This window comes from Podarcis pityusensis (genome assembly GCF_964106645.2).
Source record: "Podarcis pityusensis genome assembly, chromosome: 15".
NCBI classification, from domain to species: Eukaryota; Metazoa; Chordata; class Lepidosauria; order Squamata; family Lacertidae; genus Podarcis; species Podarcis pityusensis.
The window spans coordinates 3,036,120-3,161,872 of record NC_138040.1 but is presented as its reverse complement, the minus strand read 5'-3'; the positions used below and the strand labels follow the sequence as shown (position 1 = coordinate 3,161,872).

At 48.1% G+C, this 125,753-nt stretch overlaps 7 protein-coding genes across 15 annotated transcripts in view; 2 read left to right on the top strand and 5 right to left on the bottom strand.

Moving 5' to 3' along the window:
• Positions 1–4,554: 4,554 nt before the first annotated feature.
• TRPV1 (transient receptor potential cation channel subfamily V member 1) lies at positions 4,555–26,417 on the bottom strand. Of its 5 annotated transcripts, XM_080982881.1 has the most exons (17): positions 26,029–26,417; positions 24,300–24,481; positions 23,017–23,169; positions 22,770–22,910; positions 22,185–22,483; positions 19,134–19,310; positions 18,379–18,543; positions 16,453–16,548; positions 15,609–15,679; positions 14,741–14,906; positions 14,538–14,604; positions 11,232–11,406; positions 8,710–8,857; positions 7,726–7,853; positions 6,465–6,583; positions 5,818–6,025; positions 4,555–5,120 (listed from the first exon to the last, which is right to left on the bottom strand). In XM_080982881.1, exons 1-17 carry the CDS (start codon positions 26,316–26,318, stop codon positions 5,108–5,110), a joined length of 2,598 nt encoding a protein of 865 aa, XP_080839007.1. In that variant the 5' UTR covers positions 26,319–26,417; the 3' UTR covers positions 4,555–5,107. The 5 variants fall into 5 exon arrangements, with proteins under 5 accessions (XP_080839007.1, XP_080839004.1, XP_080839006.1 ...); XM_080982878.1 differs by having other exon boundaries at positions 4,555–6,025; XM_080982880.1 differs by having other exon boundaries at positions 4,555–5,947.
• Positions 26,418–31,264: 4,847 nt separating this feature from the next.
• Positions 31,265–44,092, bottom strand: SHPK (sedoheptulokinase). Of its 2 annotated transcripts, none has more exons than XM_080983109.1 (8): positions 43,956–44,092; positions 43,098–43,310; positions 41,896–42,037; positions 38,680–38,863; positions 38,120–38,272; positions 36,270–36,445; positions 35,163–35,363; positions 31,265–34,624 (listed from the first exon to the last, which is right to left on the bottom strand). In XM_080983109.1, the coding sequence occupies exons 2-8, from the start codon at positions 43,281–43,283 to the stop codon at positions 34,230–34,232; spliced, it is 1,437 nt and encodes a 478-aa protein (XP_080839235.1). In that variant the 5' UTR covers positions 43,284–43,310; positions 43,956–44,092; the 3' UTR covers positions 31,265–34,229. The 2 variants fall into 2 exon arrangements, with proteins under 2 accessions (XP_080839235.1, XP_080839236.1); XM_080983110.1 differs by lacking the exon at positions 43,956–44,092 and adding an exon at positions 43,494–43,758.
• A 28-nt stretch (positions 44,093–44,120) lies between these two features.
• Positions 44,121–58,373, top strand: CTNS (cystinosin, lysosomal cystine transporter). Its single transcript, XM_080983168.1, has 11 exons — positions 44,121–44,255; positions 45,955–46,039; positions 48,347–48,425; positions 49,671–49,758; positions 50,692–50,795; positions 51,637–51,768; positions 53,398–53,497; positions 53,587–53,706; positions 54,338–54,508; positions 55,568–55,685; positions 57,639–58,373. The coding sequence occupies exons 2-11, from the start codon at positions 45,976–45,978 to the stop codon at positions 57,767–57,769; spliced, it is 1,107 nt and encodes a 368-aa protein (XP_080839294.1). The 5' UTR covers positions 44,121–44,255; positions 45,955–45,975; the 3' UTR covers positions 57,770–58,373.
• A 621-nt stretch (positions 58,374–58,994) lies between these two features.
• TAX1BP3 (Tax1 binding protein 3) lies at positions 58,995–68,699 on the bottom strand. Its single transcript, XM_080983291.1, has 4 exons — positions 68,537–68,699; positions 63,452–63,571; positions 62,082–62,159; positions 58,995–61,119 (listed from the first exon to the last, which is right to left on the bottom strand). Exons 1-4 carry the CDS (start codon positions 68,684–68,686, stop codon positions 60,982–60,984), a joined length of 486 nt encoding a protein of 161 aa, XP_080839417.1. The 5' UTR covers positions 68,687–68,699; the 3' UTR covers positions 58,995–60,981.
• An 817-nt stretch (positions 68,700–69,516) lies between these two features.
• EMC6 (ER membrane protein complex subunit 6) lies at positions 69,517–72,156 on the top strand. 3 transcript variants are annotated; one of them, XM_080983302.1, is made up of 3 exons: positions 69,517–69,916; positions 70,787–70,928; positions 71,572–72,156. In XM_080983302.1, the coding sequence occupies exon 3, from the start codon at positions 71,616–71,618 to the stop codon at positions 71,949–71,951; it is 336 nt and encodes a 111-aa protein (XP_080839428.1). In that variant the 5' UTR covers positions 69,517–69,916; positions 70,787–70,928; positions 71,572–71,615; the 3' UTR covers positions 71,952–72,156. The 3 variants fall into 3 exon arrangements, with proteins under 3 accessions (XP_080839428.1, XP_080839427.1, XP_080839429.1); XM_080983301.1 differs by lacking the exon at positions 70,787–70,928 and having other exon boundaries at positions 69,520–69,916; XM_080983303.1 differs by lacking the exons at positions 69,517–69,916; positions 70,787–70,928 and adding an exon at positions 70,127–70,278.
• A 1,553-nt stretch (positions 72,157–73,709) lies between these two features.
• P2RX5 (purinergic receptor P2X 5) lies at positions 73,710–112,358 on the bottom strand. Of its 2 annotated transcripts, none has more exons than XM_080983877.1 (12): positions 111,635–112,358; positions 96,872–97,022; positions 91,119–91,190; positions 89,282–89,357; positions 88,026–88,122; positions 87,822–87,902; positions 86,413–86,551; positions 83,756–83,892; positions 82,388–82,481; positions 80,983–81,048; positions 79,322–79,404; positions 73,710–76,856 (listed from the first exon to the last, which is right to left on the bottom strand). In XM_080983877.1, the coding sequence occupies exons 1-12, from the start codon at positions 111,769–111,771 to the stop codon at positions 76,760–76,762; spliced, it is 1,230 nt and encodes a 409-aa protein (XP_080840003.1). In that variant the 5' UTR covers positions 111,772–112,358; the 3' UTR covers positions 73,710–76,759. The 2 variants fall into 2 exon arrangements, with proteins under 2 accessions (XP_080840003.1, XP_080840004.1); XM_080983878.1 differs by lacking the exon at positions 111,635–112,358 and adding an exon at positions 97,622–97,965.
• Positions 112,359–123,019: 10,661 nt separating this feature from the next.
• ITGAE (integrin subunit alpha E) overlaps positions 123,020–125,753 on the bottom strand; it is a gene marked incomplete at its 5' end in the record, with an annotated part of 59,605 nt that continues 56,871 nt past the window's right edge. The window contains 2 exons of the mRNA XM_080983329.1: positions 123,020–123,231; positions 124,919–125,029. Of these exons, the coding sequence (XP_080839455.1) occupies positions 123,175–123,231; positions 124,919–125,029 (168 nt within the window). The 3' untranslated portion in view covers positions 123,020–123,174. The remainder of the gene's footprint in view (positions 123,232–124,918; positions 125,030–125,753) is intronic.

Sequence of the window (125,753 nt, the reverse complement as noted above, 5' to 3'; positions counted from 1 at the left end):
TGCTTGTGGTGCTGGAATTGCTGATGAGAAATGAGATATCTTCTTGGTTGAAAGAGATCTTTGTGCAACAGGGCTGTGATGCCCATAGGGACCTTGGTAGGGAGGCAGGCCCACCCACCCAAACCTCATTCAGCCATCTCGGCTCCATTTCAAGGAAATCTAGCAGAGGAATATCTGTCCCACAGTGGGGATTGGTGCCCATTGGGACCGATGGGGCAGAAGGCAGGGAGCCCAACAGCAGAGGCAGCTCTGTCTAGTTTTGTGTCCATCTTCCCTTCCTCCCGGAAAAGCCAGCAAGAGGCTCTGCTCAGTGCTCCCTTTAAAGAGCTGTGTGGAGCATGTGTGCATCTCTTGGGGGCTTTCCCCTGAGGACAGAGAAGGGACTGACGGGCTGCCCTTCTCCCTCCTTGGGGAAAAGCCAGCAAGAGCTCTACGCTGCTCTTTAAAGGGAGCGCTGAGCAGAGCCTCCCGCCTGCATTCGCTCCATAAGACGCACACACATTTCCCCTTACTTTTTAGGAGGGGAAAAGTGTGTCTTATGGAGCGAAAAATACGATAGGTCTGCAGCACTTAGCGACTCTGTGAGCGTCACGGCATGGACTGTTGATTTCCCAGCCCCTGGCCACATGGAGGCTGCATTGTGTGCTTTCCATAGAGAGAAGGACTGTTGTCTCATGGCCGGCTGTGAGCAGCGGTACCATTAGTCAGAGGTGAAAAGGCTGCTCAAGTGGAGCCAAACCCATTTCCAGTGGCAGACAGGACTCATCACCATCATAACATGCAAGGACTGGGGTGGGGTCCCCAGGTGTCCAGCGCCATTTCCACGAGACAGAAGATGATTAAAAATCTGGTCTGTCAAGTTGGGTAGGGAAATCCTTGCTGTCTTCATTCCTCTGGTTATTGTGGAGGGGTTTTAGCAATGCTTACATTGCTATTAGGGGGGACAGTCCATTGCTGGGACATCAGCGATGGGAAGCACAGAGAAGGATTCTTTATGTTCACTGGATCCCCCTAAACAGCTGAATCGGATGGCATTCTCACAGTCCAATCAACACCTTGCCATTTGTGTGCTGTTTTCATCATGCCAAAATCGTCCTTTCCCATTTTGCCCCCCCCCCACTTGCACGTGGTGAAATTTGGGGTGGCTAAGATGATTTCTGAGGCAGTGGTTAGGGAAAGGGAAACCTGACAGTTTCAGGTTCTATTAGTTTCTCGTTTTTCCAAACTTAAGTTCAGTTCTCCACACTGGTTTGTTGTTGCATTAAAAGAAACTTCTGATGAAAATTCATCAGCATTTTCCCCCAGATATCTATCTATCTATCATCTATCTATCTAATTAGTTGTTGTTGTCTTCACCTTAAAGTCACAGGGCAGCTTACGACAATTAAACCTGCTTTCCTTTGGACCATCTCAGCGAGACAACATGTAAATAAGGTAATTTTGTCTCAATAAGTGAACTGAAGCGAATTCCTCCACCCCACCCCTGCAGAGCTAAACATATCATTGCAAGGGGCCTAGGCTGCTGCGTGTGCTTTTCTTGCCAGTAAATCTTTTTTGCAGCCTCCCTGGCTGCCCCTCCTGTCCCCTGAGCTGAAAAGGCGATCACTTCTTCTGGGCTTTAAATGAAGCACAGACACCCAGGAAGGCTGCGAAGTGCAGGTGCAATGATTTCTAGAATGAAAGGAGGACACTCACAAACACCCCTTGACTACATTTCAAGACTAGGGTGCTGCTTTTAGGGGGTTTTAGGATGATGTTATCCACGATTGCTTGACTTGTTTGTCACAGTTTTCATTGGTTTGGCATTGACATGTTTGCCATCCTGGGCTCTTTCAGCGGACAAGGCAAATGGCATCCTCAACAAGCCCCCTTAAACCTGGCAGTGGTGGGGTGTGCAAAGGCGCAATTCTTCCTTGCTGCCTCTGACCTTTCTGGGGGCAAAAGTGATAATATGGGTGCAATGGGTCTTGGCACCCTTTAAATCAGGGGTCAGCAAACTTTTTCAGCAGGGGGCCGATCCACTGTCCCTCAGACCTTGTGGGGGGCCAGACTATATTTTGAAAAGAAATAAGAATGAACAAATTCCTATGCCCCACAAATAACCCAGAGATGCATTTTAAATAAAAGGACACAGTCTGCTAATGTAAAAACATGCTGATTCCCGGACCGTCCGCGGGCCAGATTTAGAAGGTGATTGGGCCAGATCCGGCCCCTAGGTTGCCTAACCATGCTTTAAAAAGCCTGCCTTTCACCACCTTCTGGAAGTTGCCCTGATGCAAGAGCTTAAATCTTCCTAGCTGTAACATCTTCAGATATGGAAGCTTTCCTCTCTACTTTCTGACATACGGTGGTTACCTCTAATTTCTCCACATTCAGAAGCACCAACTCTGTGCTTTCTCAGATGTAGGACAGTGGTCCTTGTTCATCCTGGGTAGGAGGAAGGTCATTGCCTGCTTTTAAAAAAACTAAATCCCTAAATTGCCAGGTCGCATGAAGATGTGATTATTTGTTGACCTTGAGGCTGTTGACACGATACAAACAACTAACAGAGGGGTGTGTGCAGGCAGGCAGGCTAGCAAAGAACATCTGTGGGCCAGTAACTGTTGTGGATAGATTGGCACAGCTGTCTTAAGCCATTTTCATATTAGAGAGCAAAGCCTAAATATATGCAAAATAGAACAATAAAGCACAAGCTTTCTACATCTATTTGCCTGAATTAGAAACTTAGTAGAATTTTTTGTTTTTTCAAAGTAGCTTCTTCTAGTAATGCAAGCCCAGGACGCATGCCAGCCTTCCCCATCCCAACGCCCTCCAGATGTTTTAAACAGTCCCACAGAGCACAGGTATGATGACTGGATTCTGCCTCCAACGTTGGAAGCCTCTGCATAGCTGTTGCTGGGATTCACAAGTGGGGAGAGTTTTGCTATTGTGCTCAGATCCTGGTCGCAGGCTTCCCATTGTGCAGGAGCAGCTCAGCAATAAATCACATGGAGTAAGTGAAGTTAACTCTTATTAGAAGAAATGGGCTGCCAGTGTGGTGTAGTGGTTAAGAGCGATAGACTTGTAATCTGGGGAACTGGGTTCGCGTCTCCACTCCTCCACATGCAGCTGCTGGGTGACCTTGGGCCAGTCACACTTCTTTGAAGTCTCTCAGCCCCACTCACCTCACAGAGTGTTTGTTGTGGGGGAGGAAGAGAAAGGAGATTGTTAGCCGCTTTGAGACTCCTTTGGGTAGTGATAAAGCGGGATATCAAATCCAAACTCTTCTTCTTCTTCTTCTTCTTCTTCTTCTTCTCCAGAGTGCCAGGCCCAATGAGCACGGCAACTCTCACGGGTAGGTCTTGTCCCTACGAGGCAGTTGTGGAGATTGAAGGTCTCCACCTTCCCACAGTTCCCTAAGTCCCCCTCCTCCCCCAGGTCCTTCCCAAGCAATCTGAGACTCTGCTGCTGTGCCTGTCTCTGCTCCACCCTCTTCATACCTCTTCTGGTTCTGGGAGACCAGCGGGGAGAGGAGCTTTTCGCAGCAGGAGCGGGAGACACCCTGGCTTCTTCACCAGCTTGACTCCTCTCTGCCTCTTGGACTCCCTCCTCTCTTGCTTTTGCACTTCTCTCTGCCACAGACTCCCTCTGCTCACTAAGCCCTGTTACCTCTTCCCAGTCTTCTCCCTCTCACCACTCTTCATTGTCCCACCACTAATCCCCAGACTCTGAGCCTTCATCCCTTGGGGGTTCCCCCAGCTGGTATCTCCCACCATCCCTCTGCATCCAGCAATTCCATGGGGACAGGATGCTGGTTCTAGACTGTCCTCCTTTGGCCTCATCCAGGAGCCAAGCTCTTCTTAGGGGGTGTGGAGCTGTATGGGGCAACCCAACCAATTTCAAACGATTCCATTCCCTGCGCTGACATTGCCAAAAGCCGGGGGGGGCAGGGGTAGCTGTGACATAATGGCAGCTGGGAGGAGATTGATGGGGAAATGACATTTGAATGCAATCTTTGTTTGCTTGGAAAGAAATATAGTTTATAGTCAGGAATCCCCTCGTCCAGCTTGGACTTGATGGCAACCAGAAGGAGGGGAGCGTCTGAGGTTTGAGCTATTCATTCATACAGGAATAGAAAGGAGCTTGTCCACATATATATAGTTCTGTGTATGCCAGTTTATTTTATGTATTTATATTATGTCCCAACACATACTTTTTTTTAAGGCGGGTAAAAACTTTTCCAGGACGGATTGCAAGCTAATGAAAACAAGGAAAAGCCACAACAATCCACAATAAAATCTTTCAAAAACCGATTATTAGAAATGCCAGATTTTAAAGGGCTGAGAAAATACTACTACTTCTGGTTGTATCCAATATTAGACCTGCTCAGAGTAGATCCATTGAAATTAAAATGTACACCACCTTAAGATCCTTGGAAGATAAAGGTGGCATAGAAATGAAATGAAATGAATATATAAATAAATATTAACTCAAAATAAATAATAGTAGTAATAGTAAAATATAATATATATTATTATTATTAATAATGAAAATAAAAATAAAAATAAAAATAAAAATATCATTGCTGAAATGTATTGAATTGGATTACATCATGGAGGTTCAGCTACTGGCCATGGTGGTTATGTGAAACCTCCTTGTTCAGAGGCAGTCTGTCCCTGAATATTTGTTGCTGGGGAACAAGGTCTGATGCCTTCATGTGCCACTTGCAGATTGCCCTAGAGGAAGCTGGGTGAGCCCTGTAGGAAACAGGATGTTGGACTAGATGGGCCTTCGGTTTGATCCATCAGGGCTCTTCTTATGTGGGGGAAGCACTTAAATATGCAACACCTTCCTCCCCAGCAAAAATTCTGCGATTAGACATAATTGATCAGACAAACCTCCATTTTCAGAGGCAGTCTACCCCCAAAAGCCAATGCTCATGGCACACAATAAGAGAGGCCTGTTGGATGCTTGTTTAACAACTCTCTCTCTCTCTCTCTCTCTCTCTCTCTCTCTCTCTCTCACACACACACACACACACACATAAATACACACACACATTTTTTGCCACAACATAACAGAAGGTTTGGCGGGGAGATTCTTCCACTGATTCAGCAGCTTCCCAAAATCATAAGACAGGGCTGTAAATGAAACAAACAGAAGTGTACAATTAGAATAATTTTAAGGGGCTCCCCCACACACACCCTCTGCCCCCACCCAGGATCAAAATAAGTATAAATTTTAATGTGCCATTTAAATCCACCTGAATGTAGGGAGCTTAACTGAACTCGAGACGGGAAAAACGAGAAACGGAGATAAACCACAACTGATAGATTCATCCACCTTAACTCAGTATTGCCTACACTGGCTGGCAGCAGCCCTCCAAGGTTCCTGCATTGCAGGGGGTTGGACTAGATGACCCCTTGGGGTCCCTCCCAACTCTACAGTTCTATGACTCTAGGGTCTCACGCAGAGAAGGATTCTAGCCAGGGAGGTGGGGCACAAATCCTCAGTTTCTCCCAGTTTCTCATTTTTAAAGTTCAGATAGAGAGGCCTGGGAGGCCATATTTGGACCCTGGTGGAGGTCCCCATCTCTACCCTAAATATATTAGGAGACTTAGCTTGCAATTTTTTAAAAAATGTTTAGGGGTATTGTATTCATCAACCAGCAACCTGTCGTCCCGAAATCAGGGCCCATGGAGAAAAGGTATTTGGCCCACTGTTTGCCTGTATCCTTCTAACGATTAAAAAGGCATTTTTTGCCTACATCCAATTTCCTCGTTTCTAGAATTAAAAACCTTGCAGAAGATGAAGAGAGACCAAAAAAAGTGGACAAACTTGGGGAGAGATTTCTTCCGGGGGCCTTGCTCTTCTGAATCCGTGCCGTCTTCCGAAATGGGCTTGAGCGACCCTTCTCGTTTTCCATCTCTCCGGATTGGGACCAAGGTCTTCCAGTTTTTCCCTGAAACTGACACGGGGATTGGCTTTTGTTTCGATTTGACACTTGCGCGCCGATTTTCCAGAAACGTGGCTGAGCTCAGTGCAGCTGGCAGTGGCATTTAAAAAGAACAACATATGAACAGCACACAGTTTCTCCGGCTCCACCTCTTACCTCCCAGTTTTCCTTGCAGAGATACCTACCTATATATCCTTTCCCCCCTACTCACACCAATAGCCTTTCTCGCCACAAGACCAACAATTAAAAGCAGTGTACAGCACCCCTGTTTACTAGGTTCTGCCAGCCATACCCTTCTCTAGGAAACTCCATTCCATTCTCTCCCCCCCACTCCACCTAGTTTTCTGTCCCTCCCACAACCAGCATTCTGTGCACACTGAGCATGCTCAGTCCACACCAGGTAGTTCCTTGGGGTCCCCCCACCACAGAGAACATCAACTGAGTAACACCTGGGCTCCATTCACTCTGAAAAAATGAACTGTTTGCAAAAGGCTCCCACCGCCCAGTCACAAGGAATATATTTCCTCACCTCTCCCATATTTGAAAGAAAAGCTCAGGTTCCGTTTCAGCTCCTCGCTGTATCCACCAGGGTCTTCGTTGATGATGCCCAGATTGGTGTTCCATGTGGACCAGTTCACCTCATCCACCCTGTTCAGGAGAAGCAAACGTGGTCAGGTCTCCCCCTAGCAGCAACGCAGTTGGGGAGGGAATGTGGGGGGCAGCCCAGCTCTGAGACTGCTACTTCTTTTTTTGACAGAACAGGAGCAATTACATCATCCATCAGGGGAATTGACAGACCACTGATGGCAGTGAGGAATGGGGAGATAATGAGGAGATAATGGGACGGATGAGCATGGCAGAAACCAGAGAATGAGGAAAATATTATTATTATTATTATTATTATTATTATTATTATTATTATTATTTCCACCCTGCCCATCTGGCTGGGTCTCCCCAGCCACTGTGGGTGGCTTCCAACAAAAGACTAAAAATACATTAAAACATCAGTCATTTAAAACTTCCCTAAACAGTGCTGCCTTCAGATGTGCTCAGGCTGAGGCTGGATACAGCTTTCCTTTCCTTTCATGGAGTCCCTGCTTCATGCTAGTGGTTCACATGTTTGGCTTTCTAATAAAGGCTAAGCATTGCATTTCAGCTGGCAGAAGATCTTTTGTTGAAGCGCAAATGTGTTTTACAAGGGCATTTGCTCCCAGGAAACCAGGATTGTAGTGATGCTGGTCCAAATCAGTTGGGTACCATGTCAGGCAAATGCACTATACACTTTTTGGCTATCTGTGTGTAAATATACAAATAACATAGCTGCCTGCAATTTTTTTTTAATGCTGTTTGGAGAGGGGTTGGCAACAGAACCTCCTTGAGGATGTAGCTATGCAGGATATGTCTCTCAAGATGAGCTCTTGTACTTCAAAATTTACTGCTACACCGTCACGTCCTGTTACCATTAGCAAACAGTTTGCTACAACCCAGAACAGTGTAAACACGTGACTCCAAGAATCTCAAGCAAGCAGGGCTTTCTGGGGAATACAAAAGGGTGATTTGCCAGCTGACCAGAGCTGTGAGGAGGGCTGGCAACTTCCACACACCCAGTCCCTGAAAAGCTTCAAAAGTTCTTACCTGTCCATGGCCACAATTTTGCAGCCTGAGAATGGGACCACAGAATTGGCAGGTGGTGGGTAATTGGCAGGTGGTGGGTGGGATGTTTTGGCTTGGCCTGAGAGCCTCTATTTCCTTGTCATCCCAAGGCGTACAGAGAGGGGAACCAGAATTACCTAAAACACCAGCGGTAATCGTTTTTCCCGTCCGGAGTAGTCCCCACCAGAACTTGTTTCCCAGATCGGAAGGAGTTGACAATGCAGTTCCAATAGCTGTTCTCGATGTTCAAGATGGTGATGGCTCTCTGGGTGGAAATATATATATATATCTCAGTTGGTAAAGCCTGAGACTCTTAATTCCTGCGTTTTCCAGAGCCTCCCGACCCTAACCCAGAGCTGGCTGAACTCACTCAGCAAAGACATGTTGTAAACAAAAATTGCCCTTTTCCCTTATGGGGTATCCAAGAGCCCATATAGAGTCCTTACATAGGTTCCCTATTGGTAGGAGAGAATAACAGAGGCCAACCAGAGAATATTGAGAAGCAAAGCAGCTAGTAAGCTTGATCTTTATTGATCTGTTGCAACAGGGTGCTCCCCTCACAAGCAGGAGAGAGGAGGAACCCAGAAAAATGGCATGCAAGGCCTTATAAAGACTTGAAATTGCCACCCTGCAGATCAAGACCACCCCCAGAAACATCATACAGACATCACAGAAGGGGTGTAACCTAAGACCACCCCTCAGATACATCACACCTACATCACAGAAAAGGCGGTCTAAAACAGAAATTTGAATATTGTTTTTCTCCTGTTGTTGTTTATCTCCTGTCTGGCAGGTTACTTGATTGGATTGCCTGGGGAGCCTGGCCAGTCTTTTGTAGTGATAAGTACTTAGTTCCTGAGCCAGGTCACAGGCTCACACCCCATTCAAACACAGACATACCCTTAAGACAGGATTTGTGAAGGAAAAGACAATGGGGAGGTTTCCCACTTTGACCTTGCAGAGAAAACGTTTGCTCAGTTTAGAAATCAAAATGGCTTCAGGTCGGTCTTCCTGTGCTGATCTATGTAGGTGCGGTTATGAACATTATCATATATCTAAGATCTCAAAATTCCTGTCACAGACACACCGAGGCCGAGACGCTGATCAGAAGCCGGACTCACCTGGAGCTTCCAAATGCTTTTGCTCTCCTGAGAAATCTTGTTGACCGTTTCTCCCATCAGGGCGATGAGCATGTTGAGGAGGAGGATGTACGTGACTATGACGTAAGTCACCAATAGGATGGTGAAGACTGACCTGAAGCGTGGGGAACTAAAGGTAGTGAAACTAACGGCAAAATTAGGAAATACAGGTAACTGTGTGAATGCTCTGGGCAAACAGGTCCATAAGAAAGATAGACAGAGGGAGGGAGGGAGTTCAGAACAGCACATTTTATACTTATAAATCACAAGGATCTCCTGTTAAGTTAAAGGTTTGATGTCCATAGTTTGTAATTTGGTTGAACTGATGAAAAGGAACTGAAGATGATTTAGGGTATATACGAAAACAGCACTCTTAATTACAGTGGTACCTCGGGTTACAGACGCTTCAGGTTACAGATGCTTCAAGTTACAGACTCCGCTAACCCAGAAATAGTACCTCAGGTTAAGAACTTTACCTCAGGATGAGAACAGAAATCGCGCGGCGGCAGCGGGAGGCCCCATTAGCTAAAGTGGTACCTCAGGTTAAGAACAGTTTCAGGTTAAGAACGGACCTCCGGAACAAATTAAGTTCTTAACCCGAGGTACCACTGTAATATAAATTGTAAGTGTTTCCTATAACTTCAGTAGTTATACTTTACAATTTGGGGCAACTGATGCAAATAAATTGGTTATATCAATTACTATTGCTACTACTACCACTACTCAGATGTGCCCTTCACCAGCGGGTCCCAGGGCGGCTTACAACAATTTAAAATTCAGTATTAAAAACATTTTTTTAAAAAAAATTGCAACCACAGGAATAGGTTGGATCCTAAACGCATCTCTCAAGTGTCAAATGCTGGATGCACGTATGTGGAGAGGGAGTTATGCAGCTTAGGGGCTGCCACAGAGAATGCCCTCTCCTGCCCCACCGCCTCTGAACAATTAAGGATGTATTTACTCTATTATGAGGTTCCCCCCCCAGGTTTTAATGATTTATATTAACTTTTTCTAATTGCACGCATTCTTATTAGAACAGAAGAAGAGCCTGCTGGATCAGGCCAATGGCTAGCCAGTCCAGCATCTTGTTTTTAGAGTGGCCAACCAGGTGTCTGTGGGGAAACTAGCAGGCAGGATTCGAACACAAGAGCAGCCCTCTCCCCTCCTGTGGTTTCCAGCCACTGGCATTCAGAAGCATTGCTGCCTTCATCTGTGGAGGAAGAGAAGAGCCTTCATGGCTAGTAGCCATCGATAGTCACTCCTCCGTGAATTTGTCTAATCCTCTTTCAAAGCCTACAAGTGGTGAAGGTCCTGTGTGAGTGTCTGGAGGCAGATGGAGGGTGGATGGCGGCTAACAGATTGAAGCTGAATCCTGACAAGACAGAAGTACTGTTTTGGGGGGACAGGAGGCGGGCAGGTGTGGAGGACTCCCTGATCCTGAATGGGGTAACTGTGCCCCTGAAGGACCAGGTGCGCAGCCTGGGAGTCATTCTGGACTCGCAGCTGTCCATAGAGGTGCAGGTCAATTCTGTATCCAGGGCAGCTGTCTCCCAGCTCCAGCTGGTATGCAGGCTGAGACCCTACCTGCCCACAGACTATCTTGCCAGAGTGGTGCATGCTCTAGTTATCTCCCGCTTGGACTACTGCAACTCGCTCTACGTGGGTTTAATCCAGAATGCGGAAGCTAGACTGGAGACTGGGGGCGGCTGCCGAGACCACATAACACCGGTCTTGAAAGACCTACAGTACATTGGCTCCCAGTACGTTTCCGAGCACAATTCAAGGTGTTGGTGTTGACCTTTAAAGCCCTAAATGGCTTCGGTCCAGTATACCTGAAGGAGCGTCTCCACCCCCATCGTTCTGCCCGGACACTGAGATCCAGTGCTGAGGGCCTTCTGGCGGTTCCCACATTTCGAGAAGCAAAGCTACAGGGAACCAGGCAGAGGGCCTTCTCGGTAGTGGCACCTGCCCTGTGGAACGTCCTCTCACCAGATGTCAAAGAGAAAAACAACTACCAGACTTTTAGAAGACATCTGAAGGCAGCCCTGTTTAGGGAAGCTTTTAATGTTTGATGCATTACTGTATTTTAATATTCTGTTGGAAGCCGCCCAGAGTGGCTGGGGAAGCCCAGCCAGATGGGCGGGGTATGAATAATAAATAATTATTATTATTATTACAGGTTGGTGGGCATTCCTGCTTCTTATGGAAGCGAGTTCCATAATTTCTGCGCTGTGTGAAAAAGCGCTTCCTTTTATCTCTCCTCACTCTTCCAACATTCAGCTTCACTGGACGCACCTTTTTTCTAAACTAAAAAGTCCCAAACTCTGCAACCTTTTCTCCAAAGGGGAGTTTGCTCCACCCCCTAGACCATCTCAGTCGAACCTTTTCCGACTCTACAATATCCTGTCTGAGATGAGGCGGCCAGAACTGTTCACATAAGTCTGAAAACGTCAGAACAAAATAGTTTACATGCGTTAAAAGAAAAGGGGAGCGGGGAGGCAAACCTGAAGTGGTAACTGTCTGTGAACTCCAAATCTCCCATCCCAATCGTGAACTTGAAAAGCTCTAGGCAGGTGGAGTAGAAGTTGTTGTAGGAGGGGCGGCATTTTGCTTGACAGGTACTGTGAGTTTGGTTCTGTGCCAGCAGCTCGTCGTCCTCCTCAATGAGGGTCACGACAGCTAGGGAACGAGGAAGTAACCCAATTCAGTTCACATTCCAAGGCAAAAGTACTTAATCCACATTTTGCAAAGACCTTCACCAACCGCAATACAGCCGGCTTTCAGAATCGTCCCTTGCAATGCAGTTCTTCAGCAAAGCATTGTGTTCAAAATCACACTTACTGGGGGGGGGGGGGGAGAAGCAGGCATAAAAACACATATATTAGTGAAAAGGAATTAGATTAGGTGGAGTGGGAATTGCTTTGCAAAAAGCCAAAAAGTATAATTAGGCAAAAACTGCATATACAAATTGAGTATTAAGTGGTTTTTTAAACATCTGTTTTTATTGATACTTATCCAAAGATATGCAAAAGTTTATGCCCAATACAAAGTATCTTTTTATAATGCACCAGAATAAAATAAATACTTTAAAAATGTAATATAACCCAGAACAAGAGCAAAAAGAATAAAAGGGGGGTGGGGGAAGGAGAGGGAGAAAAGAAAGAGAGAAAAGAAAATAGAAATATATATATATATTAAAAAGGATTGTGTATCAGGAGAAATCTGCACTGATTTAAAAATAATAATTGCAAACTGGTGGGAAATGTGAAGAAGTGAACTGAAGAGTGAGAAGAATGATAAATGGACAAATTTGCCTCTACTTATTTATTTATCCAGCTCCTAGCAGCTATCGATGAGATTGCACCTAAGCGCCCTCTGCGACCCTGCAGAAACCGGGCTCCCTGGTTTACCGAGGAGCTTCGGAAAATGAAGCGGGACCTCAGACGGCTAGAGCGAGTATGGCGGGGTGCCCGTGACGGAGCCTCAAGAACATCTTATAGGGCTTTTATGAAAACCTACGAGATGGCAGTGAAGGCCGCTAAGAAGTCCTACTTCTCGGCCTCCTTTGCATCCGTTAGCTCTCGCCCGGCACAATTATTTAGTATAATTAGGTCTTTAACGTCCCTTGAAGGACAGCCAAATTTAAATAACAATTTGACACACAGCTGTGAGGCATTTGCGAGCTTTTTTGCGGAGAAGGTCTTGTTGCTCCGCCATGACCTCCCTGCCAATTTGGATACAATAAAGGAACTGGAGGCCCCTCGACTGTCCTCGGGTCCAGTATTGGACCACTTTGACCGGATATCCCTAGCCGATGTGGACAGACTCCTCCGAGCTGAAAAGCCCACCACCTGTCCTCTCGACCCGTGCCCGTCCTGGCTGATTAGAGCGTGTCCAGATGAGGTGCGGGCCCTCCTGGGGGATATCATCAATTTGTCCCTTGGCACGGGGACATTCCCAGGGGAACTGAAGGAGGCAGTGGTGCGCCCGCTCTTAAAGAAAACATCATTAGATCCCTTAGATCTATCCAATTACCGCCCGGTTTCGAATCTTCCATTCCTGGGTAAGGTGATTCAGAGAGCGGTTGCTGAACAGCTTGGCAGGTTTCTGGATGAAACATCGGCTCTGGATCCATTCCAGTCCGGCTTCCGCGCTGGTCATGGGACCGAGACGGCTCTGGTCGCCCTAACAGATGATCTCCGCAGGCAGCTGGATCGAGGCGGGTCGGGGCTGCTGATTCTTCTAGACCTGTCAGCAGCCTTCGACATGGTCGATCACGAACTCCTGGACCACCGCCTTGCCGACGTGGGGATCCAGGGCACAGTCCTTCAATGGCTGCGCTCGTTTCTCTCTGGTCGGGGATAGAGGGTGGCGCTTGGGGGGGGGGGGAATTGTCATCGCGCCACTCCTTGGTGTGTGGAGTGCCTCAGGGTGCGATTCTCTCCCCGATGCTTTTTAACATCTTTATGCGCCCCCTCGCCCAGCTTGTCCAGAGTTTTGGGCTGGGTTGCCATCAGTATGCCAATGACACCCAACTCTATCTGTTGATGGATGGCCATCCTGACTCGGCCCCAGACACACTGACCAGATGTCTGGAAGCTGTGGCCGGATGGTTACGTGGGAGCCGGTTGAAGTTAAATCCTTCGAAGACAGAGGTCCTCTGGCTGGGACGGGGCGATATGGGATTGAGGGGGCAACTCCCATCTCTTGCGGGGGTGCAATTAGTGCCAGCATCGTCCGTTAAGAGTTTGGGTGTAATCTTCGATACCTCCCTCTCTATGGAGGCGCAGATTACAGCTATAACAAAGGCGGCATTTTTTCATCTCCGCCAAGCTAAGCAGTTGGCTCCTTATCTCTCTCGCCCTGACCTAGCCACTGTGATCCACGCAACGGTCACCTCCAGACTGGATTATTGTAACTCGCTCTACGTGGGACTGCCCTTGAGACTGACCCAGAAACTCCAGCGGGTGCAGAATGCCGCGGCGAGACTCCTTATGGGGTCTTCGCTGCAAGATCACATTCATCCGGTACTATACCAGCTGCACTGGCTCCCGGTGGAGTACAGGATCAGGTTTAAGGTGCTGGTTTTAACCTTTAAAGCCCTATACGGCCTAGGACCCTTGTACGTACGGGACCGCCTCTCCTGGTATGTCCCACAGAAGAACTTACGGTCTGCAAATAAAAACATCCTGAAGATCCCAGGCTACAGAGAGGTTAGGCTGGCCTCAACTAGAGCCAGGGCTTTCTCGGCCGTGGCTCCAATCTGGTGGAACGCTCTGTCCCAAGAGACTAGGGCCCTGTGGGACCTGACGTCTTTCCGCAGGGCCTGCAAGACAGAGCTGTTCCACCAGGCCTTTGGTCAGGGCGCAGCCTGACCCCCTCCTCTGGCAATCTGCACAGAATTTGGCTTAATGGTTGCCATCAATTTGATTTTAATTAATTTTTATAATGAAAGGTTTTTAGAATGTTGGATTATTTTGATTGTTGTTAGCTGCCCTGAGCCCAGCTTCGGCTGGGGAGGGCGGGGTATAAATAAAATTTATTATTATTATTATTACCAGCCATTTCTCCTTGGTGACTGGGATGTTCTGAGAACAGTGCAAATGTCACCTCGGTCTCTGGGGAAATCGGGAACTGGAAAAGCCTTGCTGATCTTCTTGCAAATTGTACTGGTAGATCCCAAGCCAGTTTCTCCCCCATCTCTGAACTAACCCACCCAGCTTTTGCAGCACCAGCACACGTCTGTAGTTGTTCGCTTTCGTCCTCTCTCCAACCCCACCAAAAAGAATCCAAAACAGTCACTCCGTTACCTGTCGAAAAGCCCAAATGGAAAAGGAGGTACACCACGATGAAACGACACAGGTCTCTCAGCATCATCTGCAAAAAAGAGGTGGAAGGGTGGGTGGGAAGAGAGAACCAGGACCCAACTGGATGAGGGTGGGCTCATGCAGTGAACCCTTCGCCCCAAGGGACTAGCCTCTGCTACCCATTGCCCCTGTTATCCCAGACTGACCTTCTCCAGCATGACTGAGTAAATCCCCATCTGCTGGAAGCCACGAGTGTAATAGAGCAGGTTGGTCCAGCCCAGGGCCAAGGCGAAGACCATGAGGATGACGTAGAGTTCTTGCTTGCTGAAGTACAGGATCGCTGAGCCCAGGATCAGGACAGAGTGGATGAAGCTGAGTGGGCAACAGGAGGAGTCAAGCTTGGGAGATTTGATCCCTGGTCTTCCTAGTGCAACGCTCTAACCACTACACCACACTGCCACTCACTTTAAAACACGTAAAAGGGATGTCTACTGTTGGTTCAAGGAAAAACTGGCAAAAAGAAATGAGAATTCCCTGGATGCCAAGTTCCAGGTGCCCTTTGGTGAGTGAATCCGAGCAGAGATTTAAAATCCCAAAACATGCAGCAAAGTAAAATGTGGAAATACAATCTGTTAGATACCTTTACAATATGTTGTTGAGAGTTCCAAAACTGCACTCAGAATAGGAAAAGACCACGTTTGGTAAGTTAAAAACTGGTTTACTTACAAACCTTTCAAAGGTCAGCTTCATGCTGTTTTCCATATGTCAGAAAAGTTTCATAGGCAGATAAAACTTGGCCAAGTGGTGAAAGTTCCCAAATTATTGGTATGGAAACTCAAGAGAGGCTTGTAAGAGCCATGTGGTCTGAGCTGCAGCAAGCGCCTCAAAACCTCTTAACATGCTAAGCTTCTCAGATAGACTGGGAGGAGAAGAAAGGCTTGGTTACCTCGTTATACCCAAGGTGAGGGACAATGCTAAACCTGACAGGACAGCTTACTCTATGGAATTAACCCCTTCATGTATTAATTAGACGTAAACATGTTGGTTATATAAGGCTGGTTATACCACACTTACAAGAGAAGTTCACTGTAGCTGTTCGTAAATATTGCTTTCAGGGATGGCTGTCTCTGCTTAAAATACTTGATCTGAAAAAAAGGCAGGAGAATAAATAAGAGGTTGGTGTGAAAAGAGCTTCAGTCCAACAAAAACCCGTAAAGCCTTTTACCGCCACCGCCCCTCATGCAGATGCACAATAAAATGACCTACCCTAACCCAGACAACATGCAAAGGATGTGCACTACCAGTGAGCCACACTCCCTTCCTAATGTATTGTTGAATGAGAAAGGACAAGAAATTCATCCAGAGAGATGATACACTATCTTCCCAGTAGACTGGGATTGGAGCCTTAGCCATGAAACTCATTTAATGGCCTTAGACTAACACGAGAACGGGGCCTTCTCTGCAATGGCTCCCTGTCTCTGGAATGCTCTCCCATGGCTGAATATAGAACCACAAGCCACAGATATAGTTTGTGTAAAATATGGACAAATAGGAGTGCAACCCCCTGGGCTCAGCTCCCAGTGCGGCAGAACCAGTTACAGTGCCCTAGAACAAAGGGAGGAAGTTGGGAGAGTACTGCTCTTTCCCACTTCTTTTTCCAGTTCTATGGGATTTCCAAGGCTCAGATTAATCAGGATCTGACCTTTACCCAGATTCCCTGGGAAAGTGAAGCATTTGTGCGTTTGTGTGTGAGCGCTTTCTCTGTTTCTGTCTCTCAGTGCAGGGCGGCAGATCAGGGGGAGGGCAGAGAGCAGTGACCAGAGGGGGTGCCCCCACGGCACATGCTGAAAAAATGCACATGTTCCCCCGGGACCTACACCCTTTGCCCACCCATAAGAGACTCTGGTGAAGTTCTTACCCCTCTGAAGAAGAAATAGGCACCCCCCAACACACTCAGGATCTCCCCGGTGACTCGGAAATACTCGTTGGTCGTGTAATTAAAGGCGAACGGGGGCTGTGGATGAGAAGGGTGCAACTTTAGAGAGTCAAAAGCCAGAACCCGGTTGTGAACGAGGAATGAGTGTGGCTAATTTTTTGGGGGGGGAGTAGGCCCATTTGCCCTTGGCCAGCCCTCTAAAGGTGAAACGCCAGCAGTGACCGTGGTCACTCCACACTTTCCCACGCTCCCTGGACGTACAGGACTCACAAAGGACACAGCCATCCCACCTTCCTCCGCTGATCTGTGCATATCAGCTCAGGAGAGGGAGCCACTGCCCTCTCCTTGCTAATAAAATAAGTGATCTGATGAGTGTGTGTGTGGTTTGCAATCCCAACAGAGCCGAAGGCAGAGCAGAGAGGTTTAACCACTTCTCTGCCCACCCCATTTTTATTTATATTTAAATGCAAAAATGGGGAAGATCTTTGGAGTGGGGGATAATTTTTTGCTGGGGCAGGATAACTGAGCCACAGTACAGCCTCTCCCCGTCCCTGTCCTGTAGTATAATAACTGTAGGCTGTAATGAGTAAAGACCACTAAGCCAGGTGTATGTCCCACTGAACATATTCGTTCCCAAGATAACTCACATAGGATCACGCTATTGAATTACTGCATTGTTTTAGGAGATGATAAATATGTGTAGTGCTTCAAGTAGACTTCCTCAACTCTGAGGCTGGTGAGGGTCTTAAATGGAGGGCACCAAGTCTGGCTTAAGGAGCAATGCCAGAGTAAGATAGCTCATCCCTGCCTACACCACGAGACTAGAGAGCCAGCGCCAGCATGGTGTAGTGCAGGGGTCTGCAACCTTTAAGACAAAAAGAGCCACTTGGACCCGTTTCCGAAGAAAAAACAACTGGGAGCCGCAAAACCATTGCGACATTTAAAACAAATATATCTCCGGAGCTGCGATCTGACAGCGGGCGGTAAGGTGACGGCGGGACGGTGCATGGCTAACGCACGCACCGCCCCCATGTGACGTCACAGCCAGTACAGCGCCCGCCACAGTGGGGAGTGTCGGGGCGCACAATGCGCCTCCTCCCCTCGCTAGTATCCGCCCCGGAGCCACGGCAAAGGTGTAAAAGAGCCACATGTGGCTCCGGAGCCGCGGGTTGCAGACCCCTGGTGTAGTGGTTAAGAGAGGTGGACTCGTAATCTGGTGAACTGGGTTTGCTTCCTTGCTCCTCCACATGCAGCTGCTGGGTGACCTTGGGCCAGTCACACTTCTCTGAAGTCTCTCAGCCCCACTCATCTCACAGAGGGTTTGTTGTGGGGGAGGAAGGGAAAGGAGATTGTTAGCTGCTTTGAGACTCCTTCAGGTAGTGATGAAGTGGGATATCAAATCCAAAACTCTTCTTATTCTTCTTCTAGCGACCTGGCACAAGACTTGTTATCCTGTATCAGGAGGCTTGAGGGAACTCATGCAAGGTTTCAGAAGGATATAAGATCTTGAGGGGAAATCCTTAAAAGGGGAGAGTGGCCCCCACTTGAAAAATAGCCCAATGATTACTGTGCAGCACTGACTGATTCGGTGGGGGGGGGGGTGTGGAAGCTGAGAGACAGAATGGAATGGAGTACCTGGGAAAGGGTGGAGCAGGCAGCCAGGCAGTGTGGCCAAGAGACCCTGTTTGACCATTTTCCTGCAGGTCCCACTTCAAAAGGAATAGCACACACGCCCCACACGCCTGTTCCCACCTAACCTGACCCCTGGGGCATTTCACAGCTCCATATCAGGAAGAAATTCAGCAGGTAAAGAGAACTCCAGGAGCAAAAAGGCATAGAAACCCCATCCATAAGGGATGGTATGAAAAAGAGAGAGCTAGAAACCCCAGAATCTCGAAGCTAAACCACCTCCCCGTGCTTTTTTGTTGGCCTGTAATAGGCGGCGACGGTGAGGATGACGATGTGGGCAGCGTAAATGAAGAAGTTGAAGTAGAAGAGGTGCTTGACGAATCGGTCCCACTTGTCCTGCAGGAGCTGGTTCAGAGGCTCCACCAGCAACATCTCGTGTCGGTTCTGGAAGGGGGAAGGAAAGCAGACCGGTAGGGTGGGAGGCAGGGAGGCCAACAGCAGGGGGCGCCAGAGCCAGTGAAAGGGAGTGCCAAGCGCTAGGCTGGTTGTAAGTCAGATGACGGGCAGGTGGGGGCTAGCTGCCCCCGTTGCACTTTAATAGACCAGTCTCCCCACCGGAAGAAAACCAAGGGCAGAGTGGAAATTAAAAAGGCAAAAGGACTGCGATCAAAAATAAAAATGGCTGATTTTGCAAAGCAGTTCTCCAACCGAGTAATGCTTATACCTGGGTAATGCTGTAGATGCATATGTGAAAATAAAATACCAAAATGCATTGCACACAAAAAATTAAGCTAAGTTGGATAGAATCATAGAATTGTAGAGTTGGAAGGAACCCTGGGTATGGTAGGAGGAATTCGCCCTGATGATGACAAATTTTCATTAGGGTATTTTAAAATATATATACATTGCAAACTGGACATCTGGAAGCGGACTGTGGCAGATTGGCCCATCCCTAAACCTGACCTCACTGAGGGCCATCAAAGAAACCTCTAAGCTGTGGTACTGGAGGCCAGGGAATCAGGCCTCAGACATACCGGTGTCTCGCTGCTGTAAGCGATGATCTCCAGGACTGAGTTCTTCTCACAGGTGTCGATGCTGGACAGGTCGTAGAGTGACGAGTGAACGGGCCCATAAGCCCATTCTGTGAACTTCCGGGACAGGTGGCGACACTCCGGCTCCTTGATCTCCCGTCTGAGGATGTACGCAAAGACCTAGCCATGAGAACACAAGGAAAAGACCCACAGGGTCAGGCCCATCTAGAGGGCCCATCTGGCCCGGCATCCTGTTCTCACAGTGGTCATTATGGGATGCCTGCAAGCAGGACCTGGGACAGCAGTAACTCTTCTTCCCACTTGTGATTCTCAGGAACAGAAATTCAGAGGCAGACTGCAGAGGGAGAACATGGCCATTGTGACCAGTAGCCACCAGCACCCTTGTCCTCTGTGTCTCGTCATCTTTTAAAGCCATAGCTTAGCTATGCTCTGTGTGAAGAAGCGCTTTGTTTTCTCTGTCCTGAATATTTCAACACTCAACACTCAGTTTCATGGGACATCCCGCTAAGTCCTACTATTGCGAAAGAGGGAGAAGAACTTTTCTCTGTCTGCTTTCTCCGCTCTGCTGATAATTTTATACACTTCCACCTTATCTCCTCTTACTTGCCTTTTCTCTAAACCAAAGTGGCCCAGATGTGGTAACCTTTCCTTTTTAAGCTTTGCAAGAGAAGCTTGATTTGGTCAGCCAAGGTTTGAGAGATAACAAATGCAAGCTGAATTCAGAACACAAATCTCCCCAAATGGTAAGTCCTACGTCTTTCCCCGGCTCCTTTCTTATAGTGATTTTTTCCCCTTGTGATTTTAAAATCATAAAATTTTGTAGCTGGAAAGAGCCCGTGAATCATCTAGTCCATATCCTTGCAATGCAGAGGAATCACAGCTCACCTGTTGACGCAGGGTGTTTGTAAGTGTTTCTGCTGGAATTGTCCTGGGTTTGATTCCCAGGAATTAAAAAAGACAGAATTAAAGACTTCCTGTGAATCCCAAGTGCTGACTGGGGACAGGAGACTTCCTGTTACCTCTCTGTATGATTTACTGTTTCTCCCTGGAATCAGATCATTCAGTCACTCTTGACTCAGAGGTGCTGCAGTCTCAGGCGACGGCTGCATCCCTTCCTGAGTCACGGTTCCTCATATGCCTCCTTCGAAACCAAACAGTGACCTCGCTCAGGGTTGAGTACTACCGGTGCTGTTGTTTTTATGTAGCTTTTAAAAAAACCAAACTATTTTTGAGAACTAGAATGGAATGCTTTCAGTCAGAAAACATATGCCAACGGAAGCTTGGGCATCTCTGCCTTGCAACAACAACGCGGGGCTATTATACTATTAGCTACTATGCTATTAGGACGCGGGTGGCGCTGTGGGTTAAACCACAGAGCCTAGGACTTGCCGATCAGAAGGTCGGCGGTTCAAATCCCTGTGATGGGGTGAGCTCCCGTTGCTCGGTCCCAGCTCCTGCCCACCTACCAGTTCGAAAGCACATCATGTGCAAGTAGATAAATAGGTACCACTCAGGCAGGAAGGCAAACGGTGTTTCCGTGCGCTGCTCTGGTTCGCCAGAAGCAGCTTAGTCCGAAGCTATACGCTGGCTCCCTCGGCCAATAAAGCGAGATGAGCTCCACAACCCCAGAGTCAGCCATGACTGGACCTAATGGTCAGGGGTCCCTTTACCTTTACCTTTACTTTGCTATTAGCACCATTCTGCAGACGCAGGAGCCCAGACGGAAAGAACAGTGGCTGGCTTGAGACCGCCAAGTGAGTGCAGGGTGAGTTTCGAGCCACAGACGCTGCAAAATGAGTCACAAAATCAGTGGCATAGCATGAGTTGCCAGCGGCCAGGGCAAGATCAGTATTTTACCTTCCCAAGACAAATATTACGCCCCCTGACACCTCCATGCAGCGCTGCCACTGCTGGACAGAGCTGCAGAGGAGCGTGTGTGTGTGTGTGTATGCCTCTTGGGGCTGTGGCGTCACTGTCACCATGAGTCTCGCCACCCCCCTGCCTCCCCCGCTGGCTGGCTGGGTGGGTGGGGTGGCATGAAGCTGAGAGATGCAAGGGCCCATCCTTTCCCAGCTCCTGCTTGGCGCGCTGCCCAGGTGAGGCAGACAGGATGGAGAGCAGATCCTGTCAGGGCGGCAGCTTCAGAGGTGTGGCCCTCAACATTTTTGTGCCCAGGGCAATTGCCCCGGTAGCCCCCCTCCCATGCTGCGCAACTGACAAAATTAATCTAGCTCTGATCTCCAGATGGATTGCTGGTTGGTGTTGCCGAATAATAATAATAATTTACTATTTATAGCCCGCCTATCTGGCTGGGTTTCAACCCAGCCACTCTGGGCGGCTCCCAGCAGAATATTAAAAACACGATAAAACATCAAACCTTAAAAACTTCCCTAAACAGGGCTGTCTTCAGATGTCAGATAGTTGTTTATTTCCTTGACATCTGCTGGGAGGGCGTTCCATAGGGCGGGCACCACTACCGAGAAGGCCCTCTGCCTGGTTCCCTGTAGCTTCACTTCTCGCAGTGAGGGAACCACCAGAAGGCCCTTGGAGCTGGACCTCAGTGTCCGGGCTGAACGATGGGGGTGGAGACGCTCCTTCAGGTATACTGGGCTGAGGCTGTTTAGGGCTTTAAAGGTCAGCACCAACACTTTGAATTGTGCTCAGAAACGTACTGGGAACCAATGTAGGTCTTTCAGGACCGGTGTTATATGGTCTCAGTGGCCACTCCCAGTCCCCAGTCTAGCTTCCGCATTCTGGATTAGTTGCAGTTTCCGGGTCACTTTCAAAGGTAGCCCCGCGTAGAGCATGTTGCAGTAGTCCAAGCAGGAGATAACCAGAGCATGCACCACTCTGGCCAGACAGTCTTTGGGCAGGGAGGGCCTCAGCCTGTGTACCAGATGGAGCTGGTAGACAGCTACCCTGGACACAGAATTAACCTATGCCTCCATGGACAGCTGTGAGTCCAAAATGACTTCCAAGCTGCGCACTGGGAATGAGTGTGCCTGATCATTTCAAGCAGCTCACACAACCTACCTGTATTTTCCCAGTCTTGGCCGCCAGGGTCAGCGGTGTCAGCCCCCTTCGGTTGGCGATATCTTCCAGCTTGAGGGTGGGGTTGAGCCTGGCTCCCAGGATGAGGATGTCGTTGTACATCTTGGTAACAAACTTGGTGTTGTCCTCCGTGTTGTCGGCGATCTCCACCAAAGCGTGGAGGACGGTGTTGCCTATGGAATCCTGGGCGGCAATGTTGGCCGGGTGGTAGGGGTTATCGAGAAGGTACTTCACGATGTTGAGCTGGTTTGTGCAGGCAGCCAAAGAGAGCGGCAGTTCACCTGGTGGGAACAACGGTGGACCATCAGAGTCACATGAGGGGGGCAGGGAGCAAGGTAAAAACCTATCCTGCCCTGGCTCCTGCCAGGTGGAGAACTCGAGCTCAGGTTGTGGTTTCTACCCAAAGCTTTAATGTTTGGATCCTCTTCCTCAGGCTCTCCTGACCCAGCTAGAAACCTTCCCAGCCCATGGGGTCCCTCCATGGGGGTCTTCTGTCGGCCTCTCCTCCTTGCTCGGCCAGCCCCCATCCAACTCAAGACCTAGGACCCTTCCAAAGGCAGCACCTACCAAAATAAAACCCGGGCCTGCCGCTGATTTTCTGGAAGAACTCCCCGTGGGCTTTCGCATGGACGTCGGCGCCGTTCCTGACCAGGAGGTCCACAAGGTACATGTTTCGTCTCTCGATGGCGATGTGCAGCGCGGTTTGGCCTGAAGAGGAGGCAGAACCGTGAGCTGGAAAGTTAGTCTCCACCCTCTGCCCCCGTTAATAGCTCCATACACGTCTCACCACCCACGGCAATCGCACACTCCTTACCCTTGTAGTAGCTGTCTGTGTATTCGGCATTCACAAACTCCTTCAGGTTGTCCGTCTTCTCTGCAATCTCCAGCAGGAGAGGGATGGTGTCGTTCTGGCCGTTGTGGAGGTTCAGCATGGCTTTCAACAAGCATGTCTTCCCAGTATCTGGTTCTGGGGGAGGAAACACACAAAATTTATACATCCAGGCAAAATGGGAGCAAGCAGTGGAGGTGCATAATGAGGGTACTTGTCTCCAGGTCTGGCGCCAGAGGAAGATAGGGCATGTGCCAAGACTCCCAAGAGCAGCAGAGGGCGCCCTTGCCATGACAGTGCTAACGTTGCCACTGTGCAAAATGTACCCAAGGAGATCAGGTGCAGCCTAAGAGAATCTTAGCTTGCAGGTCCTTCCCCGTTCCAGGGGTCACTGAGGATGCCAGGCCCAAGATTTCCCCTTAGTGTGTATATGTGCAAATCCTGGAATCCGCACTGGGCAGCAGAGGCCCAGGCAAAAAATAGATAGAAAATATAGCTGTCAACCCACAGCGGGTGGCGCTGTGGGTAAAACCTCAGTGCCTAGGACTTGCCGATTGCATGGTCGGCGGTTCGAATCCCCGCGGCGGGGTGAGCTCCCGTCTTTTGGTCCCAGCTCCTGCCCACCTAGCAGTTCGAAAGCACCCCCAAGTGCAAGTAGATAAATAGGTACCGCTTTATAGCGGGAAGGTAAACGGCGTTTCCGTGTGCTGCGCTGGTGCTGGCTCGCCAGAGCATCTTCGTCACGCTGGCCACGTGACCCGGAAGTGTCTCCGGACAGCGCTGGCCCCCGGCCTCTTAAGTGAGATGGGCGCACAACCCTAGAGTCGGACACGACTGGCCAGTACGGGCAGGGGTACCTTTACCTTTACCTATAGCTGTCAACCAGGCCTGTAAATCCGAAGCTGGGAACCTGAGTCCCAAATGTGGCTCTCCATACATCTCTACCTGGCCCTCAGGTCTCTGCTCAGGCCACACCCCTCATTGACTCTGCTCCACCCCTTCCTTGAGTGTTTTTCCTTAGCTGGAAATTTGTGACAATCCCTCATGCTTGTCTAGATGGGTGGTGGTGGTGTGTGTGTGGTCTGTGGCCCCTGGAAGCTTGCTTGGGAGGAAATGTGGCCCTCAGGCCAGTAAAGCTTCCCCCCACTCACCCACTCATTGCTCTAAGTCTTACTCGCTGCCTTCCAAGGAAATATCCTCCATGCTCTAGAAATGGCTTTCGCGTCCCAAACCCCGGAAGAGAGCAATGGCGCACGACCCCCGCTTACCTTTGAACTCCTCATCCATCAGGTTTTTCAGGGTCTCCAGGAGGTAGGTGAGCAGGTCGTCCAGCTCGCTCGGATCCCCCTGGGCCACCGCGTCAAAGAGCCTCCTTCGGTCGTAGATCCTGAACGATTTCTCGGGGCGCACGCCCATGGAGGCTCCTCGGCGGGCCCCGCGATGGAGAAGTCTGCCACGAGGAGGAGGACTGTGGGTTACTGGCTCCTCCTGGAGAGCAATGGCTCAGCCCTCAAATATATCACTCCCCCCCCCCACATGTACCACCATGGCAGCTTGAGGGCCACATTCACTTCTGGGTAACCTCTCAGGGGCCACATGCCTTTGGTGGGCAGAGCAACACATGATGCCAATTTTACCTTTGTCTGGTGGGCTGGTTTCTAGACACACACTCACACCTCTCTCTCTCTATGTGTGGGGGCAGGGGGGGAAGCTCAACAACTTTTGTGTCTGGATTTTCACTTTTTGAAACATGGCAACCCTTTGAGGGCCAGTTAAAGAGGCATTGAGAGCATGAAGATCTACAGCCTGACATGCATAGTTGAGAGGGCTTAGTTTATTTTTTGGCTGCTGTTTTGTTCATGTTGGCAATGTTGCTTTCTAAATGCTGATTTGTCAATCATATAGTTTTTTAAGTTGCTAACATCGTTTTGTATCATATCTGTTTCACAGATGATTTGTTAATCGTTTGATATGATTTATGCTGTGTTCTGTTCTATCATGCTACAGTCAAACCTCGGCTCCCAAACGGCTCCGTTTTCGAACGTTTTGGCCCCTGAACGCTGAAAACCCGAAAGTACCGTAAATGCTCCAGTTTCTGAACGTTCCTCGGAACTCGAACGTCCGACTCGGCTTCTACCCAAGTGCAAGAAGCTCTTGCAACCAATCGGAAGCCGTGGCTTGGTTGTTGAACGTTTTGGAAGCTGAACGGTCTTCTGGTATGGATTACGTTCGACAACCGAGGCTTGTTTGCAAGCTGCTTTGGGATTCCTTCAAATGAAAAGCAGCATAGAGCTATGATAAAACAGATCAGATCGAACCCTGACAGCCAGGAACAAACACCACCTTCCTGGTCTCCCTTCCTCGGCTGATACACTTCAATTCACATGTTACAGTGGTACCTCGGGTTAAGTACTTAATTTGTTCCGGAGGTCCGTTCTTAACCTGAAACTGTTCTTAACTTGAGACACCACTTTAGCTAATGGGGCCTCCTGCTGCCGCTGCGCCACCACTGCGCGATTTCTGTTCTCATCCTGAAGCAAAGTACTTAACCCGAGGTACTATTTCTGGGTTAGCAGAGTCTGTAACCTGAAGTGTCTGTAACCCGAGGTACAGTGGTACCTCAGGTTAAGAACTTAATTCGTTCCGGAGGTCCGTTCTTAACCTGAAACTGTTCTTAACCTGAAGCACCACTTTAGCTAAGGGGGCCTCCTGCCACAGCACGATTTCTGTTCTCATCCTGAAGCAAAGTTCTTAACCCGAGGTACTATTTCTGGGTTAGCGGAGTCTGTAACCTGAAGCGTCTGTAACCTGAAGTGTCTGTAACCCGAGGTACCACTGTATTTTGGAAAGTGCGAATGATGTAACTTCGTTTTGAAATTCGAACTGAACTGGAGTTCTTCTCCCTCCCTAATTTTTCTACAGAGGGGGGGTTAAGGGCAGGGCATCTTAGACCTCCAAGCATAACTCAAAGCCCCCCCCCCCCGGGGACCCACTCACTTTGGAGAGTGGTTGCCACACCTCCCTCGCTCCAAGCTGAGGCTGAACTTCAGGATGGGACTGGACACCATGTTGTCCATCTGGTAGAAAGAATCCATGGGAGCCGTGTCCTTGTCTCCGTCCCCAATCCCGAACCGCGCCCGCTTGGGGAAGATGCTGTGCTTGGTCGACCTGTTGTTGCCAGGCGTGCCTGCGCCCGACTCCTCGCCTTCCAAGTGGTCGTCCATCGATTCCGAATCCTCCAGATCGGAGCTCCCCAACTTCCGCATTTTCCCCAGGATTCCAGACATGTTCCGGAGAACAAGGCTGGGGGGGGGGGGAAGTGTTCCGACTCTCCCTGAAAGCTAAGGAAAACAAATAAAAATGAAACTAATAATAGCCTGCTGGATCAGGCCTGCATCGCCCATCTGTTTGAAGAAGAAGAAGAGTTTGGATTTGCTATCCCACCTTTCACTCCCTTTAAGGAGTCTCAAAGCGGCTAACATTCTCCTTTTCCTTCCTCCCCCACAACAAACCCTCTGTGAGATGAGTGGGGCTGAGAGACTTCAGAGAAGTGTGACTGGCCCAAGGTCACCCAGCAGCTGCATGTGGAGGAGCGGAGACGCGAACCCGGTTCACCAGATTACGAGTCCACCGCTCTTAACCACTACACCACACTGGTGGCAAATTAATTTTTTTAATTAATTTTCAAAAATCCAAAACAAACAAACATACATACATCCTGTTTAAATCTTGGTAACATTATTAAGTGACTTCCTCAAATCCCCTTGGTTGAATTTCATTATATATATTATTATTATATATCATTTTTCCAAAATCGATTTTCTCAAAAAATTAACCTGATCACTTAACATCTTTCATTCTTCCTAATTTAGCTTAAAACATCTTATCTTATCCTTACATATTTAAATCCTAAGCCTATCTATTATTTGCAAGCTTTCCCAATTAAGTTATCTTAACATATTTAGCTAAGGTAAAGGTAAAGGGACCCCTGACCATTAGGTCCAGTCGTGGCCGACTCTGGGGTCGCGGCACTCATCTCGCTTTATTGGCCGAGGGAGCCGGCGTACAGCTTCCGGGTCATGTGGCCAGCAGGACTAAGCCGCTTCTGGTGAACCAGAGCAACGCACGGAAACGCCGTTTACCTTCCCACCTGAGTGGTACCTATTTATCTACTTGCACTTTGATGTGCTTTACCTTCCCGCCTGAGTGGTACCTATTTATCTACTTGCACTTTGATGTGCTTTACCTTCCCGCCTGAGTGGTACCTATTTATCTACTTGCACTTTATGTGCTTTCGAACTGCTAGGTTGGCAGGAGCTGGGACTGAGCAACGGGAGCTCACCCCGTCACGGGGATTCGAACCGCCGACCTTCTGATCGGCAAGTCCTAGGCTCTGTGGTTTAACCCACAGCGCCACCCGCGTCCCAACATATTTAGCTAAACAGTCTTTAAATTTCATCCGCATCGCCCATCTGAGCTGCAAGCAGGATCTGAGCACAAGAGCTCTTTCCCCCTTCCTGCAGTTTCAAGCAACTGGCACTTAGAAGCCCGGCTGCTTTGGACTGCGGAGGCAGAACAACAGCCGTCATGACTAGCAGCCACTGACAGCCTTCTTCTCTTCCTTGAATTTTTCTATTCTTCTTTTAAAGACATCCAGGTTAGTTGCCATCACTGTCTCCTGCATAGCTGTCAACGTTCCCCCTTTTTAAAGGGAAATTCCCTTATTCGGAATAGGATTCCTCACAAGAAAATCTAAAAGTTGACAGCTATGGTCTCCTGCAAAGGGACGCGGGTGGCGCTGTGGGTTAAACCACTGAGCCTAGGACTTGCCGATCAGAAGGTCGGCGGTTCGAATCCCCGCGACGGGATGAGCTCCCGTTGCTCGGTCCCTGCTCCTGCCAACCTAGCAGTTTGAAAGCACGTCAAAGTGCAAGTAGATAAATAGGTACCGCTTCGGCGGGAAGGTAAACGGCGTTTCCGTGCGCTGCTCTGGTTCGCCAGAAGTGGCTTAGTCCTGCTGGTCACATGACCCAGAAGCTGTACGCCGGCTCCCTCAGCCAATAAAGCGAGATGAGCGCCGCAACCCCAGAGTCGGTCACGACTGGACCTAATGGTTAGGGGGTCCCTTTACCTTTGCCTTATGGTCTCCTGCAGAAGGGAGTTCCAGAGTTCATACACTGCGTGAAGAAGGGCTTTATCTGTCCTGAATCTTTCACAAGTTCTAGCATTAGGGGAGAGGAATAAATCCCCCCCCCTCAACCTACTTCCTCCATACCATGCAGAAGTTTTATAAACTCATTTTCATGCTGCCTTTTCTTACTTGCCTTTTCTCTCAACTAAAAGGTTCCAAACGCTCCAATCGTTCCTCGCAGGGCAGTGGCGCCATCCTTCTGATCATTTGCTTGCCCTTTTCTGAATCTTTACCAACCCTGCAATATCCTTTCTGAGGCGACCAGGACTGTCCACATTACTCCGAATGCGGTTGCACCAGAGATTTGTGTAAAGGGTTTATGGTACCATACTTCCAAATCCTTTCCTAATGATCCCTAGCATGGAATTTGCTTTTTTCACAGCTGCCACAAACTGTGCTGTGTGAAGGAAGTCCTTGCTTTTATTTTTATTTTTTTATTTAGAGCATCTGTACCCTGCTCTTCAGCAAAAAGTGGTTCCCAGAGCTCAGGGCCGGATTTAGGTTTGATGAGGCCCTACGCTACTGAAGGTAAAGGGGCCCTTTATATGTCCAGCTGTCCTTTGTCAACAACAAATCGCTGCTGTTTTTTTGTGTTGAATATATGCTATATTGTAATTTGTGGACCCAATAGGTATCTAAAGCCATAACAAAATATGTAGTTTATCAAAGTAATTGTTGAACCGAAATACAATTAAGAAGTATATTAATAGTGAAATACTTAAAAAGTATATTAATAGTGAAATAATTATTAAGCTCCAACTCAAAATGATCGGGGGCCCATTACTTACATCCTAGGAGCCTACACAACACAAAACACTGTTGCTATATGTAGGTGTGTTTTTTTTGTTTTTTTTTATCTTATATTTTGGAAATGTACGTTGGGTTTTTTCCTTTCAATTTTTTGGGCGCCCCCAAGAGACGGGGCCCTAAGCTATAGCATGTTTAGCTTATACATAAATCCGGCACTGCCAGAGCGGCTTACACACAATCTTTTGTCTCTCCTGCATCTTTCAACATTGCGCCTCAATAGATTACCCGAAGTTCCAGTATTCATTAGAGTATTTACTTTCTCCCCATCCTGCATAATCTTCTACACCTCTGTCATGTTCACGGGTTTGGACTAGAACTAGATCATCCTTGTGGTCCATTCAAAGGCTATGAATATTTGAGTGTGTCTGTGCGCGTGTGTCCCTTAACTCACCTTTAAAAATATATATATTATTTTTTCAAAAGCCCCCAAATGCCGTACCCTGCCTTCACGAGAGTGTTGCTGCAGCCCTCATAATAATTTCAGTTAATGTTTTCTGAACTTTTCCCAGCTCATAACAATATCCTTTTGGAAGGTGACTTGATCAGAACTCTCCACAGTATTCCAAGAGTGCTCTTCCTGCATGTTCTATCTACAACAACTCTACAAGGTAGGCCTAATAATAATAATAATAATAATATGGCTATTTATGTATGCCACTACTGCGGCCCGTGTTTGGTTAGCCCCAAAATGGAAAACGAGCGAAGTCCCAACCAAAGAAGGATGGCAACTTAAACTGATGGAATATGCACAGCTTGCGGACCTATCGAATAAGAGAACAAGAAGAACATATCTTTAAAGAAGGTTGGAAAATGTTTATTGAATATATGTAGTAAAATTGTGTATATCTGAAAACGTGGGCAGCATTAAGATAAATTCAACAGTGTAAATAAATTTTGATGGATGTTATTATGGAATACGGAACGGTTTAGTTTATATAAAATATGCAGGCATTTATGATATGCAAAATATACCATGGAAAGAGAAGAAGGGAAGTCATTGATATTTTAAGGTTGTTTAAGTGAACATTTTAAAATGTAAAACAGAAATTTAATAATATATATATATATATATTTACCATTGTAACTCAAAGTGACTTACAGTATAAACAAATACATCCATTAAGACCAGCATAAAGCATGAAGGAATCTAAAAGACAATTCCATTTTCAAAAAGCTGAATTAAGACACCCAAGCACTCAAGAATTCCATAGGTAACCTGGTGAAAAAAGAAGTGGTTTTGCCTGGTGCCTAGATACTATAATCCCCAGTACTGCAAGTTGCCGGGGAATGTGGGTGGGTAAGGAACTGAGAATTGTAATAACAATACTGTAATAACAGTATTGGGACGGTGCAGCTGATGGTAGCAACCGATGGAAGTGAAAAGGACATATCCAAACTGGATTTCATGAGCACTGCAAGCAAACCACCATAGCTCAGTGGCAGAACACCTGTGTTCAGAACCATGAGGACTAGAACCCCAATTTATTTTTAGGGGAAGAGCTGTAGCTCAGTGGCAGAACACCTGCTTTGCATGCAGAAGATCCCAAGTTCGATCCCCGGCATCTCCAGGTAAGGCTGAGACCTTGGAGAGCTTCTGCCGCTGAAGCTAGATGGACCAATGGCCTCTCTCTATAAAACAGCTTCTGGAGTCCCTATTTAAATCAGCCCGTAATTCACAACCATGAGGACTAGAACCTTGATTAGTTTTAGGGGGAAGAGCTGTAGCTCAGAGAGCCTGCTTTGCATGCAGAAGGTCCGTGGTCCAAACCCCAACCCAGGGATAATGCTCCTTGCCCGAAACCCTGAAGAGATGCTGCCAGTCAGTGCAGACAGAACTGAGCTGTATGCACCCCATGGTCTGACTCTGTATAAAGCAGCTTCCAGCTTTCCTAGGAAAGTAAATCGCAGAACTTACAGCTCTCGAAAGGGTCCTCCTTCTGCAACCGGATTCTCGTCTCAGCAAACTTTTCGCGTCCTGCAAGAGCGCCTGAAGCCAAATCGCCTCTTTTTAGGCGTTGGCTGGAGGGGTGGGGGATATCAGAAGCCTGTTTCTCTCTGTGTTTGTAGATTGGACCATACAGTGGCGTTTTTAATAAGCAGGCGGCGGTGATGTGGAGCGCAAACCCGGACTTGAGTGATACAATAATGGAGAAATCGGCCCGGGAAAGCCAAAGCGATTGCTATTCCCAGGAGTCCTCCAGAGGCTTTTTGCAAACAAACAAATCAAATAAATCTTTGCTCAGGATTTTATTCCCCACTCCCCAGCACACTTACAGTTTAGTGGCAGACATTTCACATTTCCTGAGACAATGGAAAAAATACATTTAAATTGCAGCCATCATCTGGGGCTCGAATAGTCACAGGTTTCTGCACAACCACACTCCTTTGCAGCCTACCGTATCCATTCTTTGCTTTGCCTACTTTCGCCTCTGGTCTCCAGAAGGCTGTGCAGAAAGGAAGGTGGCCGCTGGTCTGAAAAGTGTCCCCACCTGTAGTATACAGGACTGAGCGATCATTAAAATCTGATCCTTAGCTAGGAAAGAGGAATGCAGGAGCTAGAGGGAGATGCATCATACTGTGTCATACCATTGGTCCCAGTATTGCTCACACTGACTGGCAGTGTGGCTCTCCGGGGTTTCTGGCAGGGGACATTCCCAGCCCCTACCAGGAGATGCCAGGGATTGAACTCAAGACCCCTTCTGAACCTGGGACCGCTATCACTAAGCTACAGCTCTTCCGTTAAAAAATAAAGCCAAGATTCGAGTCCTCGTGGTTCTGAACTAAAGACTGATTGAACAGGAACAGCTGCCTTCTATTGAACCAGATCACCTAACACAGTATACAGCCTACAGGGACTGGCAGAAGCTTTCCCGAATATTAGGCTGGGGTCCTCTTTCCCAACCCCACCTGGAGACATTAAGGGTGGAATCTGGGACCCTTTCACGCAGAGCACATGCTCTGCCACTGAGCCAGAGCTCTTCCCTTCGAAGGAGGAGAAAAATGGGGCCGTTTAGACTCTGATCTCATCTTCCCGTTTGCATTGGCCCAGCCCCACTGCTGCAGCCAGACTGGTGTCTCGGCTGTTTCCTCCGAGGCAGGCCACGCTTCCAAAGAGCCCTCTGCGGAATAAGTAATTTAAAAAGAAAAAGCGACCGGGAAAAATGACAGAGAGCAGAAATGATAATGGCAGCAATAAAAAAGCAACGAAAATGCACCATTTGTCGCAAAGCTCTCTTGATGGAAGGCTCAAATTGGTGGAGGGAAAGGGGGGAGGTTAGCGACCTGTGCTTTAAAGGGGAGTTTCAGTACTGCTGATGTGTTTTCAAGGCCCATTATCCACACAGGAAGCTACCTTGCCATGAATCAAGCCACTGATCTATCTGGCAAAGCATTACTCTGTTCTGGGATGGGGAATCTTTTTGTGTCTGAAGACCATGCTCCCATCTGAGCAGACCTTCTGGGGTCCACGTGCCAGTGGTGGGCAGAGCAGTGAATGCCACTGTCACCTTTGTACAGATGGCTAGTTTCTACAACCACCTCCACCTCCTTCTATGCTCCATCCAGGCAAGTAGAGGGCATTATCAGAGGGCAAGGACATATTTCTAGTTTGGGGGAGGGGGGAGAGGAAGTTTAAGAGTTAATAGCAGAGCTGGTGGGGGTGTGTTGCTTGGGAAAGAAGGGGTGGGGTCTAGGGAGGGAGTCCCAAGGGCCTGCCAAAGGCCTGGAGGGCTGCATTTGGCCACTGGGCCAAAAGGTGCCAACCCCCACTTTAAACTCTTAAAAGTGTTCCCGCTGCATTTTGCGATGTGTTTGGTGCTTCTCTGATTTGAGAGAAAACAAGTGCAACCCTGTGGACGCTGCATTTGATAAATATATCAAAAATAAAAAACTGGCACCTGCTCATTTAGGACATTTCAGCCAGCCTCTTACACCTAGAACTGTTTCCGTACGTTGACAAGATTCATGGACCCCCTTGAAAACCGTTAAGGGTCTCAGAGCCAGACCTTTTAGCAAAAACCTTTCTCACTTCAATCCTGACATTTACATACACATGGTGCTGGTTTTGACAATCCGCCACTGAAAAGGGTGCTTTTAAATGTTTAGGGTTAGATTAGTAGATTGCATCACTGGTGCGTTGAGAAAACCACGGGTTTTCTCCCTGGGATGGAGGAATTTGATTTGGTGTGCATTTACTGCAAACCAATCAAAGTTGCACTTTCTGGAATGGTTGAGAACCGAAACACAGCTATGCTTCAAAATTTGCACGTATCCAAATGCCATCCAAACTGGAGGGCTATAGATGCCCCATCCCTGAATTTTTAGAGACACAGCTTCCCTCTGGGCTGTTGTTTCCATCTGACTGCTCCCTGCCCCCATATTGTGGCTCCAAGCCCCATTTTCCCTCCCCACTTGGAGAGACATGAGCGAGTGCAGGTGGCCTGGAGAGAGAGGCAAGGACGACAACAGCACAAAAATCAGCACAGGTGAGTTTTCTTATTCCTGTTGCACTGAGACATCTTCAGCCACTACGAACCAGAAATGCTTCTCATATGCAAGGGGGTGGGTGGGTTCCTCTTCAGTATGGGAACCCCCTCCCCAAAAGCTACCAAAGGCAAGAGGAATAACAAACCCGGGGTGTGGGGGGGGGTGTTCTCCACCTCCCAGATTTAATTCTGGAATGTACTGCTGCACAGGGTTTGATCCACCCTGAAGATCTGCAAAAGGAAGGAACCTCTCAAAGGCCCATGGCTGCCATCACAGGCGCCAACAAGGAGTCTGGCGAGATCTGAAGGCATCACTTCCCTGTCCCTATAATAGAATAGCAGATGACTGCAAAAAGAGAGGGATAAATATCTGGTTCCTTTTCGCAATGGAAACACAGAACGGCCTGTATATAACTTGGAGGGGAGGGGGTACAGAATGGGCAACAAAAGTCTTCCCCAAAAAACTTTCAGTGGTGTCTGAGGCCGGCATTAACCCCTCTACTGCCAGGGAGGTGCGGGGAGCAGATAGCTCCAGGAAGGATCTGATTTTTGGGTAGACAGATGGGATTGTTCTGAATCCACTGCATTTTTATTCCGGGGTAGGGGGTGCCTACTCTCTCGCCTTCCCTTTCTCCCTCTGACCCGCAACTTTTGGCCCTCTATGCGTTCACGACCCCTCTTTCCAGAGGAAGTGCTTTCTTGCAGCCCCAAGGTCACTTCCTGCGCAGCATGGCCAAGGCGGCGCCCACGGCTGAATCCACATTTCTCCCATAGAGCACAGGAAATGGATAGGCCTTCTCCACTTCCTGACGCATCACCTCGTTCTTGCCCAGGGCGCTCCCGCTGGCCAGGATCTGCGTGACCCCGGCTTCCTTCAGGTGCTGCGAAGGCAGCATGGAGTGCAAGTTCTGGACCACGCCATGGCACAGCGCCCGAGTCACATGGCCCAGGGAGAGGTCGGAGGCCGCGATCCCCATCACCGAGGCCAACCTTTCCGGCATGTGCCTCTCTCCAAAGATGGTGGGGCAGATGTTGAGGTCGGTGTCCGTTTGGGCCAAGGCAGCGCTGATTATACGTGGGTAGAGATCCGATTCTGGGACTTGGAGTCCTGCAGGAGGAGATTAAAAGGGTTGGGAGAGGAAGACTGATCAAATGACTGAAAGGCCCTCCCATTCCAAAAGAATGGGAGCACCTAAATGAATACCTCAAAAGTCAAGGTTTGAGAACAGAAATCTGGCTGAGTCTGGAATAACCTTGTGAAGCAAAAGGATATGAAAGAGGGATTTATATCTAGATGTTAGGATAGAGATGATATAGAAAACAGGAAAACAGGAAGACACAATGAGAGATAAAGGAGGTGCTGTGGGATTGGTGGAAGTCAATGTCTTGTTGTCGTCGTTTTAGTGTTTATAATATTAACTTGTAAGATATGGATTTGGTTTTTGTTGTTGTTGTTGCTTTATTTAGTTTTTGAATGTTGATTTTTGTGTGTTGTGTATTGTTATTTTTCGATATCTTTCGTGTTGTTGTTGTGTGGGAAATACTAATAAAATGTATATTAAATTATTTTAAAAAAAACCCAAAAAACCACAAATGACTGAAAGGCAGAAGGAGAAGAGAGGTCCCCGTCTTATCCCTTCCTTTACCCAGCTCAGCCATCCACCGCACGAGCATGTTCACAAACGTCGCCACCACATTGCCGCCGTTGAGGGAAGCAGCCACCACCAGGTAGGTGTTGTTGAAGTACGGGTAGTAGGCCAACGGGGAACGAGGGTTCGGCGAATCAGCCGGCTGGAAGCCCGAAGGCATCAGGAGGGTGAGTTGCGCAGAAGTACTGATGTTGAGGACTAGGAGGGGGAGAGGAAGGCAAGCGTTGGAAAACACCCGCTGGGCTCAAATTCTGCTTAAAGAGGCATGTAACACTGGCCTTCAACGGGTGAGGCTGGACCCACAAGGGAGCTTCAACAGGGGTCCTGCATGGCCCCATAAACTCCCTGGAGGGAGGGGAACCTCCATCAGGCACCTCCTGCCCCTGAACTGGGCCAGCTGATCATTATAGCAACTACTGCTACTGTTGCCAGTGTGCTGTAGTGGTTAAGAGTGGTGGACTCGTAATCTGGTGAACCAGGTTCGCTTCCCTGCCACATGCAGCTGCTGGGTGACCTTGGGCCAGTCACACGTCTCTGAAGTCTCTCAGCCCCACTCACCTCACAGAGTGTTTGTTGTGGGGGAGGAAGGGAAAGGAGAATGTTAGCCGCTTTGAGACTCCTCCAGATAGTGATAAAGTGGGATAGCAAATCCGCACTCTTCTTCTTCTTCTACTGTATAGAAATGGGTACCTGTGTTTTTATTTTCCTCCTCTTTCCCTCTCCCTTTTTGCTTGCATCTCACTTTTTTTTTAGGATTGTTAGTTTGAGAGTAGGGGCTGTCTTGTTTTGACTGTATGTAAGCTGCTCTGAGAGTCTTTTCTGCTAAAGAGCAGGTACAGCTGCTCCAAATAAATTACAGTGGTACCTCGGGTTAAGTACTTAATTCGTTCTGGAGGTCCGTTCTTAACCTGAAACTGTTCTTAACCTGAAGCACCACTTTAGCTAATGGGGCCTCCTGCTACCGCCGGAGCACGATTTCAGTTCTCATCCTGAAACAAAGTTCTTAACCCGAGGTACTATTTCTGGGTTAGCGGATTCTGTAACCTGAAGCATATGTAACCCGAGGTACCACTGTATTTCCAGAAGGCTGCTTTGCGCCCCTACCTGCATTTGTGCTGTCGGACATGCAGGAGTACACTGAACACTGGAAGTCCCCCAAGGCGGCCCCGACTTCCGTCCCCTTTGGTATCTGGTGCCACACGTAGGCGGTTTCCCCGGCCAGTTCTCCGGGCTGGACCACTTCAGGAAGCAGGTGGATGGGGAAGTGGGACTCTTTCAGGCTGAAACCAGATGCAGAGGTCAATGGGGAGCCGTCCGGGTTGGAAGGAGAAGGGCCCGGCTAATGGACATGCTTGGAGGGGAGGCGGAAGGAGGGATCTCAGGCTAACACAGCCGTGCAGATTACAGTTGCATCAACTCACTGCTCAAATTATGGGGGAGAAGGTAGAAGGGGAGGCCCTTGGTGGAAGCCAGAAACCAGAAAAGTTAGGAACCTCAAGCCTAGGAAGCAAATGCGGCCCTCCGTGCCTCTCTTTCCGGCCCTCAAACCTCTCCCCTGGCAACACCTTCACCAGGCCTGCTTTGTATCCTCACTGAGGGTTTTTGCCAAGCTGGGAAATGTCCTTGACCTCTATTAGTGCCTTTTGCTTGCTTTAATGGAGAATAAAGGTAAAGGGACCCCTGACCATTAGGTCCAGTCGTGGCCGACTCTGGGGTTGCGGCGCTCATCCCGCTTTACTGGCTGAGGGAGCTGGCGTACAGCTTCCGGGTCATGTGGCCAGCATGACTAAGCCGCTTCTGGCGAACCAGAGCAGCGCACGGAAACGCCGTTTACCTTCCCGCCGGAATGGTACCTATTTATCTACTTGCACTTTGACATGCTTTCGAACTGCTAGGTTGGCAGGAGCAGGGACCGAGCAACGGGAGCTCATCCTGTTGCAGGGATTCGAACCGCCGACCTTCTGATCGGCAAGTCCTAGGCTCTGTAGTTTAACCCACAGCGCCACCCGCTGATGGAGAATAGAAACGCTAAAATTTACATTTGTTGCTTCGTCTGCTTTTGCCTCTGGCCAAGCCCACCACTGGCAATGCTGCCCCTGGGCTGGGGCAATGGGAGTTGGAGGCCAACAAAATCTGGAAGGTCACAGCTTCCCCGCAAAGGGTTCCAGATCCGCTTTCCTTGTCAGCAGCGCAAGTCTAGGAACACCTGCCCACATTCCCCAGCGATATGGGGCTGATTATCCTGGCACCTACCTTGCAGGACTGTTGTTAAGAAAATGTATGGGTGGTACTTTAAAAACATGCACAGACATGCTAGATAAATCGATCTACTGTCCTTAAAAAGCAGAGTGCTGTGTGTGGACACACCGCTCCAAGGGTTAACCCTTCAGAAAGTTTAAAACACACACAAGCAGTTAGACCCAGCAAGCACCCCTTGGACAACCCCAACCCTGTCACGGCCACCATACGCTTCTGTTGCCACACCAGGTTAGCCCCGGAAACACACACAAGCCAAACCCAAGTTGTCCGCAACCTTGAGTCGGATTTAGGAAGCGGATTCTATCTTCCCTGGCAGGGTTGTGCATGGGAGAATCTTCCCTTCGGGGAGTCAGCTGGAGGCCTCAGACGCCTGTCCCTGAAAAGAGCAAACCCGGCCACTTCAAACAGCAGCTAACACAGCTTTTCTGGGTGGAGGGGGAATGATGGTCACTAATATAGTGTTTTCAGTCCGTCAAGGGGTTGGATTTTTAAAAATGAAAGGCGTTTCTGGTTTGCTAGAGAAGTTGCTCCTGATTCACTTACAAAATAAAATAAAATTGAATTGGTGGGGGGGAGGGGGAATCTAAGAAAAGACATTCCCCCTTCTCTCATAGGGGGAATCGGAAAATTAAATAATGACACACACACCCCGCTTCGTAATAGTGGCTTCATCTGAGTCCACAGCGCTAACTTACATGTCCATATTCCAGCTTTTGCTGGTGGTGTTGAAGTAGCCCCAGCTGGCTGCGTTCTGGACAGACATCTGTGGCTTTTCCTGGCCACATAGCATGGCCACAACGTAGTCTTGGATGGTGCCGGCAGCATCATAACGCTTCAGGAAATCTGGGCTGTCCAATAAACATACAAACAAAAAGTTGATGTACCTGGGCATCTGCTGGTTAATACACCTTTTAATTTGTGACTGACTCTGGGTGGAAAAAGCGACTTGTATACAATGAAAGAGAACTCTCTCTCTTCCTCCAAGAAACTCAAAGCATTTTTTCCCCCACCCAAATTTCTGATCCACAGAACAGCCCTGCGAAGTAGGTTAGGCCAAGAGAGCGAATGTGCAACTGACTCAAGGTCGCCCGTGAACTTTCCTGGTCTGAGTCCCACCACTGTACCCAATTGCTTCTCCCCCCATGACTGAACCCACCAGGAAGGCCACCCCGGCCTCTGGCTGCACATAAATCATCACGGAATCACAGGCGCCAAAGCAAGATGCAGAAGCTGAAGCAGGAAGGGGCAGCAGTACCTGTTTTTCAAGTACCAGTAGATTGTGGCGCAGCCGAAGCCCGTGGCCACGCTGAGGTGCGACTGCGGCTGAGGCAGTGAGGACAGGAAGGGGCTGCTGCAGCGGCCATCTTGCCATGTGATCAGGTGACTGACCTCTTCAGGCTCAAACGTCCACCCGTGCCCGCTTTCGAGCCACTTGCAACCTGGAACGGGAAGAGAGAGCTGGTGAAGGAGGACCTGTTAGCCTGGTGTGGCTCATTCAAAGCGACCCAGACCATCCCGAGTTGTGTTTATCCATCCATGTCTCCTCCAAAAGCACTGTGTCTGCACAGTGGAGCCAAGGACCCCCACCGGGGGAGGGGGGAAAAGCTGGGGCATTCCATTTGCCCCCAAGTTAGCAGAATGATTCCCTATCTTCCTCCCCAGACAACACTGTCCCAATAAACTCTTCCATTCTGCAAATTCCAAGCACTGAGGCTTGCAAAGTCCATTGCTGAAATATAGTGACTTGCACCCAGCAAGAACCTCCTGGCGTCTTGAGAGGGATGGGTGGAAAGCAGGGCCGTTTTGTTGGCTCTGCAAAGACACCAGCTCCTTTGGGCTTCTCCAGCGGTCAACAGACAATACATATTCATCATGCTGCGGCAGAGGTAGATGAGAAGCAGGGCCCCTCCATTGGCTCAGCTGAGAGACCAGCTCCATTGGGTTCCTCCCCTCTCTGAATGGTTTCCATCCCAACTGGTCATCGTGAGAACTGCATGAACTTTAGAACTGGTGTGCTTGTTTTTCTCTACAAGCAGAACACCGCTTCCGATTACCGTATTTTTTGCTCTATAAGACTCACTTTTTCCCTCCTAAAAAGTAAGGGGGAAAGTGCGTGCGTCTTATGGAGCGAATGCAGGCTGCGCAGCTATCCCAGAAGCCAGAACAGCAGGAGGGATTGCTGCTTTCACTGCACAGCGATCCCTCTTGCTGTTCTGGCTTCTGAGATTCAGAATATTTTTTTTCTTGTTTTCCTCCTCCAAAAACTAGGTGCGTAGTCTGGCGCGTCTTATAGAGCGAAAAATATGGTATGTTGGAAACCAGGTATCGCCTAGCCCTCACACACATTGTGATTCGTGATATATTGCCAGCTCAAATATTATAAGAAACAGTTATCACGATGTAAACTTCAAACCGGTTTTGGACAATATATCAATATATTGCCCAGTCCTACTGGCTGGCAGCAGCTCTCCAGGGTTTCAGACAGGCTTATTTCCCAGTCCTATCTGGAGACCCCAGGGATCGTACCAGGGACCTTCTACATGCAAAGCAGATGTTCAAATCCTGAGCTACGGCCCTTCCCTGCGCACAAAACCAACCCACTGGTATAATGGTGTTAAGGGCAATCCTCTTTTGCGGAACTACATTGCCTGAATTTTCGGGAGATGCTTAGCTCTTCAGACATTAGATAAATGAAGATTAAAACCACAGAAAAGCAAAAAAAAGAAAAGAAAATCTATCTCATTTCTTTCTCTTGACCTTTCTTTTGTTTTCCATATAAAAAGTTGCTTTCAACCACGCTGGGTTATCCCTCCCTTCCCATTTATCTCTTCCTAACATGAAAATGGCCTTTTTGAAAGGACATTAATGGTAATCAGTTAAAAACAAAACAAAAAAGATAAAAATCATCATTTACAGCAAAGAAGATGTGATTTTGGCTAATCCACTCAGGAGAAGGGAGAAAGAGAAATTGCATCCATTTACATCTGGGCAGAGGTCAAAACCAAACACTCATGGCCTTGGAGAAAGGTAAAAATTAAGCGTTTCCACTCAAAAGCACAGGCAAATAGTGACATCCAGATTTTATTTTATCTTACGTCCGCCCCCCACAGGAAATCTAGAAAACAGAGCAAGTTTGTCTGTCAACCTAATAGCCATTTCTGATTGCTTTAGCATTCCAGGAATAAAATCGCTTGGGAACCCTGCTAGGCCATTAAAGACCACATTCATCTCTGACAAGCAGCAGCTAATTCTTTCAGGGAATCGGTCCCCACGACCCGATCTGCCTTTCTGACGGGAGAGAGACTTTCTGCAGGCAATGGCTTCTCCACCTGCCTTGCCCCTCCGGTCCCAGACCGTGGCTTTGAGAACAGCACAAGCCGCTGGGAAGAGAGGAGTTCAGGGATAGTTTTTAAAAATAATTTTACAAGTTGTGGGTCCTTGTTTCTCAGTTTGGTCCTTTTACGTGGTTTTGTACATTTTCTGGCATTTTATGCATTGTGATTTGCTGTTATTTTATTGCTGTTATTTTACTATTATTGATTTTATTGATTTATTAGTAATTCTTTATTGTAATTGATAAGCGTAAACTGTTTCTTATTTGCTGGCGCTTAATTGTACTGTTTACTATTGGATTCCAATGGATTCTTGAATATTGCTTTATTTGACAAAAGTTCCTTATTTTAAAGTTATTGTGACTTTTTATACAGGATCTGAATGTTACTATAAATGTTTGCTTATTATTTTTATGTGTGTTGGAAGCCGCCCAGAGTGGCAGGAGCAACCCAGACAGATGGGTTAATAAAAATTATCATCAACATCATCATGGTTCCTCTAGGGAATATTTATCATTCTGAGGGCCACATGCCCTTCTGGGATGCTTTCCGGTGGCCAGGTACCAGTGCTGGGAGGGACCACAGGCAAAAATGGGCGGAGTAGCAGGCTTGCTTCTTCAAACCTCCCTCTGTCTAGGCATGCAAGAGACATTATCAGAGTTCAAGGATGCATTTCCAGCCAGGCAAAATCACTCAAGGAGGATGCAAAGCTAGACCAGTACTGAGGTTCTCATCTCCGGATTTACACTATCATTGCCAACAGTCCTTAACCTCCCCTCTGTGAATTTCTCCAGTGCTTTTTAATGACTTTGAGAGGGAAAAAGAACACAAAAGAAAAGAGAACATGTATACACACACATTCACACATGTGAATACAGTGTAAGGAAAGTCCTGAATATCTTTGCTTTTATTCATTCTGACACAATCTTAGGTTCAATCTGCCTGGGGGTTGGGGTTGTTTTTTCCCCTGCACCATTTTGTTAGAATGTGGGAATAGGGAGATATTAGGCTTGAAAATGTTAAGTTTTGATTCTTTTTTTTTAATGCTTGCATTTTTAAATAGGATGCCACCACAGAAGTGTTGAGGAAGGAGTGGTGCTGGATTTGGAAAGGAGGATTCTGCAAACCAGCTCTCTCACCTTGACCTGTTTTCCAAAACACGACTCCGTGCATTTGTCCAGAAACGCCAATGCGGCAAACCCTTCCCAGGAGTTGCTGGGGGAGACCAGCGAGGCAGTCATTCAAGGCAGCGACAATTTTGCGGACATCTTGCTCGTTCCCCTGCATGAGCAGAGAGAGAGAGAGAGAGAGAGAGAGAGAGAGAGAGAGAGAGAGAGAGTCCATAGGGAATGAAGCTTGGAAGCAGTTTTACCTGCTTTCTGTGATAGCAAAGCAGCTCCCATCTTGGCATGCCAGATTTATTTTAGAAGAAGTGCTCTATCAGTTGGATCAACGGCTGTTGAATGTAGAGGAGCTCTAGCAGGGGGAGAAGCATGGCAACTTAAGTCCACAGCCTCCTCTGAACCCCAATGGACTTGGGGAGGGCCCATAACTCAGTGGCAGAGCATCCACTTTGCATGCAGAAGGTCGCGGGTTCAATCCTGGCCTCTCCAGCCAAGGGTGGGAAGACTCCCTGCCTGAATCCATGGAGAGCCAATATACCAGTCAATGAAGATTATACTGAGCTAGATGGAGCAATGGTCTGGTTCAGTATAACGCAGCTTCCAGTGTTCTTGAGAACGCAACGCTGGATCAAACCAAAGGTCCCTCTGATCCATCTTGCAAGATCGGACCAAAGGTTGATTTAGTCTAGCCTCCTGTGTTCCACCTAGGGACGCGGGTGGCGCTGTGGGTTAAACCACAGAGCCTAGAACTTGACGATCAGAAGGTCGGCAGTTCAAATCCCCGCGACGGGGTGAGCTCCCGTTGATCGGTCCCAGCTCCTGTCAACCTAGCAGTTCGAAAGCACGTCAAAGTGCAAGTAGATAAATAGGTACAGCTCCGGCGGGAAGGTAAACGGCGTTTCCATGCGCTGCTCTGGCTCGCCAGAAGCAGCTTTGTCATGCTGGCCACATGACCTGGAAGCTGTACGCTGGCTCCCTCGGCCAATAAAGCGAGATGAGCGCTGCAACCCCAGAGTCGGTCACGACTGGACCTAATGGTCAGGGGTCCCTTTACCTTTACCTGTGTTCCACCACAGCCTACAGGATGCTATAGGGAAGCCCACAATGTGCTGCTGGTATTCAAAGGTAGACTGCTCCTGCACTTGAAGGTTCCATGGGCCACTCACGACAAATAACCACCCAATTGATTTCCATTAATTTATCTCATCCTCTTTCACCTGTGGCCCGGCACTGGGGCTGTCCACCTGAGCCCGGGTTTCCCTGGCGCAGCTTGCGATCACGGTGGGTCCCTGCTCCATCTCTTGCAGCAGGATGGTTTTCACCGATGAAGTGCCCAAGTCGATCCCCAGGACGCAGGCCGCCATGGCAGGATTCAAACCCTTGTCTTGAATTTTGGGAGGCATCTTCCTTATACAAAACCACCTGGATCACTGCAGGGAAGGAAAGGGATGGTTTTGATGCTGTACAAGAGTGCAAAGCTATAATCTATTACGTGATGTTGAGTAAGCCCAACTGATCAATGCAGCTTACTCCTGAGTAAACTTTTATTGAATGGTGCCACCACCTATGCTATTTCTATTTAATTACTGTACAGTAACAAACCTGTATCCTACCTTGCCTGTGCGAGAGGTAGCTTACAACGAAGCCAATAAAAGAATATAAGAACAAAACTAATTAAAATACAATTTAGAGGGAGGGAGTAAAACAGGTAGGTAAATCAATGCAAAAGAGGCTAAACGCTTGTCGCTGCTAACAACCCCTCCAACCTTAAAATGGGAGCAGAGTTAAGACGATGGGGCTAAAATACGAAGTAAAAAAAGCAGATCAATGCAGAATCGGGTTGAAGAAAGTGAACTTTGGACCAATGTCCGAGGGGTGCGCGCCACACCCAAGATGGCGACCTCAGGACGCGACCGCCATCTTGGGTGTGTCGTTCCCCTTCAGGTGCTCGATGTGGGTACGATGTGGGAAGTACAGTACGACGCACCGAAGGTGGCGGCCGCCATCTTGGGCGTGTCAGCTGCCTTCTTTCAGACCCGCCTTACTTCCTCACTGGAGACCTTCCCCAAGCTTACCTTACTTCACAGGTGTCCTCAAATCACTGCTTCGCCTGAGAGGGCGGGAAAGAGAAACCCACAAAAAGATTTCACAAGCCAGGAAGGAGAGAGGGGGCGGGGGGAAAGCGAGGACTTTGCCACACCCAAGATGGCCGCCGAGCGAGAGAGGAAGGCCTGAGGCGCGGCCGGCCATTATATAAGGCCCGTCTCCTTGGTGACGACGTGAAAGGCTTCCGTGGGAGCAACGCCGGGGAGGGGAAAGACGGCAGTCGCGGGAACCGCTCGGCAGGAGGAGACGCCGCTCCCCGCCCCGCTGCGGTGAGCTATGGGGCCGTTGTAAGGATTGCGAGGCGGCCTTTTAAGTTTATTTCTGACAAGGGGGGGAGGGGGGAATCAGACCTCGGAGGACTTCGACTCCCAGTATGCACTGCGGTGCGCTGCCGCCGGCATTGGGAAGCCTCGGGTGCCGCGTTGCATGACGGGGCTTGTAGTCTATAACAGCGGTGCTTTCCCTTCAGGCGCCCTTTAACTTTTAAAATTAGGGCGCTTTGCGCTGGGAAGGGGGTCGTGTGTGAGAAAGAAGTGTCTCCTTTCTATTCCTCCCCTCCTCCTCCTCTTAGCCCTCAGCAGCACCCTATGGCCACAGGGGGCATGACACCCCAATCCCCACCCAAGGGTGCCCCACCATTGAGACCCTTCAAAACTTTGTTCCTGCTTCCCCCAAAAAACAGGGAACCAGGGAAGTCGAGGCGCCTCTGTGCATATGCTTTGCTATGAGACAGTGAAGCAAGGGTCCGAGAGCCCTCTGAGCACATACAGAGTTCAGCCCAAACGCCCACACCCAGCTCATGTTTTCAACGGCTGGCTTCTAAACCTGCCCTTCCTTACTTGGATTTTAAGCCAGACTGGCATTTTTTAAAATGCTTGGGGTGTGGGTGGAGTGGGGAATCTGCATTGAAATAGTGCAGTGCTGGACGCTGAGGTGGTTGGCAGTTGATGGTCTTGGTAATGATAAAATGATGATGATAATAAGAGTTCTGCTTTTGATGCGATTCAAAATTTGGTCAAGCAATCTTTTTTTATGCTGGAGCTTTTTCTTCTTTCTGGTTGCCATATAACTTTGCCCATGAGGGTGGTGTTGTTTTTAAAGCAAAGGTTAAATAATAATTATGATTATTCCTGTTATCATTATCATTTCCATCCCACCCATCTGGCTGGGTTTCCCCAACCACTCTGGGCGGCTGGGCTGTCCGTATTGGAATATGTCCCCTCATATAAGTAAGCCCCACTGAATTCAGAAGGGCACATGCCCAGGTAAGTGGGCATAGGATTTCCGCCTCAATTTTATGTGAGTGTATGATTTCGTACAAATGCACAATCATGACTGTTTGATGATGCGAGAGTCTGCATTAAGTATCTGTATTGCTCCATTTTATTGTCCTTAAATTTGGGTTGTTGTAAAACTTAAATATCTCTGGAGAAAAAGAGTTTTACCTCATTTTTTATCCTGCTCTTTCTCCAAGGAGCTCAAGGTGGCAGGAATGTTATCATCATCATCTCCCAACCCGAGATTCAGTCACATGCTGGAGGGTTGAGAAATTATAGTTGATTAGGAGGTATTACACAACAAACCCATTTCACTTCAAAATCAGGACTTTCCTGCAACAAGGATTGGGAAATGCGCTGGTGTAGGCATGGGGTAATGATTGCTTGACGCGGGACAAACAAATCGTAACTAATGCTCTACAAGCAGGTCATCGGAAGCCGCTGTACACTTTTACCTTCTCAACAACCCTGCGAGGTAGACTGCTGAAAGACGGCGATTAGCTCCTTGATTAAGCTTCGCACCTGAGCTGGGATTTGAACCAAAGCCTACCCACTTTTAAGACTGATGCCTGCCCCTTGACTAGCATATTTTTTTCTATTTTTTAAAAAAGCATAGTTTTGTCTTGGGACGTCAGCCCTCGCTCCCTGCCTCTCTAACCAGGACTTCCTCTTTTAACTTGCCGTTTTGCAGCTGCCAGCTGTTGGGGAAAAAATGGTGCACAGAATCGGCCTCTTCCTTCTGCTGGGCCTGTCTCTCGCGTCCTTGGGAGCCTGTGGTAAGTCATCCCTCATCCATCAAAGGACGGAGTTTCGCCTCCGGATAGATTCCTTGCCGTTTCAAGCGAGTGTGATCTTGTCATGAGACTCGCAAACCAGCAGTGCTTGCTCCAAAGACCACCACTTCCTGGGTCTAAGTAGGAATGGCTTTTCAGTGGCTTTAAGGCTGGGGTGGGAAGCCCCCAGTTCAGGGTGCTGATCTGCCCTCTCTCAAAACGCATTTTCCTCCCCGCTCCTTACAAGACTCCACCAATTTGGGTGGTAGCTGTAAATAGGGAAAAAATCAAAAGTACTTCCACTGAGTTGGAAAGAGCCCATTTACCCTGCTGTGAGAATCTGATGATGCTCATTCTTTGACCCTGCGGCAGGCATACCTTTCCTTGAGCCAGGAATATAGTATAATAGTGGTCTCCCTGTAAATGTTTAAACAATGTCCTTTCAACAGGGGTCGGGGAGTCTTTTTCAGTCTGAGGGCCACGTTTCTTTCTGAGTGGTCTTCTGGGGGCTGCTTGGTACAGGCCAAAAGTGAGAATGGAAATTGTGGTTTTGTATTGTGCTCTACTTTCTACACTCTCTCTCTCACTCTCTCACTCTCTCTCTCTCTCTCTCTCTAGCACCCCTCTCTATCGCTGGTATTATAAGAGTTCCAGGCCCCATTCTAGCCAGACAAAAACACACAAAGAGGATCCAAAACAAGGCCAAAGGGGTTGGTGGCCTGACAGAGAGATCGGGGGCGGGGTGATTGGTGTCCACTTTCAGCCCCTGCTCCTTGATGTTCCCCATCCACAAAGAAATGTAAAATTCAGGCAATGCCTTACATTGGTTGGACAGTCAAATCTATTTGTTAGAAGCGATTGGTCATTGCAAAACTGCAACTGGGTTCAGCACTAGTCAATAAGGGCATCGGATCCTTCTTTCCTGTAATTATGGTTTTGTCTGATCTGTTAGAGCAAAAACAGAAACCTAATTTGTGGCATATTTATCCCTAACCACCGATAAACACTCATGGGCGCCATAAAGATTCAGTCCAGTGTAGAAGTTTACTAGGTAGGTATAAAAGCATATTGGTAGCAAATATATACAGACATTCACCACTGGTCAAGGCAGGCCTAGAGTCCAACAAGAGTCCAAGACTCACTCTCTGCTTCTCTCACCGCAAGACGCAAGCAAGAGACTCGCAGCAAGATACTACAAGTTACACAGAACCTTTGTTATCAGTGCATCCTGTCACACTGCACATGTCGGTTCCCACAGAAAAGGTCCTTGCATAGACAAAAAAAATCTCAGCCTTCTGCTGCTTCTTGAAACTTATTCTCTGTTCTTCTCTGTTTCTGGAACAAATGATTCACACACACAGAGAGAATATCTAACACCCCCTCTCATTTTTACAGAAACAGTGGGAACCATGACCATGTTCAGAGAGCTTACACAGCATGCACTGCAAACCCCAACATTTAAACCAGTTGAGCATGTCTCTGAAAAATTAAGATTTGGTTACACACCGGCAACAGTGTTTGCTTCCTAGACTTCTACCACACCAAGGAACTACTAAACTGAAACACCATACTATGATGATGATGATGATGATGATGATGATGATAATAAATTTATTAATTATACCCCGCCCATCTGGCTAGGCCTCCCCAGCCACTCTGGGCAGCTTCCAACAAGATATTAAGAACACAACAAAAGATCTAGCATTAAAAACTTCCCTAAACAGGGCTGCCTTCAGATGTCTTCTAAAAGTCAGGTAGTTGTTTCTTTCCTTGATATCTGGTGGCAGGGCGTTCCACAGGGCAGGCGCCACCACCAAGAAGGCCCTCTGCCTTCCAGACTCCCAAGTCAGGCAAGTTGGACCATTAGCCCCCTCCAGGCAGCTACAGTACAAGTACTTGCAAACCTTACTCAAGATTCTAACAGAGTAACTTAATCTGGTCTACTCTATTAAGAAATATACAGCAAACTTCCAATAACCAGAGTGATGCAGCTCAGAATCTACTGGCTCTGAGCTTTCCCCCTCAATCTTGACACCACTTGCTGAACACACAGTTTCAGGTTAGGGCACAGGTTAGTCCAGCAAATCTCTCCTCTAAATATTCTACACAGCATCAAAGGAGGGTGCGGGAACCTATGTTCATACGATCCCCCCCCTCGCCCCCCGCTCTTTTGGGGTTGCCATAAAATGCATGATTCATGTAGCAGTTGGGATTTAGCATGCCTCCTTTCTCTCCCCCAAGCCAGAAGTAGCTTGTCTCAAGCTGGAAAATGCCTTCTAGCTCTCTTCCCCCTGTCCTTTTCTATTTAAGATGGACCCCCGGCGCTTTCTGTTCCTGAGGAGGTTTCACTGGAGAATGGTGGCGTGATGGACATTGCGGTGACTTTAAGGTGAACTCTCAGGGTTTCTGATCTCTGTCCTTGAAGGTTACAGGGAGGGGTGGTGGTGGTAAGAAATAACTGTGGTTTTCAGCTCCCTATTTGCCTAGTTAAGGGATGCAGATGGCGCTGTGGGTTAAACCACAGAGCCTAGGACTTGCCGATCAGAAGGTTGGCGGTTCGAATCCCCACGGCGGGGTGAGCTCCCGTTGCTCGGTCCCTGCTCCTGCCAACCTAGCAGTTTGAAAGCACGCCAAAGTGCAAGTAGATAAATAGGTACCGCTCCAGCGGGAAGGTAAACGGTGTTTCCGTGCGCTGCTTTGGTTCGCCAAAAGCGGTTTAGTCATGCTGGCCACATGACCCGGAAGCTGTACATGGGCTCCCTCAGCCGATAAAGCGAAATGAGCGCCGCAACTCCAGAGTTGGTCACGACTGGACCTAATGGTCATGGGTCCCTTTACCTTTTATTTGCCTAGTTACATCACTTCTCCCTTTGCAAAATAGCCAGAATATAGCCGCCTCTTTCTTCCTCCAGGACAAAGGTCACACCCACACCATTACATTAAAACACTTAGCTTCTCCCAAGGAATCCCTGTAGTTTACCCCCTAGAGATAAAATTCTGAGCCCTCTTAAAGAGCTAGAGTTCCCAGAATTACCCTTGAGAGACATTTAACAGTCAGCCCCTCTTCCTGGGGGAACTCTGCGAACTGTAGCTCTGCAAGGAGAATAGAGGTCTCCTAACAACTCTCAGCTTCTTGAACAAACTACAGGTCCCAGGATTCTTTGGGGGAAGCTATGGTAGTATAGGGATGCGGGTGGCGCTGTGGGTTAAACCACAGAGCCTAGGACTTGCTGATCAGAAGGTTGGCGGGTCGAATCCCCGCAACGGGGTGAGCTCCCGTTGCTTGGTCCCTGCTCCTGCCAACCTAGCAGTTCAAAAGCACGTCAAAGTTCAAGTAGATAAATAGGTACCGCTCTGGCGGGAAGGTAAACAGCGTTTCCATGCGCTGCTCTGGTTCGCCAGAAGCGGCTTAGTCCTGCTGGCCACATGACCCGGAAGCTGTATGCCGGCTCCCTCGGCCAATAAAGCGAGAAGAGCACCGCAGCCCCAGAGTCGTCCACGACTGGACCTAATGGTCAGGGGTCCCTTTACCTTTATGATAGTATAAAGTTGGTAATGCAGATGGGGTCTTAGAAATGCTCTGCGGTTCTGCTAATGTCTCTCCTATTCCCTCCCCCCCCCCCATCTTTTCCAGCAATCCGCTCAATCAGACGCTGGTAATCACGTTTAATGTTACATATTCATCCAGGGAAAATGGCACCATCGTCGAGCTGCCTGATCAAGTAAGTACTGGAACGAACACCTGCCTTTTGGGAAAGGTCCCGGGTTCAACCCCAGATAAGGGCTGGGAAAGATTCCTGTTTGAAGTCCGGGAGAACCACTGCCAGCCCACGTGAATCTGGTGATGAGGCCTGGGGGCCGCTTTCCCTTGTGGGTGAGCTTCCGGGGGCCACATGGCTGTGGTGGGTGGGACCAGCAGGGAAAAATAAGTGGACCCAACTGTGTACTGCTGGCTGCATTCCAACCAAGCCAAAGTCTAATATGTCTTTATGCACACCAGCCCATATCCCTGTATAGGCAAGCAAGAGGCATCCATGCAATTCAGTTGAGCAGGGCAGTGTAGCATTAGAGTCCCACATGTGTCATGTGTTTCTATGTGCACAGCCCTCTCTGTTCAGGCGTTATCAATAGTTCAAGGCAAAAGCACTTGAGGAAGACATAGAGCATGTCCATTGAGGGGTGTGGCCTTAGGAGAGTGGTGTGTGGCCCAGGGGAGTCCCAAGGGCCAGGCACAGTGCCCTGGAATAGTTAGTTATTTGTTTGTTAAATTTGAAGACCACAGGGCAGTTTGCAACATAAAAATACAAAATGAGAACACAAAATTCAATAATAATAACAAAAACAGACCAGAACCCCCTCCCACAAACACATTTAAAAGGATATAGAATATTAATTAGCCAAAGGCCTAGGAGAAAGAGGAATGTTTTTGCCTGGCACTAAAGATATATAACAAAGGCACCAGGCAGACCTCCCCGGGGAGAGCAGCCCACAAACTGGGAGCCACCACAGAAAAGGCCCTGTTCTCACATTGCCGTCCTCCAGACCTGTCAGGAAGAAGGGCCTCAAAGGATGATCGCAGGGTCCGGGTCGGTTCATATGGGGAGAGGTGGTCCTTGGGGAAGAAAGCAACTTCTGTTGTCTCCGTGCTTTACCAGGTAATCGTAACGGCAGGCGTAAAGAAGGTGAGCTTCCTAGTGAGAGCAAAAGAAGTCGGGCAGCTGACTGTGTATCTTCAGTCCAACTTGTCCAACCAAACAGGGTAAGCAGTTGAGTCAGCCTTTAGTGTTTTTCTATCCTTGTTACCACAGCCATAATGCTCCTTGGAACAATTTCAGGATTTTAAAAAATTTCTTAAACTCGGCCTCCCTTCCCACTGAGGACCAGAAATTTTCTGTTCCTACCTAATTGTTTTATGTTATGGCTTGTGAGGCAATTCTGGCCAAACCATACCCACCTGCCCTACAGCTGACTTTGTGCCTGCCTCGCAGGGTTGTTGTGAAGAAAAAATGTAGAGAGGGTGAAGCATGCATGACAATTTGAGCTCTTTGGGGGAAAGGTGGGATATACGAAATGCCAGAATGCAGTTGATATAATATTGTATCATAACATTTATATACTGCTTGGCTGACAAAAAACAAACCTCAGAACAGTTCGCGAAAAGACTAAAACCATGAAGTCATAAGTAAAAACGTTAAGAGCAAAAATTCAAAATTAAAATCGATGGTAACCTAAAGGCCAAATTAAGAACACTTTTTTTTTGTCTGCCTGAACAGAATTATTTTTAGGAGGCAGAGTAAATTGGGAGATGCTTGCTAGTATGGAAATCTGCTTTAAAAAAAACCCCAAACAGATGTTTATCCCAGACAGTGCTCCATTTGAGGCCGCCCCCTCTGCCCTAAATTTGGCAGGCCCCTCCCAAGAGAAACCTATAGGGGCCTCCTCTTCCCTGTCTTTGAAATGGACTCTGAAGGCTTCCATCCCACTGGCTCCAGGGTGAGCCTCCTTGAGCCAGATGGCTTTTAAATGCCAGAGTTGATCCGTATAATGGATTGTGCTGTGAGCTTCCCTTTGGTGACCTGCTGCCCCTCCCTCTCCTGCAGGCCCAGAATCCGCTTCCTCGTGATCCACAGCAATGCAGTGAGGATCGTGGACCAGGTGATTGGCTGGATCTACTTTCTGGCTTGGTCAGTCTCCTTTTACCCTCAGGTGTTTGAGAACTGGAGACGGAAAAGGTAAAAAGGAAGCAGAGGGGTCTTGCTTTTGGGGTGCCCATGATACAGTTCTCAGATTTCCAAAAGGCTGGGGACCCTGTACATAAGCTCAAATACAATTCCCGCTCCCTTCTAGCTACCACTAGGGGGAGATTGCATATAGAAAAACAACTTTTATTTTTTGCTGTACAGACTTGCTTGTTCCTCCTTTGTCCCATTTTCTCCTGGACACAGTAACTTTTGCCTCCCTTGAAGGATCAGTCCCACGGCCACTGTGTCCCACTCTCAGCTTCCCCTCTGGCCTCTGACTTTACAGCGGACCCCTCCTCCAGGCTTCATTCAGTCTTAAAATCTCTGCAGTCTTAAGGTCTAGGAACTTGACATTCTAGCTTTGGTTGAGCAGACGGGCAAGTTCAGAGTTGGCTGTCACTGTGAGACATTGACGATGCACAGCTTCTGGAAGCTAGCCGATGGCATTTTCCCTGTTGGACCAAAAGCCTGCCTACCAATGTGTACATTTTAATAACCTTTTGATTGATCTGAAAGGCCACCTCCTTCCCTACAGACCCTCTCAGGTGTTGAAATTGGGGGGGGGTCCCTCTTGCTTTTTCTACCACCCTCAGAAGCTCGGGAAGGAGCTGCAGCAGTACAGAACATCCTCTCTCCCTCCCTATTGAGGTGGCTTGACACCTTCAAGATAGTTTCTGGCCAATGCAGAAGGCTCCTCTTTACTCTGGCCGTTGTCACCTGACATGCATATGGTTTTAGTGCCCATCATACTGCTAGGATTGTAAGTTGTTCAAAACAGTCCCTTGATCCTGTATTTTAAATTGTTTTTACCTGTTCTGGGTCCTTAGAGTGAAGGGTAGGTAACAAATTTAAAATACCGTATTTTTCGCCCTATAGGACGCTCCGTCCCATAAGGCGCACCTAGTTTTTTGGGGGGGAAATAAAGGAAAAAAATTTCATTTCCCCCCCAGGCGCGGGGCTGGGGCAGGGGAAGCCCGAGCTTCCCCCGACCCCAGCCCCCAGAACAGGCAACTCTCCGCAAGCTGTGGGAGCCCGGCGCAGGGCTCCCGCGCCTTGCGGAGAGGTGCACAAAGTCTGGGCGCACTGAGCTCAGCGCGCCCAGCCTTCGGCATGCAGGCAACTCTCAGCAAGCCGCAGGAGCCCGGCGCGGGCTCCCATGGCTTACGGAGATCTGCGCGAAGCCTGCATTCGCCCCATAGGACGCACACACATTTCCCCTTCATTTTTGGAGGGGAAAAAGTGCATCCTATGGGGCAAAAAATACGGTACTAAGTTGCAATAATTTTCTTTCTTTTTAATTTTTAATTTATACTTTTTAGATTTAGGCATTTCACTGATTTTACAATCATTCTGACATTTCAAAACTTGACTTTCTTCCCCCACTTTCTGCGGTTCTTTAAATTTACTTTTAATACCTTCGGCATATTCAAATTAACTGAATTTATTCATTTACTCATCTTCTTTAAATATATACTCTTATGAAACTGCCAATGTTTTTATCTGTTACAATTTATTCAATAAACCATTTCGATTCTTTTATAAAAATGTTTATCTTGATTTCTTATTCAAGAAATCAAGTCGTAATAATTTTCTGGGTTTTTATCCCCTGCCTCCTTCCAGCGTGGTGGGACTCAGTTTTGACTTCATCGCCCTGAACCTTACCGGCTTCATTGCCTACTCGGTCTTCAACGTTGGCCTCTTCTGGGTCAAATCTGTGAAGGTAGGTGGGAACCCCTCTCCTTCCTTCCACTGGGGCTTGGCCATTGCCTCATATTCCCAGTTCTGACCAGCAGCCTCCTGCCTCCTTAGGAGCAGTTCCTGCGCTCCTATCCCAATGGCGTGAACCCGGTGGACAGCAACGACGTCTTCTTCAGCCTCCACGCTGTCGCTGTGACTCTCCTCATCATCTTCCAGTGCCTGATCTACGAGGTGAGCTTGGACCCTTCAGATCGCTCTCTCGGAAGCTCTTTTAAGTGTTAAGATAGTATGCCTGCACCTTTTCCGACTGCCGGCATGCCATCTATATTGGTTTAACTCAAAGGAAAAGAAGCTTTTTCACTCCAGCAAGTCTCACCCCTGAATTCCCTTTAGAAACATAAGGTAGCCTTATAGAGTTGGATCATTGGCCCATCTAGCACATTGCCTGCACTGGCTGGCAGCAGCTCTTCTGGGGTTTCAGGCAGGGGTCTCTTCTGGCCCTCCCTGCCTCGGATTGAACCTGGACCTTCTGTGGGCTCTACCACTGAGCCACAGCTCCCTTCCTCCCGCCCAAAATAAAGCAGGATGCTAGTTCTCATGGTTCCGAATTAAGAGCAGATTTAAAGAGGAATGCAAGAAAGTGACTTAGGGCTGAGTGAGTCCATCTAGCTCAGTGTCTACACTGACTGGCAGCAGCTCTCCAGGGTTTCATACGGGGGCATTGAACCTAGGACCTCCTGCCTGCCCAGCAGATGCTCTAACCACTGAGCCAGGCCGAAAGAAACCCTCCACCCAACGTGCCAACTCCTGGTTCTGCATGTCTCATTTGCAAGTTGTTTATGCTGATGATCTGGCCTTTCAGAGAGGGACCCAGAAGGTCTCCTGGGTGGCCGTTGGCTTGCTTGTCTTTGCCTGGCTCTTCGTCTTCGCCACCTTGTCCGTGGCCGCTGCCGGGAAGATCACATGGCTCGCCTTCCTCTTCTACTTCTCCTACATCAAGCTGGGCGTCACCCTTGTCAAATACTTCCCACAGGTAAGTGGGGACGGATGGACCCATTCTGAGTTTCATGGCTGGGCTTCACCTCTGTCTGTCATCAAGCTTCTGTCTCCTTTCTTAATTTCCATACCAAACAATATTATGAAAGTACGGTGCCGGCAGCGACCGCTTTATGCGTGTCCCATATGCGTGTGACCGTGCGTACACGCCGAACCCCGAAGTGACCCCAAAACACCACAAAAAGGGGCAGAGAGGGTGTTTGCAGGCTTTTTCAATGGGTGTCCTAATAATATACAATTTCACACAAGCACACAGCAACCCAGAACGCAGCCCCTGCGCAAATGAGGAGTTGCCTGTACAGTGGTACCTCGGGTTACAGACGCTTCAGTTTACAGACTCTGCTAACCCAAAAATAGTACCTCGGGTTAAGAACTTTGCTTCAGGATGAGAACAGAAATTGCACAGCAGCAGGAGGTCCGATTAGCTAAAGTGGTATCTCAGGTTAAGAAAGGACCTCCGGAATGAATTAAGTTCTTAACCCGAGGTACCACTGTAATGCTGATTAGGGTATAAATATAAACATGACTATCCCCTCCCCATGAGCAGAATTCAGATGACACAATATAGGATTAAGAATCCTATATTTTAACCTGTATTTTAAATTGGTTCTCCCCCCGCCCATTATGTTTTTACTGTGATTTTATTGGTGTTAGCTGCCCTGAGCCTGGCTCTGGGCAGGGGTATAAAAAAAAATTTGGGGAGGGCGGGGTATAAATAATTTTTATTATTATTAATATTTAACATAATCATCTGATATACAATGATATAAATTACTAATTTTTCCTTTACAGCTTTCGTGGTTTTCTATAGCCTGACATCAAAACAAATAACGCCATTTAACGTGTCATTTTCCTTAGCTCACCTAACCCTCCTTCAGTCGGTCCCATTTTCCCACACCATTTTGTATGTAGTTGGGCCTGATCTATCAGAAAACCAGTGCCAGCCTACCAAAAACTCGTCTTTGGAAGCTTGGGAGACCATCTTCCTTCCTAGTGGGAGCCCCTTTGCCCAGATGCCTTCTCCCTCCTTTTTTAGGCTTACCTGAATTTCCGCCGCAAGAGCACCGAGGGCTGGAGCATCGGGAATGTTTTGCTGGACTTCACGGGAGGCACCTTCAGCCTCCTTCAGATGTTCTTGCAGTCTTACAACAATGGTAATTATTATTTTTATTGTTAAATATATCAGCTGCTTACTTTTCAATGCAGCAACTCAGAGACTTACAAAAAACAACAACTGTACATACGTATGTTAAAACCAGTGGGGGAATACAATAAAACATACCACCCCATCGAAAAAGCCATGGACAGTTCAAAGGAAAGGGGCTGGTTAGAAAGGAATGCCTGTCACCTGATACCTGAAGAGGGCACCATGTGAGCTTTCTGGGGAGAGCATTCCACATACAGGGAGCCATCACTGAAAAGGCCCCGTTCTCGTGTTGCCGCCCTCTGCACCTCTTGCAGAGGAGGCACACAAAGGAGGGCCTCAGAATGATGATCACAGGTTCATATGAAAGGAGGCGATCCTTGAGGTATTGCTGTCCTGAGCTATTTAAGGCTTTATACGTCAAAGCCAGCACTTTGAATTGGGCCCGGAAACTAATTAGCGGATAGTGTAGTTGGGCCAGGATGGCATTATATTCTCAAACTGTCTTGCCCCGTGGGGTGACCAACCTGGCTGCTGAATTTCTGGACCATCAGCTCCACATATGATGTGTTGCAATAATCTAACCTAGAGCTAAGCATGCTTGATCAAGCCAGAGGGTTTGTCCTGCCACAGTTCTGTTTTTCTGATACTGACCTTTCGTAAGAATCTAAAGATGGGCAGGGAGGTGGGAGGTGATCTTCCCCATATGCTGCTGTACACAGAGCATGAGTGGGGGAGCAACCTGCGGTCCTCCAGATATCGCTGGGCCCCCATTACCCATGTTAGGTGAAGCTGATGGAAATATTGGTATTTACTTTTTGCCATCTTTTATTTTTTTGAATGATTGTCGCATTTATTATTATACTAATATGCTGTTCACTTTGGGGGGCTGTCTTTGGGCCAAGAAGCAGTGAATAAACAAACCCTTAAAAACCCCGTAATCCTTTTCCATTCTTGAAACTTCTGCGCTGGGTTTAGTCTTCCTCTAAAGCGGCAGAGCCCCCTCTGACCCTCTCATTCCCTTGCATGTATACACTAGGCCTAATCTACTGCCTACTGCCCCATCTTGTCAGGGTGAATTCATACTGTGATGTCCACCCCCCCCTTTTTTTAATAAAAACCCAATTATCTGCTTAAGCAGCTTGGGGCAGAAATCCTTTTTCTTTCTGTTGCACTCCTTTTAAGACATTTATAACAGGGATGGGACATTCTAGGCGCCACATGCCGTCGATGGTGGGGGGCACAGGGACAAAAGTGGGCAGTCCCAGGTGTGTTGCCTTTTGCACAGAACGCTGCATTCCACAAGTCTGCAGTTTCAAGAAACAGGCGCCCTGCCATCCAAGCAAACAAGTCATCCTCCTCCTTTGTCCCATTCTGCCTAGGCAAAAGTGCTTTGGGAGAGGGGTGGAGCAGGGCTGCTCGAGGAGTGCCCTGGGGAAGAGTCCCTGGCAGCTAGACAGAGCCCTAGAGGACTGCATTGGCCTGGAGTTTCCCCTACTCTGCTTTTAGAAACCATAAAATGATTGGGTTTGGGGGGAGGTGTGTGTGAATCTCTCTTGGGATGCCTTGGCTATTTTTATTCTTTGCCCTCCCAATTATTATAAATCGCCCTCCCATCAGACGTCAAGGAAATAAACAACTATCTGACTTTTAGAAGACATCTGAAGGCAGCCCTGTTTAGGGAAGTTTTTAATGTTAGATGTTTTATAGCTTTTTATTATTAATATTCTGTTGGGAGCTGATGGGCGGGGTATAAATACATTATTATTATTAAGTATACATTTTGGTTTATCAGCTTTTCATTATATGACCCCCAAGTTTCGGCTTCAGGTGGACAGGAGGGGTACAAGTTTGGATAAGCTTTCATCATGTCCCTTCCCCTTCTAGCCTTTAATCTTTTCTCAACTTATTCTGTTGCCGATACACAATCTGTATTGCATTCCTTCCCTGCTTTGCTTTTCAGATGAATGGCGGCTGCTTTTTGGGGACCCCACCAAGTTTGGGCTGGGCCTCTTCTCCATCATCTTTGACATTGTGTTCATCGTCCAGCATTACTGCTTGTACCGCCGCCAAGAATACGAGACTTTTGAGTAACCGTCTGCCCTGGTGGGACGCCCCCTCTGTGCTTGCCTTCACTAGCTGAGCTTCCTTGAGGTGGATAACGCTACAGGAATCAGACTGGGTTGTCTGAAAAGCACAGCGACTCTGCCTATTCCTCACGTGGACTTGGTTACTACAAACCTCATTTTGCTGCTCCAAATCGCCTTCCGGTGCCTTAATGCCTTCTGAGACTGCAGCACAACTCCTGCAGAGGGAAATCTCTTGGGGGCTTTTCAGGCAAGTGGTGCTCACAGCTGCTTCAGAAGGAAGATGGGGGTTACTTCTTCCTCTCCAGCTGTTTACGGCTATGAGTATGGGCCATTATCTTGCCATCTAAAAGTTTGCAGCTGCCTGCAAGGAAGGAGAAAAGGGTCGCTCCGCTGAAGGAATCCATGCCAACAACACAAACTACTTATATACTTGAAGGTTATTTGTGCCACAGATGCAAGTCTTCCTTTGGGCTGGGGGAAGAGGAAGGAAAAGGGGTTCATGGAGGTTGTTTTGAGTCAACCTCTTCCTTCCCTTGTTAGCTTTGCTGTTGAGATGAAGAACTGGTAATCTGGCCTTTTTTAAACAAAATAAAAACAACTTTGTACAAGGGCGGTCTGACTCAAAACTCATCCAGCAAAACCTGAAGTGGTGTGGTTGTGACTGATCAAAGCAGCCTTTTGTTAGTTTCCAGCCGTGGGGCGGAGTGGCTTATATTGGGGAAGCGCAAAGTGCTGCATTCTCTTCCCTGCATCTCCAGGTCAGGAAGGTTCCCATACTGGAGATGGGTGCTCAAACTCGCTCCCACGGGAGACAGTGATGGCCACCAACTTGCTTTGCTTCAAAAGAGGAATAGACGTATTCATGGAAGCCAAGGCCATTGATGGCGCTGCTCTGCCTCCAGTCAGACGCAGCTCATGTGCCCAGGTCTTGCTTGCATGTTTCCCAGAAGAGGCATCTGGTTGGCTCTTGTGAGAACACGATGCTGGTATAGATGGGCCATTGGCCCCCTCCAGTGTTCACTGTGGTTGCCTAAATTAGGGGTGGAAGGAAATCATTGGCCATGCTGCCTGTGGTTGCTAAGAGCTGGAGGGCACCCAACTTCTATGCCTTCCCATTCTTCTGCAGTGAGAACAAAGCAACGCTTGTGGAACCACATCGTCAAAGTTGGCTCTTATCCTCCAACGCTTAACACGTCAACGAAAGCAGTGACAGAAATACATTCCAGACAGAAAATCCAGCTTCCTTTTATTGTGTAAAATGAGACGCAGCAGAGCTGTACAGTTGCTTGCTCCCCTCCCTTACAAAAAAACGAAACAGTTGAACATGCAAGCCCCTCCCCACCCCGCCCTGCCAAGGCTTCCTCACGGAAGCCTGCCAAAAGAGAGGAAGTCCCTAAACTACCTTGGCATCATCAAAGTACAAAATGCAGTGATTTAATAGGCATCTAGTGGTATTTGACAAGACTGGCAACTTCTTTTCAGCTTGAAGGTTAACATCACTGAAGTAAAATCAGCACAAAAGTGGAATAGCAGTAATATACTGAAATAAGTTAGAGGTACAAACTTTGCGGGGGAGGGAGAGAGAAGGGCTTATTTACAGTGGATTTAAAAAAAGAAAAAGTATTGTGGACTGTTACATTTAATACAAAAACTGTGATTGGAAGCAAATTCCAGAAAGGCCGTATACAAGATCAATCAAAATGGGTGTACTAGGATAAACCGCTGGAAGAGTGTGGCAGGGAGATGCCTTCAGCCCTCTAAAAGATCCAGACCGCTTGCCCTTTGGACAAACTTCACAAATGCAGCTGTTCCCTCAAGCAGGTATGGGAAGACAATTCTGGGGGAGCGATAGCCCTCCCAAAGCATGATTTAAGGCTTCTGCCCCAGAAAAAGACCTAGCGTGACAGTGGGGTATCTGTGACCTTCCAGGCCTTTTGGGGGACCCCCAGCTCTTATGACCCGTCCCTTGGAGCAGGGCTGATGGGCGTTGGAATGCAACAGGCTCCCTGATCTCAACGGAGATAAACACGGAAGAGAATCGGAGAGGTTTCCAGTTACAAGACTGGTGCCCCCCCACGGGCACCCAGAGGGGTTGAACTCCCAGCTGCCTTCAGCCAGTATAGCCAAGAGTCAGGGATGATGGGAGCTGGAGTCCAGTGAAATCCAGGGGGCCACAGGTGAGCCACCCCTGATTAAAATAACTCTAGCGTAAAAGGCCTATATTGTTATTTATCATCATTTTACAGTTCAGCACTTCCAGTCCAGGGTGCCACTAATTTGCCACGTACAGGTTGAAAGGGGACTCGCACACGGCGCTTTGGCACAACAGAAGGTTTCAGCTTAATCCGTGCATCCCAAGTTTCAAGAGTAGGCTTGGACACTCTCTCCTGTGGGCTGTTTTTGCTATCTTAAACCTAAGCTTTAGAACTAGAATGAGGACACACACGGAGGGAACAAGGTTATTTACAATTTGCTATAAAAATTGAAATGTGGGCTTTCTGCAAAATGACAAGTCTTAAGAGCCTTTGGTGTTTAAGCCACAAAGAGCTTCCCAGGACGCATTTTATGTTAGAGGACACTCTAAAGGAGCTAAGGTATTGGAGCTTGTAAAACTGTCCCGCCCAACCCCCATATCCCTCCCCACTCCTTCCCCCTGGCTGTATGGCGAAGGCTCTCTAGGCTTGGAACTCAGCCAGCATTAGGAAGAGAAATCAGGAGAAGATCAGGAGAAGCTGGATGCCGTCCATTTGTGCAAGAGAAGGTCAGGGCAGGTTACATACAAGGGTCGGTCCTTAAGCCAAAACATTTCCCTGCACAGCTGGTATCAGTGTCGCCACCCAAGGGAGCACCTCACTTTGACCCCTGCTGGACTGGAGTGGGGAACCGGGGGCCCTCCAAATGTTGCTAGACTCCAACTCCCAGCAGCCTCAGCTGAAGGATCAGTCCAACAACACCTGGGGAAGCAAGGAATACAGGATCCCCACGCCCATCCATAGCTGCTGATCCTGCCAGGTCAAACTGCTACTGCACTGGTGCCATTTTAGTACAACCGAAAGAGGGGCGAGTCTCTGATGGCACCTCCTTTGTGGAAGGGATTTTCTGCAGTGGGGGGGGGGTGCAGCAGTCTTCCAAGCCCAGCTGGCTGTGGTCCCTGATCAGCATCCTGCCCACCCTGTTTGAGATTATCCATTCCCCCCCCCCAACTCAATGGCACAGTTAGGACATCATGGACTCCCGCACAGCTTTCTGTAGGGAGTGCCTGGTCACCAGGAGGCGGACCACTTCCTCGTTCCTCTTGGTCAGCCTCTTCCGGGCTTGGTCATGGGTCACCATCGTCATATCCCAGCCGTTCACCTGCAATACATTTGCAGCGTTGCTTGAGGAGAGGCCCAACACCAATTCAAAGCATACCAGGAGCACCAGGACAGCCAACCAAGGGGTGTTGGCAGTCAGAAGCTGGGAGCCAGTTCCTAACGCCCCACATCCAGGGGTGGTCTCTGCCTGCACATGCAAGTTCTGTTCCACCACCACAACCACCACCCACAGACCTCAACAAATCTGGGTGAAAACACTTCTAAAACCAAACAAAAGGCCAGCACCACATTCTTTGTGGAAGTGAACAGAATGCTTTAATCTTACTTTGCGGCTTCCCTCAGCCTGATTTCTAGTAAGCTTCATGGTGTGAATGTGGATGTTAGTATCAGGCTAGAATTCTCCATGCCGCTCTTTATTACATTGGCATCCCATCTCTCCTCTGAGGAGCTCAAAGTAGTGTACAAGATTCTTGCGCTGCCATTTATCATTGCAACAGCCCAGCAGGGCACGTAAGGCTGTGAGTGACTGGCCCAAGGTCCAGCAATGAGCTTTCTGGATCCTGGTCCAATAATCTCACGGGTTCTAGTTTTAAACATGACTCCTTTAACATGTCTCCTCCAACTTTTTTCTAACCCGTGCAGCCCTAAATTCAGGGGAAGAGTTGTAGCTGAGTGGTAAAGCATCTGCTTTGCATCTAGAAGGTCACAGGTCCAATCGCTCATCTCCAGGTATAGAGCGAGGAAATGTCTGAAACTCTGGAGAGCCAGTAGATGGGGAAATGATCAGTAGATGACAGCTTCTTATTTAAATCACCCCTTAATTAAGAATCATGAGGACTGGAGTTCAAATCCCCACTCATCCATGAAGCACCCTGTGCCAGTCACGACCTCTCAGCCTATCCTCTCACACTTTAAATGGGAAAACTAGTACCTGGAAAGCCTGGCAGTGGAAGAAATAATGGGACGCCCCCCTGCTGCTTCTTAAACCATTCTGGGATTTACCTGCATGATCTTGTCTCCGACCTGGAGGCCGGCCACTTCGGCGGGGCCACCTTCCGTCACTCTGGTCACATAAATGCCCTGAGAGGAGAAAAAGACGGACTGCATAAAGATACCACCACGGAGGTCTCAGGAGTTGGCCGGGTCCCTCACTGGACATGCACATGAAATGAGAACTGGAGGTGGGGAGGTAGTTCCAGGCTCATTTTGTGATAAGGCCCTGATCCACTTGCATGATCGGCTCTAGATGACTTCGTTCACCGGTGGAAAACCTTCAGGAGCCAGATGCAGCCCTCCATACTTCTCGATCAGGCACTCAGGACTCTTCCCCAGGCCACAACCCTCACCAGACCTACTTCATACCCTCTTTGCGGGCTTTTGCCTGGGTAAAAATGTGTCCTTGAACTCTGATCATGCCTCTCGACTGTCTGGACCGAGGGTAGAGAGGGATGCGTGACTGAATGCAGAAATAAGCCTGCCATACAAAAAGTAAAAATTGCACCCTTGCCCATGTGGCTCTCAGAAGGTTGCCCAGAAGTGAGGGTGTCTGAGAAAGATCCCTTTGGCTTACTGGAGGCAGCTCTGTGAAGAGCTTTCTGCTTCTCTGCTCAATGACAAGAAGTGAGGTGGAGAGAGGAAGGCTTCAGCCAGTGGAATCTCTGCTAAGCAACTCCAGACAGCCACCCTCCAGACGGACTTGCACAAGAGTAAGCAAACACTACAGAGAGATCTAGTTTATAAAAGCCAGGGCCAAATCCTCTGTCCTCCCTGCTCGTTCATCCTCAGAGCCACCTGGCCATCCCTGTACCAGGGCTTTTGTAAGCTCCATCAACTGATTCTTTTGATCGCAAAAGCCCAAACAGCCCTGCAAGTTGCTAGTCCACATTGAAATGTCCATCTGTTGTCTACACATACCCAGTTACACTTGTGGCATAAAAGAAAAAGGAGTAATTGCCATTTTCCTCTTCCACAGTGGGGAAGACGAAGGTTCCCCCAGGCCTTTCCTATCTGGTTGCCTGGGGAGATGTCTTCTTTCTCAAGAACAGGCCAGGTGAGTGGATCTTGACCAGTCTGCTCCAAAAAAAGCCAATCAAACAGATAAGAGTTGGCATGCCCGGAAGTCTCCTGTTACACTGCCAGAGTCTTCTCTACAGCCTGTAGAAATTGCCACCCCCTCAAAAAGGCTCCCTGCATGATCAGCCTGGCTCCGGACCAAGAGTGATCTTTTCAGGGTGGATTTGAGCAACAGCAACAGAGGCATTTTTGGACGCAATCAGGATCCAGCCAAACTCTGCTGCTCAAATCACGCCAAGGCCAGACCTACACGAAACCAGCCCAGCCCAGCCGCCTTTTAAGGCCTTCGAGATACTGACCTTGTCAGTCTTGTCCTCCGAGAAGGGATTCTGCGTGGGGTCCTGGTCAATGCCGCCTCCAATGCTGAAGCCCAGGATCAGGTTTTCCCCCTGGCGGAGCTTGTGGATTTCGACCCTTTGCTGAAAGGGAAGGGAGAGGTGAGTCGTGTGAAACGTGAGGACTCTTTGCAGGCCCTCGTACACCCCTGCAGCTTGGGATTCATCCATTCTGGCTCTTGTGAGACGCTTGATAACAGGACAAAGAGGTGCTCTTGTTCAGGAATCTGGAGCCAACAAGGCCTTTATTTTAAAAAGAGACATATGGCAAGCATGCGATGACACCATGGGTCACATCCTGCTTGGTTCAGAAAGGGGAAAGGGTTCTGAAACTGTAAAAGGGGTGGGTGAGTGTCTCAATAGGAGGTTGTGTGTCACAGCATAAAGGCCTTTGCTGTTGCACTGCCAGACACAACATCTTGCACAAAACCACCATCTGCTCTTCACAAGCCCTGCTTCCCATCTGCCCCCCCCCAAAAAAGCAGAAGAATTTTTCTCTCTATCCCATCCTTAACTACAAAGAGCAACTGAGCCAGCTATGCGTTTTTCTAAACCAAAGCAGCTTCATCTGAGCCCAGCGTGGGATTTGGTGGGGGCAGAGGAGCCCTCAGCAGTGATTGGTTGACCTGCCCTTGTGTCACAGAGGGAGCAGAAAGGAGAGACAGACAGCTCAGAAGAGCCCTGCTGGATTGGACCAAATGCTCTAACACAGGGGATGGCAGGGGAGCAATTTGGGAAAGGAGGGTTGGAAGGAAGGAAGAACAGACCACGGGAAAAGGGAAATACTTTTAGGGAAGGGCAGTAGCTTAGGGTAAAGATTAGGGTAATCTACCAAGGCTTGGGCCGCAGGGATTTTTGGAAACAAAAAGCCCCCATCTTCCCAGAGCGTGCCTTGCTCCCATTCTTTCTATCCAAGATCATTTCCTCGGGGGTCAAGAACGGCCAGTTCTGAAATGAGGGGAAGCATCGGATTTCACCCGTGTAAACAAGCACCCTTTTATTGGAGACGGGGGTTATGAGCTCATTGAGGGGGGAAAGAGAAAAGCACTTTCAGAAAGAGAGAGATAAAAGGCGAGGGAGACCAAAGGGAAGACAGCCAAACAAGGCAGAATGGCAGCAGTGACTCCAGAGATAGCGTTAAGTGGCTCGCTGCCTTGTGAGATGGACAAAAGGTTAGAGGGGATGAAACGGCACCATCACTTGGCATTTTTATTGGACAGGTCTAAAGCCAAGTGGGCTCACTCTCCTGCCTTCAGGGAACAGTCAGTTTCAGTTTTAAAATGAAAACTGTCAGCATTTCTCTCTCACGATCACAGAGCTGAGCAGGGGTGGCTGAACTTGAGCCGCTCCTGATGGCATCGGGCTGCCCAGCCTGTCATTCCTGACCCCCTGGTCATGCTGGCTGGGGCTGAGAGAAGTCGATCCCACACTCCCTAAGGGTCACAGCTTTGCTACCCTCGGAGCGGAGGAATCCCAGATCCGTTATGGCAGGAGTGGCTAACTGTGGCGCCCATAAACACCAAGGGAGAGGAATGATGGAAGCTCTGATCTAGCAACATCTGGAGGGCCGCGCGTTCCCTGCCCCTGACAATAAAGAGTTGATTCCTGGAGTAGAGAGGGGAATTGTAGAAAAGAGCAGCGTTGTCGGGCTCCAAAACCCTTCAGCCAATGGTCAGGCATGCCTGGAGCCCAATAACATCTGGAGGACTACCTTGTAGGGGACAGAGGAACCCAGATGTTTAGGGGAAGGGGGTGCAAAAACACACAGACCCGGGCCAATGCTGCGCTTTAGGCTGCAATGCTTACTATGCATCCTTGCATCCTTACTTGGAGGGGTGAAGCCTCACTAAACCAAATGACACAGACTTCCAAGTAAATCTGGGTAGAACTGCACTTGACTTCTGGGAACAAGCCTCACCCCGCCTCTTATGACTGTTATTTCTGGATTGCTTCATACCATGAGATAAGATAATGCTCTCTCCATCTTTAGCACTTTCAGACAGCATTCACGGCCTGTTTGAAAAGCAATTAGAAAGGCTCTTTCCAGTGCTTTCGCCACTGGTATCCCTTCCACACCCCAAATTCTTATGATGCATGACTAATGCGCTCGCTCTCTGTGAGCTCAGCGGGGTGTAGCAGTGCGGACCAACAAGGCTTGGGTTGCAATCTCCATTCACTGGGTGACCTTGGGCGAGCTCCTCTTGCGTTCTCATCTTAATCAACCTCACGGGGCCATTGTGCACCCCATTTCACCTACACTGCCCTGAGGAAAGCGGGGACATAAATGCAATGAACAAGTGCCAGTTTTCAGCAAATCTCATCTCATCAACCCTTCCTTCCACTGTTGTGTTCCACGTGATCAGGAGATACACCACATGCCTACTACGGACTTCTCCACGCTGTTTCTCTCCAGATGTTCTGGACTAGGGGCTGTTGGGAGTTATACTCCAAAATGTCCAGAGGGCACCAGGTTGGGGAAGAAGGGTCTACAAAGTTTTCTGCTTTGTTCGCATTTAAAAAGCGCTCCCTGAACTTCACAGCTGCCCCATTCTTTGGAAAATGGGATTTCCAGGACCAAACTCTCCCCACCACACCCATACTCTACCAGTCTGTGCCATTCACCGTTTTGTTTTTTTAAAAAATCACCACTGGACTTGTAAGCACTCAGGCTAGACAAGCCATTATTGACTCATCCATGTCTTTTCCCAGGATTCCTGTCAAGGTGTACTCATCAAACACCCCAGACCTTAGGCTAAGGAGAGGGTGTTACTCTTGTGATCAGACAGACTACGGTTTGCTCCGTATGGTGGAGGGAGCAGGTTATGGGCCAGGCTGCCCTGAGGGTACTCTCCCTGCCTGTACCAGATGGCAACAAAACATACACATACACGTTATGCTTATTCAGTGCCTTGACGACAAAAAGAGCATTTTTCACTCCTCCCAGCTATTTGCTCAACCAGCCATGAATCACCAACCACTCCCAAAGGAGACTGAACCGATCAGATGGAATCGAACAGATCTCATCTAGGGGAGACTGGCGGCCAGAGGGAGGGCAAGGTTTGGAGGGTGGGGCAGGCGGAACCAGGTAAGAATAAAGCATAAAAATTTGCAATTGTGGGGGAAGGTTGGAAGTAGAAGACAGGCACAAAACAAGGGGGAGAGATTTAAGACCCTGATCAGGCAGGGCAAGAGAGGAATTTTCCCGGAAGGAGTAAATCCATGGAATGCAAGAGCCACACACGCACTGCTTCTGGAACTTTTAGCCGGAACACTTCTGAGATTGTGGGGGTCTGATCAACTGGTAGGGTGGGAAGAATGCGGCAGGGTTTGAGTCCAGACCCCTGCTCAGCAGCTGGAGGAAGACCCCTGGATGCAGGAGAATTAACAGGCTTTTGGGGCCAGCCAGATGTTGCAGAACTGCAGTTCCCAATGGCCAGCATGGCCAACGGTCAGGGATGATGGGAGGTGGCAGTTCAGCAGCATCTGGAAGGGGAAAGGAGGGGAGATAAGAACAAATGAAGTAAGTGAGGTAATGGAGTAAGGGGAGAGCGCAAGAGAGGGAAACATCCCTCAAGAGACTACAAAATTGTGGGCAGCCTCCTAATAAAGCAGAAGCAGAGAACAAATGCCGCCGTTTGGCACCTCTTCCTTGCCCAGAAATGTCGCCCACAGTGACCGTCCCACCAGGTCATTGCAAGGATTCCTATTAGGCCAGAATCAGTGCCTCAATTTGCTTGCCTTTCCACAGCCCTTTCTATGGTCCCTTTTTGTCACACATAGATAAAACTGTAAGCAGGGAGGGTGTCTTGGAAACTCTCAAGTGCAGTGCCTTGTAAATGTCTATCTGAGATTCAATTATAGGAAAGGTCAAAGTGCTTTAGGAATAAAAACAATCTTCACTATTTTTATGAATACATATAAATTATATGTGAAGTTCACACACATATTTGCACAGTGGGTTATATCCAACAGTAATCAGCAAGCCCATTGAAATTAAGCAATATTTTAAGATGTTCTGGCAGCATTTCCAAGAGAGCAGCCAAAGAGTAGAATAACAGTGGGGAAAAACTCCCATGAGAGGTGGCAAACTCTCCTTCCTTGGAGGTTTTTAAACAGAGGTTGAATGGCAATCTGCCATGGATGCATTTAGCGGAGATTCCAGCACTGCAGGGGGTTGGACTAGATGACCCTCGGGGTCCCTTCCAATTCAATTCTATGCATCCATTCAAATTAAAGGAGGCAAGAAAGAGTTAGGGTTGGAAAGGAGCAAAAAAATAGCTGATTTTTCTACACACACATTCAGGCCCATTTTCCATCCCCAGCATTTTTTTTTTAAGCAGGTGAAGAAAAGAGGTAGGATGGGCTAAAATGCCCCCCTCACCCTCTTTTTCCTGAATGAAAAAGACAGGTCTTCCACTATACATTTCAGGGAGATTATAGTATGTTTTTAATATATCAGCAATTTAATAAATTATCACCACCGTTATTACATTTTTCTTTTAATACATCAAAACCTATTTTCCTTAGCTTTTGACATTCGACGTGCCTGCTTTGAGAACCCACTCTACTTCTGTGAATGTGAGCAGTGCTTTTTTCCTGGAGGTACTCGGGGGCACGCAGTACTGGAACCTTTTTTCCTAGAAGAAAAGCACTGACTGTCAGCTGTTTTAAACTCTTTTTAGCGCTGTTTTAATTGTTGCAACCCGCCCTGGGCCCACAGGGTGAAGGGCGGGCAACAAATCGCCACCAACGAGCGTGACGTTTGTTATTACTGCATTAACGCATTATTCCCATCCAGAGCAGACGGGTTTTATTTTAAATCCGGATTTAAACCCAACATTTCTTCCATTAGAATTGCATGCCGCTTGTGGCTGTTTTTCCCCTCAAAGCGGTTTACAAAACGATTAAGAGCAACGTTAATCACTATTGCAAATCCTTGGCTTCCCCACTCCCCCCCCCAGCCCCATAGAGGAGAATGAAACTGGGGGGAAGGGCTGGGTTTTGGGGGGTCCCACACCGGGGGGGGGGCAGGGCGTCTCCTCCACTCACCACCACGGCCGTGACCGGCTGACCGGGGATGTAGGCCATGGCCCCCGCTGGCCTGGCCTCGGCCTTCCCGCCTCGGGCGCCGCGCCTCACTCGCTCGCCTCCCACGGAACAAAAGGCGAAGAGCGGCCCGATCCGACCCAGGCGGGCCATGAACACGCCCCCTCGGGGGAAGGACACGCCCACGGCCACGCCCTCGCTGCCCGCTCGCCCCGCCCCGTGTCGCTCACGCGCCCGCCGCGGCGCCGGAGGCGGAGGCGGCACACGCCCCTTGCCCGGCGCCGCTCTCGCCATGGGCCACGCCCCCTCCGCCGCGGCCAAGCGCCTCCTCCCGCGGCCGGGCCACGCCCCTCCAACGGTCGCCCCGCCCCACTTCGCGCGCACATACTCGCCCTCGCGACCTCGGTTGGCCACGCCCCCTCCCGCGGCCGGGCCACGCCCCTTCCAACTGCCGCTATGCGTGGCCCCGCCCCGCCCCTGAACTGTCTCTTCGCCTACCAATAGGCCGCGCCCCTCCCCTCCAACGGTCGCCACGCCCCTCTTCGTGCGCACATACTTGCCCTCGCGACCTCGTTTGGCCACGCCCCCTCCCGAGCCCAGGCCACGCCCTCCCTCCGACGGTCGCCACGCCCCTCTTCGCGCGCACACAATTCCCCTCGCGACCTCTTTTTGCCACGCCTCACCCGCGTCCGGGCCACGCCCCTTCCAACTGCCGCTACTCGTGGCCACGCCCCCAGGACGGCAACGTCTCTCCGCCTACCAAGAGGCCACGCCCACTCCCCTCAGCCCGCTCCCTCGCTCTCCTCACCTGACCACGGAACTTCTCTCTGTTCCTTTCACTAGACTGTTATTTTAACGGTCTTGGTTTTTTTTTTAAATGAACCCACGACAAACAGCTGCAAACAACTTTCCACAACAACCTTGTGAGGTAGGATAGTAACTGGCACAAGGCCACTCAATCAGCTTTCAGCGCTGAAACTTACATGCCAAATTCAGACCGGAAATCCGGTCTACGAAGAAGCGGTCGCTCTAGCTCGAATCATATCAATGGTATCCACGGCGTCTTTAACGACTTCGACGGACGTTACCGGAAATGTGGCGTGAAGACGCCGGAAGTGTGGCATAAAGAAGCCGGAAGCTCCAAACAAACCCGGAAATTCCAAATAAGGCACGCGAAAGTATCTCCGCGGCCAGGTCCCGTGGGGCTCATGTGAGAAGCGGGGCGGAGTCACGCCGCGGCGCGCTGAAGGTGACGTCACCCGTGCTCCCAGCATCCTTTCTGCTGTAAGATGGCGGCGCCTACCCACTTCCGGTAAAGCCGGTTGGAAGGGAAAGACTTTTTCGGTCGGCATTAGAGAGGGGGAAAAAGGCGACCCAAAACTGGTAAGCAGGATTCTTGGTGTGCGCGGGGAGGAGGGGGCGGCGGTCCTCTTTCTCGGAACCGAATGGGTCACTCATGGCGTTTATTTCAGACATCATGGCAGAGGACCCTGACGCCATAACCCGGGGCTCTGACGTCATCCCGGAGCGGGACAGAGGCGGGCTTCCCGTGGAGGGGGACGAAAAGGAGTTGTGCTGAGGGAGGCTTGTGGGATGGCGTCAGCGTTATTTCGCTTGCAGTAATCAATCATGACCATGCTTTGCGGGATACAGAATACAGTATATGCTTCAAGGCTGTCCTTCCCCACAAAGTTGTGCCTCTCCAGGGTTTCAGGCTGGGAAACATTCCCCATCTTTGCTTGGAGGTACTGGATATGAAGGCTTTGCAAAGCCGGTTCTCTGTCACTGAGCTGCAGCCTTTCCCCTGACAAATAAAGCAAGTTTCCAGTCATCATGGTTCTGATTAAAGGGCTTATATAAATTTACGAGAAGCTGCCGTACAGTGAGATGACGGTTGGCCCGTCTAGCTCAATATGGCTTACTGGTGGCTTCCCTCTAGGGTTTCAGAGAGGGGACCTTTCTGGCCATCCAGGCAGGGACTGAACCTGCCACTGAGCTACAGCCCCTTCCAAAGGAACAGGGAAAGCTACCTCATGCCATATTTGTCTGTTCAGTCCAGGAACTTGGAAACTGGTGCCAATAATAATAATGATAATTTATTTATACTCCGCCAATCTGGTTGGGTTTCCCCAGCCACTCTGGGCAGCTTCCAACAAAATATTTAAAAATACAATAAAACATCACACATTAAAAACTTCCCTAAACAGGGCTGCCTTCAGTTGTTTTCTAAATGTCAGATATCTCCCTCCACAGGGTAGGCGCCACCACCGAGAAGGCCCTCTGCCTGGTTCTCTGTAACCTCATATCTTGCAGTGAGGGAACTGCCAGAAGGCCCTTCTTGGAGCTGGACCTCAGTGTCCAGGGCTGAACGATGTGGGTGGAGACGCTCTTTCAGGTATACTGGGCTGAGGCCACTTAGGGCTTTAAAGGTCAGCACCAACACTTTGAATTGTGCTCGGAAATGTACTGATTTTGTTGGTCTCCAGCTCCCTGCAGCAAGCATGGCCATGAATTATGGGCATTGTAGTTCAACAACGTCTAGAAGGTCATGTGTCCCCCCAGCCTTGATCAGACCATTATTGTTTATTCTGGCTTGCATTGGTTCTCCAGAAACTCAACCATGGGTCATCCCATCACCTGATCCTTTTAACAGGAGGACTAAACCTGGGACCTTCTGCAGGCAAAGCACATGTCCCTCCCTTACAGCTTGTGCTTACATTTCTAAGAGGGCAGAGAACCTAGGAGGTTTAGGAGGGGAATAGGGGTGGGAATGAGAAGCACTCTCAGTCAGTTATGATGAACCAGTGGTTTGTGATTTGCAACCAGAACCTCATAGCTGACAATATGGTTTTGTTTTAATTCAGGGAGCGAAAGGGCAATCTTGCCTATACAGAGCTGTTTTGTGGTATGAATGGAGTAGTAGTATCCATCTGCCTTGAGAGACAATGGAGTGCGCCTCTGGGGGTGAAGCCAAACTGCTGCATGGTACCGCCTGGTGTTTCCTGACGAATCAATATTTCCTGCTCTTCTTTTCACAGGAGTGCAGTAAGTGAGCAGTGGCGCTCGGATCTGGATCGCAGCCATGGCCAATGCCGTGATCGCCAAGCGGGAAGGCCCCCAGTTCATCAGTGAAGCCGCCGTCCGAGGGAACGCAGCCATTTTGGATTACTGCCGGACGTCAGTCTCTGCCCTCTCGGGAGCGACCGCTGGGATCCTGGGCCTGACCGGCCTTCACGGCTTCATCTTCTACTTCCTGGCCTCCGCCCTCCTCTCCATCCTCCTGGTGCTGAAAGCCGGGCGGCGGTGGAGCAAGTACTTTAAATCCCGAAGGCCCCTTTTCACTGGAGGGCTGATCGGGGGTCTCTTCACATATGTCCTCTTCTGGACTTTCCTCTATGGCATGGTACATGTTTACTAGGGGAGGGCGGAAGAGGAGAAGCGCCGAGTTAGAACGGTTCTTGTGGAGTGACAGGACTTCGGGGGAAATGGTCACCTTGTCTCCTAGGCCAGACGTCTGGGGCTGTTGATCCGTTGCTTGTGCTGCTTAACCCTGCCAGTAACTTCTGTCGGGAAACGAGCCTGTAAAACCCTGCCAATTAAACAAAATGTGAAATCCCTAAGAAGGTGTGATGAGAAAATAGTGCTCCTTCTATGCCTTTCTTTCAGCCGTGGTTTTATTGTATTGTATTTGTTCATTTGAGCCAGGTATAGAATGTGGCCCTCAAAACCTGTTTGTCTGGCCCTCAGAACTCTCCTCTGGCCATACGCTTTCTCCAGCTGTACTCCTTACTGGGCCAGTTTCACACCCTCCTTTAGTATTTTCATCTGGCTGGGAATGTGTCCTTGAACTCTGATCGTGCCTTTGCTTGCCTGGATGGAGAGAGGTGTGGGTGTAGAAAACTAGCTCCTTGTAGAAAGGCAAAATTTACATGCATTGCTCCATCCACTTTTCCTTTTGGTTCCACCTACCACCAACCTGCAGAATAGGTCATTATCTGAGCCTCAGGCTAAAGTGGGGGTGAGGAGCCGTAGGCCTGGGGCTCACTATTTGACTCTCACTATTTGGCCCTCAGAACTCTCTGCAACTCACATCCCTGACCGGCCCTGCTCCACACCCTCCTTTCGTGTTTTTGCTGGGCTGGAAATGTATCCTTGAACTCTGATCCTGCCTCTTGCTCGTCAGGATGGGAGGATAGGAAAGCAGGGTGGTGGAAACTAGCCTACTGTGCAAAGGCAAAACTTGCATTCCTTGCCCCACTCACCAATGGAACGCAGGCGGGATTGTGCCCCTGGGGCTGAAGAACGCCCCCACAGCCCTACCTTAGCGGTTCCAGCATTTGTTGTAGAGTTGCACGTTAAGGAGGACTGGGGTGTGGTCTCAACAGCTTGCTTTTGTGAGGAAAGCCAGCCCCGCCACTGCATCCTTCATGAGATGCACCAGGGGACAAGGCTGTGGCTTTCGTGTGCTCCTTGCAACCTTCTGTAAGGCTGCCCTCCTTTGGAAACAGTTCTGGCTACACAGATCCACCTTGTTCTCTTCAGCAGGGCTAATGGTGGAAATGTGGACACCAGGCTAGAAAGAACGTCCGGGGGAAGGGTTCTTTGCCAGGGGTTGCCAACATAATACCCTCTACCTCCTGTTGGGCTCCCAACTGACCCTTGGTCGGGGACGGCTGGGCCTCTGTCGCTCCTGGGGATCTTCAGCTTCCCCCTCCGCACACCCCAGACTTTGAACCCATTAAAAATTTTATTTATTTGCTGTTGCAATGCCTGATCCTCCTTTGCAGCTTCACTTTCCTTCCTAGCCTTTTTTCCATCTGTGTAAGCAGGGTCTGGGTTGGCTCTCCAGATATTGCTGGACTCCCATCAGTCCCAGCCAATGTGGCCAAGGACAGGAATGATGGGAGTTGTAGTCCAGAGACACCTGTCAAGCCCCCGGTTCCTCCCACCCTCCTGTTAAAACATCAGTTTTCATTTATTCTCCAGCCTTTCAGTTTATGCTCCACTTTCTGATCTTGGCCTGCAACCGAATTCCACCAGCAACACAGCCACAGTCTTCTGTTTCTTCTTGATGGTGTGGGGGGCCAAGTGTGTTTCTGAAACCAGCGCTTTCTAAATTCGTAGTTTAGCAAGCGTTAACATCTACGAAGCGAAGAGAAACGACACAGAGACTTGCTTCGTTTCACAGCAATCTGTATTCACATTACAATGAGTCTCGGGTGTGTCGGAAGCTTTGGACCGGGGACCATTCCTGGGAACGCCCCAATCCTTCACACGGACAATGCAGATGCACAGACCTTTTATAAACGTGCCAAAGTCCTTTCTCTGCATTGGCTTCGTAAAGTACATTTTGAGCGAGGGCGCGGGAGGCAGCACCTGTGATCGCGCAAGTCAGGGTTTTGGACATAGGCTACTGGTATGGTCCTTTCTAATGGGATGAGACGGCTCTCCCCTCACACTGATCAATGCACCACTTTTTACATTAATTACTGAGCCTTGACATTGGGACTGCACCTCCCATCAGCCCCAGCCACATGGCCAAGGGATGATGGGAGTTGTAGTTCCACATATGGAAGGCAGGCTCCAGGGTGGATAATTAGCTTCCTTTATTAATTCTGCAAAATACAACAACAGCCGCACACCCTGGACTCTTCATGGAGAGCTTTGAAATCTGATCTGATCTACACACACACACAAATTATCCAGGGCTCCTTTGGTAGGAAGGACAGACTCTGATTTTAATAATACCTTCTCTTTTTTTGCCAGAGCTTGTCAATATCAGTGGGATCTTGAGGGGCCAGAAAACTCTGAGTGAAGGAGGTGGATCAGGCCCTCGGGGTAGAGACTAGCCACCCCTGGGCAAGTACCTTATTCACTGATGTCCAGTGACATCATGTCAGACACAGGCTGCATCATGATGCCAGCACATTCACTATGTGATCCCTGATTGGGTAGGATTGCCCATGTGGCTAATTCAAGGAAGGGGAAGTAGCAGCCGGGGGGGGGGGGGGATATTTGGCACAGCCCTGCGTATAAATATTTAAACTTCCTACAAAAGCATCTTTGTTATGGCATTCATGGCTATATTGTGTTCACAGTTAGCAAAGATTAATACTGAGACATGAGAGAGAAATGAGCATTCCTGTTTAAAACATCCTCTTCCCCCCTGTCCTCCATGCACACACGCCACTAATTAGAACAGGAGTCCTAACTCTTTTTGGACCCAGGGACACACCTGGAAATCTAAGAAACTATTGTCAGCCCCTGACCAAAAATAAATAAACCTGACAGTGTTCAGACCCCTCTGTAAGACACTCCAAAGCACAGGTGAACAGCCTGTCCATCACCCCATTAAAAAAAGCAGGAAACCCCTTAAAAAACCCTCCAAACCTGCTTTTAAATTAAAAAATAGGGAAAAGCCTTGGCAGGGTGTGAGGGTGCCTTTGTTCCCACAGACACCACAGGGAGGACCCCATCATTATAGCGACAGAGAATCTGTCAATCATTAAGGGCAGAGCCGCGCTATATGGTCAAAACATATTCATTGCACATTTAAAGCACAGGACTCCCCCCCCCCAATATATTCCTGGGAACTGTAGATTTCATTCCAGCACCCTTAACAAACTCCAGTTCCCAGGAGTCTTTGGGGGAAGTAATGTAATTTACATGTAGACCGGATATGTCAAATGTGTACATGTGGATCTGTCCTAAGAAAAACAAGCATGTTTTCTCCTTCTGTTACTGAAACTATGTGATGGAAGTCCGAAGATCTTGCTCTTAATAAAGAGGAAAGGAAGACATCTGTAAAGAAAGGGGATAAGAAGGGCGGGGAGAGGAAGAAAGTCAAAACAGTTTCTCGATTCTTGCGAAATGCGAGGATGGAAAGTTAATTTGGAAGACTGAACCCGGGAGATGGGCTACGAAACAAAAGGACACAGAGTCTTCTTTTGAAATGCCATCAAACCAGCTCACCCAGGCTGCCTGGTACGTGGGGATGACTCAGTCCTCTCGAGGTGGTGATTTATTCCGTCTTTCAACATCCTAGCGCCATCTCTCGATTTCTCAAGTTGGGCAAAACGTAGCAGCCTGTGGGTTTTTTGCGCCCGTTAAATGACAGAGCATAATGTCACGCTGGCACCGATCTGGGTGTCAACCAAGACCTCTCTTTCTGAGAACAGAAATTTCTGCAGACCCCGCATTCAGGAGCCTATCTCTGTACATAGCTTTCTTATTTAAGGGTGTGACTCTGCAGCCTGTTGCTATTTTTCCAGTGAGATCCCATCACATGCCGGCAAAATCAGGCTGCACAATTTGATCCGGAGCTCTTTGGCACAACCATACCCTAACAACCAAACATTTTGCAATAAAAGAAGTCGTTTTGCTTCACAAAATGTCATCTAACCTCCCTGCCAACAAATCAGGATGAAAGCTCCGTAAACAGGTCACCTCAAAGCGATCTATTTCTTATTCACCTTGCTATCTGCATAGATGAGGTTATGAAACATTTTTCAAGACCTGCAGAAGTCCACAGAACATTTCTTCGGAGAGGGAGGGTCCTGCCTTGCCCTGCGAAGGCGTAAAATCCAGAAAATTCAAAAAATTATAATAATCCCACCTCAGTTTGTTCAGGGCCATCCAGTTTAAAACAGGCTAATTTGCAGGACAGAAGACTTGGCAGGATGAAAAGCAGTTGACTGAAATCTCACTAGCCAAGTGCGTTGCTCCAAGGAATATTAATATTTTCTGTCTGTCAGGAATGCCAGGGATATGTCCTGATTATTCTGTCTGTAGAAGGACAAAGGCCTGGAAATAATAGGTAGCCCTACTGACTGAGGTGGATCGATCCTGCTGTATTCAAGATGGCTGCCCAACAATTGGGCCAAGATGGATGGACCTCAGGTATATTCAAGATGGCAACACAGGGGATACCTAACTTCTGCCATCTCCACTGCGGAATTATATAGGCAGGTCGCTTTGGCATTTGATTTTTAGTTTTTAAAAAAATGTAAAATCCTGTGTTGCGTGACGTAGATGGCTCAGGGTATGGCAGAACGTCACCAGAAAATAAGGCTTTGGGGAGCTGTGAAAGGCCTGGGGTTAACCGCATCCTCCTGGTCTCCATCGCCTATCCGTGAGGTAAACGATGGCCCTGGCGTCATGGACTGCTTAGTTCCCTAGGCACATGAAGTCTTAGTGGAGTGCGGTCGCCGGTCAGTGGCCTTGGCGTTAGGTCTCAACCGTCTGCAATTGCCTCAGGTGATCCAGCCTGGAGAGGGAGTCAGAACTCTGGTCTCCGTTGATATTTGCTTCTGGTACGGGTTTCCTGTTGCAAAAAAACAAAGAAAGAAAGAAGTCGTGGAGGGATAAGGCAATGGCGTTGGCGTAGAGAGGAACCCGTGACTCTCTGGACTGCAACTCCCTAACTGAGATGGCCAATGGCCACACAGGGATGATGGGAGCCGTATTCTGCCTTTGTCTGGAGGGCCACTGGTTCCTCACACCCAATGTAAGAGACGGGGCTTGAAGGACTTGTTGGAATGTATGTTTTGGCTGCAGCAATGAACTAGGTGTATTAACTTATGGTCTGTGTGTGTGGTTTGGGAGCTGCATGGTCAGGGGAAAAACAATGTTGTCCAGCGTTGAAAAGACTGTGGAGAGAATAATTGGATGCATTCTTCCCACCTTGGATCAAATCTACGCTTCCAGGTGTCATAAGAAAGCCTCGGAGATAGTGCACACCCCAGAAATGATCTCTTTCAGCTTCTGCCTTCTGGAAGAAGGTACAGGGTTATAAAGACTAGGACTAAGCCACCCGAGAAACAGTTTCTATTCAAATGCGATTTTGGTTTTAAACACAGTGTAAGGTAGTCTATGGGAGTATATTGTATTTAATCATGGGGTATCAGAGTTTTTAGGGGGCTAACCAGGCTGGGATAGCAGGCTTGTTGGTTTCTGAATGTCTGATGTAGATTTTCAATTTCGTTGTTCTGTATGGGACAATGACAATAAAGATAATTGTATTGCAGGTCAAGTTGTGTCTCAAACTAGGGACCCATTCTTCTAACTTCCTCCTCTAACTCAATGTACTTCTCAGGGGATGAAAAGGTAAGCATCCTCACCCCTTCATGGCCAAGGGGGCAGCAAGCGTTGGAGTAGGTTCTGGGGGTCCAATGATGGCAGGGAAAGATCTTGGGGTGCCCCCACAGAGACTCTGAACGGCAGTACACCAAAGCTGCTCAGGGGACCTACTCTGAATGATGTCCCTCAGGATCAGACCAAAAGGCTCTTGCACCCCATATCTTGCAAAATACAAATCACTTGACTCTCCCTTGCAGGGCTGGCGTTAAAGTCAGCATCACTGGGTGCCTTCCAAGGCTCATGGTTCAACAAGGGGGCAAACCCCCAGCCTGGCTTGCCTCCCTCCCAACTTTCACCGCCTCCCTTGGCAAACAAAGTCAACACAGAGAGAGAAAGAGAGTTTCCTGAAGGAGGATTTGAAAACCGCCCATTTTAACCCAATCACCCGTATGGGTTCGTGTGTTTTTAAAAATCAAAACATGCTGGTGCATTTTTAAAAAATCCTAATGCATGCGGCAAGGACTCCACATTAAGCTTTTCGTCCTCTTCCTGACTATAATATATGGTTCTCAAGGGATGCTCTCTGCTCCTGGCCATTCCGGGAGGCTTTTAAACCAACGGAAATGATGAATTATTCAGGCCCATTTCCCAGTCTTAAGCCAAGGTCAATGGTTAAAATGGCCAAGGAGCTGAATCTCCTTCCAGATTCTTTGTACAGTGGTACCTTGGGTTACAGACGCTTCAGGTTACAGACTCCGCTAACCCAGAAATAGTACCTTGGGTTAAGAACTTTGCTTCAGGATGAGGACAGAAATCGTGCAGCGGCAGCAGGAGGCCCCATGAGCTAAAGTGGTGCTTCAGGCTAAGAACAGTTTCAGGTTAAGAACGGACCTCCGGAATGAATTAAGTTCTTAACCCGAGATACCACTGTATTGTCATGAATGTGTGGGGTGCCTCGACTCCTGGACCCCTCTTCCAATTCCTGGGTCCCAGGTACCGAATTAAGCATGTTAGAATACAAGCCAGGAGCCAGCCTGGAAAAGCCTTGCTAAAGATGAGTCCTTAGGTTAGTGATTTTCAGGTGTGCTGTGGGTGGCGGACGCCACAGGCTGCACCAGCCTCATCTTAAATCCTCTCTACTTTCTTTCAATTTTAGTGTGGCGGCTTTAAGCGGTACTTTGGGTTAAGAACTTAATTCGTTCTGGAGGTCCATTCTTAACCTGAAACTGTTCTTAACCTGAGGTACCACTTTAGCTAATGGGGCCTCCCGCTGCCGCTGCACAATTTCTGTTCTCATCCTGAAGAAAAGTTCTTAACTTATTTCTGGGTGAGAGGAGTCTGTAACCTGAAGTGTCTGTAACCTGAAGCATCTGTAACCCGAGGTACCACTGTATTTCGTTTATATCTCATCTTTCCACCAAAGAGCTCAAGGTGAATGAAGCATACATGTTAGGTAGGTTAGGCTGAGAGATGGTAACTGTTTGTGGAGAGGGGTAGGTATCCTGACCTCCCCAGTTCCTGAGGGCCAAGTCTGGCCAGTGGGCGGGGCCACCCACTTGTCAATCGCCTGACATCATGATGATGTCAGAGGGGGCGTTTCCCTCCCCGCCTCCATGTCGACGACCAGGTGATCTGCAGGACTCCCCCAAGGTGGTTGTTTCAAAAGCCTCTGCCACACCACACGCCCCTTTACGCCTGAAATCAACATACCTCACTTCTTCGTATTTTTTGCCTCGGTAAAAATTGCTCTTTTGGAGGAAGTACAGCAACACCAGGTCACAGAAGAAAGCCCCCTAGGAGACAGACACGGCATTGCTGACACAACAAATTTACACATTTTAGCAATAAATCAATAAAAAGAACTCGAGCTACTGCCCATTTCTGCCTCCAAACATGTTTGGGGTGGTTCTTTTTAAAGCACTGTATATATACGGTGGATCTACACACGGGGGGGGGGGGGGACCACTAGAACTAAGTCAGAAATTAAATCGTTATAACAAAAGAAAAAAACACTATGTAAAAATGGCATATATTTTTTTTTGCTCTCTGGCGCCAGCTGGTGTTGAACGTTTATAATGAATTCCAAACGTTGGGTTGGTTTTTTTAAAAACTAATGTAGCTGAGTCCACTGTATATTTAAAGCCCATCCCCCCCGTCCCCCAAAATCCTCAGATTTATAGTTTATCTCTCACAGAGCTACAGTTTTGAGCACCCTTAACAAACTACAGTTCCCAGCATTCTTTTTTTTGGGGGGGGAATGATGTGCTTTCTATGAGTTTTAAATGTATGTTGCAGATGCAGCCTAACCTCTCACAAAACCAAAAACCACCCGAATGCCTATATTACGGAAATCCAATTGAAAAAACACATAAACATAATAAGCCGTAGAGTAACAATTGCAAAGCTATTTACTCGAAACTACTTCTCAAAAATTAGATACAGCTTCTTATAATGCCCAAATCAACATCGTGACATGTGTCACGATGTTGATTTGGGCATTATAAGAAACTTTACGGCTGATTATGCCTAAGCTCTCACAGTAGCCTAAAGAAATCAAGACAATAAAATAACACAGAGATAAAGAGAGGTCACAGGAAGCCTGCAGAGCAGAAAAGAGCCACATAATTTTGAAGATGGAAGGGACCTTGCGGGTCATTTAGACCAACCCCCCCCCCAGCTAGGAGCAGGATCAGACGCCAGCACCTCTGAATGAGATCTGATATTTCGTTGAAATCTGCTTCCCAGCCTTTGATTGCATAGCTTTAGCCACTGTGATTCATGCATTGGGAACCCCACAATTGGGCTACAGTAACATGCTTTGTGTTGGACAAATAAAATGTTTTCAGCGTGTTTTAAGTGCAATATAAAATGTGATACTAGATGGCAGTGGTGAGCTTCATGGAAAATTCAATTTATTTTTTAACAACTTTTTTTTTTAAAGCATTTTCAAAGTGGTTTTTATATGTGTCTTGATTCCACTGAGGTCTCGTTGTTAACACAGACCACATTCACATTGTATGTTTAAAGCACTCCGAAACCCAAAGAATCCTCGGAGCTGTAGTTTGTGGGGAGACTCCCTATTCCTCTCCCAGAGCACATGAACAAACAATCCCTCTTCACAAGAAACTCTGGGAATCGTAGGTCTCTGGGGAGAAAATTCCAAAGGCAGGGAGCCAAAACCAAAAAGGCCCTGCACATGACTTCAGAAACATGGCTCAACCTTGGCATATACAAGCCACTAGATTCCTTTTAGTGAAATGAAGAATGCGCTTGATAAGACAATGGGACTAGCCTTTTTTGGCGGAAGCAGACAGATTTTCATGCACACAACTGGGTCAACGAAAAAATATATTGGATTCAACTTGACTTACCGCTCCCATCAGCGCAACACCTGATCCCACATTGATGATTGTCGGAATAATGTTAAATTTCCCCGCCTGAAAGAAAACACGTCGAAAGCTGAGAGCCTTTAGCCAGTAGCATTTTGTTCGGGAAAGTTTTGTTTTTATCATATGTGGGGAGCCTGGAGTTAAGGGAGAGGCAAAGTGGAGATGTGGAACTCTCTGCCACAGGATGCAGAAATGGCCACCCAAAGCAGGATGGCCTTGAAAGACCTATTCAAGGAGAGGAATAAAACTACCAAAGGCTACTGTGGAGGTCAGAGAACTCTGTTGCAAACAGGAGCAGAAATTGCCCCAACTTTTGAGATCAGGAACAAAAATCACGTAAGAGTGTCAATCTTTTTTTTTTTTAGTCCGAAATCGTTATGTAAAGAATTACCGTATTTTTCGCTCTATAGGACGCACTTTTCCCCTCCTAAAAAGCAAGGGGAAATGTGTGTGCATCCTATGGAGCGAATGCAGGGGGGAGGCAGGCGGGAAAAGCCCCCAAGAGCTCCGTGCGGCTCTTGCGGGCTTTTCCCCAGGAGGGAGAAGGGACAGACTGGCCACATCAGTCCCTTCTCCCACCTCGTAGAAAAGCCCACAGGAGCCACGCACCCTTTAAAGAGTGTGCAGCTTCTGTGGGCTTCTGCGGGAGGTGGGGGAATTCCCCCACCTCCTAGAAGAGCCAGTAGAAGCCGTGCAGCCCCTTTAAGGAGCGCGCCGCTCTTGGGGGCTTTTCCCCGAGGCGGGACAAGGGACTGACTGGCCGCGTCAGTCCCTTCTCCCTCCTCGTAGAAAAGCCCGCAGGAGCCGTGCGCTCCTTAAACGGTGTGTGGCTCCTGTGGGCTTTTGTGGGAGATGGGGGAATTCCCCCACCTCCCACAAAAGCAGGGAGAAGGTCTGGGAGAAGCGCACAGGCTGCGCACAGCCTGTCCGCTCCTCCCAGAGTGGGGGGGGGATCATATTTTTTTCCTTGATTTCCCCCTATGAAAACTAGGTGCGCCCTATGGTGAGGTGCACCCTATGGAGCGAAAAATACGGTACATGCTTTCCTGCATTGTTTTCGATGTTTCCCTGCCACTGGAATTAATTACGTTTGTTTTGACCATAGCAGACGGTGAGGGAAACAATGTAGGTTTTAGCAGAAGCCGAACTGTAGCGGAAGGGAAACAGCACTGCAAAGAATGCAGCCTCGGATGAAATCTGCCCCTTTAAATCCTTGATGCCTGCTGGCCATGATAGCGAGCTTCTCCCTCCCCTGTTAGAGACAGTAATCTTCTAAATCCCAGCTGCAGAGAGGCAGGGAAAAACTTCGCCCAGGAAAACCCTCGGACCTGGAGCCGGCCCAGCCAAAAGAGAAAAACACGAGGCAGCAAAACACATTTCCTCCTACCTTCCCGTTCACCATGACATCAAAGCGGATCCCGTAAGCCTTGATCAGAGTCCGGAAATCAACATCGGCTGCGTCACGGTAATATTTGGCAAACCTGCAATATCAAAAAGCAGAGCAGGGAGGGCATTATTTCACCCAAAATGTAGTTGTTATGGGGGAGGCTGCAGGCAATGGGGAGCACTGGGGGGTTTGGTTGCTGTTGTTTTTTGCATCAGACCCCAGATTATATTTTCCTCCTCTCTCTTGCCCCAGCCTTTAAAACATTTTGTTTCTAAACCTGTACATGTCACTTCAAGGAACATCTTAGCAGAGGCAAGAAAGAAAGCGAGGGAGAGAGAGAGGACTCAGCTACGTTAGTCAAAAAACAACGTTTTGAATTCATTATCAACATGCAACACCAGGTGGTGCCAGAGAGCAAAAAAAATTTCTATGCCATTTTTACATAGCGTTTTTCTTTTGTTATAACAATTTAATTTCTGGCTTATTTATGGCGTGTGTTTTTTCTCCCGTGTGTAGATCCACCCGTGTGTAGATCTGGACTTTTGGCAATTACGATTATATGTGTGTGCGTGTGTTTTTTAAAGGAAATATACTTCCTGAGGAAATGGCACCTGTCACCCACCCTTTCGGTAAGGACTTGCCTTGAAAATAAATTAACTTTTGTTTTTAAGCGTTGCCCAATTCACCGGTAGTCATTCAAAAAGTTTTAAACAATCAGTCAGGCTGATGAATCAATGAATGCTGGGGTTCTGTATCTACATACCTGGGAGCAACGTCCATGGTACTCAATGTTTTATATATATATTACATTTATTACGTTTATATTTATTTCTCACAGCTTTACATCCCTTTTTCTCCGTGGAACTCAAGATGGTGTACACACTTCTCCCCCCTTCTCATTTAATCCCTGTAAGACAGAGCTATTCCGCCTGGCCTTTAATTTGAATTCAGCCTGATCTTTTATTTCCCTTCTCTTCCCTCCCTCTCCCCTTTTATGAAGATTACCCGCTCTGAGACCCCACAGCTAATTCTCCCCTGGGCTCCTTGCTGGCCCAAGTAGGACCAATTCAGCCAGCTAGCCCTGGGGATTATCTAATGCTTATTTCCCCTAAATTGATTTCTGAATTTTGAATTTTATTGTTAGTCATGTTTTTATACTGTATTTTATGCTGCTTTTACAATTAAGTGTTTTAAATTTGTTATTAGCCGCCCTGAGCCCGGTTTTTGAACCGGGAAGGGCGGGGTATAAATAAAGATTTATTATTTATTATTATTATTATTACAACAACCTTGCAAGGTAGGCTAGGCTGTGTGTGTGTGTGTGTGAGAGAGAGAGAGAGAGAGAGAGAGAGAGAGAGAGAGAGATACCTGAAGTTGTATCCTGACGAGACGGATTTCTCAGCAAACTTGTTATCCAGCCGGCTAAAAGAATAGTGAGGATTGCATTCAGAGGGGGGCTTATCAAGGTCACAGTCCCATTCAATCTGAATTCCTATCACACCACCCTTAACGAAAGAGAGATAAAGGTTTGCTTCAGCGCAAGCTCCAGGTTAAGGTCGCAGAGCCCTTTCCCCCCCAGGAGGTCCTGCGATCCCTGCCTGATCCCAGTGGGATCTTGTCCATTCCAGTTGTCAAGAGATCTATGTGCCATCCAGGAAGCTGCCTGAACGGCAGGTCAGAAAAAGAGAATTGTTTTGGCCCTTTCTGCCGCAGCATCACAGTCTTGGCTCAGCCTGCTCTGACCGGCAGTTGTTCTCTGGCAGGGCCAGATTTAGGTTTGATGAGGCCCTAAGATACTGAAGGGAATGGGGACCTTTATATGTCCAGCTGTCCTTTGTCAACAACAAATTGTTGTTGTTTTTTGTGTTGAATATATGATATATCAGACGTCAGCAAACTTTTTCAGCAGGGGGCCGGTCCACTGTCCCTCAGACCTTGCGGGGGGCAGGACTATATTTTGAAGGGAAAAAATGAACGAATTCCTATGCCCCACAAATAACCCAGAGATGCATTTTAAATAAAAGGACACATTCTACTCATGTAAATACATGCCAATTCCTGGACCGTCCGCGGGCTGGATTTAGAAGGCGATTTGGCCGGATCCGGCCCTTGGGCCTTAGTTTGCCTACTCATGTGCTATATGGTAATATGTGGACCTAATAGGTATCTAAAGCCATTTGCACATGTTGCCATGCAGAATGTAGAAAGGTAAAGGTAAAGGGACCCCTGACCATTAGGTCCAGTCGTGGACGACTCTGGGGTTGCGGCGCTGATCTCGCTTTATTGGCCAAGGGAGCCGGCGTACAGCTTCCGGGTCATGTGGCCAGCAGGACTAAGCCACTTCTGGCGAGCCAGAGCAGCGCACGGAAACGCCGTTTACCTTCCCGCTGGAGCGGTACCTATTTATCTACTTACACTTTGACGTGCTTTCGAACTGCTAGGTTGGCAGGAGCAGGGACTGAGCAACGGGAGCTCACCCCGTTGCGGGGATTCGAACTGCCGACCTTCTGATCAGCAAGTCCTAGGCTCTGTGGTTTAACCCACAGCACCACCTGCGTCCCTATGCAGAATGTAGGCACCCTATATATAGAAATGAGCAAACCGGTGATATTTTAGGGAGCAGGCTAGCAGGTGGGGCCCATTACCTACACCATAGGAGCCTACACAACACAAAACACTGTTGCTATATGTAAGTTTTATTTTCTTTGTTTTTTATCTTATATTTTGGAAATGTACGTCCAGGGTTCTTTTTCCCTTTACATTTTTTTGGGATCCCCCAAGAGAGTGGGGCCCTAAGCTATATCTTGTTTAGCTTATACGTAAATCCGGCACTGCTCTCTGGGATCTCGAGCAGAGAGTGAGAGTGTCTTCCCCATCACCCGATCCCCTTCTCAACTGGAGGGGCCAGGGATGAAACCCGGGACCTTCTACATGCAAAGCAAGTGCTCAATTGGTTAGAGCGAGGTGCTGATAACACCAGGGTTGCAGGTTCGATCCCCATAGGGGACGCTGGGATATTCCTGCATTGGGGTGAAATTGGACTAGATTATCCTCAGGATCCCTTGCAACTCTACAATTCTGTGATCCTACTCAAGAGCTACAGTGGTGCCTTGGTACTCAAACAACTTGGAACCCAAACACTGCAAACCCGGAAGTGTGTGTTCCGGTTTGCAAACTTTTTTCGGAAGCCGAACGTGCTCCATTTTGAGTGTTATGCTGAGGTCTGTCTGTTTTTGCTATTTATTTTGCATTTTTGTTTCAGCGGCTCTTTTTGTTTTGTTTTTGTGACTGTGTGGAACCCAGTTCAGCTACTGATTGATTGTGTGACTGCAGTACAGTGGTACCTCAGGTTAAGAACTTAATTAGTTCCGGAGGTCCGTTCCTAACCTGAAACTGTTCTTAACCTGAAGCACCACTTTAGCTAATGGGGCCTCCTCCTGCCGCCGCGCCGCCGGAGCACAATTTCTGTTCTCATCCTGAAGCAAAGTTCTTAACCCGAGGCACTATTTTTGGGTTAACGGAGTCTGTAACCTGAAGCATCTGTAACCTGAAGCGTCTGTAACCCGAGGTACCACTGTACATTGTTTATTGCTTTCATTTTAAGGATCAATGGTCTCGTTAGAGAGTAAAATTCACGTTAAATTTCTGTTTTAGGGGTTGTTTTTAAAAGTCTGGAACGGATTAATCCATTTTGCATTACTTTCTATGGGAAAGTGTGCCTTGGTTTTGGAACGCTTTGGTTTCGGAACGGACTTCCGGAACGGATTAAGTTTGAGAACCAAGGCGCCACTGTACAGTCCCTAGCCACTGAACAAGGCCATGGGGCTGCCTTGTACAGACAGTTGCTCCATCTAGCTCAGTGCTGCCACCACTGACTGGCAGCAGCTCTCCAGGGTTTCAGGTAGGAAGTCTTTCTCCCAGCCCCTATCTGGAGATGTAGGGGCTTTGAACCCGAGACCAGATGCTCTGCCACTGAGCTGTAGCTCTTTTCCCCAAAGGAAGCAGAACAGCAGGTTTCTCCATACCTCTGAGGCCATTTCCTGAAAGTTGCTCCCAGCCCACGAGACGAGGTTCCCCAGGTGGAATATGGGGCAGTAAGGATGGTCCGGTCCGTAGCGGCACGTTTTCAGGTAGCTGTCATCTGTGGTGTCGAGGACGTTGGTTCTGCGTTGAGGGAGTGCAGGAAGGTCAATTGGCAGCCACGTTTTATTTCACTGATTTATTTAAGATCTTTCGCTCCCCAGGATGGAGCTCAGACAACCAAGCAGACAAACCAATTGTACGAAAATGACATGCCCGTTCTTTAAAACCACGAAGTCATGACCGCACTAATGTAGCAGCAAATAGTAACCATGTGTCCCATATACAAAACCAGTGGGGTTTTTTTCCTGGGGGGACGCGTACCCCTAAACTGTTTGTGAATCTTTGTCCCTTTGTCCATTTACTGTACCATATTGGCCCGAATATAAGCTGCACCTGCAAACAAGCCGCACCTTTAAAATTCAAGGGGGGGAAAGAAAAAATCGACAATACCAGAATATAAGCAGCTCCCTTAAAATCCCGCAGGCACTCACACCCGTTCCGTTTTACCGTATGTCTGTTTCAGCAGCGACATCATAAAAGGCAATTTTTGTAAGGTCGCGAATTTAAGCCGCACTTTAACTTTTCATAGTCAGAATTTGGAAAAAAAAGTGAGGCTTATATTCAGGCCAATAAGGTATTTATTTCCCCCGATTTGAACTATAAAATGGTGATTTTCTTGAGTCAAAATGAGAGTATTCCTAAACATTTTTAAAGGAGAAAAAAAAGCACTGTACAAAACCTCCAATAAACCAGACAGCCAATAAACCAATGGCTGATAAAACTCACAATCAATTTTTGAGGGAGGTGGGGAAAGAATTCCCCATGTAGGCTTTTTTCTCCAAACACTTTTTGTAATTTTACAAACCCTTTGGGGGTTCCCTGAATTCTGTTGATATCTCCCTTGTGCTGTTTTGGCAAAATAATGATCTGCGCTTACCAACTGAACACTGGGAATACAGGGGTACCTCAGGTTAAGTACTTAATTTGTTCCGGAGGTCCATACTTAACCTGAAACTGTTCTTAACCTGAAGCACCACTTTAGCTAATGGGGCCTCCCGCTGCTGCCACGCGATTTCTGTTCTAATCCTGAAGCAAAGTTCTTAACCTGAGGTACTATTTCTGGATTAGTGGAGTCTGTAACCTGAAGCGTACATAACCTGAAGCGTATGTAACCCAAGGTACCACTGTAGAGGGACTGGGAGGCGTTTCCTCTGACAAGAGCCTATTGCTGCCGGATCTCTCCTCCATGAATCTGGCTACTCTGATTTCAAAACCATCCGTGCCTCTAGCAGAAGCCGTTCCTTCTGCTGCGACTGCAAAAAGTTCAGCAACAGGGAAGACCAATACTTACTTGGAGAACTTGAACCTAGGAAAGCGGATGGAGTTCTTGATGTAGACGGTGAAGTTTTCGGCGTTTGCCAGAAGAGGCTTTCTAAAGGAAAAGCACAGGTTGCTTGGGTTAATGATTCTTCAAGGAAGCGTGGCACAGTTGGCCTGTATTAAAAAATTTAGAGTGATTTTAAGTGAATAAATAAATTCAAGAACTAGGACCAACTTTGGCCTGCCTTTCTTCTCCACCGGACACCAAGCTAAGATCTCGCACGTCCCACTCAGGCTGTTCCCAACCTTCAGGCAACGGCCAGTCTTGACTCCTGCAGGGCAGACAAAGTTATGGGGGGGGGGGAATCAGCTAGCTGGAATAGTTTGTGGGGGAAGAGTAATGTTTGCTAAAACGACAGAGCACACAGCTTTCAAGGAGCTACAGAGAAGGGGAACACACAGCTTGCAGGAAACTTTTACAAACAACCGCTCACTTTTATAAGGATGCGTAGATTACTTATGAAATAAAAAATAATAATAAGGTCTTATATATATAATAAATGTTCATAAATGTACCAAGCAAACACGTACATAAATATATAAACCACATGTCTGAAACCCCACAGAATAAGTCCTGAAACCATATTGTCCCTCCCAAATTGACCTCAAATGTTTCCCTGCAAGGTCGAAGGAAAATGGAAAAGCCTCCCCATTGTCTTTTTGTTCACAAATCCTTCTTAAGGGTATGTCTGTGTATGAATAGGGTGAGCCTGTGACCTGGCTCAGGAACGAAGTATTTATCATTACAATAGACTGGCCAGGCTCCCCAGGTAATCCAATCAAGTGACAATTAACAGGTAACCTGCCAGGCAGGAGGTAAACAATGCACTCAGATTTCTGTTGTAGACCGCCCTTTCTGTGATGTAGGTATGATGTATCGGGGGGGGTGGTCTTGAGCTACACCCCTTCTGTGGTGTATGTATGACGTTTCTGGGGGTGGTCTTGGACTCCAGGGCAGGCAATTTAAAATGTCTATGTTGGGGCAGGCACACCTTGGTTCTGGGTCCTCCTTCTCCTGCGTGTGAGGGGAGCACCCTGTTGCAACAGGTCAATAAAGATCAGGCTTACTAGCTGCTTTGCTTCTCAATATTCTCTGGTTGGCCTCTGTTATTTTCTCCGACTGATGGAGAACCTACAAAGGACTCTATAAGGGCTCTTGTGTCCCCCATAAGGGAATAAGGGCAGAATTTTGTTTATTACACTTATTTCAGTTATCGTTTGGCATTCTGATAGCCCTCCCACCTTTGAAAATCGAGGCGGCTTCCCCAGCGATTTAAAAGTTACCCCAAAAATATAAAATAAAATCAACAGCAGCAGAGGTAACAGTTTACAATGGAAATTTATCTCAAGGCAGAATTGCCTGTTATGCAGTAAACCTGTTTGTTTTCCAACTGGGGAGAGGCCTTTAGAAATTGCCTGGGAAATCCTTACCGTTGCCGGCGGCGACGGCTTCTCCAGAATTGCAGTCGCTGTTGCGGTAACAGAGCGCGTCTGGAATCCCAGAGCTCTGTAAGGAAATGGGGAAGGAAATCCCGTGAATTAGGGGCGAAGGCAGAGACTGACACAAAGTCCGTCACCTAGTGACCTGCATGGCTGAGCGGGAGTTTGAACCCAGAGTCTCCCCAGTCCTGGTCTGATACTCTAACCACTGCGCCACACAAGCATCCTTCCCCATTCTGCACTGGGGAGGGGCTGATGGGAGTTGTAGTCCGTAGCAGCAGGAGGGCAGCAGGTAAGTGATGGCTGATTTAGAGTACCTCCCAAACCTTTTTAATTGGAACTCCACCAATGTCCTTCTTCTGTGTATGTGGCCAGGAGTGAGGATGCTATTTCCACCGTTGTGGCTGCAATAGTGAACATAAGATCTCAAGAAGAACCTGCTAGATCAGACCCATCTAGCCCAACATTCTGTTTGTTAAGTTGTGGGTGAACATATCAGACGACACAGCGATTCTTCAAACAGCTCTTGTTTATTCACAGGCCAGGACAGAACTGAACTGAAGGGTTCAGTCAGCCTGCTTATATAGAGCTCCAGTACAATGTAACTGTAACAATTTTCTAAAACTATCCAATCACTGAACTTCACTTTCGATCCCTTATTTGCATAACTATCTACAGTGTCCCCCTGCTGGCCCAGGGTGAGAACTTCAGTACATAACACCGTTCTCACAGCAACATTTCAATGGATTAAGCTAATGTAATTATTATACAGTGGCACCTTGGTTCTCAAACTTTATCCGTTCCGGAAGTCAGTTCCGAAACCAAAGCATTCCACCAAAACCAAGGTGTGCTTTCCCATAGAAAGTCATGCAAAATGGATTAATCCGTTCCAGACTTTTAAAAACAACCCCTAAAACAGCATTTTAACATGCATTTTGCTGTCTAACGAGACCATTGAGCCAGAAAATGAAAGCAATAAAACAAAACAAAAAATTCAAAATAAATAGCAAAAACAGACAGACCTCAGCGTAATACTGAAAACGGAAGTGTGGCACTCAAATCGGAAGCATAACACTCAAAATGGAGCACGTTCAGCTTCCGAAAAAAGTTCGCAAACAGGAACACTTACTTCCGGGTTTGCAATGTTTGGGTACCAAGTTGTTTGAGTAGCAAGGTGTTTGAGAACCAAGGTACCACTGTACATAATTCCTCTAGAGTAGAAAACCAACGATTGCGAATACTACTGTACTCGTATTAACTTATTTTGGAGGACCATGCAGGAATCTCCATTCCTCTTTCTAACAAAATTCTCCCACACCCCCCTAGTGGTCGGGAACCAACGCGAACTTAAACAACAAGAACAAGCGGCTAGACCTCAGTGTCCTTCTTGGGAATTCCAGATTGTCAAATCCCAGGTCTCTTAGGTGGTTCTAGATGGCCTGTTTAATGTGCATTCAACCTGATTTTTTTTGCAGCATCAGTCAACAAAGATGGCTATTTACTGAGCATTTGTTATTATTTGTTTGTGGGGAGATTATATATGCCTTTTCTTATTGCAAAAAAAGCCCGATATTTTGAGGGAAGTGGGTTTGCTGTGCAAGACCTCCCATTGCAGTATAATTCTGCAACCTGAATTTTTTTGGCATTTAACGGAATCCCACCCCAAAACAGTGTCTGACTGGAAGCGCCTCTGTTCCTATCCTGCTGCCATCAGACTGTCCAAGTCATTGTTGCTGAAATCTTGACACATGGTCTCCAAAACTGCTGTCCTGCCCGCTGTCTAAGACACAAGCACTCACAACGCTTCTCCGTGTTCACAAACGCCTACCTCAGCACAGGTGTCCTGCCGTTGGTTTGGAGTGACAATCAAGTTGGTCATCACAAAGAAGACGCTTTCGCCCTGAGGAGACGAAACAGAGAAAAGGGGTTGGCGGATAGAGAGTTTCAGAATTTTGCTAGGAAAAATCTGACGACTTGAGGACCAAGAAAATACTGTAATATGTGGCCTGTGGTCAGGGTGGGCAAAGCAAAGATCAGGCTCTACTGGTCTATACTGGTCATGTTCTTCCTCGACTGTTAGAGGAAGAATGATTTTGAATAGCAGTGCTGGAAACCACAGACTGGGGAGAGAAAGTGGTGCTAGACTCAGGTCCTACTTATGACATTCTTGTTGGGGCGTCTGGGTAGCTGCTGTGAGAAATCACTATTGTTTTAATTGCTTGTTTCTCTACCTTTCCACGCCAGATTAATATCCTTTATGGAGGAAAAGATTATCAGTGGATACTAGTTTGTTGTTGTTTAGTCGTTTAGTCGTGTCTGACTCTTCGTGACCCCATGGACCAGAGCACACCAGGCACTCCTGTCTTCCACTGCCTCCCACAGTTTGGTCAAACTCATGTTCGTAGCTTCGAGAACACTGTTCAACCATCTCGTCCTCTGTCGTCCCCTTCTCCTCGTGCCCTCCATCTTTCCCAGCATCAGGGTCTTTTCCAGGGAGTCTTCTCTTCTCATGAGGTGGCCAAAGTATTGGAGCCTCAGCTTCAGGATCTGTCCTTCCAGTGAGGACTCAAAGCTGATTTCCTTCAGAATGGATACTAGTTAAGATGTCTATTTTTCACCCACACTGTTGGAGGCTGTTGTTGGCAACTGCCTGGCTTGAGAGACAATGGAGTCCGCCTCTGGGGGTGAAGTTAAACTGCTCTGTTAGCAGCTCCGAAGTGAGCTCCCCGGGGCTCAAGTCTGAGCAGTGTGTCTGGAAGTCCTGGGCTGCCCCAGACGACAAGACCCCCCTCTCGCCCTCACTGAGGCGGTCCAAAGGAAAGCAGAGCAAGATGTTTGGCAGCAGCTTGGCTGCAGAAGTTGCCAGAAGGAGGTGTAAAAGGCGACATCCAACCGTCTCAGGGTCTCCTCCCTGGAGCCTTTTCTTGTCCTGAGTATATCCTGCAAGGCAGCAGAGGTTTAGCATCAGAGCTTTCCTTCTTCTGCATGGGCTCCTTTCCCAGGTGGACCTGCTCCTCACTTCCCTCGCAGCGGTTCTCAACCTGTAGGTCCCCAGATGTTGTTAGACTACAACTCCCATCATCCCTGAACTCTGGCCTTGCTAGCTAGGGGTGATGGGAGTTGTAGTTCAACAACATCTGGGGACCCACAGGTTGAGAAAGGCTGCTACTGTTGTAAACAAAAAATGCCCTTTTTCCCCTTATGGGGTATCCAAGAGCCCATATAGAGTCCTTACGTAGGTTCCCTATTGGTAGGAGAAAACAACAGAGGCCAACCAGAGAATATTGAGAAGCAAAGCAGCTAGTAAGCCTGATCTTTATTGATTTGTTGCAACAGGGTCCTCACTCACCACACAAAGGAGGGAGGAACAACCCAACAACGCAAGGCTTTATATGGACTTTTGAAATTGCCACCCTGTAGATCAAGACCACCCCCAGAAACATCATACATACATCACAGAAGGGGTGTAACCTAAGACCACCCCTCAGATACATCATACCTACATCACAGAAAAGGCGGTCTAAAACAGAAATTTGAATGTTGCTTTTCTCCTGTCGTTGTTTATCTCCTGTCTGGCAGGTTACTTGATTGGATACCCTGCTTACTTGATTGGATACCCTGGGGAGCCTGGCCAGTCTTTTGTAATGATAAGTACTTAGTTCCTGGACCAGGTCACAGGCTCACACCCTATTCAAACACAGACATACCCTTAAGACAGGATTTGTGAAGGAAAAGACAATGGGGAGGTTTCCCACTTTGACCTTGCAGAGAAAACGTTTGCTCAGTTTAGAAATCAAAATGGCTTCAGGTCGGTCTTCCTGTGCTGATCTATGTACATGCTTGGTTGGTACACTTATGAACATTACCATATATCTAAGACCTCAAAATTCCTATCACACTACAGCATGTGCAGAAACTGCCTTCTTGACCGTTGGACTCACTCTTGGTCTCGTCTGCTTGATCTGCCAGAGCCTGTCTTTGCAGGCAAGGGAAGCCCCTAACTCACTGAGGGTTTGAGACCCATCGGCTCCCCTCAACTGGCTGAGCCGGCCAGTCGAAGCCATTTCCTGGGGTGTGGCCGATGTCGCATGCTGGCAGCTTCCAGGAGCCACAGGTGAGAGCAGGGTGGGGACCAAACATGGATGAACAACCCCAGAAGGAGCAGGATGTGTCCCCCACCAGAGCGAAGACCTTTCCCCTAACACGCAATGCACATGCCTCTGAATATCAGTTGGTGGAAACCACAGGAGCAGAGAACTGTTCTTGTGCTCAGGTCCTGCTTTCCTGTTTCCCATCGGGGTGAAATAAAAAAAAATAAGGTCTTATATATGTATAATAAATGTTCATGGATGTGCCAGGCAAACACGTACATAAATGTATGGGCCACATGTCTGAGGCAGCACAGGAGGGCAGCCCTGGAGCCATTTTTGCTCCCAAACTGACCAAATGTTTTCTCTGCAAAGTCAAAGGAAAATGGAAAAGCCTCCCCATTGTATTTTCCTTCACAAAACCTGTCTTAAGGGCACATTTAAGATATGAATAGGGTGTGAGCCTGTGACCTGGCCCAGGAACTAAGTATTTATCATTACAAAAGACTGGCCAGGCTCCCCAGGTAATCCAATCAAGTGACCATTAATAGGTAACCTGCCAGACAGGAGATAAACAACGCACTCAGATTTCTGTTGTAGACCACCCCTTCTGTGATGTAGGTATAATGTGTCTGGGGGGTGGTCTTGAGCTACACCCCTTCTGTGATGTATGTATGATGTTTCTGGAGGTGGTTTCGGACTCCAGGGCGGGCAATTTAAAATGTCTATATAAGGGCGGGCACACCTTTGTTCGGGATCCTCCTCCTTCTCCTGCATGTGAAGGGGGCACCCTGTTGCAACAGTTCAGTAAAGATCAGACTTACTAGTTGCTTTGCTTCTCAATATTCTCTAGTTGGCCTCTGTTATTTTCTCCGACTGATGGAGAACCTGCAACAGACTCTATAAGGGCTCGTGTCCCCCATAAGGGAATCAGGGCAGATTTTCGTTTATTAAAGGGGCATCTCGTTGGTCCAGGATGCAGGCCTAGATGGGCTCCCTCTGGCCTGACCCAACAGCTACGATCCCTTCGAACATCCTTCTGGTAGTCATCCGGGTGATTTGCAGGCTGCACATTATTAAGAGCTACTGACATTAAAAGGCAGCATCGATCATTCCCCATATCTGCCGGTTCTATGAAACCTCCCGTTTCAAGCAGCAGGGCGATTTTAAAAGCACTTTAATTTGCGGCCCGTGGGAGCTACTTCTTCCTCTTCTTAAAAAAAGCCTTTGGCTCACCTTGCAATCCTTGTTTATTGCTACAGTCAATGGCTATACTTAGCATGGCGCATAGAGCAGAGAGAGGCCCAGGGGACTGAGCTGTGTTCACCTTGAAGAGAAACCAGCAAGGAATCCACAAAGGCCAGGAGGATTTGCAGGGGAAATCCACAGGCTCAGAGAGTCCTGGCAAGACTCAACGCACACAGGCCTGGCCATCCAAATTTGCCAAAGTTGGAAGGCTTTAACAATGTATTTGGATGGCATGCATATCTGTGGTATGATAAGGTCAAAGCACATAAAGCATTTAAAAACCATATTGTCAGGAAAGCACTGTTTAATGTTTGGATAAGATATAAGGACTTATTGGAAAATAAAACCCCAAGGTGGCTGTCACCGATGGAAGCGAAAGCTCTGAAAGGTCAAATGGCCGAAATATTGGGAAATTTTGGAACAAGATGGAGATAGATTGAAACTGCAGAGTTTTGAAAAACTAAAAAACAAAGTCCGAGACTGGCTTCATTATTATCAGATAATGGAGGCATACAATTTGGACAAGAAAATCGGCTTCCAGGTGGAAAAATCAAAATTAGAAACAGAATTGTTAGAACCCAAAACTAAGATTTTGTCAAAGATGTATAACTTGCTGTTGAAATGGAATACTCAGGATGAAACGGTGAAATCTGCTATGATTAAATGGGCACAAGATGTTGGACATAACATAATGATGGGTGACTGGGAACAGTTGTGGACCACAGGTATAAAGTTTACGGCATGCAATGCCTTAAGAGAGAATATTATGAAAATGATATACAGGTGGTACATAACCCTAGTCAAGCTTGCAAAAATCTACCATTTGCCCGATAACAAATGTTGGAAATGTAAAGAAACTGAAGGTACATTCTTTCACCTTTGGTGGATGTGCCCAAGGATTAAGGTTTTCTGGGAGATGATTTATAATGAATTAAAAAAGGTATTTAAATATACCTTCTTGAAGAAACCAGAGGCCTTTCTCCTGGGCATAGTCGGCCAATCGGTGTTAAAGAAGGACAGAACTTTCTTTATGTACGCTACAACAGCAGCAAGAATACTTATTGCAAAGCAGTGGAAGACACAAGACCTACCCACACTGGAAGAATGGCAGATGAAAATGATGGACTACATGGAATTGGTGGAAATGACTGGCAGAATCCGAGACCAGGGAGAAGAGTCGGTGGAAGAAGATTGGAAGAAATTTAAAGACTATTTACAGAAATATTGCAAAATTAATGAATGTTAGAATGATGTTGGATTGAAGTTAAGCGGTTTCTAGCTGTAATGGTATAAAAGAATATGGAAAAATTGGATTTTCAATATGTAAAAACCTAATGCTATAATATATTAAGATTAAAGATCAGGATTAAAAAGGAGGGAAAGGAATTGCTGAACTAATAAACTGAACTGGAATACAAAAAAGGGAGGTATGAGGAGGTCCGGGAAACAAGTAAATGAAAGAGAAGTGATGAAAAGATGGAATTGTTTTTAATTTTTTTTTTGTATTTTGTATTTTTCTTTCTTCTATTTTTCTTTTTCTTATTTATGTATCCTTCTTTTGAAACTTTAATAAATATCATTTAAAAAATAAAAAAAACAAATTTGCCAAAGTTGGCAGAGAAGGCGCCCGATGAATCTCTAGTGGCCGAGTTTCTTCTTGTTCTACAGTGAGCTTCACCAATGTAGGGGGATGAGCAGAGACATTCCTGCAGGTGATCTTTGCCGGGATATAAAAGATTCAGGCAATCCCTGAGCTACCCTGGACTTCAGGGCTTGTAAATTAATCTTCTTCTTCTTCCTTGGCGATCACTTGTAGCCGAGTAAGATTGTCTTCCGTAAACGGACAATTCTGGGGTTGCGGCGCTCATCTCGCTTTATTGGCCGAGGGAGCCGGCGTACAGCTTCCGGGTCATGTGGCCAGCATGACTAAGCCGCTTCTGGCAAACCAGAGCAGCGCACGGAAATGCCGTTTACCTTCCCGCCAGAGTGGTACCTATTTATCTACTTGCACTTTGACGTGCTTTCGAACTGCTAGGTTGGCAGGAGCAGGGACCGAGCAACGGGAGCTCACCCCGTCGCGGGGATTCGAACCGCCAACCTTTTGATCGGCAAGTCCTAGGCTCTGTGGTTTAACCCACAGCGCCACCTGCGTCCCCTATCTATATAAATCTATATATGAGAGACAAATATGTTGATGCTTAGAATCAGGGGAAAGAAGGCAGCCAAACTGGGTCAGTGTGGGTACCTGTGGGGGGATGACATAGTCTGCGACATCCCACAGCCTCTCGCCCAGCTCAGAGGTGTTGGTGAAAGCCACGCCTTTCACCTTGGTGATGACGGAGCTCTGGATAGACGTATCCACATCCTGGTAGCCTTTCTTGACCACGAAGACCCACCTGGAAATGCAACAGAGAGTGAAACAACAGTCGACACAGAGTTTTCTGAATCAGGGGCTAAATCAGAGCTGTGATGGATGGTTGGCCTTCTGGACATGCCCAGGGGCACTCTTTTTTTCAAATGGTAATTAACATCCCATGCGTTTCTTGACTTCGCCTTTCCTTTGGGAAGGGGTCGTAGCTCAGCAGTAGTGCATCTGCTTTGCATGCAAAAGGCCCCAGGTTCGGTTCCTGGCATCTCCCAGTCAGTCTAGACCAGGGGTGGCCATTTCCCAAGAGACTGCCAGTGATCTACCAGTGATCTACAACAGATTATATCACAATCTACCTGTTGGACGTGCCTGGTCTAGACTGCGAGAATGTTCAGGGATGCAGGAGAGGATATATTGTTTGATTATATCCTTTCCAACTTGTGTTAACAAGTTCCACAATTTAGCAGAGTAACATTCCCCCCTTTAAACTCGCAGTGGATGCGTTTGCTCAGGCTCGCTAAAGCCTCCAAAGCATGTTTTAAAGGTAATTCCCCATTTAGTCCCTCATAAAAAGATCAGACACGACACAGTCTTCTATAAAAGTATAAAAAGAGTTTACTCACTCACATTCTGTTCACAATTGGATCCCAGAATCAGACTTGGCTTAGAAAAGTAACATACACCTGGAAACAATCTCATAAGGAGACAGTCCCTTTGTCCTCTCTTGGCTGGAAGCCAAGAAAGCATCATAGGCTAAGCAGATGTTGCTTCTTCGACAAATGTGGTCAGAGAGAGAGAGATGGCTGACCAGTCCTGCTCTTTTGTTACCTGGGCAGGTGAGGCCACGCCCACCTCTAGTCACATGCAGAGGAAGTCTGTCCTAGCTTAGGAGAAACAGGAAGTTCCGACTGGCTGGTCCAGACATCCCCTTTTATGTCCACTCTAGGGATGTTGTACTTGACTGCTCTTGTGTTTCAATAAAATGCATGCTGTACTTGTTATGTAGTGTAGTTTCACCCTGGGCCAACAGGGGGATACTGTATATAGTTTTCACTCAGGTCTGTAGATAGTTTTCACTCAGGTCCGCGTCTGTTATTTTAGGCGGGAACTCTGGGCTGTTGTGGTTACAATGTTGACAGCCGGCTGCCTATAAATACAGGCCGGCTGAGCTGTTCGCAGTCAGTTCTATTCCAGCTTACCATAATAAAGAGCTACTTGAAGAAATCGCTGTGCCGGCTGCTATGTCAACCCACCACTTAACACTGGCGACGAGGGTGGGATGGATGGACATCAGAGCACAGCCAGATGCGGCCAGCCTCTGAACTGAGCTGAATCACTGAGCTGAATCACAGAGCGAAATCACTGAGCGAAATCACTGGGCAGAACCAATTCAGAGCTGACTGTTCTGGCTAGAGCACTGTGTTCCATCCATCGCCCTTCACGCCGGCATCGGGATCATGGCTTCACTTGTGCCTCTACCGCTTTTTGCGCCAGCCTCTGAATCATGGGACTCCTACCTCGCTCGGTTCGACTGCTACCTCCAAGCCAACGAGCTGACAGAAGTATCACAGGAGCGGAAGCGGGGCCTATTCCTCAGCCTCTGTGGGCCTGAGGTGTTTGAGACGGCCCGAGCGTTGGTTGCGCCTGAAGCAGTCCAGGCAACACCATGGGACACGATCCAAGAGAAGCTCCGCAACCACTACGCACCAAAGCCGTCCAAGATTGCTGCCCGCCATGTGTTCTACCACCGGAACCAGGCAGAGGGGGAGTCAATCAACAACTACACCACCGCCCTGCGACAGGCTGCCATGCACTGTGAGTTCCGAGACTTAGACGATGCCCTGATGGATCGAATCGTCTGCGGGGTCCGGGACATCCATCTGCAACGGCGCCTCCTAGCCAAGCCAGACCTCACGCTACAGAAAGCCATTGAGGAGGCTGTGGCCTCAGAAGCTGCTGAACGCTCCGCCCAGGAGATCCGCAAGTCCAGCAGCCCGCGTCTTGCTAGGGAGCCAGTTCCGGTGCATCATGAAGAGGCCAGCAGTGAGGAGGCATCCTCCAGTGAAGACGATGACGTGCACCAGACAAAGCGGGAGCGCAGGAAGTTCCAACAGAAGTCCAAGGGCCAACCGGAATGTGCTGGCTGCGGAGGCAACCATTCCCGTGCCAAGTGTCGATTCAGAGACGCCATCTGTAGGAAGTGTTCCAGAAGGGGCCACATCGCTAAGGTCTGCCGATCGGCTCCGTCTGACACCCCCCCTTCATCGACTCGCAAGTCCAAGTCTTCACTCCAGTCTGCCAAGGAAAGTTGTTTCGCTCTCACCAACTGCCGCTGCCCGTCTGGAACCACGATTGGCCAAACCGACTCGCCTACGCGACGCAAGCTGAACGTCACGGTGCTCATTGAAGGAGCTCCATGTGACATGGAGATCGACACCGGGTCTGCCCTGTCCATCGTGTCATGGAGCACCATCAAAAGACTGGTACCCAGAGTGTCCAAAAGGCAACTCGACTCTCACCGCGTACACCTGAGAGACTACCAGGGAAACGACATTCCCGTGGTAGGCGTTGGCCGGTTCCGGATCGCCTTCAAGGATTTTTCGGGCCTGCTCCGGTTGGTGGTGGTCGAAGGTCAGCGGCCAAGCCTCCTAGGGCTAGACTGGTTTGATGCCCTCGGCCTGGAAGTCACCGGCATCAACTGCATCTCTAACGCAGAGACTGAGGGTCTGGTCAAAGACTTTGCCGAGGTTTTTGACGGCACCTTGGGCCAATATACAGGTACGCCCATCTCCTTTAGCCTTGATCCACAAGTCGCCCCCATCAAGCTAAAGCCACGCCGGGTTCCCTTTGCTCTCAAGGCTAAGGTGGACGAACAACTGGACAAACTGATCGCCCAAGGAGTTTTGGAGCCGGTTGACCACGCAAAGTGGGAAACCCCCATCGTCACGCCTGTCAAGCCAGATGGGTCGGTGAGAATCTGCGCTGACTACAAGTGCACGATCAACAAGGCACTTCAGCAGCACGCTTACCCGGTTCCTGTTGTCCAACACCTGCTGCATTCCCTGGGTGAGGGTAAGGTCTTCGCTAAGCTGGACCTTGCCCAAGCCTATCAACAACTGCCAGTCGATGATGCCACTGCTGAAGCCCAGACGATCGTCACCCACCGGGGGGCTTTCCGTTGCCGCCGGTTGCAGTTCGGGGTGAGTGTGGCTCCTGGCATCTTCCAAAGCCTTATGGAGCGTCTCCTGCAAGGGCTTCCGGGCGTGGTACCATATTTTGATGACGTCTTGGTGTCTGCAGACTCACACCAGCAGCTGTTCGAGCGCCTCCGTGCCGTGCTGACCAGGTTCCAGGAGGCCGGGCTCAAGGTAAAGAGGGACAAGTGCCAGATCGCCGTTCCACAGGTAGAGTTCCTGGGCTATCTTATCGATGCCTCCGGTCTTCATCCAACCACATCCAAGATCCGCGCTATCCAGCAGGCCCCCACCCCAAAGAACAAAACGGAGTTGCAGGCATTCCTGGGGCTGCTGAACTTTTATAACATGTTCCTGCCCCACAAAGCCACAGTGGCTGAGCCTCTTCACCGACTCCTTAGCACTAAGACGCCTTGGGCCTGGGGTCATCGGGAGACGGCGGCCTTCAACGCGGTCAAGGCTCTCCTTTCTTCAGACAGTGTGCTGGTACAGTACAGTGAATCCAGGCCGCTGGTCCTTGCCTGCGACGCCTCACCTTTTGGCATCGGTGCTGTCCTTAGTCACCGTTTTCCAGATGGAAGAGAAGCACCGCTCGCCTACTTTTCCAGGACACTATCTCCGACGGAACGGAATTACAGCCAGCTCGACAAGGAGGCATTAGCACTTGTGGCTGGAGTGAAGAGGTTCCATGAATACCTCTATGGCAGGACTTTTGACCTCATCACTGACCACAAGCCACTCCTGGGCCTCCTCGCCGGTGATCGTCCAACTCCACCGGTCCTCTCACCACGCATGCTGCGATGGACTGTTTTCCTGGCTGCCTACCACTACCGGCTCATCCATCGCCCGGGGAAATCGATGGGCCATGCCGACGCCCTCAGCCGTTGCCCTCTTCCAGCATTTGTGGAAGACCCGGCTCCAGCTTCATCGCTCCTTCTGATTGAGGATCTTCCGGCAGCGCCTGTATCGGCTGCCACTGTGGCCTCCGCATCTGCCCAGGATCGCACCATCAGCCGGGTGCTCAACTGGGTGTGGAGGGGGTGGCCACAAGGGCCTGTTGCATCGGAGTTCCAGCCCTTCGCAACCAGACAACATGAACTCTCAGCTCATCGCGGCTGCCTGCTGTGGGGAGACCGCGTCGTGATTCCCCAGGGACTCCGTCAGCGCGTCCTGGAGGCTCTGCACGTTGGCCACCCGGGAATTGTCAAAATGAAGGCGTTGGCTCGGTGTTACGTCTGGTGGCCTAATATGGACGATGCCATCACTGCCTGGGTGTCCGCCTGTCAAGCGTGCCAGGAGTCGAGGCCTGCACCACCGGCAGCTAAGGGACACACCTGGGAGACGCCAAAGACACCCTGGTCGAGGGTGCACATCGATCTGGCTGGCCCCTTTCACGGCCGGACCTTTATGGTAGTGGTGGACGCCTATTCCAAATGGCTGGAGGTCGCCCTGATGCCCTCCACCACTACCGAAGCTGTCATCCGGGTGCTGTGAGGCCTGTTTGCAACGCATGGGTGTCCTGATGTCCTTGTCTCTGACAACGGACCGCAGTTCACGTCAGGCACGTTTGAGCGGTATCTTTTGGGACTGGGCATCCGCCATGCCCTAACGGCACCCTTTCATCCATCCAGCAACGGGCAAGCGGAAAGAATGGTGCGCTCGACAAAAGAGGCACTGGCGCGCCTGGACCGGGGAGACTGGCATGAGCGGGTCGCCGAATACTTGTTCGTGCAACACATCACCCCTCATGCGGCCACAGGGAGGAGTCCTGCTGAACTGCTTATGGGCCGCCGCCTCAGGTCACCGCTCGACCGGCTACACCCAGACTTTGCCGTGGCTGAACCCCCAGGCTGTGCCAACGCACCACGGTCATTTGTCCCAGGAAACCAGGTCTTTGCCCGGAACTATGTGGGGGACATCCCTTGGGTGCCAGCCACAGTAGTGGGAGTCACTGGACCTCGCTCGTACCAGGTGGCACTCGAAGACGGACGCTTGTGGCGACGGCACATAGACCAGCTTAGGCGCAGGGTTGGGGACTTGGACACTACCGAGGTGCCCCCAACTGCGCTTGCGGCTCCAGAAGAGACACGTACAGATGGCGAGGCCCCACCTACACCTCCCTCGCAAGCTGCCAGCGTGGAGCCGAACCAAGCCGTTTCAGAACAGACTCAGACCACTCCACTTGCGGAGGCTCCACCCACAGCAGCGGATCCAGGGGAGTTGGTTCCAACGCCACCTAGGGTCGCACCACAGCCTCAGCGAGAACTGTGTGGCCCTCCGGACTTGGCTACCAGTCCCCGGCGGTCTGGCAGAGTTTCCAAGCGCCCAACTTATTTAAAGGACTATGTTGTTGGACAGGTATCACTGTTGGTCTAAGTATGGGAAATGTAACCGATATGCTTTTGTGCTTAATTGAACCATTACGCGTAGTGCTGTATATAAGGAAACCATTACGATTGTAACTAACGCCTTATCTCAGTGGGGAGGGGTGTTATGTAGTGTAGTTTCACCCTGGGCCAACAGGGGGATACTGTATATAGTTTTCACTCAGGTCTGTAGATAGTTTTCACTCAGGTCCGCGGCAGTTATTTTAGGCGGGAACTCTGGGCTGTTGTGGTTACAATGTTGACAGCCGGCTGCCTATAAATACAGGCCGGCTGAGCTGTTCGCAGTCAGTTCTATTCCAGCTTACCATAATAAAGAGCTACTTGAAGAAATCGCTGTGCCGGCTGCTATGTCAACCCACGACCTAACAGTACTGAGCTGGATAACTTGGTCTAAGGCAACTACCTCTGCTCTTATTTAATCACCTTTAAACCCAGAACCATGAGGACTAGAACTCTTGTTTTGTATCTCAGGGAAGCCTCTGCTTTGCACGCAGGAGGTTCAGGGTTCAATCCCCATTGCCTCCAGGTAGGGTAGGAAATTCCCTTGCTCTGAAACTGTGGACTGGGAAACGACTCCCTGCGCGAAACCCTGGAGAGCTGCTGCCAGTCAGTGTAGACAATACTGAGCTGGACTGAGCCGGTCTGCTTCAATAAAGGAAGCTGCTAATGTTCCATCAGAAGTCAGTTCTTGGCTTGGGCGAAATTAAAAATCAGGGCTCAAACCAGGCACAAAAGAGACGGAGAATGTCCTGTGTGAGTGTCTGGAGGCGGTTGGAGGATGGATGGCGGGTGAGGTTGAATCCTGACAAGACAAGACAAGACAAGACAGAAGTACTGCTTTTGGGGGACAGGTGGCGGGTTGGTGTGGAGGACTCCCTGGTCCTGAATGGGGCAACTGTGCCCCTGAAGGACCAGGTGCGCAGCCTGGGAGTCATTTTGGACTCACAGCTGTCCGTAGAAGCGCAGGTCAATTCTGTGTCCAGGGCGGCTGTTTACCAGCTCCATCTGGTACGCAGCCTGAGACCCTCCCTGCCTGCAGACTGTCTCACCAGAATGGTGCATGCTCTGGTTATCTCCCGCTTGGACTACTGCAACGTGCTCTACGTGGGGCTACCTTTGAAGGCGACCCGGAAACTGCAACTAATCCAGAATGCGGCAGCTAGACTGGTGACTGGGAGCGGCCGCCGAGACCACATAACACCAGTCCTGAAAGACCTGTACTGGCTCCTGGTATGTTTCCGAGCGCATTTCAAAGTGCTGATGCTGACCTTTAAAGCCCTAAATGGCCTCAGTCCAGTATACCTGAAGGAGCGTCTCCATCCACATAGTTCAGATCGGACAATGAGGTTCTGGCGGTTCCTTCCCTGCGAGAAGTGAGGTTACAGGGAACTAGGCAGAGGGCCTTCTCGTTGGTGGCGCCTGCCCTGTGGAGCGCCCTCCCATCAGATGTCAAGGAAATAAACAAGCGTCTGACTTTTAGAAGACATCTGAAGGCAGCCCTGTTAATAATAATAATAATAATAATAATAATAATAATAATAATAATTTATACCCCACCCATCTGGCTGAGTTTCCCCAGCCACTCTGGGCAGCTCCCAATCGAGTGTTAAAAACATTACAGCAGAGAAGCTTGTAATGTCTGATATTTTATTGTGTTTTTAATATTTTGTTGGAAGCCGCCCAGAGTGGCTGGGGAAACCCAGCCAGATGGGCGGGGTATAAATAAATTATTATTAATTATTTTTATTTTTATTTTTGTTGTTGTTGTTGTTGTTGTTGTTGTTACTACTACTACTACTACTACTACTACTTTGGAAGGGGTTTCATTTCCAGCAGGAAGCTAGAAGTCCTAGGAATTGCTGCCAGTAGCACTTGGGCACTCATTGGTGTCTCCCTTTGTGAGTCTCAGGGTGACCAGGACGCCATCCCTCCTGATGCACAGATTGGATTGTGGACTGACTCCTTTCCCTACTTTGGAATTCTCTGCATACCTCAGCCGGAACGGCAAGGCAAAGCAAGCCACTGGCTTCTCTATGGGGAGGATAAAGCATTCCCTGTTGAATTTCTGCCTGTCACACAGCTAGTAAAAGTCACCGCAGACATGTGTGGTGGGGAGAGAAAGCTGGTGGCATTCTCAGGGGGTGGGGCGTCTGCTTTCTTCCTAAACGAAATCTTGAAGGTATCACCACCTTCACGTGGCTTAAATTACTAACTTGCCGAGCCCAGGCGGAAGCAGGGAATTAAATGTACTGTAATTAAACGCTGACAGCTGCGTCAGAAAGTATGTCGTTCGACAGCCACGTGCCACGTAAATGACTGTCACATCCTTGAGCGCCCACGCGTCAGAGAGGCATCTTGGCCACAGGGAAGCAATTTGCTCTCCTTTGATGTCTACAGGGATCTGGGTCAGCACATCAGCCGTCTCCCAAGTGAAAACTCGTGCACACTGCCCTGACAGAAAAATTAAAAAAGGGCAACCCATAGTATCTCCCTAAGGAAAGTAGAATTCTGCAACTTATAGAAAAAATGCTGTGTTTTAATTGCACACATAATGATGCTGATGTTTCTCTTGGCTTCTGTTCCCCAGCTCAAAGGAAACTGTGTAATAATAATAATAATAATTTATTATTATTACTATTACCCCACCCACTCTGGGCATCTGCCAACAGATTAATAATAATAATAATAATAATAATAATAAAGGTAAAGGGACCTCTGAACATTAGGTCCAGTCATGGCCGACTCTGGGGTTGCGGCGCTCATCTCACTTTAGTGGCTGAGGGAGCCGGCATACAGCTTCCGGGTCATGTGGCCAGCATGACTAAGCCGCTTCTGGCAAACCAGAGCAGCGCACGGAAATGCTGTTTACCTTCCCGCCAGAGCGGTACCTATTTATCTACTTGCACTTTGACGTGCTTTTGAACTGCTAGGTTGGCAGGAGCAAGGGACTAAGCAACAGGAGCTCACCCCGTCGCGGGGATTCGAACCTCCAACCTTCTGATCGGCACGCCCTAGGCTCTGTGGGTTAACCCACAGCGCCACCCGCATCCCTAATAATAATAAGAAGAATAAGAATAGGCGATAAAACATCAAACATTAAAAACTTCCCGATACAGGGTTGCCTTCAGATGTCTTCTAAAAGTCAGATAGTTGTTTATTTCCTTGACATCTGATGGGAGGGCATTCCACAGGGCGGGCGCCACCACCAAGAAGGCCCTCTGCCTGGTTCCCTGTAACCTCACATCTCACAGTGTGGGAACCGCCAGAAGGCCCTCCTTGGAGCTAGGCCTTAGTGTCCGGGCAGAACGATGGGGGCAGGGGGACAGATTGGTATAACGGCTTGATCTTATATTTTTTAAATTACGCATTGTTTGCTGCTTCCTATTTGCTAAGCACAGCCTGAGGATCAACTCCCGCCCAGAAACCCATGTCCCCACTGTGGAAGGATGTGTGGATCCAGAATTGGCCTCCACAGTCACTTAGGGACTCATTGTTAAAACCGTGTTTATGGAAGACAATCTTACTCAGCTATGAGTGATTGATAAAGAAAGAGAAAAATAGGGAGGACTTGTCTGCTTGCCACCTCGAGCTCCTCGGAAGAAAAGAAGGATATGGACAGGAAAGATGAGCAGAGGAACAGATTCCAAGAAGCATCACAACCAGAGGGGAGGAGATGGATGGCTAGAGAGGCCTGCGTTGGATGGAGGATGAGGATACTGGTGAGCTTTCACAACCGGATGTCAGATGCTCATCGAGACCCAACAAAGGCATTCCAGTGCCACAACCGTCCTACTTCGCAAGGTCGGCGCAACCCCTAGAACTAGGACAATCTGCCTTACCTATCGCCTTGGGCTCTTTCTTGGAATCTACTCCTCTGCTTCTCCTTCAGCATCTGTGCTGAAGAAGGACATCAACTCAGGGAAGTGAATGACGGCTTGTGTTTCTTCCTCTGACTCAGGGGTCAGCAAACTTTTTCAGCAAGGGGCCGGACTATATATCCCTTAGACCTTGTGAGGGGCCGGGCTCTATTTTGGAAAAACAAATGAACGAATTCCTATGCCCCACAAATAAGCCAGAGATGCATTTTAAATAAAAGGACACATTCTACTCATGTAAAAATACGCTGATTCCCGGACCGTCCGTGGGCCGGATTTAGAAGGCGATTGGGCCGGATCCAGCCCTTGGGCCTTAGTTTGCCTACCCCTGCTCGGACTCATCTGGCCAGAGAAAGAAACAGAAGCCTTCGTCAAACTGGTATTTGGTGGAGGGACAGTGGCTCTATCCTCCTTCGTGGATTTGCCCGGTTCCTCTTTTAAAGCCAAATGGACAAAACTGATGAACAGTGTCGAGATGGCAAAACTCACGGGAAGAATTAGAAACCAGGAAGAGGTTTAGCAGCATTAAGATAAATTCAGCTGTGCAAATAAGTTTGGACGGATGTAATAATGGAACACTGAACGGTTTCGTTTTTGTAAAATACGCAGGGATTTATGATATGCAAAATGAACCACGGAAAGAGAAGTCGTTGATATTTTAAGGATGTTGAAATAAGTATTTTAAATTGTAAAACAGAAAATTTAAACACAGCCACCCACACCCAGGAAGAGGAGGTCTTTAATAAAGAATGGGGAAAGTTTATGATTTATTTGGGGGGGGGACTATTGTAAACAATTACATACATTGGTAGGATTGACAGAAAACTTGTGGTAAAAACTTGAACTAACGATTTATAAAAATAGACTTACGATAGAGATGCAGAGGGGGAAATCATTACGTTCAGATCCACGGTGGGGGGAGGGAAGTCAGAAGGGGTTATATGTATATGTATATGTATTTAATCCATTCGTTTATGCAAAACAGAAAATACAAAAATAAAATTTATTTTTTTTAAAAAAGCCATCCAGGTTGGGGGCCGATCACTACCTCGTGTGGGAGAGAATTGCCAGAAATGAGGGAGATTTTCAAGGGGGGCAGTGATGGGCAGAAGCACACATGGCTTGCCTGGCAGGAGAGAGCCCCTTTTAGCCCTATAGGCATCTGCCCCCTAAGTGGTTGTCCTTGGGCTGAGAAGGGTTTGCCACCGCCGTGGGACGTGAAGTCACGGTGGGCCATGCCTGCTCCCAAATTCTGCAGCACCGACGATCACTGCGCTAAAGCATCCTCCACGTTGCTGCCATGGCAACCTGATCTGTGCTGAATGGGGCTTTGCAGAAGAGCAGCTGAAAGCCAGTTGCAGGCAGAGGACAGAGTCAGCCCCAATGGTCCATCTAGCTCAGTGTTGTCTGCACCGACTGGCAGCAGCTCTCCAGGGTTTCAGCCAGGGAATATATCTCAGCCCACCCTGGGGGTGCCATTGGGAACTGGACCTGACACCTTCTGCATAACCACCGAGTTCTGAGCATTCCCTAAAAACAAAGCAAGATTCTAGTCCTCATGGTCTGGAACGAAAAGTTTAATCAGGAGCACCGGAAGTTGTTTTGTACTGATTCAATAGATAGCGACAGTCTGGAAGAACGCTTGGCCTTGTCTACATGCACTGACTGGCAGAAGCTTTCCAATGTGGGGAGCTTTCAATCCCCCTAAGATGAGATTCTTCATCAATGCAAGAAGAAGAAGAAGAGGAGTTTGGATTTGATATCCCACATTATCACTACCCGAAGGAGTCTCAAAGCGGCTAACATTCTCCTTTCCCTTCCTCCCCGACAACACTCTGTGAGGTGAGTGGGGCTGAGAGACTTCAAAGAAGTGTGACTAGTCCAAAGTCACCCAGCAGCTGCATGTGGAGGAGCGGGGAATCGAACCTGGTTCACCAGATTACGAGACTACCGCTCTTAACCACTACACCACTGTGGCAAGGAATCGAACCCAGAACCTTTCCGAGAATCATCGAGTTGGAAGGGACCCTGAGGATCCAGGCTTTCTCAGTCTCAGCCCTCCAGATGTTTTTGGCCTACAACTCCCATGATCCCTAGCTAGCAGGACCAGTGGTCAGGGATGATGGGAACTGTAGTCTCAAAACATCTGTCTCAATCAGAAAATCCATGCTGATTTAAATTCTCACACGTCCTTCTATAACTTGAGCACCAGATTATTTGTAAAGGAACTGTGGTTTTTAAAAGAAACCCGTGGATAACGGAAGGATTCCCATTTTCTTCCTGAGCCCCACGACCATTTTCAGCCCTACCACCAACTCCATTTTGTACCGACTCAATAAAACAAGTCTCCTTTAAACCTCCAGTGGGACGGGGACATTGCGGGTTTGTTAATATATGCAGATGTTTTAGCTGATTAAATCAATCCATTCAATGGATCCATTAATCATCTGAGTCTGTGTGCAGTTCCCAAATGCACTTCCAAAGCGCTTGGAAAACAGAGGTTTATTTCTGAATAAATATGCCCAGAATTGTAAATTTTTCTGACGGGTTGGACAGCAACACACACACAAACACGCTTTTGCTGTGAAGCATGTTGGAAATAATAAATTCTGCATTCAGTCCTCCTGGAAAAAACCGTGCAATACACCTTTCGCTCTCGATACAGAGGGCCAGAGATATCCATTCCCTGCACTGGTCCCGACCCAATCATCTTGTTACAATCCTGTACTATGGAAACGCCGGACCAAAGCAAACTGAACATGTACAGAGTGCCCAGTCTGCGCCAACATCAGCCACAAAAACCCCATTCTGAGATTACCAGCCCTCACTTTCGCCCACAGCCGGTCATTGCAAATACCCTGAAATGCAAGTGGTAAATGGGGAATGAAGGAAACAAGGCAGAATGGAATCAGAGCATTTCAGGGTCGCAAAGGGGACCCTCGAGCTCATGTAGTCCAACCCACTGCTCGGTGCAGGATCTGCAATGCAGGATGAGTCCGCTGCCTCCAAATACAGGCTGTTCCCCTGTTGAACAGCTCTCCTTACAAGTAGGAACTGCTTCCTGCTGTCTTGCTGAAATATGCTTCGCTGTAATTTTTGAGCGCCGGGTTCAAATCCCGACCTGTGGAGCGACAGAGAACAAGTCTGCTCCATCTTCTATGTGACAGCCCTCCAGCTATTTGGAGACGGCTGTCATTTCCCTAACCCTTAAACGTCTTTCCTCCAAGCTAACCACACTTAGCTCTCTTTCAGCTGTGGCTTCACCTGGTATTCACGTCCCTTGTTCTCCTGGCTGCCCTTCCTCTAGGTTCCAGTTTGTCAACACCCTCCTTCACATGTGGCATCCATAACTGGAGGCAGTACTCCTTGGAAAAAGAAGAGGCGAGAGTGCCCCTGAGCATGTCCAGAGTGCATTTCCCTCACCACCCGTGGATAACTATGGAACGTCTCCCGCATGAGTGATCAGGAGAAAGGTTTTTCAGATCATAAAGACAAACAGAGTCCTTCTGTTTCCTAGGAATCCAACACTATATCTACCATGGAAAATGGTTGCGGGTCTACAAAGCTCTTCATTCTCTTGGGACCAATGAAAACAAAAAGAGCCTTGTTGGAACAGGGGAAAGCTGAGGAATTCTGCCCAGTGTCCTGTTACCAACAGAGGACAGCCAGGTATTTTTTGATGCTCCCAAGCAGGAGGCAACAGCAACGCCCTTGATACCTGTCTCCAGCATCTGGTACGGCAAGGTGCACTGCGCCTGACTGTGGAGGTTCTATTCAGGTGTGGTGGCTAAAAGCAACTGACAACCCTCACTCGCCAGCCAGTATTTATTTATTGTTAAATAGACTGTGTCTAAAGAGGTCTGTCAACCGACTGCTAAGTAGAAACCCCATGCTAGGGAGCACTCTACCTGGAACGAGATGCGGGAGAACTTTTTGCACAACAAAGCGCAGACGTTCTGGTAGCCCTCTGTCAGCAGGGAGGGAGAGACGCAAGCTGAACGACGTGTGTGTGGCAGATGCCCACCGGGAAGACACCCCCCCACACACACAAAAGGGTGGTGTTTTGCCGGCAAATGTCCCGTTCCTATCCGGCGGAGAGCTATTCCTGGGTGCAATGCGACGCAGGCACCCTCCACATGCCCACCCTGGAGACTCTGAAGCAGCCGTTTCCGAGAAAGAAGTGTTTTGGAACGACAGGCATAAACCACATGGGTAACGGCAGTCAACATTCTGGGCATCTGCCAAAGTCCTAGTGGGCATTGCTGGTCTGTGCCCAGCTGCTGCCCTCAAAGCCCAAACACTCCCCTCTCTGTCTCCCTTGGTGGCTGAGGATCCTGGCCCCCACACCACCAGTTAGAAGCCCCCTCTACCCAAACAACATCTTGACAACCCCCCTGCAAAAAAATAAATAAATCTGGGGTTGCCCAGCCTTGAAAGAGAGCTTTTATGCCCATCCCCAAAGAAGCAGAATGTCTGGCATCGAGCAAAATCAGTGCAAACTGGCAAAATCCAAACGCCAGGTGTTTTTTTAAAAAATGTACCTATACCCTGCAGCTTTTCCAGGTCATAGGATGAGCCCTGCTAAGCGGGTTCAAAGGTCAGGGGGTTCTGGCCAGCGACACACCAGCCCCCCCCCGACCCCCCACCCTTCCTCGGCTGGGGATCTCACAACTATTAAATCTCACAACTCCTGTGCATGGGGGAAGGCTCTGGGTTCAATTCCTGGCCTCTCCCGTTTCAAAGGATCTGGCAACGAAGAGGACCCTTCGCTCTGCCCAAGACAACCCCAGAGAGCAGCTGCCTCTCAGAGCGGGCAAAACTGGGTGTAGGCAGGCCGGTTTCCTGACCTGGTGCAAGTCAGTTTGCGACGTTTCCCTGCATTTCGGTTTTCGAGCTGAGCAGCACAAGCCAGCAAACAATCTGTCAATAGCAAAGCATGATTTCAATCTCAGGGTTGTGGCTTCGAGCCCCACGTTGGGCAAAAGATTCCTGCGTTGCACGGGGTCAGTCTGGATGACCCTTGGGATCCCTTCCAGCTCTATAATTCCATGATTCTCTGATCAGCAAGAGACATCAGGAAAGGTGATGGAGAAGGACCAGCCTGGTTTTATTGTGCGTGTGTATCAATGACGCAGAATTATTATTATTTTTTTAAAAAAGGAAGAGCAAAGATTCTCTCCTTACCCCACAATGTAGGCCATGATGGAGAGCTGGACCACTCGGTAGAGCACCCCCACTTTCTTGTTCTTGGCGATGACATATTTCTCCGTCTTATAATCAAACAGCGACAGGCACAGAGCTTTCCAGGCCACCTGCCCCATCCTCTCCCAGCTGGCTCAGCATCTGAAGGAGGAGAAGGATGGGCAGGGGTGGGGAGGAAGGGGGGGGAAAATAAAAATAAAAAAGACAGGTGGGGAGGAATTAGCCACGCACGTGTTTCTCCTGGAAAGCTGAAACGCCAGCTCCGGTTCAGCTCTGCTGCTGAGCCCTGCTGCGCTTGCTCTGCTCTGAATTTTCGGTGGCAAGGGAGCTCAGCTGAGCATAGATCTCACAATAGCAGCAGCAGCAGCCCTTGCTGGTTGGACAAGGTATGTGGAAGAACCACCTTCCTTCTGCCGCCTGTGATGGAATCTCAAGGCTGAGTCAGAAGGTCCTCGGCCTTTGCAAGCCTGCAATAATAGCTCTGCAGGAGGAGAAAGCTGGCCGCCTTTGCCTTTTCACAACCCAGTTTTTGCAAAAACGGCCCCCTTGCGATGCTCTGCTTTTAGGCATATGGCAAAACGTTCCTAGCGTTCATCCAGGTTTGGGGTCCTTAATCTGAGGGGGTATTAACCCTATTTGTGGCCTCTTTTTTAATGCATTTTTGCTCAGCTTTTTAAGACGGGTGGGATGAATTAGTTCTGCCCTTTGCAGATGCGCTTTTCTCCAGTGTTTTATTGTATGCTGCAAACACGTGATGGAAAGCACATTTTGAGTACGTTTACCCCTCCCCCCCAAAATAATCCTGGGAATTGTAGTTTGTTAAGGGTGCTGGAAGTTGTAGCTCGGGGTGTGTGTGTGTGTGTGTGTGTGTAAATTACAGATTCTTTATTGGAAGTAGATTGTGCTTTAAATGCATTTTAATTGTATGCTGTGTAGGCAGGCTTGTTTAAGTTTTTATGCTTGGTTTTAAAGTTTGTTTCACTTTGTAAGGCCTTCTCACTTTCATTCATGACAAAAATAAATAATAAAAGGAATAAATATTTTTAATAATGATCATGCAGGAACTGAAACACAGCTACCCATTCGAAATTCACCTTTCCTGAATGTTGTGAGCGATGTTGTTCTCCAACCAGTGTTTACAAAAATGCGTTATTAGGGCAACGCATTCATAAAATAGAATACAACTCAGTCAATAACATACAATTTATTTTAACAGTAGAGAAAGTTGCTTTACCAAAGATGTGTGTGTTATTCAAAGCTGCATACAAAAAATGTGTTTATTGGGACAGATTTGCACTAAATGGCTTCCAAATTTCACGAGGATTTAAAAAACAAAAATGCACATGTTGTTGCAAGAATGTGAAGAGTTGAATTCAAGATTCGAAAAATAAAAATCTGAAAGAACCAGAACTTCCAGCTCCATCCCTTTCTGCCACATTTACAGTGATACCTCGGTTCTCGAACATAATCTGTTCCGGAAGACCGTTCGAGTTCTGACAAGTTCGAGAACCGAGGTGCAAAGGTCTGGCTGCAAATGCAATTGAGAAAACTGGAAAACACACAGCGTGTCTCTTCCGGCTCTACTTCGAAATGCCGTTGGGGAACGAACCCGGAATCTTCTGCATGCAGGGCTGCTGGTGCTCTCCAACTGAGCCATGGGCCTTCACGGGTTAGATTACTGAGCCAAAAGCGACCTTATAGCCCACAGTGTAATGATCCTCTCCAAATAACCCAGCAGATTCAGATTGTGTGTGGTCAACACACCCCTCTCTCATCCTCCATCCTGGCAAGTGGGCAGCATTATCAGAGCTGCTTGATGTCGCAGGAATCCGCCCCCCCCCCCTTCAGTTTGTACAAACTTCACACACACACACCACATACACTACGCTTCTGTTATAAATTCATAGAAAATCAACCATACATCGGATCTGCACTGTTCCACTTTTATTTTACTCCATGAAGGAAGGACTACAAAATGGGGAAGGTTTGATACAGGCCGGCCATAATCCCTTGAGCATACCAGCACATCCACAGGAGCCCTGCCCAGTTGCTATGCCAACCCTGATGGTCCTAGACAGAAGACCATCAAGATCACAAAGAACTTGCATATGGAAAGTACTCATGGGGAGGGGGGAAAGGAGGAACCAGCCAGGTGACAGGACACTCAGGTTACCACCACAACTCCTCCCTCAACCCCTCCTTTTTGTGATGCAGTTGTGATGTAGTCTTAGGGGTGTAGTTTGGGGGATTAGTAACTAATAAAAGTTGGGGTCTTCTTTTGTTCTGGGCTTCCATTTTGCTTCATCTTGTTGTGGGTGGGAGTCCTGTCGCGACAGTATTCAATAAAGGCCAAGCCTACAGGCTGCTGTTTTTTGCTCCAAGTTATCCTGGTTGGTGTCTTTGTTTTTGTCCAAGGGAGCCCTCAGATTTTTCCGTTAACATTGAGGACACCAAAACAGCCAGGCAAAAACACTCAAGGAGGGTGGAGAGGAAGACCAGTTCTTGGTGCATCCTGGGAGCCTGGGGAAAATTCCCAGGGCCAGCTTGAGAGACCTGAAGGGCCACATTTCCCCGCCTCTGCCTTCAAGGCAGCCCCAAGGCCTGGTCAACGATACCCTCCGAGTTAATGCTATATTGATGTGCAGCTTTTATTATTGGTCTCCCTGTGCAGTTCCTATTATGACTGCCATTACCGTTCCCGTGAAAATAAATTTTGAAGGCAACAGCTCAGAGTCTCCAGTCGGAGCGGCTGAGCCGAGATGGAAAAGCATTGCAAAAAACATATACAGCAATGTTGACATTGCCCTTATGTCCGCCAGAGAAGTGATTTACTGGAAACGGTGGCGAGGAAAGATAACAGCCTCATCATAATGAAAACGGGACCCTTTCAGCATTGTTTAACACCCTGGCTCTGCTGTTCGCTGCTCAGAACGAGGCCTTCCTTGTGCACAAAACGGTGAGGTGTCACTCGTTTGGCTGATTTATATATTTGAAGAAAATTATGGGATGCCAATGGTCCAGCCGCCGCTGAGCATCGGAAGCATCTGTCTATCTATTCTGTTTTTCAATTTCCAGTTCACTTCAAGAGTGTGACTTATGAGATGGAGATTGCTTTCTTCTTCAGCTGGATTTATCTGACTTGCCTTTCAAATAGTTTATTCTGGGTCTTCTTTCACAGAGCGGTTTAGGCAGTTCTCCAAGACTTCTGCTCCTTAGGCCCTGGCTCCACCATTAGGCAAAGACAGGTGGCACCAGGGGCTGCTCCTTGCCCGCCCGCCCCCCAGCTATTCCCCTCTATTGTCTCACCATGGAGTGTTGTGGACATACTGGCACTAGCCAATAGGCGCCTTCCGCAGCAGTCTTTTCAATGGCTGAGATGAACTGTCCGGAAGCTTGGCAGGACTGGTTTATTCTCTCCCCACCTATCAGCCCCCCTAGAGATAACAACAACAACAACAACAACAACAACAACAACAACAATAATAATAATTTATTATTTATAGCTCGCCCATCTGGCTGGGCTTCCCCAGCCACTCTGGGCGGCTTCCAACAAAATATTAAAATACAGTAATGCATCAAACATTAAAAGCTTCCCTAAACGGGGCTCCCTTCAGATGTCTTCTAAAAGTCTGGTAGTTGTTGTTCTCTTTGACATCTGGTGGGAGGGCGTTCCACAGGGCGGGCGCCGCCACCGAGAAGGCCCTCTGCCTGGTTCCCTGTAACTTGGCCTCTCGCAGTGAGGGAACCGCTAGAAGGCCCTCGGCGCTGGACCTCAGAGTCCGGGTAGAATGATGGGGGTGGAGACGCTCCTTCAGATATACTGGACCGAGGCCGTTTAAAGCTTTAAAGGTCAGCACCAACACTTTGAATTGTGCTCGGAAACGTAGAGAGAGAGAAAATGTACAGCATTCCCTCTAACAATAATAATCATAATTATTATTTCATTTCTATACTGCTTTATATTTTTAAGAAAAACAACACAAAGTGGTGTTGGTTGGCATCCATCTGTATTGGGAAGGTGAAATCAATTCGTTGGAGAGTCACAGCACCTGCTGTGGCTGTAGAGACCGATACAGGAGAGACATGTTTTGTTGCAGCTGGGGAAGAGGAAGGTATCCGGTTGTGTTGCTGCTGCAGATACACCATGGCATTTCTTCTCTCTGCGCTCTTCCCAGAGGGCATTCCTCCTCTGGTCACTGCTATGGATGCACAACCCGACTTAAGCCTTGTACAGTGGTACCTTGGTTCCCAAACTTGGTCCATTCCAGAAGTCTGTTCCAAAACCAAAGCGTTCTAAAACCAAGACGCACTTTCCCATAGAAAGTAATGCAAAATGGATTAATCCATTCCAGACTTTTATAAACAACCCCTAAAACAGCCATTTAACATGCATTTTACTATCTAACAAGACTATTGATCCATAAAATGAAAGCAATAATCAATGCACTGTACTATAAAATAAATAAGATGGTATTGTAGATGATAAAAATTAAAATTATATTTTTTTCTTACATGCACTGATTATAGTCATTGTTTGGATGGGGCGCTTTCATCCATTTCTGCAGTCACACAATCAGTCAACCAATCAATCAATCAGCAGCTGAACTGGGTTCCACACAGTCACAAAACAAGTCACAAAAATGAAGTCACAAGCCACAGTCACAAGTCAGTCCCATAAAACAAAGGATGTTTCAGTGCAGCCAGGGCAGAGGAAGACTTTTCACGGTCAAAAAAATTGAAAAAGCCACACAAAAAATAGCAAAAGCAAAAGCTCCAAATATCACCTCTGTGTTGCGTGGGTGTTTGGGACTCAGCAGCCAACAGACTCAACAGGAAGCCTCTGATTAACAGTGGGGGACTCAATTTACAAATGAAACACACTCAACAGGAAGCTGAACATGTTCTGCTTCCAAGGCAAAGTCCACTAACCAAAACAGCTACTTCCGGGTTTGCAGCATTCTTAATCCAAGTTGTTCATAAACTAAGCTGTTCTAAAATCAAGGTACCACTGTATTGTCAATCTTCAGGCTGTCCACATACAGGACAGGGCCAGCAGGTTTAGGGAACACCTGCCCAGATACCCCGGTTTGCAGAATAATAAATAAATAAATAAATAAGCCAGGTGGGAAGGGGAAGGGAATGGAGTATCATGAAAAGGGGCAGGAGTGGGTGGCTGGCTGGAACTGTGAACTGCATTGTGCAACTTTTTCATTGCGGGCCCCCCAATTCCAGTGAGGGGGGCTTCCACTGCTCTAAGAAATGTTATACCCATCTTTGCCCGGAGATGCATTTTACTACGATATTTCAATAGTCGACACTTATTGATTTCACTTTTCCCGGACGCCCACCTCTTGTTGGCTGTTATTTACTCCATCTTAAGTTGCTTTTCCCTGGAGGTGTGCCAGAGGTTTAATTCATTACGTCTTGACAGCTTGTTTTGTTCTGTGTTTATAAGTTCTCCCCGACTCCTTTAGTTAACGATGCCCATCTGTCAGAGGCATTGGAAATAAACAGGAGTCCAGAATGGCTGTGAAAAGCCTTGCAGGGCCCTTCTTGGATGGGAGGGGGTGTGTGTGTTCGGGATGTCACAGGCACAGGCCAATACGCACAATTGAAAAACGTTACATGCAGAAATAGCCAAATTAACGGGGAAATTCAACAACAGGGTGATGAAACATTTCAAAAAGAATGGGGAAAATCTATGGCATATATAGGATAAGGTGAAATAGTGAAACCAGTAGAGTGGAAATAAACCTCATAATGGGAAAATAAAAAGAAATTTTATTGGACATTAATGATAATATGAACTAAAACATAAAATGTAAACAAGGTAATTTACAGTATTTGTAAATGAACATAGACAGACAACAGGTTTTGTATATACAGAAAGATTTATTTGTATACAGACACTGTATGGATAAAGATGGAAGAAGAAGAACAATATACAAAATGGATAAAGACAATGCGGAAAAGTTAGAGACGATATAAAAAAGCTGGAAGAAGGAAGAGGAGCTCTTAGGAGCAAGTATAAATGTGAAATGAAATCTAAAATGTGTGTGTATAGTATGTAATTAAAAAACTAATAAAGAATATCATGCAAAACCAAAACCAAACCAAAAACGTTACACTAAAGATTGCTGTGGAAAGACTTTCAGGGTTGGGGGTATCGCAAATGCTAGCCAGACGGCACCCTCTGCAGCCGGCTTCCCCCCAGAGTTTAAAGGGCATGTAAAATAAGAACATGAGATGCATTTATAAAGGCTCATCCTCATCCCCATGGTTGCCACTGTTCTCCTGCAGCAGGGGTCCTCATTTGTATGTTTTAAAAAACACGAACCACAGCCCATCGCTTAACAATGATAATGAAGAGGAAGGGCGTTCGATCACGGCCCATTCAGCCACTGAATTGGTGCCGGACGCTTGCACCCGCCATCTATTTAAAGCACACACCCTCCCAAAGAAGCACGGGAACTGTAGTTTACCTGGTGGAGCACTACAGTTCCTAGCATCCTTAACAAACGACAATTCCCAGGATCCTTCCCAGAAGTGAGCTTTAAATGGCTAGTGGGGATGCAGACACGGTAAAGAGTTCTGAGCTCGAGACCAGCTGGTCCCAAAATCAAGGCTCGGAATTTAATGCCTGAGTGTTTTGGTACAGACCTAATAGTCGTTGACCTTCAAAAACTGCATTATTCCCCTCCAATGCCTTGTTTTTGGTCAGAGATGGGGACACTATGTTCTCCATTCCTGTTTAAGGCCTCATTCATACCATGCATTTAGGGCATTCTGGTGCCACTATAAACAGTCATGAATTTCCCCAAAGAATCCTGGGAACTGTGCTTTCGTTAAGGGCGCTGAAAATATTATTTCCTGCATAGAGCTACAATTCCCACAGTAGTTTAACAATCAATCCCTCTTCACAGGGAACTCTGGGAATTGTAGCTCTGGGAGGGGAATATTGAGGTCTCCTAACCGCTCCCAGCTCCCAGGATTCTTAGGGGGAAGCCATGACTGCTTAAAGTGGTATCACAGCTGAACGTGGCCTTAGATATTATTTCCACCACCTTAAAAGCCCAGCGCCCAAGCTCTAACATTGACTGCAAAACCACGGAGTAGAAACAAAAATTGCTTGGAGGAAAACTTCCAGTGTCTCTCTCCCCTCCCTTTTTCTGCACTCCCCTGAAACGGTGTTTTTGCTGACGGCGAGTGCCTTTTTGAGAAGGTCATTTTTCACCTTGATTTGTGTGTCTGCTGCCCGTCGAGAGGCCACGGTTGCCCTGCCATCTCTTTTCTCAAGCATCACTGGCGGCGGAGTTAATCAGGAAAGAGGAGGCATGGCTTGAAGAAAGTTTTGAGGGCCATACCAAGAGATCCAAAGGACCACATCTGGCCCCCAGCTCTGAGGTTCCTCCGTCTTCTTTTTATTGGAGATTCGTAGAGACACCATTGATCCTTTGCTTGCCGATCTTTCAGACAAGTCTCAACTTAATTCTCTCCTCTTAGGCAAAGATCACAAGACGACCTGATTTGAACTGATTTTATAATGAATTGATTTTGGAATGCTGTATTATTTTACTGTTGTTAGCCACTCTGAGCCTTGCTTCGGCTGGGGAGGGCAGGATATAAATAAAATGATGATGATGATGATGATGTGCCGAGATTTGTAGGCACAGATCATCCTCTAGCTTACTAGGGAAGGTACCCAAATCTCAGCTGTACAGATATATGTATATATCTCAATTTTAACTCATGAGCTATTGCTGCAATCTGCTCCGATTGTATATTTTATCTTTATGAACGCTGTTTTTATTGTGTTGTTATGCGAGCTGGTCTTTGACTGTAATAAATTATCTATCTTCCTGGAGATTTGAACCTGGGACCTTAAAGCAGAGGCTTCGCCCACTGAGATATGTCCCCAACTTCAGACGTCCTGCTGCAGTTTTGCCTATTGAGAAAAGGCAGGGAACGCAGATTGGCTGGCACAGGCCGGCAGCTTGTGTCGGAAGTTCACAGGAGACTTTTTGGTTATTTTTAAAGGCTTTGCCCTCTGCAGACGAGCAACACACTGACATGCGCCCATCCCACAGGACTTACAAGACAAGCAGTGCAGAGGCTCCCTCGGTGATGCATAGATCTTCCTTGCGAGTGGCTCACGGTTGTCACTTAGGGATTTAACGGAGCAGAACGGGACACTCTGGATTAATGATCCAGGAAGGAATATGCTGGACCAGCAGTCTGGCCTGACTCCCATTTCTCAAATGTGCTCCTACAAATCTCCTTCTTTTGCTGGGCCAGCTGCCAAAGGACAGTCAGTTTTATGCCGCCCCGACTTGCCAGGGATGATCAGACTGCAAATATATATATATACGCAGCACGTATGTCTGGCTCAAATATATATGCATTCCTTATGTTCATCTGCTTTGTTTTGACAGGGTCTCCTGCCTGAAATAGGACAGACCCACAGTAGCGAAGGGGCTTGGCTGGAAGAGAGAACTGCATCGATGCCTGCCAACTGCATCGGAAGTGGGGCAACTTTGGCCCTCCAGACGTTTGTGGAACCACAACTCCCATCATCCCCAGCAAGCATAGCCAATGGCCTGGGACTATGGGAGTTGTAGTTCAGCAACAGCGGGAGGCCCAAAGGTTCCCCCCACCTGTTCCAACCTCTTATAAGCACAAGAAATTATTTTATTAATTTAGTTCAAGGATGGAGAACCTGTGGCCATCCAGGCCAAATAAATGATGTTGGATTCATTTCTATCAGCTCCAGCCAACAGAGCAAAAAGTGAAGGATAATGGAGATTTAGAGTTCTTACATTAGACTGTTATCTACCTACCTTATCTATCTATCTATCTATCTATCTATCTATCTATCTATCTATCTATCATCTATCTATCTATCTATCTATCATCTATCTATCATCTATCTATATCTAGTGTCAAAAGGCCAGGGTAAAGAGGTATGTCTTCTGCATAGGGCAAAAGCTATACAATGAAGGTGTCAGGTGCAAGTTTAGGGGCTGTCAGTTCTGCAAACCTTTTGTTAAGCAGACATTCTGATTTTCTGCATCAAACCATCCCCCGAAGAAAGAGCCATCTGTTTAAATATCCCCAAAGTGTCTTTGAATTGCAGGATTGTTTTGCCTACATAAACCCCCCAGAGAGTCATGTGAAGGATTCCCCAGACTGTGGCTAAATGACAGGGAGGTCTGATGAGAGAAAGAGCAATTGCTGAAAAAATGTCAGGTTACGTCTTGCGCACGAGACAAGGCCACATCCGCTAGACCTACTGTGCAAAAGGATAATTGTATCATTTAAAATTTATGGAGGGTTTCTCTCTAAAGTTGGATGGTTCCTGCAGTCAGGCCCTCGGTGCCAAATAGATGAATGCCAGCAAGGCATAACAAACTGGAAACACTGCCAGATGGGTCAAATAGACATGGGGAATACAATGAAGGAGATTTGATTTAAAAAAAATTTAAAGCCTTGTGCAGATGAAAGAGACAGAAACTTAGGACCGTCAATTTGCCAGGTCCACCGAGTCCTTCCTCCTCTAAAGAAACACAATGCTCAGAAAAGCACAACCAAAATTATCAGAGAGGTGGAACACCTTCCTTATGAAGAAAGGAGAAAGTTTTGAGGGGTTGGGGGGGGGAAACCCCACACAAAACAATGACATTCTATACTTTTCTTCTCAAAAGCAAGCCCCATTGAATTCAATAGAAATTACACCCTGATAAGTGTTGCATTGAAACTTAAATGACTGTGTTGGGATGGGATGTGGTGGGAGTAATGACGTTCATAATATTAAACACAGTGGTATCTCGGGTTACATACGCTTCAGGTTACATACGCTTCAGGTTACACACTCCGCTAACCCAGAAATAGTGCTTCAGGTTAAGAACTTTGCTTCAGGATAAGAACAGAAATCGGGCTCTGGTGGTGCGGTGGCAGCAGGAGGCCCCATTAGCTAAAGTGGTGCTTCAGGTTAAGAACAGTTTCAGGTTAAGAACGGACCTCCGGAACAAATTAAGTACTTAACCCGAGGTATGTCACAAAGAAAGAAGATAGACATTTTTTCTACCTCTCATAATACTCAAGTTTCATATTCAGGGTTAGCCAACAAAACAGATTGGCAGAAGGCAAAGAAAAATCCAGGAAAAGAAATAATTTTTCATGCCACTTCTAATAAACATAGATAATTTTCTACCCTGAAGAACTGGTGATGTCAGCACCAGCTTGGAAAGTTTTAAAAGGGGCTCAGATGGTTTGCGGAGAGTGGAAGCTCCATGAATAAGTACTAGTCCTGGTGACTACAAGGACCCTCCAGGTTCAGGAGCAGTCTACCACTGAATTAGCAGCTGCTGGGAGAAAGCCGATTGTAGGCAGCTGCCCTGCAACCACTATGAAGAGTTCTGGGGCACTGCAAAGTTAAGTTCGCTCCAGTCTTTTAAATAAACAATTGTTCTTCTTTATATGGAATCAATGGGATGCGGATGGCGCTGTGGGTTAAACCACAGAGCCTAGGACTGCCGATCAGAAGGTCGGCGGTTCGAATCCCCACGACGGGGTGAGCTCCCGTTGCTCGGTCCCTGCCCCTGCCAACCTAGCAGTTCAAAAGCACATCAAAGTGCAAGTAGATAAATAGGTACCGCTCCGGCGGGAAGGTAAACGGCATTTCCGTGCGCTGCTCTGGTTTGCCAGAAGCTGCTTAGTCATGCTGGCCGCATGACCCGGAAAAACTGTCTACGGACAAATGTCGGCTCCCTCAGCCAGTAAAGCGAAATGAGCGCCACAACCTCAGAGTCATTTGCGACTGGACCTAATGGTCAGGGGTCCTTTACCTTTTATATGGAATCAAAGACTGGGAAAATCCAAAAACAAACACAATATTAGGGCAATACTTTTATTAGGCTGACAAGAAAGGCCACAAAAATAGTGTGAAGGCTCCCGTGTTCCCCAGGAGTCTTTGGCAGGTTATTAAAACAGAGTGTGGGGAGAGGGAGGTTTGAGGAAGGAAAACCATTGGCTGATGGCGAAACCACGGGCCCTGGGTCACGGCCTTAATATGGAAAATGGGAGATGATGGCAGGAGTGAAAGAATGGGTGGGAAAAAACACGTTCACAATCTCAAGCTGGCTGTGAACTAAGCCATGTGGAGTACGAGGTTGCCTCAAAAAATCCACACAGGCCCATGAGGCTCCCAAATAAAATCCGTCAGTGCTTTTTTTTCTAGAATAATAGGTGCCGGTACTCACCATGAAGTTATTACAGAGAGTGCCACAATTTTTAACAACAAAAAGAGAGGTGCCGGTACTGTGTGCCCTTGAGTACCTGGGGGGAGTGCACTGAAATCCATAACAGTGGTTTTCAGGAACCCAAGACTAGGGCAAAAGGTTTATTTTCAGCCTACAGCAAGGAATACATTAATAAAAAGAAGATGAATTCCAATCTGACTGTGCCTCGCACGTCTGAGGAAGGTTACTCATCGTCCCATCCCAGAATCTCTCTCCACTTCATTCTCAGGAATCGCACTGCTCTGCAATCCTATTTTTGTACTTTCTTTTGAAAAAACCACACTAGAAGGGGTTGAAAAGAGAGGAGAAATAAGCCATGGGGAATCCGGCTAATTTGTTCCATTTTTTTTAAAGCAGCAGCAGCAACAACAACAGCAGCAACAGTAGTTTCAATTTTAAAGGCAGAGAATAGTAATAGACGCCTTTCATGTGTGTAAAAGAATACAAGTTTCTAATACAAACTCCCTTGCTTGCTCCTGTGCCAATAGAAGTTCACTCTAATCCCATGGATGGGGGAAAGGGAGACTGTGCCTTTCAGGAGGTTGTTAGACTCCAACTCCCATCAGCACCAGGTAGCAGGGCTGATGGTCATGGGATGATGGGAGCCGGAGTCCAGAGCCACAGGCTCCTCATCCCTTTATATACATGGGAAGGTGCTTTATACAGAGTCAAGGCACTGACCCACCCAGCTCAAAGTTCTCTAGACCAGCAATAGCCAACATGATGCTCTTCAGATGCTCCTCAACTACAACTCCCAGCATCCCTGACCCTGCTGGCAGCTGGCGCTGCTGGGAGTTAGAATCCCACAACATCTGGAGGGTACCATGCCGTCTCCCTGCTGATTGGCAGTGACCCTCCAATGTTTTATGCCAGTGTCTTACCCAGTCCTGCCTGGAAATTCTGGGGGTTGAACCAGAGACCTTCTGCATGCCAAGCAGGTGCTCTAACACTGACCTACAACCCATTCCCAGGTGTAAAACCCTTCTGCGGTGGTCTGTACCAAACCCCCTTGATGCTCGCTCCTGTATACCTGAAGGAGCGTCTCCACCCCCATCGTTCAGCCCGGACACTGAGATCCAGCGCCGAGGGCCTTCTGGCGGTTCCCTCATTGCGAGAAGTGAGGTTACAGGGAACCAGGCAGAGGGCCTTCTCGGTAGAGGTGCCTGCCCTGTGGAACACCCTCCCTTCAGATGTGAAGGAAATAAGCAGCTATCTTCTCTTTAAAAGACATCTGAAGGCAGCCCTCTTTAGGGAAGTTTTTAATACTTGATGCTGTGTTGTTTTTAACACTTGTTGGAAGCCGCCCAGAGTGGCTGGGGAAACTCAGCCAGAAGGGCGGGGTATAAATATATTATTATTATTATTATTATTATTATTATTATTATTACTATTATTATTATTAAAGTCACCCCTGGTAGCAGCAACTCAGATATCAGCATCTTCCCACTGACAACATCCTAAAACAATCTGGACCACCCCCTACCACGAGCCCAAGCGCCCCAGCGCCTCTGGGAGAGGTTGAGTCAGTGGCCCAAGTCCTTCTGTATTGCTCCTTGGCTGAGATCTGTGCAAAATCTTTACTGAACCCCTTTAATTAAATCTGCCAGGGCAACCAATGCATTTTACGTCCTTTTACTCCCCTGCGACTAAAATGCATCTATTGCTCTCAGTGTGGCCAAACATTGTGCTGCAGCAAGCAAAACCCGCCAGGAACTGACCCCAGACATGATGTACCCTTTTCTTCTTTGGAGCTCGTGACATGACTACAAGAGTCTGAAACGTTGGTGCCCGTTTTATTTCACTCTGTGCTGCTCTTATTATTTTATCCTGCTGTAGTCATTTGGATAATGCATCTGACACGCTTGTTACTTTGCTTCTTCAACGCTGCTCATCGACCGTGACAGTAAATATCGGATTTGACTTGATCTAGCCTATTTTTAAAACACGGCTCCATGGAAGGAATACTAACCTTATAAAGAACGGCGGTAATTAGCAGCAGCAGCACCAAGCCGCCCACAGAGCTGCCGATGAGGAAGGGAAGGAAATCAAACACTTTCTCCTTCAGCAAAATCACCTTGATCTACGGACAAGGGGCAAAACAGAAACAAGGGAAGCGGATGCATTTTGCAGGGGAAGCGATCCTAAGACCTTGAGGCATTCAGCGCTCTGCTACAACCTTAAATGTTAAATGGTTTTTAAAAAAATGAATTTTATTAGTATTTTCCACACAACAACAACACGAAAGATATCAAAAGATAACAATACACAACACACAAAAATCAACATTCGAAAACTAAAAAAGACAACAACAACAAAACAAAAAACAAACAAATCCATCTTACAAGTTAATATTATAAACACTAAAACAACAACAAAACATTGACTTCCACCAATCCCACAGCACCTCCTTTATCTCTCATTCTGTCTTCCTGTTTTCTTTATCCTCTCTATCCTAACATCTAGATAAAAATCCTTCTTTCATATCCTTTCACTTCACAAGGTTATTCCAGACTCAGCCAGATTTCTGCCCTCGAACCTTGACTTTTGAGGTATTCATTTAGGCACTCCCATTCTTTTTTAACTTCACTTTTTGGTTTTTGTCTTATTATATCTGTCAATTTGGCTAATCTAAGTATTAAGTATTAAATGTTAAATGTTTAAATGTTTCCGCTCCCTCATAAACGTGAGTGGACTGCACATTCACAGCTGCCTGGGTGTGTAGGTATAGAAAAACACAGTGAAAATCCAACCATAAGATAATAAAGCATGCTATTAAACATTTGCTGCCCTTTCGTGACCCCCTA

What these genes read in the sequence shown, in the direction of transcription:
- TRPV1 (XM_080982878.1), bottom strand. Translation starts at nt 26,318, where the DNA reads ATGTCTGGAATCCTGGGGAAAATGCGGAAGTTGGGGAGCTCCGATCTG. An exon ending in AGCTACAGTGAACTTCTCTT is followed by an intron (nt 14,907 to 15,608) that starts GTAAGTGTGGTA and finishes TTGCCCACTCAG; the next exon opens with CTTCATCCACTCTGTCCTGA. An exon ending in CCATTTGGGCTTTTCGACAG is followed by an intron (nt 11,407 to 14,537) that starts GTAACGGAGTGA and finishes CTCGTTCCCTAG; the next exon opens with CTGTCGTGACCCTCATTGAG.
- SHPK (XM_080983109.1), bottom strand. Translation starts at nt 43,283, where the DNA reads ATGCCTCCCAAAATTCAAGACAAGGGTTTGAATCCTGCCATGGCGGCC. An exon ending in AAAAGCTGGAATATGGACAT is followed by an intron (nt 36,446 to 38,119) that starts GTAAGTTAGCGC and finishes ATCTGGTTTCAG; the next exon opens with CCTGAAAGAGTCCCACTTCC. An exon ending in GCGGTGGATGGCTGAGCTGG is followed by an intron (nt 34,625 to 35,162) that starts GTAAAGGAAGGG and finishes CTCCTCCTGCAG; the next exon opens with GACTCCAAGTCCCAGAATCG.
- CTNS (XM_080983168.1), top strand. Translation starts at nt 45,976, where the DNA reads ATGGTGCACAGAATCGGCCTCTTCCTTCTGCTGGGCCTGTCTCTCGCG. An exon ending in GAGAACTGGAGACGGAAAAG is followed by an intron (nt 51,769 to 53,397) that starts GTAAAAAGGAAG and finishes GCCTCCTTCCAG; the next exon opens with CGTGGTGGGACTCAGTTTTG. An exon ending in TCCAGTGCCTGATCTACGAG is followed by an intron (nt 53,707 to 54,337) that starts GTGAGCTTGGAC and finishes CTGGCCTTTCAG; the next exon opens with AGAGGGACCCAGAAGGTCTC.
- TAX1BP3 (XM_080983291.1), bottom strand. Translation starts at nt 68,686, where the DNA reads ATGGCCCGCCTGGGTCGGATCGGGCCGCTCTTCGCCTTTTGTTCCGTG. An exon ending in AGCCGGTCACGGCCGTGGTG is followed by an intron (nt 63,572 to 68,536) that starts GTGAGTGGAGGA and finishes CTTCCCTTTCAG; the next exon opens with CAAAGGGTCGAAATCCACAA. An exon ending in TCGGAGACAAGATCATGCAG is followed by an intron (nt 61,120 to 62,081) that starts GTAAATCCCAGA and finishes AATGTATTGCAG; the next exon opens with GTGAACGGCTGGGATATGAC.
- EMC6 (XM_080983302.1), top strand. Translation starts at nt 71,616, where the DNA reads ATGGCCAATGCCGTGATCGCCAAGCGGGAAGGCCCCCAGTTCATCAGT.
- P2RX5 (XM_080983877.1), bottom strand. Translation starts at nt 111,771, where the DNA reads ATGGGGCAGGTGGCCTGGAAAGCTCTGTGCCTGTCGCTGTTTGATTAT. An exon ending in ATCATGGCCTACATTGTGGG is followed by an intron (nt 97,023 to 111,634) that starts GTAAGGAGAGAA and finishes TTGCATTTCCAG; the next exon opens with GTGGGTCTTCGTGGTCAAGA. An exon ending in ATGTCATGGTGAACGGGAAG is followed by an intron (nt 81,049 to 82,387) that starts GTAGGAGGAAAT and finishes GTTTTCTTTCAG; the next exon opens with GCGGGGAAATTTAACATTAT.